The 144179-nt window shown below is 37.8% G+C and overlaps 1 protein-coding gene across 2 annotated transcripts; it reads left to right on the forward strand.

The window, feature by feature from the left end:
* The first annotated feature begins 44479 nt into the window (after positions 1–44479).
* On the forward strand, positions 44480–120056 carry ZFR (zinc finger RNA binding protein). Of its 2 annotated transcripts, XM_044002111.1 has the most exons (20): positions 44480–44710; positions 45056–45155; positions 64225–64507; positions 65535–65682; positions 67294–67512; positions 74905–75152; positions 78862–79053; positions 79866–80154; positions 80965–81152; positions 82831–82950; positions 83490–83635; positions 90602–90764; positions 92890–93095; positions 98545–98695; positions 101579–101720; positions 106794–106891; positions 107759–107854; positions 114955–115066; positions 115187–115284; positions 118505–120056. In XM_044002111.1, exons 1-20 carry the CDS (start codon positions 44674–44676, stop codon positions 118682–118684), a joined length of 3216 nt encoding a protein of 1071 aa, XP_043858046.1. In that variant the 5' UTR covers positions 44480–44673; the 3' UTR covers positions 118685–120056. The 2 variants fall into 2 exon arrangements, with proteins under 2 accessions (XP_043858046.1, XP_043858056.1); XM_044002121.1 differs by lacking the exon at positions 45056–45155.
* Positions 120057–144179: the final 24123 nt, after the last annotated feature.

The following is a 144179-nucleotide window of genomic DNA, read 5'->3' on the forward strand; positions in this document are numbered from 1 at the left end:
CAGTACCTAGCATATTGTAAGTTTAATAAATACCTTTTTGTCGATTGATTGATCTTCCCTCTAGATAATATACCACAGATAACACACAACTGTCTGATATACGGACCGTGTGAAAACACCACAGTAGATCCATCTCTTAAATAACAGTAAACCTTAATTTATTTCTTTTTTACATAAAAATAAAGATATAGAAGTTCGAATATTTTCCCCACACCCTGGTCGATTGTCCTATTCTCCTCACTTTGTGGATCACTATTTCATACCACTACCAGACTAATCTTCCTTATACACAGATCTGGCCATCTCCATTCTCTGATCCTAAAGTTTCCATGGCTCATTATTGCCTTCCCAGTAAAGTTCAGATCCTTTGGCTGGCATTCAAGGTCTAATGCATGTAGAAGGAAGTAATCTTGTGCCAGCCTATGTAGCCAACCTAAATGCATATTGCTTCCTTCTATTTACTATATGCTTCAGTCAAAATAAACTACTCTCATTGACCTAATTTTGGCCCACACTCTCTTGCCTCTCTCCTCTTTCTCATACTGGTCCTCTTCTTGGTCTGTTAAATTTCTTACCATATTTTAAAATGAAAGCCAAATTCCACTTCTATGACATCTTCCCTTACTCTCTTCCTATAAGGGCAGCTAGGTGGCGTGGTAGATAGAGCACTGGCCTGGGAGTCAGAAGGATGTGAGTTCAAATCTTTCCCCAAACACTTTATGCTTACTACCTGTGTGACCCTGGACAAGTCACCTGATCCCGATTACCTCAAAACATCCATGGCCTTCCCCAATCATCTGGATGTATATCTTACCACTGGACCCAGATGGCTCTGGGAAAGAGAGTGAGTGAGGCTGGTGATTTTGCACAGCCCTCCCTCACTGAAAATCCAATTCATTGCAAGTCATGACATCTGTCATGGTCCTCTTTGAGAACAAAGGGCAAAACAACAACAACTCTTCACACTCCTCACTGGTCATTGGTAAAGACCTTTTTCCCCCTTGGACCTTATGATGCCACACATTTCTACCTATCAATCAACAAGCATTAACTAAACATGGAAGATGTGCCAGACACTGTGTTAAGCCCCGAGGATACAAAGACAAGAATAAAAAATTCCCTAACATCCATTTGTTCCTTTAGGTGGAACAATGTGTACTCATTCAAACATATATAAAATAAATCTAACATAATGGAGGAGGGGGAGAATGGCACTAACAGCTTGGAGAATCAGGAAGCTGAGCTGTGAAGGTCACTAGGCACAGGCTTCTTTTTTTTTCAGGGCAACGAGGGTTAAGTGACTTGACCAGGGTCACACTGCTAGTAAGTGTCAAGGATCTGAGGCCAGATTTGAACTCAGGTTCTCCTGAATCCAGGGCCACTGCTTTATCCACTGGGCCACCCAGCTGCCCAACAAAATACAGTCTTACCTAATACCCCTCTCCTTACTTTTATCACTACTACTCCAAATCCCTTTGTGAGTAAGTAGGTATAAAGCAGTCAGAGCTCAGTAGTATGAAGATCTATACTCACTGGGCCTTTGATGTGGACTCTGCTTTCACCTAAATACTTTTTTGTTTATCTTTCTCAACTAAAATAATTTGAAATAAATTATTTCAAAATGTTCGAGTATTATATTCTTTCTTTTTTTCTATTAGAATATCATCAGACAGGCTTTTTAATTGTTGTTGCTTTTTTTTAAAGCATTGCTTATATTCATGTTCAGATGGTCTTTAAAGTGGTAAAGTAGAGGAGAAAAGGACAATCTTTTCCTTACCTTCCCTTTGCATGTCTATTAGACTATAAGTTCCATGAGGATGGGAAACCAACCTTCACCAACTTTTGCACCTCACACAATTGATGCTACTTTTGCTCCTTTGCCAAAGGTTTCAATCACCCATGAAAAACCTCAAAGGCAGACAGCACAAGCAGAAACAGAAAAAAAGGCTTAGATAATCCACAGACAGGATTGTCTGTTCTTGTATGATCGGAGTTAAATATAATTTTTTTTACAATACCACATCTCAAGCTTGCTCTCTTTCAAAGCACACCTCAGGGGGCAGCTAGGTGGCGCAGTAGATAGAGCACTGGCCCTGGATTCAGGAGGACCTGAGTTCAAATGCGGCCTCAGACACTTAACACTTACTAGCTGTGTAACCCTGGGCAAGTCACTTAACCCCAATTGCCTCACACACACACACACACACACACACACACACATACACACACACACAAAAGAAGAAGAAGAAGGAAGAAGAAAAAGAAGAATCAAGGACAAAGCACACCTCAGCAACATTCCTGACTAGAGCATCAGTATATCATACAGTCCTAACTAAAGGCATAATAGTTTTTCTAGTTGGAAACTGGAGAGGTTAATTCTAATGGAAGGAGTAGAGGCTTCCCCAGTTAGGAGGGATATTCCCTTACAACCTAAATTCCGGGTATTTTGTGGGGTCTCTTGCCTGACCACATGCGCCCTCTGGTGGTCTCATCACCTGAAGCATCAATTTACTGTAAGCAAAAAAGATAATGTGTGTGTTACACACCTGTAGCATTCCTTATATCTTCTCTCTCCCAGTAGCTTTTGCAATCACATTGGCTCATCCAAAGACAAGTAAGAATCCTTTTGCAGTATTTCTGTTATTTAGAAGAAAGGTCACAGAGTTCTGAATATGATCATCATGAGTCATACATGACTAGTTTTGATTTGTGCTCTGTCTCCTGGGAGACCTTAGACAAATCACATAACTTCTATGGATTTCAGTTTTCTCATCTGTGAAATGTGGGAGAGAAATTTAGATGATCTCTAGTGTAACTTCTAGTAAATTCATCAGAGCATCCAGTCACAAAAACACACTAGAAGCCTGTATTTCCAGGGACTCAGAGAACAGAATCAGAGTGTTGGCTCTGCCTGCAAAGTATTTTCTGAGTGTGACTCCTCCTTCACCACCTTAGAGTAAATGGGCAAGGCTGGGAATGAGTGTGAGGTCAGTAGGCCTCAAGATACCAAAGGACATGGCATTTTCTCCCCAGTCATCTATATAGAGCTTGAAGTTTCTCGGTGTTGGAGGTTACAAGCTGACACTACACCTGCAGGCACAGCACATACTTGACAAGACCCCGAAAGGCATAGTTCCCAGAACTTGATTTTTCCTCAGTGTTATGATTGACCAACTTCCCATATCCATATGATTCAGAAACACCATTTACTAAGGTGAAAATCCTTTTCCCCTGATATGTCCATCTATTCTCTCATTCCTTTCCATCTCAATCTTACCCCTCCACAGTTCTCCTCCTCCTCTGCCTTCTTGTTTCATCTTGTCCTTTGCAACTCCTGATTTGTTTACGTTGTTTTGGGTTTTCTTTAAGTTTTTAATTGTGTATTTAAATATCAAAAAAGAACATTTCTGTGCACACAGTAGAACACCAAAAAGAATTAATTTCATATTACTTGCTTTTTAAAAAGTATATAATACATTCTACACATTGTTTCGAAACTGTCCTACTTTTCTATGCTTCCTTCTCTCTCCCCTTGACCAACCTACTTCTCAATTAAAAACTGAGAAAAAGAAAGAGAAATAAAAACCCTTGTAATGATCAGCATAATCAAGCAAAACAAATCTACCCTGTGGCCATATACAAAAATGTATGTGTCAGTCTTGCATTTTGTGCAAGGTATGGGTTCTATGCTTCATCAGAGGTGATGAATGGTTGGTCATTTAATTCATCAGAGTGCTCAAGTCTTTCAAAGTTGGTTGCTGGGGTTTTTTTTTTTATAATGTTGTCATCCTGTTATAAATTGTTCTCCTGGTTCTGTTCACTTTATTCTGTATCAGTTCATACTACCCAGCATTCTCTGAAATAACTTCCTTTGTTATCTCTTATGGTGCAATAATCTTCCATTACATTCTCTTGCCATAATTTGTTCATCCACTCCCCAATTGTCTCTGAAGCAATCTGAGGTACCTCCTTAGATTCTAGTTCTTTTCTTTTCTCTTCCCCCCTTCCTTTTAATTTCCTTCTTTAGGATTAAAATGTTTGTTTTGCTTGTGGTGATTTCCTCCCTTGTATTATTCTCCTTCTTAACCTTTCCCCTCCAGATCTCCACTGGTTTTTCCTGTGGAGTTTGATATTTCTACACTGAACTGTGAATGGTTTTAATCCTCCTTTGTCTATTTCAAGTAAAAATGAGATTTATCTGATGTCCACTCCCTCCACCCTTTCCTCCTTGTTTACATATTCTTCTTCTCATATACTCCCAATTTTGAACAGCGAGTTCCACCCTCATCTTCCCTTCTCTATTTGTGCATTCATTCTTTTGCCATCCCTTCACTTGAAACACTCAGAACAGAACTAATCTACTGCCAGGTCCTTCATTTTTAAAAAATTTAATCCGGGGCAGCTAGATGGCGCAGTGGATAAAGCACCAGCCCTGGAGTCAGGAGTAGCTGAGTTCAAATCTGGCCTCAGACACTTAACACTTACTAGCTGTGTGACCCTGGGCAAGTCACTTAACCCCAATTGCCTGACTAAAAAAAAAAAAAATTTAATCCCTTCAATACCTTTTGAAGACATTAAGGTTCTAAAGAAACACTTGTTTCTTCTTCCACCATTAGAATGTGGGCCTGACATCATCATATAGTTCTTTTGAATTGCTGAAATAAATGATGTATCTTTCTAAATTTCTCTGAATTCTTGTGTTTGTATTTTAAAGTTTCTGCTCAGCTCTGATCTTTCCATCAGAAGTTCTGGAAGGTCTTCCATTGCAATTAAAGATCCATTTTTTTTTTTTACCCTTTAGGATGATACTCAGCTTTTCAGAGTAAGTTATTTTTGGTCATAACCCCGCTGGTTGGAAGATTCTAACTTCCACACCCTGAAGCTTTCTCACAACACTGGGGCTTTTTTATGAAAGCCCTCTGCTCTTGCTCCCTCCAGCAAAGAGCTTTGCGGGCTACACATGTGTTTAGGCATCTCTCCCCCTGCTTTATTGTTAACAAACTTCCCTTCATCCTAACCTGAAGTGGTTGGTTTGCTAAAAAGTAGACCAGATTTGCAGATTCATACTGGGAAAGCCTGAAGATGGGATAAAATTGATGAGACCAGAAATGGAAGCAAGATTGAGGACATGGGCTGATTTGGGCCCTTTCTATTTATTTTCAAAATATTCCATGAATCGGGGAAATGAGGATCAAAGATGTAGAATATCTTGCTATTACAGATAGTGGATTTCAGGTGATAATCATCTTCTGGTAATCTATAAAAAACTGTTGAAGAATATATTTCTAGAGCCTATGCAGAGGCTAGACCTCTGTGGATTAATGAAAATGTCTACCCATGTTTGCATTATCACATAGTGAATTTGGATTTTCCAGAAAGTTGTCAGAAGTCAGCAAGAAGATAGATTCTATGGTCCTTATATATCCAGATCTGGCAAATAATTCTGGGGTTTTGGCATTAATCAGGACAATTCCAGCCTTTTTGAAGCACCAGCAAAGTATTATAGGCAGCAAGTTGGAGTTCAGTATCTAAACATCCTATCAACCTATATCTCCCTTGTAGAAACTTCCATTAAGATAGAGTACACTATTGTCAGAGAGCACCAAAGAATCACTGAATAACTCCAGTTCAGGGGTGAATATGGAAAAGTCCAATTCTTTTTTTTTTTTTTTGCAGGGCAATGGGGGTTAAGTGACTTGCCCAGGGCCACACAGCAAGTAAGTGTCAAGTGTCCGAGGCCAGATTTGAACTCAGGTACTCCTGAATCCAGGGCTGGTGCTTTATCTACTGTGCCACCTAGCTGCCCCTGAAAAGTCCAATTCTTGAAGAATGGAAGGATCATCAGGAGAAACTTGGTGTGTGAGTCTTTGTTTTCTCACTACATGAGTATAGCCTCATTCTGTAAGATCTAATCAGTCTTGGTCCTCCAACTCATTACTTCCCTCTGCCTCACTGATTGGAGGTTGGAGCCATGAACTACATACAATTAAGGAGAGAGCTCAGTTCAGACATTTCGTTTTGTGAATTATAACTTTCTATAGCTGGGCATCTGAAAATTTTCTATAGCTCAAATTAGCTGGCTCAGCATCTGAAAGCTGCTAGCTGTCTGCCTATCTGTAGGCTATTAGCTGCCTAAGCCAATCTGTAAGGGCCATTTTAAAAATTCCCCAACTGCTTCTCCCAGACTGATTAGAAAAGGCCTCTTTTCAATTAAAGCAAAACCAGGGTTTATTGATAAGAATAAACTTAGAGATAAAGATAAAGAAAAGTAAATTATATGACCTGACTGCATTTAAATTTCTCCCTGCCCCTGTGAAATCTCCTCCCTGTGGGTGTGGCTGGCCTCTGCAGCCACGCCTCACAGGGACCAGTTTGCCTCCCTCTCTCTAGCTGTCTCTCGCTCTGTAGCCACTTGCCTTGTACTGCCACCTGCACTGCTTCTAGTCTCCTTTCTCAGTCCTCCCCACAACTGCTGCTCTTTCCTTCTCCACTCCCTGCAGCTGCTCTCCTTCCTACATCTCTACCCCCCAGGCTATAAAACCCTTCTCTCCCCAGAACCCCTAGCCATCTGCCCATGCACACCAAGCTAATTGGTTGGCAGCCCTAGGGCTGCAGCCAGGGGGGTCAAGGAAGCCATGTATACCACAATCAGGGCTCAAAGGAGCCATGCCATCGCTATGCACCCCAGGCCTCCGCAGAGGCAGAGCCGTGCCACGCCTGGGCCGGGGTTTTCCTCAGCGCCTCTTAGCCCGGCTCCAAGACCCAAGGGGCTTCTGTAGCTGAAACGGAGCAGGAGGGGCAGCTCCAGCCTGGCTCACACAGAGAAAAACCCTGAGGGCCTAAGGCTTTCTAATCTTAGCCAAAGGCGGGGTCCCCAAACTAATTTTTACAATTTCTTACCTGTTTACTTTATTTGGGGGGCAGCTAGGTGGCACAGTGGACAGAGTACTGTGCCTGGAGTCAGGTAATAGTCATCTTCCTGAGTTCAAATCTAGCCTCAGACATTTACTAGCTGTGTGACCCTGGGAAAGTCACTTGACCCTGTTGGCCTTAGTTTCCTCATCTGTGAAGTGAGCTGGAGAAGGAAATGGCAAACCACTCCAGTATCTTTGCCAAGAAAATCCCAAATGGGGTCACAAAGAATTATTGGGAAGTGACTGTAATACAACCCAAAGAAAATTTCTCTCAGAGTTGAGACAGTTAAAATGTAAACTATCTTTTACCTTGGAATCCATTGTGGCCTTTTCCTAGAGCCAATCATACTATGATAAACAGTAACACAGGGTTACGCCTACATTCTACCTTCTACACTCCATTTACTTGCTGCTAAAAAATAAATAAAGGGTGGTGGTGGTAGTGGTGATGGTGGTGATGATGATGGTGTGGTAAAAAGTTTTACCAGTCGGTTAGATAATGGAGAGATGCCAGGTTTTTTTAGGACCACCCTTTTGGGGAGGAGACCAACAGCATGAGCTACACACACCAGTCTACCTGTGACTCACGCCAGATTGCCTGCTGAGCACTCGACTTCCGGGGTGCGAGCTTAAAAGGCAAGGAGAGAACGGAAGTGGGGCCTTTTTTCCTGCTCCGCTGGTCTCCTGGCTGCGCTGCACAGACAGACGCGGATTGTAGTTTGACTCCGCCCGGCTCTCGGTTAGCAGCACGCGCTTGACTCAGTCTCTCACCCCAAAGGTGGCCTTCCGCTTTTGGTGAGTTTTATACAGAATATAGACTAAGCCTAGACTTAAGACGATTTGTATTGTATCTCTACTTTCCTATCCTTCTAATCAACATCACCTTGTGACTACCATACAATAAATGGTCTATCTAGAAAACCAGAAGCTTCTTCCATTTACTAGTCTGGGAGATAAATTAAGGGAAAGGTTAAGTAGGGTAGATTTATGATCTAATATCCAATTTATATCTCACAATGGTGATGATAAAATAATAGGAGAAAGATTTGCCAAGAATCACAAAGACCTCACCAACTAGCTCAGATTTTAAAAAACAAAAACAAAATAGAGACAAGAGTAAGGGCAAGGGGCAGCAAGGTGGTGAAGTGGATAAAGCACGGGCCCTGGAGTCAGGAGGACCTGAGTTCAAATCAGGCCTCAGACACTTGACCCTTACTAGCTGTGTGACCCTGGGCAAGTCACTTAACCCCAATTGTCTAACCAAAAATATGAATGAATGAATAAATAAATAAATAAATAAATAAATAAATAAATGAAAGTAAGGGCTAGTAATAAATATGCAGCATGGAACTCTGGAGCTACTTTCTCCAGCCCTCCACTTGCTCTAGAGCAAAGCTTCTTAAATTGTGGGTCACAACCCTATATGAGGTCACGTAACTGGATGTGGAGACAGCAAAATATGTGACAGCAGTAAAAGCTTATGTATACCTATTTTATATACCTATATACCTGGGGTCACATAAAAATTTGAGTGAAAAGGGGTCATAATTGGAAAAAGTTTATGAAGCCCTGCTCTAGAAGGTTAGGTCCCCAAGCTATGAGGGGGTGGGGCTGGCTATGTACCCTCAGAACTTTAATGATAACCTGGAGGGAATGGGCAATGTGTCTCTTATAATGCTATAGCCCCAAACCTCTACTTCCCACCTGCCATCCTCCATGATTATCAGTTGATATCATTCAGCCATACTTAGTTGACTTTTAGTAGTGGGTATTTACAAAAGTGTAAACAACCTGAACGGAGTTCCTGCTAAGTTCCTTATAGAGCCTTGAATCTACCTTTCTTCCTCATCATGTCCTATTTATCCTAGGCTCTTTAATGCAGACATTGCTACTAGGCACTGCTGTTACAGGACACTGCTAGGATGCCAGTGAAAAATCTAAATCCTTTGGTCCTCCAATAATGACAACATCCTCCTCTGGTCAAGTTGGGGTGGGGTAGCTGGAAGACCAAGCTACCAGATGTTCTAATCTCTTTGACTCTAACTGGCAGGCTATTTTATCAAAGACCCACAAATTTTTTCAATCTAAACACACTTTCTATGCATTATGACTCAGGTTCATTCACTGGCCTTTAAAGACACCTAAAGAAATCAAGGATTTGTTCATGCTTTGTCTAAAACCTATGATTCATTTGAGAAATATTTTCATCTGGTTAAGATATAAGGGTATAGAATCTTGAAGCTTACCTTAAGTGGGGTGTGTTGATTATTTGTGCCAGAGCTCTAACCTTACAAATATAGAGTGGGGTGGGTTTACAGAAGAATAATTTCAGTAGCTTGGAATAGCAAGGAAAGCTAAGGATAATTTAAAGGGGGTGGGGAGGAATTTAAATTGTTATTCTTTTCTATTTCTCTCTGACTGGATTTGTTTCTCATCCTTAATGTTTCCTTGCCAATTGTTTCTATGCCACCTAAAAACATGCCCAGACTTCTGCTATACTTAATAAACTCTTCAGTTGATCCTGCCATTATACTCTGAACTAATCACACTACATTTCTTTTCTTTTTCACTACTTAACTCCTAAAATGAGTTCTCTACCCTTATGGCCTCTTTTCCCTCACTTTCTACTCATATGTCAATCTTTTTCAATCTGATTGATCCCACCCCTTGAAAGATAGAACCTTTACTCTTCAAGATTATCAAGAACCTTTTAACTACTACTTTTCTAAGTTTCCATCCTACTTAACTCTGCAACTTTTGACACTCTTCCCCCATCCTCTCCTCTTGGATACTCTCTCTTTTCTGGTTTTCTATGACACTGATGACACTGTTCTCTCCTCTTTTACCTGTTTGACATTTCTTTTGAAGGATCTTTCTGAAGAAGCCTCATCTACCTTCCACCCACTAAGCATGAGTATCCCCCCAAACACCTGTCCTGGGCTCTCTTCTCTAACTTTTCCCTAAATTCAACCTTCATTTCCTGTTTCTGGGCCTCTGTATAAACTTGCCTTGTGACCAAAATGTGTTCCCTCTTTACCTCTTTCTCTAAGAATCCCTGACTTCCTTTAGGGTTCAGTTTAGGTGTCAACTCACTCTGTTGGTTCATTGATATTGCTTGCCTTCCTGAAATTATTTTGTCCTAATTTATCTATGTACGTGTTATTTTTCTGTGAAATATAAGGAATAGGTATTTTTGAGGGATAGGTATTCTTTGATTTTTGTTTTACTTTGCATTACTAGCACCTAGTATAGTGCCTTACACAAAACAGGTAATTAATAAATATTTATAGCACAATATGGTCTTGGAAATTTACTGGGATGATACTCAATTCTTTTTTTTTTTTTTTTTTGGTGAGGCAACTGGGGTTAAGTGATTTGCCCAGGGTCACACGGCTAGTAAGTGTTAAGTGTCTGAGGCCGGATTTGAACTCAGGTCCTCCTGAGTCCAAGGCCAGTGCTCTATCCACTATGCCACCTAGCTGCCCCAATACTCAATTCTAAAGAAAAAAAAGGTTAGATTCTGTTCAGTCACTTATCAGTTAAGACAGGGAAATATAAAACACTTGTGTAAGAGTCCTTCAAAAAAACTCTGCAATCAATCAACTAGCATTTATTAAGTACCTAGTATGTGCTATGTGAAAATCTAAATACTGGAAATACAAAAACAAAAACAAAATAGTTCTTGTCTTCAAGAACTATATATACATATCTTAACATATATTAACTGGCCTCACCATCCCTGAACAAGATAAGGTTCTAGAGGTATCCTGAGGGGTTTGTGTTGTCTCTTCTTTAATACCATCACCATGAGCCCAACCTATTGTATTCCCTATGTGGTTAGTCACCAATAATTAACCAGGTACTTTAAAGCTATAGCAAGAACAAAAGTGCAAACATTTCCGATCCTTCACCATATCCTCTCTGTGATGATTCTAGATTTCAAGAGAAATCTAGAAGAGAGAGCAAGGGCCAGTCCCCCATTATATGCAAAATATATACAATAAATAAATGCAAGGTAATTTCCAAACAGGTCAGAGATTGGGAAGGCAAAAGTAAGAAGCTAGAGGGATTGTAAAAAGCCTTATGTTGGAGGTATTACTTGAGCTAAGCTTTGAAGGAAGTTAAGAATTCTGAGAGATAGAGGTCAGGGTCCTTTTCATGTATGAGGGATAGCCTGTGCAAAGACATGGAGACAGAAAAGGAATGTATTGTGTCAGGAGGATAAAGACCAGAGTAGTAGGACTGTAGAATATATGAAGTGAAGTGATATAGAGTGACTATATATAGTGATACATAGAGGTAGTTGTAATCAAATTGTAAAGGACTTCAAAGGCTGAACAGGAGAGTTTGTATTAAATCCTAAAAGCAATAGAAACCCACTGGACTTCTTGAGTAGGGGAGTGACATGCTCAAACCTGTACTTTAGAAATATCAGTTTATAAACTATTTGGTATATGGATTGGAGAAAGGAGAGACTTGAGGCAGAGAGACCAAATGGGAGGTTACTGCAATAGTTAACACAAGAGATGACCAGGGTTTGAACTAGAGGGGTGGTTGTGTGAATAAATAGAATGAAATGAATTAGAGAGATGTTGTGGAAATAGAATTGACAGGAGTTGGCAACTAATTAGACATGAGGGGTAAGACCAATGTGGAATTAAAGATAATGCCACACTTGCAAATGCAACCAGTCTATGAGCAATGGGCAACCACTAGAGCTTTTTGAGGAGAGAAGTGAAATAGTGGGACCCAAGCTTTGGGAAGATATTTTTACCACTATGTGGAGGATAGATTAAAGAGGAGAGGAAATGGAGGCAGGGAGAACAAAGCACAGCTTCCCCTGAGGGCTCCTATAGTTTTCATTCAGCCTCCTGTGCAGAGCTTTAAGTTCAGACTATAGAGAGCTTTCTATTGAAAAGATGTTAGTGGCCTCCCTACTCAGCGCCCTTGGTATTTTGAAGGGCCAGACCTGAAGTACCTTGAAGTTTCTCTTGTTCACAGCTCTCATTCCCCAAGAGTGCCTGAACTAAGACAATTTAGAGTCATTTCCTTTCATGAAAAAGAGAGGCACAGAACATTTCCCCTAATTGGCTTCACATTGTAGCTGCAAACTGGAAAAATAACTATGCAGTGTAGTGAAAGACCTGGCTAATCTTTGATTTAAAAAAATAACTTCCAGAAGGTCCAGGTGCTTTGAGTGGTATCTAATTGTTTCAGATGACTAATGAAATTCACCCTTCACATTACTGTACAGTACAGAAGGGCAATACAGGCATATCACCCTTCACAGAAATAGATAATAGTGAGGCTGGAGTTTTATAAGTCCTTGGCAGGGTTTGCCTGGCTCCTCTCTTCAGTTTAGAAGCAGGAAAATATGTCTTCAGGCTCCTCTACCACACACTGCTCTAAAACAGTGATATCTTGATCATCCTCAATTAGGAAGTCTAGGGATGATTCTAGGGTTGGACCTAGTTATTTGGTCTATGAAAAGATGGATAAGAGGTACTCAAAGACCTAGCCCCTAAGTGGCCCTGAAATCTTTGATGTGCCTTTCAATGGTCTCATCCTCCCAAGACCCCTGGGAATAAGAGAGTAAGGAATTACAGTAGAATTAGATCTGCCAAAAGGATTAAAACAGACTAAATTCTTCCTCTGGCCTTCTCTAATTTGAAACCAAAGCCCCTTACATGAGAATGAGTGAAAAATAAAGGAGCTCTTTGGAGGATTGCATTGTATTCTCCCTTCCCTTTATTCTCTCTTTTCTCCAATCCATCTTCCACACAGTGGCTAAAATAGTCTTCTGTAAGGCCAAATCTGACCATGTTGCTCCTCTTGTCAAAAAAATTCCAGTGGTTTTCCATTGCCTCTTGAATAAAACCTAAATTCTTAGACATTTGTAGGTCTCCACAATCAAACCCCAAGCCATTTTTCCAGATTGATTTCACATTACTCCCTATTGTGCTTGCTACATTCCAGTCAGGGTTATCTACTTACTGTTTCCTGTACTCAACATTCCATCTCTCACCTCTGTGCCTTTAAGAAAGTCTTTTTCCTATGCCTATAATGTCCTCCTTCCTTACCTATGCCTATGGGAATCCCACTCCCTGGGCAAGGTTCAGCGCAAGTACCACCTGCTGTAGCTGGACTTTTTTGGATAGTCCCTCAGTTGTTGGTGCTCCCCCTTTTGACAGATATTTACTAAATTGCTTTACATATATTTTGTATTTGCTTGTCTTTGGCAAATTTCCTTGCAATAAAGTACAAACTCATTAAGGGCAAAGAATATCTTCACTGCACCTTTGTATCTCCAGAACCTTGGACAGTGTCTGACCTAGTAGGTGCTTAACAAATACTTGTTGAATTTAATTATGATTTCAGAGGAGGAGGCCCAACTTCTTAAACTACAACATTATTGACTGCCCTGTTATCAAGGCTTTGGTTCAAGTTGAGTGGGAAGAAAAAAGTGAGAAAATATCTCAGGCTCTTAAGCCTTCGGGAGAGCCCTATAGTTTAAGAAAGCAGAAATTTAATAGGACTGCTGCTCTTAATAAGGTTGCTCTGACAGTGTCTCTGGATGGCTTCCCTGATGTTAGACAGATACTTTGGTCATGTTTGTGACCTAATTTAATACACATTAATTGAGCACTTCCTATGCAATGTTCTAAGCATCCTGGTGGATATTGGAAAGATAATGTAGAAAGTTGACACCTTCTCAGCTGCTACAAACACACTCAAATCTCCCCTCTCCCTTAAAAACAATCTTTGGGGGAGGCAGCTAGGTGGTGCAGTGGATAGAGCATGAGCCCTGGAGTCAGGAGGACCTGAGTTCAAATCCAGCCTCAGATAATTGACACGTACTAGCTGTGTGACCCTGGGCAAGTCACTTAACCCCAATTTCCTCACACACAAAAAAACAAAACAAAACAAAACAAAAAACATCTTTGAACCCTACCATCCCCTCAAGCTATCATCTAATGTCTCTCCTTATTTTTTAAAAAACAGGCAACTTCCTAAGAAAAACTATCTACACTCATTGCTTTACTTCTCTTCGCATTTACTCCTCAACACTTCTTCTGGTTTCCAGCCTCCTTACTCAACTAAAACTGCCCTCTGCAAAATCATGAATAATCTTTAAATGATCAAATCTGATGGCCTTTTCTCAATCCTCATCCTTCTGCAACACTTGAAATTGTTGGCTACCCTCTCCTCCTGGATACATTTGCTAGTTCTTCATTCATATCACATCTTATAACTGTAGGTATATTTCAAGGCTCCATCCTAGGATCTTTCTCTTTTCTCTAACACTCTGTCTCTTAGTAATGTAGGAATTGATTTGGAGACCCCCACCTCAGGGGCATTTCATATGGCTCCCTCCACCCCCACATGAGCCTCAGACATGCCCCAGTATGCATGCAAGCCTTGGGCAGGTCACACCCTGGCCTCCTCTGCCCAGCGGAGATATGCATGGAGGACCCAGGCGCCAGCTTGCTCCACCAAGCAAAGGTGCACACGGAGTCTCTGTGCCCCAGCCAGCCTTGGACACAGCCTGGGAAGTACCAGCAAATTAGCTTAGAGTGAGTGGGCAGTCCAGCCCAAGGTTTCTGAGAGAGAAGGGTTTTTTAAAAAGTAGTGGATGTAGTAAAGAAGTGTGGGCAGTAGAAGAAGACGTAGAGCAGATGAGAGGGTGCAAACAAGTGAAGGGGGATTGGTAGAAGGAAAAAGGAGGAGATGATGAGACATAGAGGAGAGGGGAGCAGGGGAGCAACCAGAGAAGGAGACATGGCTGGGGGGGGGCAGGAAGCACAGGTGGCAGCCACAGTGGCCAGCCACACCCACAGGTGAGAGATGGAGGAGATTTCATGGAGGCAGGCAAGAAAGTTAAAAGCAGTAAGGTCATATATCCTATTTGTCCTTGTTCTTTATCTCTAAGTTCATTCTTATAAATAAACCCTATTTTGTTGTTAAATTGAAAGAAGGCTTTTTAATCTTATTTCATATCAGGCTGGGAGAAGCAGTTGGGGAGAAGCCAGGTGTTTATAGACTGACTTAGGTAGCTAATAGCCTACAGATAGGCAGACAGCTATCAGCTTTCAGATAGCCAGTCAGCTCTAGAAAACTTTCAGATGCTGAACCAGCTAATTTGAGTTATAAAAGTTTCAAATGGCAACTGTGGCAGGACTTACAAGCCAGCTATAGAAAGTTTCAGTAAACTCATCAACCTCCATGAGTTCAATGACCATCTCCATGAAGATGAATCACAGGTGTGTGTGTGTGTGTGTGTGTGTGTGTGTGTGTATTGTAAAGGCTAAAATTTTAGCTATACTGTCTAAAACATCTAATAAGTGGTCACCAAAATATTATAAGCTTTAGCAAGAGTTAGACTTTTAAGCATTTATTAAGGAGAAAAAGAATTTGGTGAAAAGAAAGAGAAAGGCCTAGATTCATCTATTAAAGGGAGAGAGCATTCCTAGCTCCACTCTCCACCAGAGTCCACACGAAAGAGAGTGAGCCAGCGCGCCAGCCTCCCCCTTCTTCCTCCCACCAGCAAATTTTACTTCCTGATGCCAAAGAAAAGACACATGGTGCTGCCCTCAGAGGCCCTCTCCTCATGTTGGAGCTTTCGTGCAGTAAGTCTCCAGCAGGTGGCGTCATTCCAACTGTTACAGTCCCCACTTTGTTTCTTCAAGAAACAGGGCGTTTCCTTGATGAAACAGTCAAAGATAACAAAATATAATAACCTATGATAACTAACAATATGTTAATAACAATATAGAAAAGGGGGAGAGGAAAGTTTTGTCCAGAGGGGCAGTCCCTCACGAACTGGTGCTTTGACATTGGTCTTGCAAAGGGAGGGCCTCTGCAGAGAGTACATGTTACAAATGGTGTATATAATAACAGAAGGGAAAAAGAAAAACAACAAAATTAAACTGTTCATTTAAAGTCTTTGAAAGTCTTTTCTCAGTATACCTCTGGGTATACTCATGGAATGGAAGTCTTTTTAGGGGTTGATGTGTGGATGCTGGTAATCAGCCAGGAAAATTTCCTACAAAATTGAGCTTAACACAACTTTAAAATAGCTTTGTCAATAATCAAATCAAACAATGAAAGTTCTCAAAAACATGTCTAAGGGAATTCAGAATCTTAGTTGTTACACATGAAACATATAATAAAAAAAGGAAACATTCTCTAAAACTTAATATTACTATAGTCTCCCCTTGTGGAGGGTAAATTGAGAAGACAATTGCTGTGATATTAATTTTTAAAAATAATTTTTATCTTTGTTTCATCAATTTTTGCATCATCTGCCTAATTATCCTCATGACATTATGAGAAATTTAAAAATCTAATATAATTGGTAACAGATGTCAAGGCCAAATCCTACACTGTATTAATCATGACACCTGAGATAATTATGGGGGTCACCATAAAAGAACAGAGAAATGATGGGATAAGAGCATTCCCACACTTGAGCTATTGCTCAAGCCATGCAGTATGCCAGGCTTAAAATAGGTGGATGGAATATATGCCCATGCCACTAAACATATTGAAGGAAACTGAGTCAGACTTAATCAGATGCATGGGATTAAGATGTCCATGGCATCAGGCATATAGGAGGGGGCATAGAAGCCACATGTAGAATGAGATGGGTGGGATCAAAACTTCCAGCCATCTGTACAATATTTTGGGAAAAAAGAAAAAAAAATTAAACCAAGAGAATTCAACCTCGACATTTGTCAAAAGCCGTTCCCTTGGCCATACCTTGACTTCATGCATGGCTCCCCTCAAGTAACAGTTCAATGTCTGCTCTTGCATGTATTCCTCTTGTGATTGGATGACATCTTGGCCAACTGGCATCTGATAACTCAGAATAAAGGTAATTAATGTCTTAAATGATAAATTCCCATAATCTGTCTCATATGGATTTAAAAATTAAGGATAATAAATGATCACAAAAAATGTGAATACATCTTGACTCAGAATATGATATATAATTATGCAACAATTTCAAATAATACTTTTTTTACTAAATACAATTACTTTTGTGAAAAATCAGAACATATTTAAATACAAGTTAAAGCACAACACAATCTCAAAGAAAACTTTTTTTTTGAAAAAAGAAAACTTTTACAAATGTTCCGCTCTCTGGTTTTTTTTTTTTTGGAATATGCTTATCAAAAATAATACTTCTAGAATCAATTTATACTTGCCATGGCAACCACTTTGCCAGGGAAATGCTTTATAGAGTTCAATCAAATAATCAGTTGAGAGAAAAAATAACCAAAACAAACAACTCAGAATATGGGAGCACAATACTCCTAGAATTAACATTGTATTATGAAATCAAAACTATCTTGCAATGTTTCAAAATTAGATAGATGAATGAATAGAAGAAAATACACATGGAACAATAAAAGACAATGAAATTCAAACTAGGGAAATCTAAATGAATATGAACTTAATATTAATAAGAGTATTACAAAATATAAACTTGCTCACATGACTGTAAAAAGCTTTTACAAATATTCTCCTTTTAAAAATAACTAATTATAAAACACAATCTCAAAAGCATGAAAATCTCTATGAAAATAAACCCATAGCATTAATTTCAAAATGTAGATGTAATAGAAATCCTATGTAACCTCTGAACTGACATTATAACTCTGAGTGAATTTAAAACACTTTTGATTCTGATATCTAAAATCCCCAATACTCATATCAATACCTTGCTGCGGACATTTCTGTAAAATATGTACCCTTCCATAGCAAAAGAAGCAGAGTCTAGAACTATGATGATGATTGTCATTTTTATTCAGCTTAAGTTTTTCTTCTTTAACCCATCTATATTGTCTGTCGGTCCTTTCATATTACAAATGCTTTATTAGGTTACTAATTAAAGACAAAAGCAGATTAACAAAATTATGAACAAAACAAGCGTATCTGGAATTTAAAGGGTTTTCTAAGGTTGAGTCAGAATCACAGCTTAGCTGGGGTAGGACTGAAAATGCAGGTAGAGAAAGCTGTGTATGTGGAAGATCAGGACCTGAGAAAGGTGGATTAGATCTCCTGATCTCCTGGACAGGAGGATCAAAGAGAGGAGAGGGAGGAGGTGGGGTCCCTAGAGAAGGGGAGGGGACCACCTCTCCCACATGGTGCACAGCCCAGGAATCAAACTCAGGTCTGGGTTCCCCTTCCCCCACTTCTAGGGGATTAAAAGCTTCTAGAAAAACCTTCAGGCAAGCAAAATTAGAGCAACAATTAGTGTTAGAATTTGGAAAAGCTGCAGAAATCAGAGGTCTCCCTGAAAAAGCATGCTGGGAGAGGGGGAGATATTTATATTCCCTTGTGTGAGCACCTTGCTGGCTCTTCTAACAAAAATAAAAATAAAAATAGAAAATCCACAAAAACAAAGCATTAACATGATCTTATCCCCCATTTGTCTGGTTAACAGGGAGTTGGAAAAGCCCATTTGAAAATTTAAAGAGGAGTAAACAGCCAGTACTTAGCAGTTTAAAGGGACAGGGTAGGGGAAATTTCTTACCCAACCAGAAGATCAGAAGATGGAGGTTCAGCTTTCCTCTTCGTGGTCAGCCATCTATAAGGGCTAAAATCTTAGCTATACTGTCTAAAATATCTAATAAGTGTTTACCAATAAATTATAAGCTTTAGCAAGAGTTAGACTTTTAAGCATTTATTAAGGAGAAAAAGAATTTGGTGAAGAGAAAGAAAAAGGCCTAGATTCATCTATCTATTAAAGGGAGAGAGCATCCCTAGCTCTGCTCCCCACTAAAGTCCACACAAAAGAGAGTGAGCCAGCGCACCAGCCTCCCTACTTCCTGATGCCAAAGAAAAGGCGCATGGTCCTGCCCTCAGAGGCCCTCTCCTCATGTTGGAGCTTTCCTATAGTAAGTCTCCAGCAGGTGGCATCATTCCAATAGTTACAATATATACATACACACACACAAACATACACATGTATATAATCTGATTCTTTCTTGAGTTCTGGAAATTCTTGAGCTTGAGTCCCACATTACCAACTGCCTATTGGACATTTAACTAAATGTGCTCTCTAAATGTTGAAATAGACCTTTCAGACTCAACAGTCCCAAACTAATCTCATTATCTTTCTATTTATTTATTTACTTACTTATTTTGAATTTTCCCCAAGTTACATGTACAAAGAAATTTTCACATCAATTTTCAAAACTTTGTGTTCCAAATTCTCTTCCTCTCTCCCTCCTCACCCCTCTTAAGAATTCAAGCAATTCAATATAAGTTATACATGTCCAGTCATGCAAAACATTTACATATTAGTCAAGCTGTGAAAGAAAACAGACAAAAAAACTTTAGAAAGAAAAACTAACCAAAAAAAATATACTTCAGGGGCAGGTAGGTGGCACAGTGGATAAAGCACTGGCCCTGGATTCAGGAGGACCTGAGTTCAAAGCTGGCCTCAGACACTTAATACTTACTAGCTGTGTGACCCTGGGCAAATCACTTAACCCCCACTGCCTCTCAAAAATCAAAAAACAAAAACAAAGCAAAACAAAAAAATTATACTTCAATCTGTATTCAGCTACCATTAGTTCTTTCTCTATAGATGGATTGCATTTTTCATAAGACCTTCTGATAACATCTTGCTCATCATTTCTTACAGCACAATAGTGTTCCATCCTAATCTCATCCTACAATTTGTTCAGTCTTTCCCCAAGTGATGGGCATCACCCCAATTTTGAATTCAACTTTTAAAAAAATCTTTTTTAGGATACCAACCCACTGGTGGTATTGCTAGTATGCATGGTTTTATAGGCCCTTGGCCATAGCTCCAAATTGCTCTACAAAGTGTTTGAATCAATTTGCAACTTTACCAAGAGTGTGTTAATGTATCATTTCTCCTGTATCCCCCACAACATTTGTCATTTTCCTCTGCTGTCCTATTATCCAATCCAATAGGTATGAGGTGGTACCCAGAATTGTTTTGACCTGAATCTCTCCAATCAATAGTGAGTTAGAGGAGGAAAGGCAGTGAGCTCCCAAACTCATGACATGATCACTCCACAAAAACATCCAAATAATGCCATAGGAATATACCCAGAGCAGCAAAACTCACAGAAGAATGTGCTGAAATCATCTTCTAACCAAGAACTGCTTGGAAGATCAGAAGGAGGGAGCTGCTGTGCTGATACAGGAGTGGAGTCCAACACCAGTCACCCTGACACAGATCCAGTCCCAGGAAGACCTCACCAGAGAAGCAGACCCCCAGAGCCTCTGAAACAGCTGAAATGCCAGTGTCATCTGGAACTAAGGCCACAGTCTGGTGAGAGGGCTGAGCCCTGGGCAGGGGGCAGACTACAGGGGTCTATGCTGGTGCTGAGGCAGAACTTTGATTTTTCACCCTTGCTGAGAACCAGGAGGCAGGCTTGAGTAGCAGTGGCCCAGGTGAGGGAGGGGCACAGGCTCATCAGAGCTGACAACCACAACACACAAAGCTGGTTGATTAGCAAGTTGGTCTGGGGTCATCTATGGACCAGAGAACAGGCCAGGCAAGTGAAGAACCTGATCCTCCTTAAATCATACCACCTGGGACTTCTTAACCTTGGGATACTGCAGCCTGGAAACAGTGCCCCCACTTTAAGGAGCTAAAAGTCAAGTAAAAGAAAGCCAAGATGAGCAGGCAGAGAAAGGTGAGGACCATAGAAAGGTCTTCAGAAACAAGGAAGACCAAGGTGCACCCTCAGAGGAAGATGTCAACATCAGGGCCCCTATATCTAAAGCTTCCAAGAAAAATATGAATTGGTCTCAGGCAATAGAGGTACTCAAACAGGACTTTGAAGATAAAGTTAGAGACGTAGAGGAAAAAATGGAAAGAGAAATGAGGGTGATGCAGGAAAGACATGAGAAAAAAATCAACAGCTTGAAAAGTCAAATTGGCCAAATGGAAAAGGAGGTACAAAAGCTCTCTGATGAAAATAATTGCCTAAGAATGAGGATTGAACAAATGGAAGCTACTGACTTTATGAGAAACCAAGACACGATAAAGCAAATCCAAATGAATAAAAAAATAGAGGGCAATGTGAAATATCTTCTTGGAAAAACTGTTGACCTGGAAAATAGGTCCAGGAGAGATAATATGAAAATTGGTCTACCTTAAAACTATGATCTTCCAAGATATTCTCAGGGAAAATTTCCCTGAAATTCTAGAAGCAACAGCTAAAATAGAAATTGAAAGAATCCACCAATCACCTCCAGAAAGAGATCCCAAAAGGAAAACTCCTAGGAATATTATAGCCAAATTCCAGAGCTCTCAGGTCAAGGAGAAAATATTGCAAGCTGCCAAAAAGAAAGAATTCAAGTACTGTGGAGCCCAAGTCAGTATAGCACAAGATCTAGCAGCTTCTACATTAAAGGACCAAAGGGCATGGAATATGACATTCCAGAGGGCAAAGGAAATGGAATTACAACCAAAAATCACCTACCCAGCAAAACTCAGCATTATCTTTCAGCAGAATAAATGGGACTTTAATGAAAAAGAAGACTTTCAGATATTTGTGATAAAAAGACCTGAATTTAATGGCAAATTTGACTTTCAAATACAAGACCCTAGAGAACCATAAAAAATTGGAGCTGGGGTAGCTGGGTGGTACAGTGGATAAAGAACCAGCCCTGGATTCAAGAGCACCTGAGTTCAAATCCAGCCTCAGACACTTGACACTTACTAGCTGTGTGACCCTGGGCAAGTCACTTAACCCTCATTGCCCTGAAAAAAAAGAAAAATTGTAGCTGGGAGACATACCTGGGGTCATACCTGGGGTCATACAGTGGGTGACTGTCTTGTGTCTGAGGCCGGGCTTTGGCCCTAGGTCCAGGGGTGGTGCTTTGTCTACTGTGTCACCTAGCTAGGTGATGACATCTTTAGGGTTAAATTGAGGGGTGAAGGGAATGCACTGGTGGAGGGGGAAGGGCAGAGGTGAAATCCTACATGAAAGAAACAGGAAAAGGCTTATGGAGTGGGAGAAGAAATGGGAGAGGAGCAGGGCAGTAAATGAATTTTACACTTATCAGAAAAGGCTCAAAGACCTTAAACTCATCAGAGCTGCCTCAAGGAGGGACTAACACACACACACACCCAACTGGGTGGAGTAATCTATTTAATCTGGGCAGTAAATGAGCCTAACACTCATCAGAATTGGCTCAAAGACCTCAATCTCATTAGAATTGGCTCAAGGAGGGAATAATGTACTCACTCAATTGGGTGGAGTAATCTCTCTAACTCTGCAGGAAAATAGGAGGGGAAGGGGATAAAGAGAGAGGGGCAAAAGAAGGAAGGGAAGAGTGGGGGAGGGGACAGAGAAGCAAATCTCGTTTGAAAAGTGATAGGATAAAAGAAGAGGGATAATAGAATAAATATCATGGGGAAGGGAATAGGATGGAAGGGAAAGTTAACAATAGTAATCATGAAAAAGAGAAAAGGGGGGAAAATTGTGCAAAAAATATTTATAGCAACTCTTGGTAGAGGCTAAGAATTGAGAATCAAGGGAATGTCCATCAATTCAGGAATGATGGAAAAAGCTGTGCTATATGATTATAATGGAATGGTCTTGTGCTACAGGAAATGACAAACAGGATGATCCCCCCAAAACCTGGAAAGACTAATGAACATTGATGTATAGTGAAGTGAGCAGATCTGGGAGGACATTGTGCATAGTGACAGCATTATTGTTCAATGAGCAATTGTGAATGACTTAACTACTCTCAGCAATGCAATGATCCAAGACAATCCCAAGGAACTAATGAGGAAGCTTACTATGCACCCCCATAGAAAGAATTGATAAAAAGGATACTTGTGGATTGTACATATATAACCTGGTTGCAATCTTGTGGAGGGGGGAGGAAAGGGAGGGAGGGAGGGAAAAAAATTTGGAATGCTAAATCTTATGAAAATGAGTATTGAAAACTACATTTACATGAAACTGGAAAAAATAAATGTTTGTCGCTAAACATAAATAAATAATAGAGCATTTTTTTTCATATGGCTATAGGTGGCTTTGATTATTTCATCTGAAAACTTCATGTCTTTTGATCATCTATCAATTGGGGAATGACTTTCATTTTAACAAATTTGACTCAGTTTTCTATGTGTTTGAGAACTGAGGTCTATCAGACAAACTTACTTTGTTTTTTTTTTCACAATTACTATTGCTAACTGTATTACCCTCCATCCTATTCCCTCCCTTGATATTTACTCTATTTTCTATCTTCTTTCACCCTATCCCTACTCAAAGGTGCTTTGCTTCTGAATGCTCCCTCCCCTAATCTGCCCTCCCTTCCTACACCCCTTCTCCCTTATCCCCTTCCCTTCCCATTTTCCCACAGGGCAAGATATATTACTATCCCGTGTGTGTGTGTGTGTGTGTGTGTGTGTGTGTGTGTGTGTGTGTGTTATTCCCTCTTTGAGCCAATTCTCATGAGAGTAAGGCTCACTCACTCCCCCGTACCTCTTCCATCTTCCCTTCCACTACATACGCTTTTTCTTTTTCTTCATTTTTTTGTGCGAGATACTTTACCCCATTCCACCTCTCCTTTTCCCTTTCTCCTAGTGCATCCCTCTACCCCTTAATTTTATTTTTTTTGAGATATTAACATGGGGCAGTTAGATGGTACAGTGGACAAAGCACCAGCCCTAGACCCAGGAGGACCCTAGGCAAATCTGGCCTCAGACACAAGACACTCACCAGCAATTGACCCAACACCAACCACCCCACCAAAAGAAAAAAACAATTAAAAATGCTTTAAAGATATCATCCCTTCATAATCAACTCACACCTGTGCCCTCTGTCTAAGTATACTCCATTCAGCTGCACTAATAATGAGAAAGTTCTTATGAGTTAGAAGTATCAAATTCCCATGTAGGAATGTAAACAATCTAACCTTTTAGTATCTCTCATGATTTCTTTTTCCTATTTTTACCTTTTTCTGGTTCTCTAGGGTCTTGTATTTGAAAGTCAAATTTTCTATTCAGTTCAGGTCTTTTCATCAAGAATTCCTGAAAGTCCTCTCTTTCAGTGAATTCCCACTTTTTCTCCTGAAAGATTATACTCAGTATTACTGGGTAGGTGATTCTTGGTTATAATCCCAGTTCCTTTGCCTTCTGGAATATCATATTCCATGCTCTCTGATCCTTTAATGTAGAAGCTGCTAGATCTTGTGTTATCCTGACTGTGGCTCCATAGCACTTGAATTGTTTCTTTCTGGCTGCTTGCAATATTTTCTCCTTGACCTGGAAGCTCTGGAATTTGGCTATCACATTCCTGGAAGTTATCATTTGGGTATCTCTTTCAGGAAGTGATCAGTACATTCTTTCAATTTCTATTTTGCCTTCTGCTTCTAGAATATCAGGGCAATTTTCCCTGACAATTTCTTGGAAGATGATGTCTAATCTCTTTTTTTTGATCATGGCTTTCAGGTAGTCCAATAATTTTCAAATTATCTCCCCTGGATCTATTTTCCAGGTCAGCTGTTTTTCCAAGGAGATATTTCACATTGCCCTCTATTTTTTCATTCATTTGGATTTGCTTTATTGTGTCTTGATTTCTCATAAAATCATTAACTTCTATTTGCTTGATCCTAATTCCTAAGCAATTATTTCCTTTAGAGAACTTTTGTATCTCCTTTTCCATTTATGTTTTCAAGCTGTTAACTTTTTTTCATGACCCTCCTGCATCACTCTCATTTCTCTTTCCATTTTTTTCCTCTACCTCTCTTACCTTATCTTCAAAGTCCTTTTGGAGGCCAATTCATATTTTTTGTAAGCTTTGGATATAGAAGCTTTGACTTTGTTATCTTCTTCTGAGGGTGTATTTTCATCTTCCTTGTCTCCAAAGAAACTTTCTAGGGTCAGCATCTTTTTTCTGTCTGCTCATTTTGCCAGCCTACTTCTTGACTTTTAACTCCTTCTTAAAGTGGGGCACTGCTTCCATGGTACACTGTTTCAAGCTTCAGGGGGTCCCATGTGGCACAATTGAAGGAGAGGTATATTCTGCACTCCACTGGCCTGTACTCTGGTATGTAAGTAACCACAAGTCTGCTTGCTCTTTAACCTAGCAACAGAAACTGTTTTACTTTGGCTGCAAGCTCAGGCATGCCTGTGTCCCTCCCCCACCTCGACCACCATCTTGGTTCTCAATTTCATTATCTTTTTCCCTAAACCTTTCCTTCTTCTGAACTTCATTTCTCTCAAGGGCAGTACCCTCTTTTCAGTCACCCAGGTCAATAATCCTTGGTGTTATCTTCAATTACCTACTCTTGCTCACTCGAAATATGTCTATTCAGTTACCAAATTTCACTTCTACTTCCATAACATCTCTCTCATCTGTACATCTTTTTCAAGTCACACCACCACAGTCCTACTTCAGGTTCTCATTACTTCTCATCTGAACAATTGCAATATCCTCCTAACTGATCTCCCTGCCTCAAATCTCTCCCTGCTCCAACCCATGATCTATCAAAACAGTCAAAGTGATTTTCCTAAAGAGCAGCTCTGACCATGCTACTTTTTAATTCATTAAACTCAAAAGGTTGCCTATTGCCTCTAGGATAACATACAAATTCTTCTGAGTATCATTTAAAGTCCTTCATTACCTAACTGCCAGCTATCTTTCCAATCTTATCACATATTGCTTTCTTTCCAATAGTTTACAAGTATAGCCAAACTGCCCTTCTCACTATTTCTCACATATGACACTCCATCTTCTGTCTCTCTGCCTTTGCCCTGGCTGCTACCTATGCCTAAAATACAATTGCTTCTCACTAGCCCCTATATAAAGTTTTTTTCATACCCCTGCAACAGTGCCAACCCCCCAATATTGCCTCATATTTTTTGTTTATATTCTATACATATTGATGTACCTGTTGCCTCCTCCAATAACAGGTAAGTTCCTTGAGGGCAGGAACCATTTCTTCCTTGCCTCCTTCCTTTCTTTGTATTTGTGTAACCTACCCCACCTGAGCCTGGATAAGTTTTCCCAAAATACAACCCTGTGACAGATAGCAGCTGCATGATGTATACATGACTCCTGATTGGTTGAGAGACATCTGAACTTGCAACAATATGAACCTGCATAAGTGGAAAAGGAACTGGATACATATTGGGAGAGATTGCTGGGATAAGTGGGGAGACAGAGACAGACAGAGAGAAGGAGGAGGAGGAGGAGGAAGAAGAAGAAGAAGAGGAGGAGGAGGAAGAAGAGGAATAGGAGGAAGAAGAGGAAGAAGAGGGAGAAGAGGTAATAAATTCTGTGGACTGTTGCTTCTATTAATCCCATCCTTATCCCTCCCACTCTAATTCATGTCCTCATCACCTCTCAACTAATTACCCCATTGGCCTTCTAGCAACAAATTAAAAATAATAATGTTATTATTATAATTTATAGAGTGCTTACTATGTGCTAAGCACTGTGCTAAGTGCTTTGTGATTTTTATTAGTTCATTTGAGCCTCACAACAATGCTGGGAGGTGAATGTTTTTATTTGCACTTACTGTTTTACAGATGAGAAAACTGAGGCAAACAAGGATGAAGTGATTTGCCTAGGGTCACACAGCTAGTAAGTGTCTGAGGCCAGATTCAAGATCGGGTCTTCCTGACTCCAGGCCTAGCACTCTCTGCTGTCCCACCTAATTGCAGGTGTATAAATGAATGAAGCATTTATTAAGCATTTACTATGTGCAAAATACCATGCTAGGAAATGTGCTACAAATAGAAAATACAAATGAAAATACAAATTGCTACAAATAGAAAAGTAAGACAGTCCCTGCCCTCAAGGAGCTTGTATTCTGATAGGGAAACAACACATACGGAAGGTTTCAGCTGTACGTCAAATGGAAAAGTCCTATAGCCCTTAGGGTGCAGCCAAAGCAGGTAGTAAAGCTTCTTCTTTAATGTCATCTCCACTGATAAATCCTATCAGTTCCTGATGTTGAACCATCAGACAATGCCAAGGATTTTGCTGGCAAGAACTTTCTTTTCAGGGTCTTCAGTAGCTGTGGCTGCAGCATTGGCAGGAGTAGTAGCGAGGCTGCATCTCCATAAGAGTTGCTTCCCGGGATAATGTCTAAAGGAAATGGACTGGAAGCATTGCTATCCCCAAGGTTCTTGGGTTCAGGGTACTAGGCTGTACCCATCAGGGTCTGAGGGGAGATGGTGGTCAAGATGGTAGTGGTGGTAGCTTGAATTGCCTGTTACATGTTGCCTCTTGTATCTTCCTCAGGGTGACCTATTGTCTCAACTAAGCTAACCTTGTGTATGTCTGTTGTTGCCTGGTTGGTGACAATGGACAGCCCCTTCTCCATAGAAGTCGCTTCCCTGGATGATGGATGCAGGAGCTGGGCATAGAAATAGGGATGGTGGTCCAGGGAATGCTGTCAATCTCAGGGTTTCTGGGCAAAAAAAAAAAAAAAAAGCAATAAAGTTTGGCATCCAATTTTTGTCCATTCCAATCCTACAGCAACTTCTAATTCATTCTATTTTTAAGTTTCATTCATGCCTTCTACTTTGATATCACATTCATTTCCAAATATACTTTTCCACCATCTCCCACCTATTGAGCCTTCCCTTGTAACAAGATTAAAAATAAAAATAAAAACAGTTTAGCAAAATCAACCAACACATTGATAGTATACAGCAGCATGTACAACATTCTAACCTCAAAGTCTGTCACTTCTTCAACAAAAGGAGGGAGAGGTACATTTTTTCATCTCCTTTGGGGAGCTAAGCTTGCTCCTAAAATTTACACAACACTTAACTCTCTGCATTTGTTGTGGTCCATTTTGCAATCATCTTGTATGTTGTTTTTGTGGTCGGCTGCTTGTTTTATTCATGTCTTTCCACATCTCTCTGAATTCTTCTTGCTCCTTTTTTTCTTATGGTATACTAATATTCCATTATATTCTTATAAGACAATTTGTTTACCCTTTTCCCAGTTGATGGGTATCTACTTTGTTCCAAGTTTTCTGATACTGCAAGAATGATTGTTATGAATATTTTCATGTATGTAGGACTTTTCTTTCTTTGACTTACCAGGAGTATAGAAATCATCAGTAGTGGGATCTCTGAGTCAAAGAGTATGAACATGTTAGTCATTTTTTTCTCTCATAAATTCAAGGAGACCATGTGGTATACAAGAAAAAGCATGGACTCTAGAGTTAAAGGATCTGAGTTCGATTCCCACTTCTGATGTTTATTACCTGTGTGATCTTAGGAAAATCATGTAACTAACCTCTCTGCATCTCAGATTTCTCATCTATGAAATTAAGGTATTGAGCTAGAAGACCTCAAAGTTCCCTTCCAACTCTTAATCTATGATCCCATGTTATCAGCATCAACAATAACAATAGTAATAAACTGGAGCCTGGATAAAAACTCTATACCATGAGACTATGTCATTAATAAAAAAAAAAACACTTCATTTTATTCAATTCAACAAGTACAACTGAGGCAGTATTGTCAGTTTCTAGAGACAGAGACTAAAACACATGTCCTTGTCCTCAAGGAACTTATAGTATATTGGGAGAAGGGGAGAAGCATGTGTATAAAGAAATGCAAAATTTATGCAAATTATTCTGAAGGAGGGGGGAAAGCATATTCTCACATAAAGGATTGTTAAATTCAGAGGACAAAATAGTTATGACCTCTGCAATCCTTTGGGGCTCTAGATCCATGATCAATATGGCCTGATAGTCTAAATTGAAATTTGTTTTCAAGGAACATTCTGCTGATTTGCAATTCCACAGTGTTTCAACGTGCTTTTCTTCCTGTAACTTCTTTTGTCTTTTGTCATTTCTACCATTTTACTGGGGAAAACTTCAGTTATTTTGATCTGCTTTTCTCTTCTTAGTGATTTGGAGTAATCACAATTTGGTTGTTAATGGTTTGTATTTCTTTTGAAAACTGGTTGTTCATACCTTTTGACCCCTGATGCATTCTACAAACTTATGCCTGCTTTATCTTACTAATTTATAGGTCTTCATATCATTCCACTACCTAAAAAACTTCAGTGGTTCCCAAATGCCTAACAAAACCCAAACCCCTTAGCTTACACTGACTGTCATCTTTATCCCACCCCCAATTTTGTGGTTAGAATACACTCCTCCCACCTTCATCTATTGAAATTCTACCCATACTTCAAGGAACATCATTCCAGTTCTAGCTTCAGTTTCTTCCTTCACAGTATAAGGGGTATGCTGGTAAATGGTTAACAGTCAGATCTCAAAAAAAATTAAAATTAAAAAGTACACCAAACACATTTTAACAATCAACCCTCCCTCCATTACTTTCTTAAGTCTAGTCAATCAACAAAATTATATCAAGCTGATTTTTAGCATTTGACAATTTCTAAGGCATAAATGCTCACACTGAAAATTTAACAATTAGAGAAAATTAACAATTGACAGCCAGTTTGAAGTGGCTTCAGCACACATCTATAAATTCTTGGCTCTATAATTGACTAGTCCATGTCCTGTATCAATGAATCCCATTCACTTTTGTCCATACCTTACCAGTGCTAACTTTGTGTCCCCTTCCCCATTTATCTCCTTTACTTCTACTGATTTGCTACTGAATGCTAAAGGAAGTCACTCGGTCCACTAGATCAATGGTCTGCAAAGGAGGGGCTGTGGCTTGACCCCAAGCATTATTCAATCAACCAATTGGCAAGGGGGAAAATGGATCATCCCACTCTTGCTCCATCATAGCCAATTGTGGGCTTGCCTCTAATGCAACTACTTGATCTTTTTCAACATTTTACTCCCTCTGACCAATGGCATCCAATATGGATGCCTTTTCCTTGGTTCCTTGGGTTGGTTATAACCTATCTTGACCCAGGCACCCATAACTGCCATACAAGTAAAACTATTCCCCCTTCCCCAGCTTTCCAGCATCCCTATACTCTATCCCCTCAATAACCACAACTGCAATTTTAGACTTTGAGTAGAGGCCAGTAAGTAAGAGTTCCCCACATATACATTTTTCATTTTTCAGTAGGAAAGAGTGAGCAGCACAGGATGAGCTAGCACAAATAGATTTCAATTACGTTCTCTTTCTCCCCATATTTACCCTTCTTCCCGATTTCACTATCTTCATCAAAGTCACTACCAGCCTTCCAGGCTCTCAGGTTCTCAGACTTTCTTGTCCTTGACTTCATTACTCAATTGAAACTATTCTTTCCAAAATTACCAGTGATTTCTCAATAGCCAGATCCGATGGCCTTTTCTCAATTCTGTTCCCTCTTGACTCTGAAACATCTAATTTTTTTTTTTTTTTTGCAGGGCAATGGGGGTTAAGTGACTTGCCCAGGGTCACACAGCTAGTAAAGGTCAAGTGTCTGGGGCCATATTTGAACTCAGGTCTTCCTGAATCCAGGGCCATTGCTTTATCCACTGCCCCACCTAGCTGCCCCCAACATTTAAAATTATTAAACAGCCTCTTCTCTTGGATACTCTCTCTGAGTAGTCATAACACATTTCTCTCTCTCTCTCTCTCTCTCTCTCTCTCTGTCTCTCTCCCTCTCCCTCTCTCCCTCTCTACTCTCTCTCTCTGTCTCTCTCTTTGTCATGTACATTTGACTGCTTCTTAATCGCCTTTGTTGGATCTATATCATGACCTATATGTATATCTATATAATGGCGGATGTACTCCGAGGCTCTTTCCAGAGCCCTCTTTTCTTCTCTCTATATGCTCTCTATCTTGGTGACTTCAGCTCCCATTGTTTTAATTATCAACATTAAACAGAAGCCTTCTTCTATATTTCTAGTCCTAATCTCTATGCCTAGAGTCCCACACTCTAGTCCCACATCATCAACTGACTACTGGACATTTTGAACTAGATGTTACATATGCATCTCAAACTCAGCATGTCCAAAAGAGAATTCATTAGCTATCCTCCAAATTCATCCCTCTTCTGATTTTCCTTACTTATTTTTGAGAGCAATTACTAAGGTTTACAGCCTTGGTATTATCCTTGACTTTTTGTTTATTCTGAAGCCAAATATCCAATCAGTTGCCAAATTTTGTCATTTCTACCTCTATAACATCTCTTGAATCCATCCCCTTTTCTCTACTCACATAATCACCAACCTAGTTCAGGTCCTCAACTTCTCACCTGGACGATTGCAAAAACCTCCCAATTGTTCTCCCTTACTCAAATCTCTACCCTCTCTAATCCATTCCTACATAGCTCCCAAATTGATATTCCTAAAGTGCAAGTCATTCCCTCCCTCTCCTCAATAAAATCCAGTGACTCCCTGTAGACTTGGATATCAGATATTATTTTTTTACCTCATCTTTATAAATTTCTATTCTCTATAAGTTTTATAGCATACATAGTAATTAGTACATATTTGTTATATGCATATCAGAATATGTATATAATATATAACAATAAGGATCAAACCAATGATTCCATTATTATAATGAACTCCCCAGTGAGGAAATGCCCTCTACCAATGCAGTTCACTATTTTCTCTGAAAGTTACAGGGCTAGAGAATTGCCTAGAGTACTTGAAGATTAAGTGACTTGCCCAGGGTCACACAGGGAGTAGGTGTCAGAGGCAGAACTTGACCCTAGGTTTTCCTGGATCTCTACCCACTGTTTGTTGCTACCTTTCATTTAATTTATGTTATCAAATTCACATAATAATAAATCAATCAATAAATGAAGGAAGGAGGGAATAGATAAATAAATGAATGAATAAATTAATAGATAGATGATAGATAGATAGAGGATGCCTGATCAAAATTTGTTCATTGTTAGAGATACATGATCATAAAAAAGTTAAAGACTACTGAATTTTACATACATATTACATAAACTCAAATGATCCTTAAATGCTTCATGGCAATCCTTTTTTGATTTCCTAATTGACACTCTATCAAGGCAACAAGCATGCATTACGCATTTACTATATGCCACACACTGTGCTGGGGATACAAAAACAAGAAAAACTGTTCCTGCCTTCAAAGAGCTCACAGTCTGATGGAGATGACAATGCACAAATAACTAGGTCCGCACAAGATATATGCTGGGTAAATTGGAAGTAATAGCAGAAAGAAAGCATAGCCCTGGAGGGGAGGGAGCAGAGACTGGGAAAGGTTTCTTGTAGAAGGCAGGATTTGCACCGAGTCTTGAAGGAAGCCAGAGAATCCAAGAAGTGGCAGTGAAGAGGGAGAGCATTCCAAACATGGGAAGACAGTAAGTGAAAAGGCAGAGAGAAAAGAAAATGGAGTGTCTGGTGCTAAAAACAGAAAAGAGGCCATTGTTACTATGTAACCCTGGGTAGGAGAAAGCATAACAATACAGAGGGAGGAAGGGGCCAGGTTGTGAAGAGCTTTATAAGATAAACAGGTGGCAGCTAGGTGGCACAGTGGATGGAGCACCAGCCCTGGATTCAGGAGGACCTGAGTTCAAATCCAGCCTCAGACGCTTGACACTTACTAGCTGTATGACCCTGGGCAAGTCACTTAACCTTCATTGCCCCACCAAAAAACATTAAAAAAAAAAACAAGATAAATGGAGGGTTTTATATTTGAAAATATTGTTGTTGTCATTCAGTTGTTTCTGACATTGTCCATAGGATTTTCTTGGCAAAGGTATTGGAGTGGTTTGCCATTTCCTTCTCAGTGTTTCCCCATTTTACAGATGAGTAATTGAGGCAAATAGGGGTTAAGTGACTTGCCCAGGGTCACACAGCTAGTGAGTTTCTGAGACCAGATTTGAACTCAGATCTTCCTGACTCCAGGCCCAGTGCTCTATCCACTGCACCGCCTAGCTGCTGCAGTTGAGAATATACCCCATATTCCTCTATATTTTACAGTCATCCCCCCTACTCTCAGCAGAGGACCTAGACTCCTGAGAAAACTGTGGCCATCTATCATTATTAGTTCCTTCATCTCCCCCCTCCATACCTCAAACCTCCCCTTATACTACATTATCAAATATTCATATATTATTCAATGTCATAATGCATGTACAAAGGTCCATAAACCTCTAGATACTATATAAATCAGCCACTTATAATTATTATATGAGGCAGCTAGGTGACTCAGTGAATAGAGCACAGGGCCTGGAATCAGAAAGACATGAGTTCAAATGTGGTCTCAGAAACTCACTAGCTGTGGGTCCTTGGATAAGTCACTTAACCTCTGTTTGTCTCAGTTTCCTCAACTGTAAATGGGGATAATCATAGCACCTGCTTCTCATGGATATTGTGAAAATTTAATGAGATAATAGTTTAAAGTACTTAGCACAGGGGGGCAGCTAGATGGCACAGTGGATAGAGCACTGGCCCTGGAGTCAGGGGTGCTTGAGTTCAAATCCGGCTTCAGGCACTTAATACTTACTAGCTGTGTGACCCTGGGCAAGTCACTTAACCCCAATTGCCTCACTAAAAAAAAAAAAAAGTACGTAGCACAGGGTGTAGCAAATAATAAGCACCATATAAATACTAGCTATTGTATTGTATTACATTTGTTGTTTTATGTCGTGTGGGGTGAAAATAGTTACTATAAACACAAGTTTGGGGTAAGCATATTATCAATTTGTCAGTTTCTACAGGAAAGGGATTGACCAAGCTTCTCCTGAATTTCTTGTGTTTCCTAGTCAGTGCATATGGTCCCCCATAGTGAATATGTCTCCCTAGGGAGTCAGTGCATGTGGTCCTAGAGAGACTACATGGTTACCTGTCCAGGTTTTTTATCCCTTTTCAATAAGAGGCAGGTCCTTTTACATCAATCAAATCTAATTGGGTCATTATATATCAAACAAATCTAACTGGCCAGTACCATTCAAATCCAATTGGTTGGCATGACTTGAAGGTGGGCTATTTTAAAATGAAGTCCAAGGATGATATCAGAAAAAGGAAAGCAAGATCCACACTTAAGATGGTCAGAGGAAAAATAATTCCATCTAGGCATGATTTAATCTCATCAGGAAGTCCTTGAGCTAGCTAGACAAAAGAATCTGTCTCCACCTAAAGTAAAGCTCCTTTTGTGAGCTTGGGGTTGGATTGGGTTTGGCCTAGATGAGATTTGATAAAATCTTTCAAGAAGGCCCTGCCCTTGGAAGAGAGGACCAAAAAGTGGGTCCCCCTAGATATTGTTCTCACAGTTATATGATTTTCATAAAAGTGGAAATAGTATGCTTCAATCTGCATTCAGACTCCATCGTTCTTTTTCTGGATGTGGAGAACATCTCCAACATTTATCATTTTCCTTTTTTGTCATATTAGCCAATTGGATAGCTGTGAGGTGGTACATGGTATTTTGTTCAGGTATTAAGTGCTTATATTCTCATTTGTATTTGTTTTTATGCATGTCTATTAGATTATAAAGTCCTTCAGAGCAAGAATATCTGTGTGTGTGTGTGTGTGTGTGTGTGTGTGTGTGTGTGATAATCATACCATCTTAGACTCTCAAAATTGTAAGAAATCTCAGGGGTTATCTAGTCCAACCTAAACAAGAATTTCTCTTAAAATTCCTGACAAGTGGTCATCCAAGTTCCATTTGAAGATTGCCAATGCTGGGCAACCCACAACCTCCTGAAGCAGATCATTCCAATTTGTGGTAGTTCTAATTATGAGGATTTTCCCCCTTATTTTGAATTGAAATGTAGCGCTTTGTAATTTCTAACCATAATTCCTACTTCGACCCTTTGAGACAAAGGTACTCTAGAGCAGGGTTTCTTAAACTTTTTTCACTCGCAACCTCTTTTCACCCGAAAAATGTTTATACAACCCTGGGTATTTAAATACGTTTATATAACCTTTTATTTTTGCCAAATTTTTCACTACACCCACATTCAGTTATATGATCCCATATGGGGTCATGACCCACAGTTTAAGAAGTTAGGCTCTAGAGCAAGCTTAATTCTTCTTCCTCATGAAAGCTTTTCAAATACTTAAAAGTGGCCATCATGAACTTTCCCCACTACCCAAGTCTCACTGTTTCAGTCTAAATCTCCCCAGACCCTTCAACCCACTCTTGCATAGTATAATCTTAAAACCCTTTACCATTCTGGTCACTGTCCTTTGGACATTTGCCATACTAATAGTCTATCTAAAATGTAGTACCCAGAAGCAAATATCATTCTCCAGATATGGTCCAACCAAAACAGCAGAACTATCAGCTTCTTCTTTCTATACACTATGATTTGGGGCCAGCTAGATGGTTCAGTGGATAGAGCACTGGTCCTGGAGTCAGGAGGACCTGAGTTCAAATCTGGCCTCAGACACTTAACACTTACTGGCTGTGTGACCCTGGGCAAGTCACTTAACCCCAATTGTCTCACCAAAAAAGAAAGAAAGGAAAAAAAAAATAGACACTATGATTCTATTAAGCCAATTACATTGGCTTTTTTGGCTACCATTTTTTCTCATATGAGTCATTGTTATTAATATGCTACAACCTACTTATACCTAGCAGATATCTTTCCACTGCCCTTCAGGTCATCTGCAATTCTTATTGTTCTGAGAACATGATGTCCCAGGATTTGTAGTCATATAGCATCTCTAGAAAAAAAATCATTGGTATTAAAAAAATGAGCTTTTGTGGAGAGAAGCAATTTCACATCATTGAAAGGATCTCATAATTCCCTACATTCAATGCAGCCCTCTTTCTTCTTATTAAATTCTAGGTCCAATGTGTATTATTTATTTGTACCATCCATCCTAAATAAATGTGCTAATAGATTAACTCAATGGGTTGTTCATCTAACTGCATGTCACAATTTGGGTAATATGCATCTTTCAGCCACTTCTAATAACAATTCTTTAAAAATGTGTTTTATTGTTTCCTTTTGTTTTTATTCCTCTATCATTTATGTTTCTGTTCTACCATACACATTAAGTCCCTCTCCATAAGAAATAAAAACATTTAAGTAAAAATATCCATGACAGTAACTGTGGTAAGGTAAGGTACATTCCAGTAATATTCTGCAACTACTTCTTCAAAAAGAAGCTTTGGATAGAGTACTGTAAAGTCGCCATCTGAATACTTCAGGGTCACCATCTGAATGGTTGCTGTTTGTGAGGTATCTGAAATTCTAATGAATGGTCCCCAATAAATTAGAAGCTTTAGCAGGAGTTTAGACTTTTAAACATTTATTAAGGAGCATAAGAATGTGTAATTTAAAAATTCTAAATGTGGGTTCTAATCTGACCCCCCCAGTTTTGGGGGGAAGCTGACTAAAATCACTGATAAATGAGTTTAGGTTTTTTAAGGGTTTATTGAAAGGTAGTAAAAGAAAGAGAAAGATTGAGAACAGATTTCTTATAGCCTGGAAATCCTCACCTTCCTAAACTTCCCTGTGAAGTCCTGCCACCACTCCAATCTCTCTAGCCAAAAGAGGAAGAAGACTCTCTCCATCATCCACTTCCTGCTGCATGTTCCCCTCCCAGAAATGGGGGGTTCTTCAAGCTGATTGGCTAGTGTCATTCAAATTCATTGGTTCACTGGACCCAAAGGTGGTCTCAATGTAAAGTTCAAAGTTTTTAGCTTCTTAAGTACCATGCTTTCTTAAGTACCTTTAAGTACAAGCCAGGTATACTTACAATCTAGTAATCTCCAGGTGGGCCCCTGAGTATCTGCTAAATCTCATCTATCACATTCCATTATCTTGACACAAGAATTTGGTGAAGAGAGAGAAAGGCCTAGATGCCTACATCTATCTAACCCAGGGAGCCAGCATTTCTAGCTCCACTCCCCACGAGGTCCTGATGAGAGAGAGAGCCTTGCCCCTTCTTCATCCCACAAGCCTTCCTGATGCCAAGGAACTGACCTTCCAAACCACATGGCTTGCCCTCAGATGCCGTCTCCTCATGGCAGAGCTTTCCTGCAGTATCTCTCCAGCAGGGGGTGTCACTTCAATTGTCACAGTACTGACCCTGGAGTCCATTATATTGGAAAAGAATCTTTAAGGCTACATTTGCTCTGCCAAATCAAGTGGTTGTTGTAATCAACCAACAAAAAACACAGAAAAATCTTGTGTTCTCCCATTTTTTCCATGTGAAGATGTGTTCTACTATAAGAAATCATTGGTACAGCTAGGTGGTGCAGTGGATAAAGCACTGGCCCTGGATTCAGGAGGACCTGAGTTCAAATCCTGCCTCAGACACTTGACATTTACTAGCTGTGTGACCCTGGGCAAGTCTCTTAACCCTCATTGCCCCACAAAAAAATGAATTTTTAAAAATCATCTGCAAAATCTGCCTGTTCTCTTCTCATATTTTCATCAAGGGTCTATGCCCAGGCCATTCTCATGCAAATTGATAGAGATGAGAGTGAAAGCTGGTAGTAGTTGATGATGTCACCTTTTGGGTACTATTACCATCATCAATCTTTTCTATTCTTTTTGGAATACTCTCCTTTTTGAGATGTCGTGAAAATCATTCCCTGAATGTCTTGGGATTTAGTAATATCTTCAAAAAGGGTTTCTTCTGTGTATATTTAATTAGATCCAGCTACTCCTCCCAATTTCATCTTCTTAAGTATCACTACTTCATACAGCATCCCAAAACTTGAACTGGTAGAGTTGAACTGTAATATAGAAGATGAAAATAGATCATGGTGAAAACCCTGGCAGGTCTGCTCTATTTTGTGTCTTTTTGTTATACTCATTCCAACTTCATTTATAAATGTTCTCAGAATGACTTAGTTTAGTTACATCTCAAGACTATCTTGGTTTCTCTTTCCCTGACTTGGGCACTTTTGTGAGGCTATATTGTTTTTAGTCTTCCATAGTCCACCTTCTCTGAGATTGTTCCTAGTCAGGTGAGAAGAAAGTTGAATGACTTCATTGGATGGGTCCACTACAAATGTATGTTATATAAATTCAACTCAGTGTTCACTGCTAAGTGTGACCTCTCTTATTCTTCCCTGCTTAGCTCTCTATCCTGATCCCCACGGAGTCCATCCTAAACTTTTCTCTTTATACCACCTACACCAAGCCTCCATACTCTTCTCAAAAGGAGAACATGACTCATACTTCACTGAAAATGTTGAGGCTGTCTGTCCTGAGTTCTCTCTTCTTCTCATTTCTATACTTTAATTGACTCAACATTTCCACACACTGTTCTCCCACCTCCATTCTCTTCTTTGTTCCAGTCTTAGAGGAGGCAACTTTTCTCCTTGTGAACATTAACCCTTCTACTTTTGACCTTGATCTCACGCCCTCTTAAAAGTAGGATTAATGTTTAGAAGGGAAAGACTCTCCCAATCTTTCTGTTTCTCTGGGTCACCAGAGGGCTCTGTCATGTCTCCTGTTCTCTTCTTTCTCTATTATCTTTCTCTTTCTATCCATTTCTCTCTCTCTTCTTTCTGTCACTCTTTCACTCTTCTGTCTCTATGCATATGTCAATCTATCTTTCTCTTTTTCTTCCTGTGTTTCTCATCTGCCCTCATAAGACCAACTGTAATCTTTCATATTATCTCCCTAATTCATAGATAAATAACAGATCTATATAGCCAACCCTAATGTAAACTGAACTTCTGATTCTCATCATCAAATATCCATAAGATTTCTCCAACCAGATGTCCCATAAGCATCTCAAATGTAAAATGTTCAAAGTAAACTCATTATCTTTCCCCCCAAATATACCCCTCTTTCTCACTTCCCTTCCAGTCACTCATTTTTTTTTATTTTAGCCCAACCCTGAATCTCCCATCCCCTTCAACTTTCATATGTAATCAGTTGCCAAGTTTCCTGGCATCTGTCTCCATAATATATCTCACTTTTGACTTCATCTCTCCACTCACAGAGTCACGGCCTTCATCACTTCCCACCTAGACAATGGAAAGATTATTGGCCTCCCTACTTCCAGTTTTTCTTCTTTTCAATCCATTCTCTGTACAGCTGCTAAACTGACACCCTTAAAACATTGATCTGACAAAGAAATCAAAGATACCTATAGTCATATAAAAAATGCTCTAAATCACTTTTGATCAGAGAAATATAAATTGAAACAACTCTGAGGTACCACCTCACACCTATCAGAGGGTCTAATATGACAAAAAAATGTTGGAGGGAATATGGGAAAATGGGGAAACTAATGTACTTTTGGTGGAGTTGTGAAGTCATCCAACCATTTTGGAGAGGAATTTGGAACTGTGCCCAAAGGGTAATAAAACTGCATACCCTTTGACCCAGTAATACCACTGCTAAGCGGTCTATAGTCCAAAGATATCCCCCACCAAAAAAGGGAAAATAACATATTTGTACAAAAATATTTATAGCAGCTCTTTTTATGGTGCCTAAGAATTGGAAATTGAAGGGATGCCCATCAATTGGGGAATGGCTAAACAGGCTGTGGTATATGATTGTAATGGAATATTTTTGTGCTATAAGAAATGACAAGCAGGATGATTTCAGAAAAACTGGAAAGACTTACGTGAACTGATGCATAGTGAAGTGAACAGAACCAGGAGAATATTGAACACAATAAAAGCAATATTGTTTGATGACTGTGAATGACTTAACTATTCTCAGGAATGCAATGATCCAAGACAATCCCAAAGGACTAATGATGAAGGATACTATACACCTCCAGAGAAAGAACTGATAATGATCGAATAGATTGAAGCATACTATTTCTCACTTTCGTTCTTTCATTTTTCTTTTGTTCAAGTGTTTTTGTGTTTCTTGTATAATATGGAAATGTTTTACATGATTACACATGTACAACCTATATTTCATTACTTACTGCCTGGGGGTGGGGAGGGTGGAGGTGGCAGCAGGGAAGGAAGGAGAGGATAGAATTTGGAACTCGAAACTTTAAATAAAAATGTTTAAAAATTGGAAAACAACAACAACATTGATCTGACCTTATTTCTTCCCTGCTCAAGAAGCTCTAGTGGGTTTCCTTTTCTCTCTCTTTTCTTTTAACTTTTAATTTTCTCAATTACATGTAAAGATATTTTTTGAGTTCCAAATTTTTCTCCCACCCTCCCTTCCCTCCCCCCTCCCAAGGCCAGCAAGAAATTTGATATAGGTTATACATTACTATCATGTTAAACATATTTCCACATTAATCAGAACAAAAGGAAAAAAATGCAAGAAAGAATAAACAAGAACAATAACAAAAAAGCAACAACAAAAGTGAAAATAGCATGCTTCAATCTGCATCCAGAGTCCATAGTTCTTTTTTCTGAATGTGGAGAACATTTTCCAACATAAGTCTTTTGGTATTGTCTCGGATCATTGTATTGCTGAGAAGAGTTAAGTCTATCACAGCTGATCATCACAACATGTTATTGATACTGTGTAAAATGTTCTCTTGGTTCTGCTCATTTCACTCAGCATCAATTCATATGTCTTTCCAGGTTTTTCTGAAATCTGCCTGCTTATCATTTCTTATAGCACAATAGTATTCCATTACATTTATATATCACAATTTGTTTAGGCATTTCCCAGTTGATGGGCATCCCCTCAATTTCCAATTCTCTACAGCCACAAAAAGAGCAGCTATGAATATTTTTGTACATATGGGTCCTTTCCCCTTTTTTATGATCTCTTTGGGATATAGACCAATAGTGGTATTGCTAGGTCAAAGGGTATACACAGTTTTAAAGCCTTTTGGGCATGGTTCCAAATTGTTCTTCTGAATGGTTGGATCAGTTCACAGCTCCACCAACAGTGCATTAGTGTTCCAATTTTCCCAGAGCTTCCCCAACATTTATCATTTTCCTTTTTTTGTCATATTAGCCAATTGGACAGGTGTGAGGTAGGACATCAGAGTGGTTTTCTTTCTTTCTTTCTTTCTTTCTTTCTTTCTTTCTTTCTTTCTCTCTTTCTTTCTTTCTTTCTTTCTTTCTTTCTTTCTTTCTTTCTTTCTCTCTTTCTTTCTTTCTTTCTTTCTTTCTTTCTTTCTTTCTTTCTTTCTTTCTTTCTTTCTTTCTTTCTTTCTTTCTTTCTTTTTTCTCAATGAGGGTTACCTGACTTGCCCAGGGTCACACAGCTAGTAAGTGTATTTTGTTATTTGTTTTCTTTCTTTTTTTTTTATCAGAGTAGTTTTAATTTGTATTTCTCTAATCAGTAGTGATTGAGAACATTTTTTCATATGACTGTAGAAAGTTTTAATTTCATTATCTGAAAACTGCCTGTTCATATCCTTTGACCATTTCTCAATTAGGGAATGACTTGTATTTTTGTATATTTGATTCAGTTCTCTATATATTTTAAATTTGAGGACTTTATCAGAAATACTGTCTGTAGGGGGCAGCTAGGTGGTACAGTGGATAAAGCACCAGTCCTGGATTCAGGAGGACCTAAGTTCAAATATGACCTCAGACATTTGACACTTACTAGCTGTGTGACACTGGGCAAGTCACCTAAACCTCATTGCCCTGCCCAACAGAGAGAGAGAGAGAGAGAGAGAGAGAGAGAGAGAGAGAGAGAGAGAGAGAATAAAGTCCTTACAGTATAGTTCTTTCCTATAATTCTATATCATGCACTTTATGTTCCAACCAAACCACCTTACTTGTTGGTCCCCAGCATTCCATCTTCTGTGTCTGATTCCTGGACACACACTATCCCCCTCCCCCCTCATAGAATTCCTAACTTTCTTCAAAGCTCAGCCTGACTGTCCACCTAGCTTGATCTCCCACTCCCCTTGCTAGCTAATGTCCCTCCCCAGGAATTACTTTGTTTCTACATTGTAGATATTCTATATTTAATGTTCTTTGTATATGTTGTTTGCCCTCTCTGCCTGCCCCCCCCCAACCCTAAGTAGACTCTAAGTTCCTGTCCCAAGTCTGAGCAGGGGTCTGACATGTGAGAATACAAAATAAATATTTGTTGAATAAATTAATGAGTGAATTAATAATTTTCCTCCATAATGTCTTTCCAAAGAGTCTGTATTCTAAACTACTGTGTTACCTTTTTCCCAAATGTTTGTGGGCTGAGACACAGTTTTGGTAACTTTTTTGTATTGGTTAAACTTCTTTTCACCTAGGAGTTCCCTATCTCAAGGAAATTACAGGTCTAGTCCCTATCTTGATACTGAAACTTTTCTAAGAAATGGTGATGATCAGAGTCAATGGTTTTACTTTTATCCCCTTCACCATACCAGTAACTTTCCAGAATACAGTGCCCTTCCCTGGCTACTACTTCCCAATGTGAGTTCTTTTTTTACTATATTAGAATGTAAACTTCTTGAGGGCAGGGATTGGCTTGCTGTTGTATTTGTATCCCCTGTGCTTAGTACAGTGTTTGGTACATAGTAAATTCTTAATAAGTGATTTTCATTCATTCATCCGTTTCTCATTTTTCAGAGTCAACAGCTTCATCAAATAGGTTAAGTTGAAACTGTTGTAATTGTAACCTAAGGACATATCCATTGCCACAGGGAGAGAGAAAAGGACTTCGGAGGAGCTTGGTTTGGTTATCATCAATTAACTAGAATATTTGATTAACCACAATCCCTTCCCCTTACATTCTTTTTTTTGGTGAGGCAATTGGGGTTAAGTGACTTGCCCAGGGTCACACAGCTAGTGTTACATGTCTGAGGCCAGATTTGAACTTAGGTCCTCCTGACGCCAGGGCCAGTGTTCTATCCATTATGTCACCTAGCTGCCCCCCTCCCCTTATATTCTTATGCTATGCTGCATAACAAAACTAATTGTAATGGACTGCCTTCATATTCACCCTTAAAAATCTCTTTTTGTTGATCTTATTTAGGCTGTGTCTGACAATTCCACCTATCTGGGTAAACTCTAGGTACAATCTGTACTTTCCTAGGATAGACTGGATTTTTTTTGTGTGTCATTTGGAATGGACTGATAAAAGAATATGTTTACTCTATAGTGGATGTCAATGTGTTATCTTAAGATGAACATTCAATCAAAGACAAGCAAAGGCGCTTCCTATGGGCTGTCTCACCTCTGGGAGACTCATACTTGTGGTCTGTCATGAGTCTGTACATTTATTTCATCCTGGAGAAGGGACCTAAGTGGACAAGATCCACCCACCTTTTTGCCTTGCTGGTTCACTTGCAAGTTCAATGAGGGCAGAGCTACCTTCAACCTCTAACCCAGAGTCTTTAACCTCCAAAGGTCCACCTGAAGCCAAGCATAAAACTGGTGCAGACAAGCCTATTTATTGGGTAGGTGATTAACAACTGTTCTTTTCCTCCCTTTCATTGAAACAACCTTGTAAGCATTTGCAAATTCAACCCCCAAGCAGTTAGTCTGCCTTGAAACCAGATAGCTCATTGAAATTCCTGGCTCATCAAATTTTCTTTTTTCTTTTTTTTTAAAGTACAATTGTAATAACCTATTGTGGGAGTTATTCTATTTACAGCAACAAAGGAACAACATGCTTTCACTGGAACACCGATAACCTTTGCTTTGGGCAACATTAGTAATCTTGAATACAATGCTATTCATTCTCTAAGAACACATAAAAGGACTTAATTTTCTACATTTTACCCTTCTGAAAATGGAAGAAGTATCTTTGGAGCATATATTGCGTGGGATCTTATAGCCTCTCGGATTTCTACTTTCAAGGGTCATGAGAGGTGGTTTAAAAAAAAAAAAAGGAACTGGGCCAGTCTTCCAGGGCTGGCATGGGTACATGAAGATCTCATGCTGTTTTATTTACAAATGAAGCCCTTAATATCATGAGTAAAGTCAGCGTCACACAACCAACTCTCTTTAAACTATCTCAAGAGGCATTTAGGACAGAAGGAAGGAAAGAAGGTTAAAGAGGAAGAACTGGAGGAGGGAGGTAAGGAAGGAGAAGGAAAGAAGAAATGAAAGGTCGCTAAAGACAGGCAGCCAAGAAAGGAGAGACAACCAAGAAAAAAAAAAGAGAAGCAAACAAGTAAAGCAGTGGAAAATGCTAAAGTAGTAAGCAAAGAGAAGAGTAAGATATATAGATATACATATATGTATGTATGTACGGGGCTGTGAGGGTGTGCGTGATTGCAGGGGGTGATGGGGGTGGGGGTGTGTATGATGTTTGTCGGTGAGGGGATGGGCTAAAGCAGAACAGCATTTCAGTTATTTTTGGAAGGGCTTTAGTTTCATACCAATTCTCCCACCCTTCTCTCCCTTCAGTCTCTGAAAAGGGGTTAGAAAACCATTCCAGTTCCTAATTCCCCAGTTAAAGCCCCGCTGAAACGGAACGAACGAGAAAGAGATGCAGAACGGAGGAGCGAAAGGAAGGAGGAGTGAAAGATAAGACGAAAGCGAAAATAAGCGAGGGATACTTCAAGCGCAGGAAAAGGGAGGAAGAGGAGGGAGGAGGAAGAGGAAGCATAGGAAGAGGAGAAGGGGGGAGGACGGAGGAGGAAGAGGGGGAGTAAGGGGAGGAGGGTAGAGGAGGAAGGAAGAGGAGGAGAAGAGAAGAGGAGGGAAGAGGAGGAGAGAAGAGGAGGAGGCAAAAGGAGGAGGCGGCGGCGGCGAAGGAGGAGCAGGAGGAGGAGAAGGAGGAGGAGCAGGAGTAGGAGCAGAAGCAGAAGCAGGAGGAGGAGCAGGAGCAGGAGCAGGAGCAGGAGCAGGAGCAGGAGGAGGAGGAGGAGGAGGAGGAGGAGGAGGAGGAGGAAAGACGAAGAAGCAGGGAGAGGAGGCGAAGTGGACTACATCTCCCAGGGTGCCCAGGACCGGTGGCGCCTGCGCAGTGAGAACAGCGGCGGCGGGTCTGTTCTCCGCCGAGGAGGAGCGGGGCAGAGGAGGGGAGGCAGCGGGTGAGAGTTCAGAGTTCAGCAGCAGCAGCCCGAGCCCATGATTCCCATATGCCCTGTAGTTTCCTTCACCTATGGTGAGTATAATTTTCCCCCACCGTGAGCCCCTGTCGCCCCTAGCCCTTCTGACGGGGATGGCGAGGTGAGGGGGGGTGGGGAGGCGGGGAGGGGAGGAGGCCTCGGGGTGTGTGTGAGGCGGGAGGAGGGAGGAGGCGGCGGCTGCTGCGGCGGCGGCCTGGGCCCCGCGGGCTAGGGAGGCTTCTCACCGAGCGTGTCTCTCTCTCTCTCTCTCTCTCTCTCCCCCCCTCCCTCCTCCCCGCTCCCTCCTCCCTCCCCTCCATCATCCCCTGCCCGGTGTCTGTGCTCCTTCGTGTCTCCCTCCTCCCGCCATGGGACCCGACTCTCCGTGGCGCCCGCCGCAGTGCCCAGCCGGCTGGGGGAAGATGCCAAAATGGCGACCGGCAACTACTTTGGATTCACCCACAGCGGGGCGGCGGCGGCGGCGGCCGCGGCCCAGTATAGGTAACGGCCCCCCTCGTCGTGCTGCGCCCCTGCCCGAGCCTTCCCTCCCCTGACCCCCGCGCCCCCAGCGGCAGAGGCCGAGGAGGAGGAGGAGGAGGAGGGAGAGCGACCGCCGGCCCAGGCCTTCGTCCGCCGCCCCCCCCTTTCCCCCGCCTTCCCGGGGCTCGGGGAGACCCCGGGGCGAGAGAGGGCCCGGAGGAGGCGGAGGACGGAGCCACCGCTGCAGGCCCACAAACTAAGATGGCCTCCCGCGGCCTGGGCCGGAGTGCGGAGCCGGCGAGCAGCGGCCAGCCGGGGAGGAAGCGCATGCAGACCCCTCCTGTCGCTAGTCTCTTCCTCCGCCTCCCTCCAGCCTCCTCCCCTCTCCCCTCCTCTTCCTCTGCTCCTCCTCCTCCTCCTCTTCTCCCCCTCCTCCCTCTCTTCATCCCTTCCTCTCCATCCCCTCTTCCCCTCTCTAATTTTTCCTCTTCCTCCTCTCCCCTCTTCTCTTCATCCCTTCTTTTCCCATCTTTTCCACTTCCTCTCCATTCCCTCTTCTTTCTTCTTCATCCCTTCCTCTATTCTTCCTCTTTTCCCTCTTCTTTGCTTCCCCTTCACTTCTCTCCATCCTCTTCTCTCCTTTCTCTTCCTTTTCATCTTTTCCTCTGTTTCTTCTCACCTTTATCTCCTCTCCCTTTTTCTTACCTCTCCATCCCCTCTTCACGTGGAGAGGACTTTGGGCTAAGACACCTTGGGAGGTGAGTCAGATCACCCACTAGCCCTCTGTAAGGAATGGGAAAAGAATGGTGCTGGATTTCTCTTAAAACAGTACCTACCTCTCTGCTTTCACCCTCCCCCCAACTTCCCCTTACCTTGCCATCCTCTTGTGGTGGGGGTGGGTGGGTGGGAATCTGTTATTTTTCCTGGGGTATTTTTTTCCTGTTCTTTGGAAGCTACTCTGGTGGCCAACTTAACTTTCGGGAATAAAGAATAGTAAGACTATATTAAATTAAGTTCCCTGCCAACTTGAGGCATTTAGGCATCAATTTACCTGAGACCAGTGGAATTGTTATTCTGAGAAATACATACACAGGAAGTGTCAAGACCTACTAAACCTATAAGGCACCTATATTATAGCAACTGAGTTTCCAGATGGGATAAGAGTTTTCCTTAGTTTTACTGTCTTACCATCTTATTAAATATATGTATAGTGCAAGCATTATAGTACTGAGTCATTGAGATGCATCTGGTATTGTCTATTATTTTAGGAAGATTAATTTTAATGTTTCAGTACCAACAAATAAGGGAATTTTGGCATCTGCTTCAGTGAGAAAATATATAAGTAGGCCTTCTTGTAAAATCACTAAGGGATAGAGATTCAACCTGTGGTTTTGTTGGTATTGGGAACTCTCCTACAAGAAAAACAAATATTGGTTTCTAAAGTTTTTCCTAACCTTTGTGATCAAAGACCAGCAAAAACCTATGGCTGATTTCCTTCTTTACCTTTGGATTAATTTTAAAATTTGTCTTTAAAATATTTTTGAAATTACATTTGATTATTAGCTACAAAAACAAGAACAGTTTTTTCATTAAACATTTTCAAATAAGCTCAAATATAGCTGTTTATAATATAAATATATAGAGAGGCAGCATGGTGCAGTAGTTGGAGAGTTGGCATGGAAGTCAAGAAGACTTGATTTCTAGGGTGATACGTATTGGCTGTGTAATGCTAAGCAAGTCTCTAAGGTTGGATGTTCCAAGTGCCTGTTTGCTTTGGTAGAGGAAGTACCTTACAAAGAGAGCTCCTCAAAGATTCAGGTTTTTTAAAATAATAAAATAAAATGTAAATATTTGTCATAGACTATAAACGTCCATGACATTGTCTCTTCCCCTAACTGCAATCTGAGGAGTGAAGAGATTTAAAAAAACAACAACCACCCACTCCTCCATTTGAACTTGTTACACTATAACAAGTTCTTTCTTTTGTGTCATCAGTGTTTAAAAACTAGCAAAAGTTGTATTTGATGTAACTGTTGAGTACTGTGATGTTACTTGGATGGAAATTTTCAAGAGATATTTGGAACTTCCCATGTCCTTAACTACAAAAGAGGTTGTAGATTAGAATCTGTGTCATAAATCAAACTACCAAGTACTGAGTGTTCTAAAAGAGGAGGATATGAATCTTACTGGTTTACATAAAGAAAAAGGCCATATTTCTGGTGTCTTATCTCATTAGGTGCTAAATCTATTGGAATTTTAATTGTTAACTGATACATTTGATTGTGTAAGAGAGAGAGCAACTTGAAAAAATATTTTTTCTAAAAAGTTTTGAACTGAAAATATACAGTATAGGAACAAACTTCATTTAGGATATACTTAGCCATTTTTAAATTTTGGATAAAAGATTACAGGCACATAACTTTCTTGTGAGATGTTAAGGAAATTCTATAGAGAACCTTAAATGGAATATGTTTCTATAACCTTGAAAAATTAAAAAGATGTGACTAAAATTTACCAACCATTTTATATATTAAATTCATGAATACTTCACAAAAATAATACCTTAAATTGTATTTATGTTTATTCACGTTATCAAAAATAGTTGACAGCTTGCTTTTTACTGTAATCCCACAGTAAGAGAAGCTACTTGGTGCAAAGGAAAGTGTGCTAAATTTAGAGTCAAAAAAACCTAGGTTCAAATCTCAGCTCTGCCACTTGTGTGAGTAACCTTGGGCAAATCCCATAATTTCTCCAGACCTCATTTTACTTAATCTGTAGAATAATGGGGATTGGATTAGAGGACCATTAAAGGTTCCTTTTATTGCTAAATGTGCTGATCCTGCATAAAATGAAAATTGCTTGAACTTCACAAGTATTTTTAAATTACACAGTTAATGAAATGCATTTTTATATCAGGAAGTTTTACTAAAAATTTCCTTGACAATACCTTAGAAACAAGACAGGAGGACTTCAGGCTAATTGTTTAAAAAAAGAATTGTACAGATCACAGTTAATACATTTAATGATTGTTCTTCCCTGACATTAATGCCATACTTTTCATTAGTAGTGATTATGAGGCTATGGAAATAGTAAATGTTCATATATTCACCCCTTGTCCAACAAGATCAAATCACAGGCGGGAAAAATTAAGCTATTCATATATTCCTTAAGTGTTGCATAAAGGATTTAAATATAAACTTTCAAAGGAGAGAATTCACATCTTGTGTAGAAATATAAAGCACTGTCACTTAACCCTCATTGCACCCCCCCCCCCAAATAAACCACCTATTCATGCTGTTATCCTGAAGGATCTTGAACTTTGCAAAGGAAAAAACATAGGGGGTCCCAGGGGACAGGTGCATTTTTGCAGAATCAGAGGTGGAAGATTTAATGTCATGTATTTGGAGCAGCAAGTAAGCAAGCTTGTGTGGATTCTAGAGTGTGAGGGAGACGATAATAGGGCATTAGCCTCAAAGGATAGGCCAGAGCCAGGGTATTAAGAACTTTAAATGCCATACAGAGTAATGATTTGATATCCAGAGTATTGACTTAGTTAGACTTGCGCTTTAGAATTAACAACTTGTCAGTTCTATGGAGAGTGGAGATGCTGGAGTCAGGAGGAACAGTTAGAAGACTATTGGAGTGGTCCTGAGGAGAGGTGGTTAAGGCCTGGACAGAAAGGTGTGAATAGAAGAGATGTTTAGAAAGTGGATTTGACAAGAGTTGATTACTCATTGGATGGAGGTGAAGATTGTGGGGAGAGTGAAGATGGCCCATACATTGCCATTCTAAGTAACAAGAATAGTAATACCCTTAACAGAAATAGGAAGATTAGAAAGAGGAATAGGCATAGGAGCAAGGATGAATTCTGTTTTGAATATGTTGATTTTGAGATGCCTGTGGGATATAGACATGGAAGTATTTTTAGTAGGCAGTTGAATGTAACAGGAGAGTAAAAATTTTATTCTGTCACACCTATTTTTTTTTTTTTTGGTGAGGCAATGAGGGTTAAGTGACTTGCCTAGGGTCACACAGCTAGTAAGTGTCAAGTGTCTGAGTCTGGATTTGAACTCAGATCCTCCTCACTCCAGGGCTGGTGCTTTATCCACTATGCCACCTAGCTGCCCCCAAATTTTTTTGGATTTTTTTTTTTTAGTTACATGTAAGAACTATTTTTAACCTTTGTTGTTGGGGTTTTGTTTGTTTGTTTTTGCAGGGCAGTGGAGGTTAAGTGACTTGCCCAGGGTCACACAGCCAGCTAGTGTCAAGTGTCTGAGGCTGGATTTGAATTCAGGTACTCCTGAATCCAGGGCTGGTGCTTTATCCACTGCGCCACCTAGCTGCCCCTGTCACACCTATTTTTTTGAACTTTATATATGTAATTAAAAGCAGTCCTTGATGTATTTTTCTTATTCATGTCCTTTATTTTTGTAATAATTAAGCCTGTGTATTGAGCTATGTCACATCCTTAGATACTGAAAAGGTTGTTGCTGATGTGGCAGTTGCCACCATCAATAACATTAACGAATCATGGAACACAAGAGAGGAAACCAAAGGACTGAAGAAGAAAAATAACCCAAAAATTTTAAAGGGAAAGAGTCAGGATCTGCAAACTCTAGACCAATGAGCTTGACTATGATTCCTGGGAATATTCTAGAATAGATTATTAAAGAAATGGTTAGTGAACAGCTGGGAAATGAAGTAGTGGTTACAGAAAATGAGCATGACTTTATCAAGAACAGGTCAAACTAGAATATCTTTGTTTTCTGTCTTGACAGTTACTATATTAGTGGATGTGGAAATGCTGTGGATAGGTTTTTTTTAGGTTTAAGCAAAGCAAATGTTAAAGTATACTTTTCATAGAAAAAGATGGATCGGTGACAAAATTAGTTTCAGAATTGATTGAATGATTGAATTCATGGTAGTCATTAATTTTCTATGTTAACTTAATAGAAGATGTGAAGTGTCTAAGGGACATATGCTTTGTTTTCTGCTGTTTTAATATTTTTATTTTAACTTCAGTAAAGGCCTACATGGCACACTCATCAAGCTTGTAGAATACACAATTCTGGAGAAGGAATAAGTAACTGGATGATGGTCAAGATCCAAAAAGATTTTGACAGTCTAGAGAAGGGGACCTTAACTTCTCTTTTCGTGAGGCAGTGAGGGTTAAGTGACTTGCCCAGGGTCACACAGCTAGTAAATGTCAAGTGTTTAAGGTCAAATTTGAACTCAGGTCCTCCTGACTCCAGGGCCGGTGCTTTATCCACTGTGCCACCTAGTTGCCCCATTTTTTCCCTAGAAAGCTAAAAGCTAACTTTGGGGCAAAATTCCTTTACACTCACATTTAAAATTTTAAACCCATTAAAAGTATATAGCAAGGACTGTTTGACAAAAATAGCGAAGAAAACTAGATGGCAGTCTGCTAGAAATGAAGTGTAGACCAACACTTCACATTATACACCAATCTATACATGACTAAGATATGAGGTTACATCATAAGTTACAGGAGTGAGCAAAAATATTACCTTTTGGATCTATAGATGGGAAAGAGTTCATTACAATACATTTGATAGAAAGGATCACATAAGATAAAATAGACAATTTAAATTATATAACATTTAAAAGATTTTGTACAAATAAACCTAATGTAAAAAGGAGAAGGGAAACATTACTGGAAAAATCTTTGCAACAAGTTTATAATAAAGGTCTTATATCCAAGATATATAAGGGACTGATTCAAATTTCTCTCCCTCTTTTTTTTTTTTTTTTGGCAGGGCAATGAGGGTTAAGTGACTTGCCCAGGGTCACACAGCTAGTAAGTGTCAAGTGTCTGGGCTGGATTTGAACTCAGGTCCTCCTGAATCCAGGGCCAGTGCTTTATCCACTGCGCCATCTAGCTGCCCCCCTGATTCAAATTTATAAGACTGAGCCATTTCATAATAGATACATGATCAAAGGAATAGGCAGTTTTCAAGGGGAAGAAATCTAGGCTTTAAAAATGCTCCAGAACACTAATAATGATGAAATGCAAATTAAAGCAACTTTGACCTTCCACTTCATACCTATTAGACTAACCAGGATTTGGGGGGGGAGACATGTTGAAGAGGCTGTTGTTAAACAGGTGCATGAATGCACTATTGCTGGTGCTGTGGTTTTGATCTAGCCATTCTGGAAAGCAATCTGGAACTGTGTACAGAAAGCTAAATTATATTGTATTTATTCTGTGCTTATAGCTGTATTACTATTAGGCCGATACTCCAAAGGACTCAAAGAAAGAAGAAATAAATGCCTATGTACAAAAAATATTTTCAAAGCCAAAAATTGGAAAGGGGTTTTCCTCCTACTGGGGAATGTTTCTGAACAAAATGTGATATGTGAATGTAAGGAATATTGTTGTGCCATAAGAAATTATAAAATGGATAATTTCGGAGGGAAAAGGGAAGACCCTTATGAACTAATACAGAAATAAAATAGATAGTGATCACATAGAGGAAAACAACCTTGAAAAATTTTAGAACTCATAAATGTAATGATAAACCACCAGTTGAAAAGAATGAATATGAAACTTAGCTCTCTTGCTGTGCTGAACTTTAAATGCAGAGAGAGAAAAACAAAAATTTTTTAGACTTGACTAATGTGGAAATGTGCTTTGCAGAACAATATAGCTATGTTTGAGGCCTTTTTTTTCCCCAGTTTTTTTAGAAAGAAATTTGCTCAATCGAAGTGGGGGAGTGTAATGAAAAGAACAGATTAATAAAAATAATTCTTGATTAAAAAAAGAAGATGGGGGCAGCTAGGTGGTGCATTGAATACACCACTGGCCCTGGATTCAGGAGGACCTGAGTTCAAATATGGTCACAGACACTTGACACTTACTAGTTATTTGACCCTGGGCAAGTCACTTAACCCTTATTTCTCCACCCCCAATTTTTTTTTTTAAAAGAAAGGTAATTTTCGAAAATAAAATATGCAGAGAAGTAGCTTTGCATAGTGCATAGAGAGCTAGCCTTGAAGAAAGAAAGACCTGGGTTCAAGTTCACTCTGACATAATGGGTGTATAAGCATGGGCTAAGTCACTTAACCTTTCAGTTGTCTAAGTCAAACATGCAGCCAATGTGACTAGCAACACTGCCAAATGGGAATGTGACTTGAACCAGATTAAAATGAAATTAGAAAATATTTAACAAAATAAATATTAATACAATAGATTATAATGTTAATTTGTAATTTTCTAAGTCAATATACAGGTCCATAGGATTCCTAATGTCCTGTGAGGGGGCCCATGATTTCTATTTGAGTTTTATATGACTGGTTTAGGCAACTCCCCGACTATTAAATTGCCCAAAAGATGCACACTTCATTTAGTTAAGAGGGAATTTTCTTATCCTGGAGTTCCCTATACCAATAAAATTTCACGCAGTCATTATTCCCATTAAAAATGTACATCTTTCTGGGAGTGCAGTAGTTTTCTTTGTGAGTGATTTGCATAGTTCTGAGGGACAATCAGTGATGTAAAGTGAAAAGGTTTTTTTTTTTTAATACAAGTCTAATTTATTTCTAATAATGGGTTTTGAAAAATGAACTCAAAGGATAATACAAAGTGTTCTGGAACTTTAGATAATCAGGAGAGACAATCCTACATAGAAAAGGATAATCCTAAGTAAGGGGGAAAATTGACTTTAATTTGAGCGCTCAGTCAGGACCATCATTTTTACTTTTTACTGAAAGCAGAATGTCCTTGTTTCAGATTTTAGCTTTTCTACTTATACTTGAGAATTATGAGAGAGGTCATTTAATCTTTCTGGGCCTCAGTTTCCTTATCTTATAAAATTGGAGATTTGGACTAAATGAATTCGTAGGATCTTTTCTAATTCTAACACAAATCCCATAGACCCTAAGCTTGTTCTTTTGTTTCACACATATAATTCACTATGAATATTGCTGTCCTTTTAAGAAAATTGCCTTTTAAAAATGATCTCTTGGCAGGAATTTTAACTCTTTATTACCTTGAATGTGTTCTCATTGGCCCATAATGAAAGGTGTTAGATGACTTTTAAGTGGATTTTGTTATTTTTTATGGTCATCACTTGAAATCTAGCCCAGTCTGCTGAAATTAGACATTTGTTGATTCTTGAGATATCTGTAAAGGACAAAATGTGCTTTGGCTTTCCTAATAGAAATCTTTGGATTACTAAGATCCAGTGAGTTCAGTTGTGTTGACTAGTAAATGGGCTTTTTAAAATTTTTTTGGATGATGTAAGGGTTTTTAACAATAAAGAATAGGGGTAACATGAATAAGATAGTTTTGTAAACTTGATCATTAACTTTGAAATTGACAAAACCAGGTGAACTGGTTTGGGAAACCATGGTGATGGAAATTTACTGCCCTTACAAATGACTTAAGGTACTTCAAGTTGTAGCAGTTAAAATTTGATTTGCTGGATTCTGGGATCTTAGGTACAAGTTATATTGAAACTCAAAATTTCAAGTGTTTTTGTTGGTATTATCCTGATGGGTGGAAATTTTGAGCAGCCTTGGGAGAGACACTCCTGAGAATGGAAAGGTAGAATATTTGTGTTTTTTGGTTTTGCTTTTCACACGTATAGCTTCATCTACAAAGTGGAATTCTGAACAATGCAAGAGAGCTCTGTAGTTTAGCCTCAAAATCACAAAAATAATATGTATACCCAGTTTAAACCTAATTGGTATAATCTCTTGCCAATTAATTTTTTTCATTTAAAGAAGTATTTTTCTTAAGAAGCAAGTAAACCTGTTTCTCAGTCTTGAGTGATAGCCCATCAAATTAATAAGGCAGAGCCTTAACAAACTTCTGCTTATCTTACTACGGTACTTAACATAAATAGTTTCCAGGAGATTTTAGATGAACTTATGGATGCTAATCATAGCAGGTGATTAGGAATACTTTTATCATCAGTAATGCACCTTCTGTGGTTGTCCACAAATTGTCATTTGGTATCATAGTTAAGACAGAGAATAAAGGACTGGAATTATTTTGTATGTGTATGTCTGAGTATATTTCTGGGTCTCATGGATGTCACATAAAGCTCATTTTGTAGAGACCCACCAAATAAAATTAAAGCATCATTCATATTTAACTTAAATTTAATGTCTTCTCATATGCTGCATGATATAATTAATTCTGTGAGATTGGGGATTATTTTATAGACTAAATACAATTGCAGCATAGTTATAATATGAAAATTAAAACTTTTCAAGTACAGGAAAGTTAGGAGTAATTTTTTAAATTCTAAAATTACTGATCTACAGGTTTAATTTAGGTAGCTTTCCTGATACATTTAAGTTTTTATTTAAAGGACCTGATGAAAAAATGCTGGAAGTCTGATCTTTTTTGAGTTTACCTGAGAAAATAATTCAGATCACACTTTGCTATTTCAGTTTTCAAAAGTTGTCCTGTACTTTGTAGTCAATTTGGTTGCTGTCTTCGAAGTTATTTCATTTGAATGTTATGGAGATCCATAAGAACTGTGCTATAAGTAGTTAAAACAGGCTGAAGGCAGTGTTCTCTAAAATAGTAATCATTGACTATGTGATTGAGAACATGGGTTAAAATTTTGACATTAAATTTTTGAAGCTGTAGCATAATTGATAGAGAGCTGGCCTCAGAGCCAGGAAGACCTCAGTTTAAGTATTCCTCTGAAACATTGGCTGTGTGATCCTGGGTAAGTCATTCCTTCTTATCACTCTAGGGCTTAGAGTCTCGGCAACTCTTTAAGACTATAAGTTGTGGAGAAGATGCCTGCCTGATTTGGTAAGCATTCCTCATCTCAAGAGTTCCCCATTTCAGTAAAATCACAGGTCTACTTTTAACCCTGTACTTTGCTACATAATTTGTAATTTTTTTTAAATGATGGTTTGATTTATATAGTCAATTAATGAGCATTTATAAAGTGTTTTATTGTGTGCCAGGCACCATTAGAGGTGCTAATGATACGAAGACAAACAGGAAATTATCTCTACCCTCAAGAGGCTTACATTCTAACAGGGGAAACAACATGAACATGTATAAATAGAAACAAAACTATATACGGATAGTTTTGTGCATACTATATAAATGGAGACAAACTATATATAAAAAGAATACAAAGGGGGTGGAGTTACTAGTGTCAGCTAACAGGACCTCATGTAGCATTTGGGCTGAACTTTGAAGTAATCTAGGTATTCTGAGAGGTGGAGATGAGGTTTATTCTGTGTATAGGAGACAGCCTGAACAAAGCCACAGATTCTATTTTGGCTGGACTATATATAATAAGTCTGGAAAGATATGCTGGAGCCAGGCTGTTGAGGACTTGTAATGCCAGGGGAGTTTGTTAATCGATTGTAGAGACAAGTGAGAGCTTTTGGAGCAGGGGAGTGACATCAGACCCATGCTTTAGGAAATGTCTGGTGGGGCAGCTAGGTGGCGCAGAGGATAGAGCACCAACTCTGGATTCAGGAGGAGCTGAGTTCAAATTTGACCTCAGACACTTAACAATTACTAGCTGTGTGACCCTAGGCAAGTCACTTAACCCCAATTGCCTCACCCCCCCCCCCACCAAAAAAAAAAAAAAGACAGAAAGGAAGTGACTGGCACCTGTGTGGAGTATAACTAGAGAGGCAGAGAGCATTTAGGATACAGTTGTAGTTTAGAAGAGAGGTGATGAGGGCCTGAATGAGAGCAGTAGCTGTGAGTGAAAGAGAAAAATATGAGGGATGGGGGATGAGTAGTGAGGGATTTAGTGAATCATCAATGATTGAGTTGTGAACCTTGGACACTGGAGAGATGGTGCTACTCTTTATAGAACTAACAAAGTTAGGAAGATGAATGGATCTAGGGAAGAGATGAGTTCTGTTTCAGACTTGTTGAGTTTAAGATGCCTCTGTGATGTACATTTGGATGTATCCAATAAGCAATTGATGGTGTAGAACTGGAGCTCCAAAAAGAGACCAGGGATGTATTCATAGATCTTGGGAGTCTTATACATAGAGATTATGATTTAACTCAGGAGAGCAGAGATCGTAGAGGGAACATAGCCTCAACCCAGAATTAGGGAGTGGGAAAACTTTTGGAGGAGAAGGTGGTCAGCAGTCAGATACTGACAAAGGATGACTGAGAAAAAGCCATTGGATCTAGTATAAAATATCAGTAACTGTGGAGAGGGAAGTTTCAGTTGAATGAAGCTGAAGCTACATTTCAAGGGGGTGAGAAATGAAAGCAGAGAAAGTAAGTGCAACTGGAGACAGCTTTTTTCCCCCAAGAATTTGTCTGTGAAAGGAAAAAGAAATGTAGGATGTTGAGAAAAGAAATGGAACTAAGTGGGGTTTTTATAAAACTAGAGGAGGCCTGGGTATGTTTGTGGGCAGCAGGGAATTGACAGGGAAAAGTTAAAGATGACAACAAAATTCAGTTGTAATACTATAATAGGAAGTTCTGTAACTTGTGGGGATAAGCAGAGAGCTGGGGAAATTGGGTCTTTAAATACTTCAGTCTAATGTACTGTCTGATTTTGCCTGTCACAGTTATCTTTTTTAGACTAGCAATGACACTCATCCAACAAGATAGTTGAAAAATTGTTATTCTGCTGTGGTGCAATGTTTGCAATGACTGCAATGTCTAAAGAGAGTAGTCTTTCTGAATTGCAGTCTTCTATTATTTAACTGCAGGTTTCAATACTATGTACAAAATAGGTTCAGTTCAACAAATAAGACCTTTATCAGGCCTCTAGAGACTAAGACCAACCCGCGCGCCCCCCCCCAAAAAAAAAAACAAACCAAAAAAAAAAAAAACCTCGTCCTTGCCACATTCTACTTGAGGTTTGAAGTAATATATTTATATGAATAAGTACAAAGTACATTCATCATGGAGAGTGCACTAAGGAGGAGGGAGTATCAGGGAAGGCTTCTAGCAAGAGGTAAATCTGAGATATCAGCCTTGCAAAAAGATATGGCTTTTAAGGGGGGAGGTGAAGTGAGATTGTATTCCTGGAATAGAAGATAGCTTATGAATGTAGGAGGTGGAGTATGAAATGTCCTATTCAGGGGATAGGAGTCCAGTTTGCTTTGAACGTGTGTTAAGAGGAGTAATGTGAAATAAGGCTGGAGCTATATTTATTAGTAGAGGGACATAAAACTGAGTTTTGTTAGTTTAACGACCTTTCACTGGCATAAAAAGTTAATCATATTCTAAAACTTGTGTGGTTAGAGCTCAACATATTTCCCCATAAAAATAAATAGCTACATTCTCAGGCTAAGAAACTTGTGGTGTTACAGAAAGAATATATTTGTAAGGAAAAATGGAGTGCTTTCCTTCTGCCATCTTGGGAATGAAAACTCTTAGCTATAGTAACTGCCTAATAGACTAGAACATAGGAATATTTACTCTCCAAAGAAAGCTAGCTCTTGGAACAGACCAGCTGTATGGGTGGTTTGTAAGTGAAATAGAACTGAAAGCAAGGTCCAGGACTGGGAATGACATGTCCACTGCTGAAGCCAGAAGTAAGATTTAGAGCTAGATTCATAGGTATGCAGCAGGTTGTTGAAATTTGGAATCTGATAGGGTTTGTTCACTTTTTCTAGGCATAGGAATCATATTCTAGGATTTTTCTATCCATTCTGCCTCATACGTTGGTACTAATAATTTGTTTCATAGTTGACCGTTAAATACCTTAAGTGTAGACTCAGAATGAGCTGAGGTTGAAAAGTGAAAGGGAAGGACCACAAAAAAGATTTTTGTGGGGGTTTTAAAAGTTGTATTTAGGGGAAAGAAGAAGACTTAAGGAGAGGGTAGGACCCAATCAAGGTGAACTGGTTAAATGAAGGGAGAGAGTTAAAGCTGCCCAAGACAGAGCTCAAGGTAGATGGGACCATGGTAAGCGATCACCTGTTTGCCCTCAATGAGCTCCCAGGATACTGAAAGAACTGGTGGGTATCTTTGCTGAGCTATTGTTAGTGATCTTGGAAAGAATGTGGTGAGATAAAATGCTGCAGAACTGGCAAATAAATTTTTTTTTCCTCCTCCCTCCACAAGATCACAACCAGGTTATATATGTACAATCCACAAGTGTTCTTTTTATCAGTTCTTTCTACGGGGGTGCATAGTAAGCTTCCTCATTAGTTCCTTGGGATTGTCTGCTCAGAGTAGTTAAGTCATTCACAATTGCTCATTGAACAATACTGTTGTCACTATGCACAATGTCCTCCCAGCTTTGCTTACTTCACTATACATCAGTGTTCATTAGTCTTTCCAGGTTTTGGGGGGATCATCCTGTTTGTCATTTCCTGTAGCACAAGACCATTCCATTACAATCATATAGCACAGCTTTTTCCATCATTCCTGAATTGATGGACATTCCCTTGATTCTCAATTCTTAGCCTCTACCAAGAGTTGCTATAAATATTTTTTGTACAATTTTTCCCCTTTTCTCTTTTTCATGATTACTATTGTTAACTGTTCCCCTTCCATCCTATTCCCTTCCCCATGATATTTATTCTGTTGTCCCTCTTCTTTTATCCTATCACTTTTCAAACGAGATTTGCTTCTCTGTCCCCTCCCCCACTCTTCCCTTCCTTCTTTTGCCCCTCTCTCTTTATCCCCTTCCCCTCTTATTTTCCTGCAGGGTTAGAGAGATTACTCCACCCAATTGAGTGTGTACATTATTCCCTCCTTGAGCCAATTCTAATGAGATTGAGGTTTTTGAGCCAATTCTGATGAGTGTTAGGCTCATTTACTGCCCAGTTTAAATAGATTACTCCACCCAGTTGGGTGTGTGTGTTAGTCCCTCCTTGAGGCAGCTCTGATGAGTTTAAGGTCTTTGAGCCTTTTCTGATAAGTGTAAAATTCATTTACTGCTCTGCTCCTCTCCTATCTCTTCTCCCACTCCATAAGCCTTTTCCTGTTTCTTTCATGTAGGATTTCACCTCTGCCCTTCCCCCTCCACCAGTGCATTCCCTTCACCCCTCAATTTAACCCTAAAGATGTCATCACCTAGCTAGGTGACACAGTGGACAAAGCATCACCCCTGGACCCAAGGGGATCCCAGCCAAAGCCCGGCCTCAGACACAAGACAGTCGCCCACTTTATGACCCCAGATATGTCCCCCAGCTCCAGTTTTTTATTTGAAAGTCAGATTTGCCATTAAGTTCAGGTCTTTTCATCACAAATATCTGAAAGTCTTCTTTTTCATTAAAGTCCCATTTTTTCTGCTGAAATATTAGGCTGAGTTTTGCTGGGTAGATGATTCTTGGTTGTAATCCCATTTCCTTTGCCCTCTGGAATGTCATATTCCATGCCCTCTGGTCCTTTAATGTAGAAGCTGCTAGATCTTGTGCTATCCTGACTAGGGCTCCACAGTACTTGAATTCTTTCTTTTTGGCAGCTTACAATACTTTCTCCTTCACCTGAGAGCTGTGAAATTTGGCTATAATATTCCTAGGAGTTTTCCTCTTGGGATCTCTTTCTGGAGGTGATTGGTGGATTCTTTCAATTTCTATTTTAGCTGCTGCTTCTAGAATTTCAGGGAAATTTTCCCTGAGAATATCTTGGAAGATCATAGTTTTAAGGTAGACCAATTTTCATATTATCTCTCCTGGACCTATTTTCCAGGTCAGCAGTTTTTCCAAGAAGATATTTCACATTGCCCTCTGTTTTTTTATTCATTTGGATTTGCCTTATTGTGTCTTGGTTTCTCATAAAGTCACTGGCTTCCATTTGTTCAATCCTCATTCTTAGGCAATTATTTTCATCAGAGAGCTTTTGTACCTCCTTTTCCATTTGGCCAATTTGACTTTTCAAGCTGTTGACTTTTTTCTCATGTCTTTCCTGCATCACCCTCATTTCTCTTTCCATTTTTTACTTTATGTCTCTAACTTTATCTTCAAAGTCCTTTTTGAGTATCTCTGTGGCCTGAGACCAATTCATATTTTTCTTGGAAGCTTTAGATATAGGGGCCCTGATGTTGACATCTTCCTCTGAGGGTGCACCTTGGTCTTCCTTGTTTCTGAAGACCTTTCTATGGTCCTCACCTTTCTCTGCTCATCTTGGCTTTCTTTTACTTGACTTTTAGCTCCTTAAAGTGGGGGCACTGTTTCCAGGCTGCAGTATCCCAAGGTTAAGAAGTCCCAGGTGGTATGATTTAAGGAGGATCAGGTTCTTCACTTGCCTGGCCTGTTCTCTGGTCCATAGATGACCCCAGACCAACTTGCTAATCAACCAGCTTTGTGTGTTGTGGTTGTTAGCTCTGGCAAGCCTGTGCCCCTCCCTCACCTGGGCCACTGCTACTCAAGCCTGCCTCCTGCTTCTCAGCAGGGGTGAAAAATCCAAGTTCTGCCTCAGCACCAGCATAGACCCCAGTCTCCCCCCTGCCCAGGGCTCAGCCCTCTCACCAGACTGAGTTTAGTTCCAGATAACACTGGCACTTCAGCTGATTTAGAGGCTCTGGCAGTCTCCTTCTGGTGAGGCCTTCCTGGGACTGGATCTGTGTCAGGGTGACTGTGTGGTTGGACTCTACTCCTGTATCAGCATAGCAGCTCCCTCCTTCTGATCTTCCAAGCCGTTCTTGGTTAGAAGATGATTTCAGCACATTCTTCTGTGAGTTTTGCTGCTCCGGGCATTTTCCTATGGCATTATTTGTATGTTTTTTGGAGTGATCATGTCATGAGTTTGGGAGCTCACTGCCTTTCCTCAGCCATCTTGGCTCTGCCCTGGAAGTCCTCAGAAAAATTCTTTTTTTTTTTTTTTTTTTGTGAGGCAATTTGGGCTAAGTGACTTGCCCAGGGTCACACAGCTAGTAAGTGTTAAGTGTCTGAGGCTGGATTTGAACTCAGGTACTCCTGACTCCAGGGCCAGTGCTCTATCCACTGTGCCACCTAGCTGCCCCAGAAAAATCCCTTTTGACAAAGATTATACTAGACCAGCAAATCAGAGAAATTGTATAAATAGTTTACTTAGATTCTAGCAAAGCATATGACATCTTTCATACTTCTCTTATGGATAAGATAAAGATATGGCAGAAATAATGCAGTTTGATGTGTTTGGGAATGGTGTAATAGCCTAACTCATAAGGGAGTCATTGACTGCTACATGTCAGTTTTGAAGGAGTCTTTAGTGGAATACCCCCAAGAAACTGAATTTGGCACTATGCTATAGCATTACTGTTGCTTTGGGGGAAAAGTATTGACATGTTTATTAAATTTGTAAATGCCCAAAAGCTGGGAGGAATAGCCAACATATTGCCATTTTGGATGGAATCAGAATCAAAACTTTCAGAGCCTGGTATCCTAAAAGATTTTTTTTTAAGTTGAATTCAGAATTGGGGTGATGCCTATCACTTGGGGGAAAAAGACTGAACAAATTGTGGGATAAGATTAGGGTGGAACACTATTGTGCTGTAAGAAATAGTGGGCAGGATGCTAGCAGAAGGACTTAAGAAATGCAGTCCATCTACAGAGAAAGAACCGATGATAGCTGAATACAGATTGAAGAATTTTTTTTGTTCCTCCTTCTAAAGTTGTTTGTCTGTTTTCTTTCACAACTTGACTAATGTGGAAATGTTTTGCATGACTGCACATGTATAACTTATATTGAATTGCTTGAGTTCTTAAGAGGGGGTAGGAAGGGGAGGGAGGAAGAGAATTTGGAATACAAAAGTTTAAAAATAGATGTGGGGGGCAGCTAGGTGGCACAGTGGATAGAGCACTGACCCTGGATTCAGGAGGACCTGAGTTTAAATCCGGCCTCAGACACAACACTTACTAGCAGTGTGACCCTGGGCAAATCACTTAACCCCCACCCCCCAACAGATGTGAACGTTTCTTTATACGTGTAACTTGGGGAAACTTCATAATAAATTTAAAACTTTCAGAGCTAAAAACAGTAGATTAAGTCTAATAAAATGAAATTAAACAAGGATAAATATATAATATCACTTGGTTGTCTTCATATTCCCACTACTTAGCACAGTGCCCAACACATGGTAAATGCTTGATACATGTTTATTGAAATTAATTAGGTTCTGAAAAAATCAGCTTCAAGTACAAGATAGCAGAAGAGTGGCTAGGTAGTATTTATAATATCAAGGACTAACGAGGTAATAGTCTTTACATAGATAAACTATAATGTGTCTAAAGGAAGGTAAGTGGAACAGTGTAAGAACTGGAAATATGCCATATGAGAATTGGTTAAAGTAACTGGGAATATTTAGCTGGAACAAAAAAAAAAAAGATGATTTAGGAAGGGGACATGATTGGTAGTTAAGCCTTCTTTAAGTATTTGAAAAGCTGTCACGTGGAACAGAACAGGCGTCCTCTGCTGGGCAGGACTAGATAGAAGTAAAATCAGCTTTGATATAACGGGAAACAACTTTTAGAATTGACCCAAAACTAAAGGTCTTCTAGCAAAGATTTAATGACACTTGTCTAGTATATTTTAGGTTGAACTTTATGACATTAGAGATCATCTCCAACTTAGATGTTGCGACTTACCTAAGGGAGGAAGAAAGCGGATTTATTTACTCTTCTACACCCAATTATTTAAGCTTATGCTCTCATTAAGGTTATTGTGAATATCATAAGGTTTGTTTTTTTAATGGCATTCATGCTAATACTATAATCAGCAAAAATGTCTGATTTAAAATAATTCAGCATACAAATAGCAATATAAACTGAAGTACAGTGAGTGGTTTTGCTCATTGAACTTAACAAAAGGATTTTTAGCAGAAATACATAATGAAAGAAATTAAAAGTTTAAAAAAAATTTTTTTAAATAAGATGTAAGGGGCAGTTAGGTGGCGCAGATAAAGCTCAGGCCCTGGATTCAGGAGGACCTGAGTTCAAATCCAGCCTCAGACACTTGACACTTACTAGCTGTGTGACCCTGGGCAAGTCACTTAACCCCTCATTGCCCCACCAAAAAAAAAAAAGAAAGAAGGAAAAGAAATATATAATGAACTCTTGATCATCTATAGCTAGTAAAAGTGGTGTAGATATTTTAAATTCAGGGAAAAATGAGGTTGGGTTCAGTAGAAAAATTTGTCATGGAAAGTGAGTCCTAAACAGTCCACTATTCCAGGTGTCTGAGTTTTGTTAATAGTTGCATTTGATGATGATGATGATGGAGAAGACTTCAGGTTGTTCTTAAGTCAGTATAGAGCTAGGGGACCCTGTCAGAGAGCTGGCTTCAGGAAGGTTTTTTAGTGTTCTACGTTGTAGCTCTTGACATGTGTCCTCATGTTGTTACAAGATAGAATGGAACCTTTCACAACGAATTCTCCAGGGTATCTGGAACATATAAGGCTAGGATGAGAGAGATGGATGTAGAAGCAGTCTGGTTCAGATTGCCTGCCTTATGCCCACTGTTTCCATTCTGCTCTCTTCATCCCCCATTCTTCTTTTCTTCTCCCAGGACCTTGCTATTATAGATTACAAGAAAGTATTGAGAAAGAGAAATGGAAGTTTAGTGACAATACCTAGAACATTGCCCTATCCGAATCACTATCATATGTAGTCCAGAAAAGACACTGGGAGAGTAAATATTTGGTTTGGTTTGGTTTTTGGTGAGGCAGTTGGGGTTAAGTGACTTGCCCAGGGTCACACAGCTAGTAAGTGTTAAGAGTCTGAAGCCGGATTTGAACTCAGGTACTCCTGACTCCAGGGCCGGTGCTCTATCCACTGCGCCACCTAGCTGTCCCGTAAATATTTGGTTTTAATTTTGTGCCTTTAGGTTTAGTGGAGCTTTTATTATATAGCCAGGAAAAGTATTTTCAGTCTCAGATTTCTTCTACACGTTGCATTTAATTTTTTAATCCTGATTTCTTGGTATAGATTTTCTCACTCCATCATCAGAGGAAGCTGCTTCTTAATGATAAATTGCCTTAAATTATTATATGATCTGAAGCATAATCATATGACTTGATCTTGGGTTAAAGGCTCTGTGATAATAAATGGTGTTTTATAATATAACACCACATTCCTACACTTTGTCTAGATGATTCGTGACACTGTTTTATTTCAATATGTTGAGGTGAGGAATTAATATTAAATGGTCTTAAATTTATTTTTCCCTTCTGTAACATAGCCAACAGCCGGCTTCGGGTGTAGCCTACTCTCATCCAACTACAGTTGCTAGCTACACTGTCCATCAGGCTCCAGTAGCTGCTCATACAGTTACTGCTGCCTATGCACCAGCAGCCGCCACAGTTGCAGTTGCCAGGCCTGCTCCAGTAGCTGTTGCAGCTGCTGCAACAGCTGCCGCTTATGGAGGTTACCCCACAGCTCACACGGCAACAGACTATGGTTATACCCAGAGGCAACAAGAAGCACCACCTCCACCACCTCCTGCCACTACCCAGAATTACCAGGTAAGAAAACTGATGCTTTTGAATCATGAACAAGAAGAATTGGAAAGGCCTTAAATAGGACATCTAGTTAAGCTCCAAGACCTGTTGTCTTCTTCAAAATCATTAGGGATACAAACCTTGGAAACCATTAGAGAGGTTTGGTGAAAAATCTATTCTGTTTTAATTTAAGGACATTGTTCAATCTAATGTGTACATAAAGAACAGTTTAGGAAAATCTCATGTATTTGAAAACAAACATCAGGTTGCCACTTAGCCTTCTTTTTAACATTTTAAATAAACAAAGGCCAAACCCTTTGAATTTCTTTTCATAAGATTAATTTCCCATATCTTGGATAATTTCATCCAAACCTTTCCCACTTGAGTATCCTTTTTAAAGTATGGTATAAGAAACTTGTAAATCATCCATCATATTTGCCATCAAGTATTTGAAAATATACTGTTAATAACTCTTTTCATTTCCATGCACAGGTTTGTTTGTTTTTTAGTTTAGGAAACTAGTCTGATGCCCAACACATACATCAATTTAAAAAAAAAAAGGCAACTTTGCCAAAAATAACTGTAATAAGACTCTCAAAGAGTTTTATACATTCTGGAAAGGAATATTAGATTTCAGGGAGTGGAGGAGGAGGCGATGAAGGAGTGAGCACTGCATATGCTTTAGAAAAATAATTTGCATTAAACAGGGGAAAAAAGTAGATTGCTCACACATCTTCATTTTATACGTTTCTATAGGAGATGATTAAATTCATACCTAGATGTGTAGTCTAATTCATGTATACTGTATGGGCAAATTTGACTTTTAATGTAGTTATTTTGTTTTTTCCATGACCAAATCCTCATAGATAGGTTTTATATTGGTGGTCTTCGTGCTAAGTTCAGTTCCATGGTGGTGTAATAAGTTCCTGTGTATATGCAGTCTGATTTTGTTTTCTTGTTATCAACATTTTCTGGTAAACTTTGCTTCTTACTCCATCACCACCTTTTGTGTATTTGCTTGTAACAAGATTTTTTTATTCATTTTTTAAAGGACTCATACTCATATGTGAGATCTACTGCCCCGGCTGTAGCTTATGATAGTAAGCAATACTATCAACAACCAACAGCAACTGCTGCTGCTGTAGCTGCTGCTGCGGCTCAGCCACAGCCTTCTGTTGCTGAATCCTACTACCAGACAGGTGGGTTGTGTTGGAGTAATTTTATCAGTGTAAAGCATTGTACTGGGTACAGTTTGTTGGGAGCTCCTATTTTATCTGAAGAGATCTGATTTTTAATTCTATGAAGCTCCCTTATTTTTACTACCATCCCAAGAGATGACTTGAATTGTGTAGAGGGTCCAAATTGTCAGCTTCTGATGATACTCTCTCACTTCTGTAAATGCGTGAAATATAAAAAGGAGACAATGGCTGTGATTTTAAGCCATGCCCTTTTCCTTGCTGGAAATGTAACTATAAGAATAACAACTGAAATATTAGCTGCTCTTCTGATTAATTATTTAGGGACCTGTTTGGTAATATGTCTTTAGTTCCTACTTTATGGATCTCTTGTTTTAAGTTTGTTTTTTCTCCTCAGAGTTTTACTCAAATTCCAAATATAGTTCTTATGGTTTACATTACTATCCACGGCAGAAACTAATTGTCTCCAAGTGAGCATGCCTATCTGGAAATGGGAAAGCAGGATTTGTCTAAGAGAAATTTCGTTTATGTCTTTAAAGGCATTTATTGACATTAAATTTGATACTTTTTTTAGTTGAGCTTCGGAGTGACCTAAGCAGTGAAGTTAATACTTTTAAGTTTGTTTTTCTGAAAATAACAAAAATTAATAAAATAAAGTTTATTAAAAACATAGTTTGTCTAACTTTACTAGGGTGGACATTTCAGTCAACTTTTACTTTGCTAAATTGTTGTTTTGCAAAATTAACGCATTTCTAATAACAATATTTGTATGGCTGTAGTATTACAGAATCTAAGTTGGTAGAAACTCCCCGTGTTGTCTAGTCCAACTTGTACTTGGAACAGGAATTCCCAATAGGTATATTTAAAGACCTCTTTCGAGGCCAAATCCTTTACTTTGGGAGCAACCCATTGTACTTTGGAAGGAACTCTAATGGTTAGAACTTTTTCCTGAAATAGAACCTAAAGTTATCTTCTGCAGCTTCTAAGGGCCAAGCAAAGCAAATCTTAATTCATTTCCCATGTAACAGCCCTTCAGATTCATGGACAAAGCTGTTACATTCCCTTAAAGTATTTTTTCTAAACTAAATATTCCAGGCACTTCAACTTATTTATTTGACATGGTTATTTGCTTCCCTACCATCCTAGTGACTTTATTCTGTACTCATACCAGTTTGCCAAAGTGTCCCTCCTAAAATGTGCCTTGAATAGTACTTATACGGCAGAGTAAATAGTAGGGCTATAATTTCCTTTGTTCTGGACATTCTCCTGATTGAGCTAATACTGTATTAGCCTTTTTTTTTTTTTTTTGGTGGGGCAATGAGTGACATGCCCAGGGTCACATAGCTAGTTAAGTGTCAAGTGTCAGAGGCCAGATTTGAACTCAGGTCCTCCTGAATCCAGGACCGGTGCTTTATCCACTGCGCCACCTAGCTGCCCGACACTTGGTTTTAATTAGCATTTTAGATGGTGTAAAAAGAATTTTGCTTCTTGTGGTAACAATGTCTCAATTGTTATAAGCATGCTCATGTTTTCATAATTATAGTGATAAAGTTGTTTTGTTTTTAATGGTTCATACCTTCTAATTATCTAATCCCCCTTTTCCTTTCTGTTCAGCTCCTAAAGCGGGGTATAGCCAAGGTGCAACTCAATATACTCAAGCCCAGCAGACTCGGCAAGTGACAGCCATAAAACCAGCCACACCAAGTCCAGCAACAACAACTTTCTCCATATATCCTGTATCGTCCACTGTACAACCAGTAGCAGCTGCAGCTACTGTAGTGCCATCTTATACCCAGAGTGCTACTTATAGTACCACTGCAGTTACTTATTCTGGTAAGTATGATATATGATCTTTTTAAATAAATGATTAAGCAAATTCCAATCTTTCGTTAGCTGTCACAGATATAAGTGTATACATGAGGTCATGTTCTGCTATGGAAATTAAATAGTAAAGATAACTTATACTCTATAGATATAAGGTTTAAGTGGTAGTGTTGTAAATTGTGACAGAACATAACTTTCCCCAATATGAAAAGTTCAAAAGCTTTGTTTATAGTGAATCGATATCAAAAACTTTCTCTTGTCATTCTTTCCTTTATAAATGGTAGACAGCTACATAGGTTTAGAAAAATAGGAAAACAAAAACTTAACCTACTGTGTTGCCAACAAGCAAAAGGTATTTGAAAAGGAGAGTAGCTGTCATTTTAGGGGAAAGGAAATAGAAACTAGGTGATGAGTAGATAAGAATGTGAGATAATTACCAATTTACACCAACCTTGTATCTAGACTTTGGACATCTTGCTTTAACTGTGCTCATTCTTACTATTTTACTTATGCCTGAACTGGGCAGCTAGGTGGGGCAGTGGATAGAGAAACAGACCTGGAGTCAAGAAGACCTGAGTTCAGATCTGGCCCTTAGAGACCTGATAGCTATTTGACCCTGAGCAAGTCACTTAACCCAATTTGCCTCAGTTTCTTCATCTGTAAAATGAGCTTAAGAAGGAAATGGCAACCCACTCCAGTATCTTTGCCAAGAAAACCCCAAATGGGGTCACAGTTGGACACAGCTAAAACAACTGAACAACCATCACCACCTTTGGTTAGCATCATCACAAGCTCTTAGACTTGTCAGGGACTTCAGAGACTTTCTGGTCTAATCAGGACCAAACTAAGAATCCTGTGAAATGGTCATTGAGTCTCTGACCCAAAGTCTTCAAGTAAGGTTATGAAGCAGCTTCTTTCGTTTTTGGATAGTTCTTTTTGTTTTTCCTTATAAAAAATCTAAATTTGGTGGTCTGGAATTTCCACTCATTGTTTCTTGCTTCTGCCCAGTGGAGCCAAACAAAACAAGTCTAATCTTAATACCTCATCCATGACAATTCTTTGGACACTTGAAGACAGCTAAATTTTGTCTTTCTCAGTCTCAATATGCCTGATTCTTTCACTTAGTCAACATAGGGCATGTTCTTGAGTCCTTTCACAATTCTAGGAGCCCCCTTTGGACGTGATTTAGACCGTCTGTGTCTTTGCTAAATGGAGTGACCAGACATAGTCAAAATATATCAAAACTGTCATGTTCCTTATTCTGGAAACTATGCGTCATAGTACATTAGCTTTTTTGGCTGCCATGTCAAACTGCTGGTTCATATTGAGATTTGCTGTTCACTAAGACTTCCTGAATCTTTTTAGATGAATTGTTACCTAGTGATGTCTCTATTGTAGTGTAGTTGGGAGGTTAATTTTTTTGTTTTCAACTGAAATATAGAACTTTGCATTTTTCTTTTTTAGATGTTTGGTTTGGCTTATTAGTCTGGTCCATCACTATTTTTTTTTGATTGATCATTCATATCTTGGCTATTGTTCCAAATTTTGTTATCTGTAAATTTGCTAAGTATGTTATCTGTGTTCAAGCTGTTAGATTATACAGTGACAAAAATAAATCCCTGAAGGATTCCACTAGAAACCTCCCTCCAAGTTGACATGAATCCATGTTTGATTATTTGACCAATTTTAAATCTCTCTAACTTTGCTGTACAGTGTTATCTAGACTATAATCACTTTTCCTCATCTATAAGCATAAGACGTGAGGTGTTTTCAAATGCTTTACTAAATTAAGTGTAAGAATCTATAGCATTCCACCAGCAGTTACTCTCCCCTACAAAAAAATAGGTAATTTAATGTAACTCAACCCATAATGACTTTTTAGTGATTGCTACTTATCTAATTATTTCCATAATAATGTGATAAGAATTTTGTTAGTAGAAGTTTTTAGCTCTTTTGTAGTTTTCAGAGTCAGTCCTCTTCCTTTGTTTGAAAATTAGGATATTTGCTCTTCTCTAGGCTTACAGCACCTCTTTTCTTCTCCAAGACCTTATAGTTAGCAGCAGCAGCAGCACTTTATTTGCCTTCTGGAATATCATATTCCAAGCCCTCCCATCCTTTAACGTAGAAGCTGCTAAATAAACCCTCTGTAATCCTAACTGTAACTGAATTGTTTCTTTCTGACTGTTTGCAGTATTTTCTTCTTAACCTAGAATTTGGCTATAATATTCCTGGGGGTTTTCATTTTGGGATTTCTTTCAGGAAGCATGATCAGTGGATCCTTTTTAGTGTCTGTTTTACCTTTCTTTGGGCAGCTAGATGGCACAGTGGATAGAGCACTAGCTCTGGAGTCAGGAGTTCAAATCTCACCTCAGACACTTACTAGTTGTGTGACCCTGGCAAGTTACTTAACCCCAATTGCCACTGGACCCTGATGACTCTGGAGGAGAGAATGAGGTTGGTGACCTTGCACAGCCCTTCCTCTCTTAAATCCAATTCATTTCAAGTCATAACATCACCCTGATCTTATGGTCCTCTTTGAGAATGAAGGAAAAACAACCAACTTCTGATTTTAGAATATTAGGGCAGTTTTCTTTGATAATTTCTTGAAGTATGATATCCAGGTCCATTTTTTGATCATGGCTTTCAGGTAGTCCAATACTTTTTGGGGGTGAGGGGGATGAGGCAGTTGGGGTTAAGTGATTTGCCCAGGCTCACACAGCTAGTAAGTGTTAAGTGTCTAAGGTCAGATTTGAACTTAGATCCTCCTGACTCCAGGGCTGGTGCTCTATCCACTGTGCCACCTAGCTGCCCCTCCAATACCTTTTTTTGGGGGGGCAACAACAAACATTTATTTTATTTTTTCCAGTTACATGTAAAAGTAGTTTTCAACTTAGATTTTCATAATATTTAGAGTTCCAAATTTTTCTCCCTCATTCCCGTTCCTCCCTCCTCCACCAGACATCAACCAGGTTATATATGTACAATCCACAAGTGCTCTTTTTCTCAGTTCTTTCTACGGGGTGGATAATATGCTTCATCATTAGTCCCTTGGGATTGTCTTGGATCATTGTATTGCTGAGAGTAGTTAAGTCATTCACAATTGCTCATCGAACAATACTGCTGCCACTATGCACAATGTCCTCCCAGCTCTGCTCACTTCACTATACATCAGTTCGTATGAGTCTTTCCAAGTTTTTCTGGTATCATCCTGTTTGTCATTTCCTGCAGCACAATACCATTCCACTACAGTCATACCACAGCTTCTTCAGTCATTTCTCAATTGATGGACATTCCCTTGATTTCCAATTCTTAACCACCACAAAGAGTTGCTATAAATATTTTTTGTACAATTTTTACCCCTTTTCTCTTTTTCACAATTACTATTGGTTATAATCACAATTCCTTTGCCCTTTGGAATATCATATTCCATGCCCTCTCATATAGAAGCTGCTAGATCTTGTGCTGTCCTGACTGGGGCTCCACAGTACTTGAACTGAGGTTCCCCTGAATCCACTGCGCCACCTAGCTGCCCCCTGTCCTCTAGTTCTAATAGTGCTGAGCAGTTTTCATTTATGATTTCTTGAAATACAGTGTCCAGGCTTTTTTTTTTTTCTCCTTCGATTTTTATCAATTTTTAAATTTTGTTTTGTTATTTCTTGCTGTCTCATGGAGTCATTGATTTCTGTTTGGTTGATTCCAGTTTTATGGTGTCTGTTACTTTGTCCTCTCAGCTATTCTTCCAGCTTTTTCCTCTTAGGTCATTTCTTCCAGTTTTTTTCCTTGAGTCTTTAAATGCACAGCTGAATCTTCAAATCATTTTTCAGTGGATACTTTTTTTAAAAAAATAACTAAATAGTAAGCTATAGATCAGCCATTCAAAATTCAGTCATACTGTGTGTAAGTAGAACCAAGTAGCAATTTGGAATTCAGTGTAGAAGAGGTCTAACAGGACAATGACTAGAAGTTGAGGAGGTATGTAGGAACCAGTGAGAAGAAACATGGTGGGCTAAGGAAAAAAATTTAAATCTTTATAAAGAAGTTTTGCCCCAGTTCATCTTCCATTTGTACCTATCTCTCTTATGAACTAACTTCCCCAACTATTTATCTCCCTTTCAGACTTCATTTGCATATACATTCAAATTTTGTAATACATACACAAATGTTTACTTTTCATGTTTACATACAGTTGGTCATGTGTTCATATATGTACATATAAACATAAACAGCAACAAATTAGAGGAGATGCTGTGTAATGTGGCTTGTTATAAAGAATAAAATATATGTCATTTTATATTTATGTTTGAATGACATATAAATTGATGGGAGGGGGGAGTAGGGCTTGTGGGAGGTTTTCTCTTAGACCATTGTTAAATCAGCATAGGGAACTCCCTGGTGTAGAAGTGCCCTCCTAATACAGATTGGCAGTTCCTCTGTAATTTATAGTTGCCCAATGCCCAGTTAAATGATTTGTACATTCACACAGCTAGTTTATATCAAAAAGTAGTATTTAATTTCAAGAATAATTATTTATATGCTAGCCATGTTGCCTTTTAATGTATAAGACTTCCTTAATTTTTGCATATTTGAGGTAGTATGTCATAATGGATATGGTGCTGGCTTTTGAGTTAGTAAGACTTGACTTCAAGTCCCCTTTTAGAGATATTAACTATGCTACCCTTGGACACGCTGCTTAATTTCTTGGTGTCCTAGAGAAAGTTCTTTAAGATTATAAATTATAGATCTACATTTGTAGAAAAAATGCCTCACCCAGATCAATAAAATCCTAGGTCCAGACAAAAAAGAAATTGTTTTTTATATATTACTTCCTAAGAAGAATACTGAATTGGTGATTTATGGGAGTTTCATTTCTTATTTTGGTTTTGATAAAGATTACTTCCTAGTTAGTTAGTTCCTAGCTTCAGATACAAAGACAAAATTTAACTTGATAGATAGATAGACAGACAGATAGATATAGATAGATGGCTTTGAAAACTAATCTCACCCAGTTCACTAAATAATTCACAGTATTTTGAAGATGGTTAGAATTTGGAGCCTAGAATCAATTCCTCTACCCACCCCACCACCCCTTTATTGGTATACATACCAGGTTGTGGGTTATTTAACCTTCCTTTAATTTGAGATTCCCTGAGGACCTCTATACTTAGTACAGGTATATAAAAATTGATGGTCACATCACCAAATCTCTCTGTCTCCACTCTGCTTCTCCTATCTAGCTAAAGAATTCATGATAGTTGGACCTTTAAACCAAAGCCTAAGCTGTCTTTTTTTTTTTTGGTCAGAAATCCCAATCTACCACCTCTCCATACCTTCCAGCTCATCAGAACATTTTTTAAAGGTCACATTTTAATAATGTTTTAAAATTTTTTAATAATAATATTTTTTAATAATTTTAATATTTTCAAATATAGTTACAATGCTTGTATATAATACTTGAAAATATATCTCTGTTAGGTTGATGGAAATGTTTAAGAACTTGTTTTTTGTGTCATTTGGGATTTTGCAGTTAAGAGAATTTGTGCTCAACATAAGCCAGTCTGGGAGAGCATGTGCTATCAGCCTGGATGTGGAAGTATCACTATTAAGCACAATGGTGGTATTCATTAAATTGTAATTTTATCTACTATGTTAGTGAATACCTGAATATTTTAGGCTGTGTGTGTGTGTGCATACATAAGAACTGAGAAAGAGTGAATGGTGTTTTTTTGGTTGGTCCAGCAAAAAAAATAATGTAGAGGTTGGGGGGGGGTGGAGTTTGAGCCTGTGGCATTTATTAGGATAGTAATTTTTACTCTTTTAGACCATTTGTAATATCTTTGATTGGTGGATTCTACCAATTTTTTCAGTGTATTCATGTCAAAGACTTTTTACTCCTTAAGAGTTCCTGTTTTCATGTCTTCCATAAGCAGAACCTTCCGTCATAATCTAGTCTAGCTATCCAGCAACATAGTCCAACAAATAAATCCAAATGAGCTTTTTATGTATCAAAGCTCTTAAACTGTGGATTACGACCCCACATGGGGTCACATAACTGAATGGGGGCAGGGTCACAAAATTTGGCAAGAAATGTTTGATTTGTATACCTATTTTATATACCTATATACCTGGGGTCACAAGTGGAAAAAGTTTAAGAAGCCTTGTTATATGTCGCTCACCTTCACATCTTGTGGCTACTTTCCCTTTTTAGGTTCAGGCTTACTTGGCTATATTCTCAAACTCTTACTATCTCACCTTTTCTCTTGATTTATTTTATTTCTTAGTTTGATGGTAGATAAAGAAGGATGATAGATTTCAAACATCAGAAAGGTCAAAACCAGTAGAATCCAATCTCTTTAAGTAAAATGTGTCTCCTTCCTCTACTGTAGAAACATTTCTTTCTTTAACCAATCCCTATCTGTACTGCAAACCAAATATACTGTGAATTAGCAAGTTAGCAATTTTCACTTTCAGCAGTTTTAATTTAACAGAATTTAATATTATGGGGATAAGTGAGTTGTTTTGATTTTAAGTAAACTTCTTAGTCACAAAGCCCTTTTGTCATCTAAAAGAAATTTTAGCTAAACTATCCTATTTAAAACAAAAAGATTATTCAGAGAGAGCTGGCAGAATACCATGAAAATGTCATGGGAGCTAGGACTTCGGATAATTATTCTGGAACCCTGTGCATTGTTGGCCAGTTAAGATAGAACTTATAGTGTCTGTTCAACCTTGAGAAGAAGGCAGAAAAACCTATCTCTTTTTCTTCAATAATTCTTTCAAAGGAGTTATAACCTGGCTTCAGTCTTCCTCTCCAAACTAATTTTTCCACTGCTTCCCATTGTAAATAAACCCACCACTTCAGGTAGGCCACTTCTCAGACCCCCACAAACTTTTTATGTTGATTCATGCTAATTGTAAGCTTTTACTCATATTAGTTTGACTTTTATAAAGAGGCCTTTCTTCCTGTCTAAATCTTATCCCTTCATCAAAGTTCAACTTAAGACTACCAACTCTGGAGCTACTCTAACATTAATTGGTGTACCCTTTTTTGAACTCCCATACTTTGCCATTTGATTATATTATTTCTTAAAGTTTCTAATTATGTCAAGTATATGTCCTTGGTTTCTTAGACCAAACTTCTTTGAGGGATCATATCTAATTTGTGTTTCCCAGAGCATTCCACTTATTTCTAAGTGCAATAGGTAGGCATTGTATAGAAAAAGGTAAGTAAGGTTTCTCTTACACTCCATGGAAGATATACAGCGTTTAAATGGTGATACATTTGAATACTATACTTATTAACTGAATTTTGGTAGCATAACTTGAAAACTTAAACTTTATTACTGAATACTTGACTTTTATAATTATGTAAATAATATTTGTTTGATTTTTTTTATTTGTAAGGTACCTCCTATTCAGGTTATGAAGCAGCAGTATATTCAGCTGCCTCCTCCTACTACCAACAACAGCAGCAGCAACAGAAGCAAGCGGCGGCAGCAGCAGCTGCTGCTGCTGCAACAGCTGCCTGGACAGGGACCACCTTTACTAAAAAAGCACCATTCCAAAATAAACAACTGAAACCAAAACAGCCTCCCAAACCACCCCAGATTCACTATTGTGATGTTTGTAAGATCAGCTGTGCTGGACCACAGGTATCTACATTTTATATTACTGCAAGTCTTAATGATCATATTTGACAAGTGTGGACGGCATTCTAAGTTTTTTTCCCCTGAAAATAGTGGAATTTGGGCCAAAACATTTTTCTTTGAAAGGAGTTATTGCTATTAAGACTTAAAAATAATAGTTTAAAGGGCAGCTAGATGGCACAGTGGATAGAGCACCAGCCCTGGAGTCAGGAGGACCTGAGTTCAAATCCAGCCTCAGACCCTTGACACTTACTAGCTGTGTGACCCTGGGCAAGTCACTTAACCCCAATTGCCTTACCAAAAAAAAAATCACTATATAAAAATAATAGTTTAAGAGAATAACAATGATGAACATTAATGTAAATAAGAGGCAAATAAAGCTATTTATATGAAAGACATTTTATTTTTTTCAAACTGAAACTTTGAGTTTTATGTTTATTTTAGATTTTTGCCGCCTTTCTTTACAAAAATGCACATTTTATTTTAGAAAGCCTTTGGAGAAAGCACCTCCCATTTTGGGAAGGAGGGTGTTATCTTCCCTTTTTTTCCTTAATCTCTCTAAAGCTATATTTTATTCTTGGAAATTTCATAAACTCAGAGGCTTTAGGAGCTAAAAGGGACCTAATTTCTTCATTTTACAGATGAGAAAACATTATTTAGTATAATATTTTTAGGGCATATAAACAAAGAAGTAATTTCTGAAATACTATAAGAATCTTTAGTGAACCATTTTTAGAAGAGCTATAGGCCACCCTAATATAAAAATGGATTTCTTTATAAGTGGGGAGTAAAATAATGACTAATTTGTATGTGTAGCACGTGGACAACATCTAGTTGCTTAATAGTCACATCATATATAGGGAAGGGCTTAGGAATTTTGGCAGCAAGAAAGCTCATTCAGAGTGCTGGATAAATTAGCACAGGAGACCTGGTTGGTTTTTTTTACTCTTTGTTTGTTTGATTCTAGCCAATAGTTCTTCTTTATATATGATTTGAGCATGTTTCTGTCTCTTGTCAGTATCAAACATATTCAAATCTCATCCCAGGCATGATCTGATCTCCCTTTTTCTAAAGGGCCTAAAAATATAGTGAGAGTTTAGTAACTAGAAAATTGCAGGTATGTTTCTGGGAAGAGGAAGGCAGTTCCTTGATGTTTTCCTTCCTGCTCTCTATTGAGTCTTCAAAACTTTATCTTGTTTTAAGCTTACTGGATTAGGTATTGTTTCATCAAGGAAACACTCCGTGTTCCTCGAAGAAACAGTATGTTACATAAACCAAAAAACTATAAGCACTGATTGAATTGTAGGCATCCATCTATCTTGTATATTCTTATATATGTGTATGACTGAATCTACACTGTCCTTCATCCTTCATCCCAAGGAAGTATGATATCATTGAGGTTGAGTATGCATATGGCATGTAGCCCGCGGAATGAACATGTGATGGGGTGCTGCCATTGAGGATATATATGCATGGCTTCGGTCTTGGTATATAATGACATCATAGGGTTAGAATGTGAATATACAGGGATTATGTGGGGCCCTCAGGTGAGTTTAAGAGGAAATGATACCATGAGATAACAGATGTAAGAATTTCGCCAGTAACAGAAATAATGTCCTTTGAGAAGGGGTCCTAATGGAATCAGAGATACTATGAGATTGATGATAATTATAAAAGAATTATGTGTCCATTGTAGTGAGTGGATATGTAAGATGTAAAGGCTAGAGCATTTTGTATAATAAAATGTTCTTAGGGGCAGCTAGGTGGCACAGTGGATAGAGCACCGGCCCTGGAATCAGGAGTACCTGGGTTCAAATCCGGTCTCAGACACTTAACATTTACTAGCTGTGTGTGACCCTGGGCAAGTCACTTAACCCCAATTGCCTCACCAAAAAAAAAAAATTAATAAATGAATAAAATGTTCTTAGAGCTGAATGTGTAATGCTAGGCATGGCTGAAATAGAATGTAATGCATAGAGATCACAAAAAGAAATTATGGAATTTAAGACTGGATATGGTACTTGTTGATATGGGATGACTACAAGACAATATGAATGAATGAATGGAGGCATTCATTTCAACAAACATTAAGCTTTTGTGCAAGACACTTAGTCTTTGGGAATAAAGAAAGAAAAACAAGACAATTCCTCTCCTTAGGAAAGTTTATATTCTCCTGGTTGAGGGTGTGGAATCCACAGCATACATACAAATAAGTAAATATAAAATTATTTGAGGAGTGAATGAATGCATACCAAAGCAGGTTAGATGACAAGATGGCCAGGGTAGAATATAAAGCATGACTGAGGGTGCGCACACACACCCACACTACACAGGCTTGCACTTAAAACTATACCATTGGGCTCCAGGGCAGAAATTCCAAAACTGAGTAGGTTAAGCCCCCCCAGAATATAGTCTGTGATGTTGAGGGGCAATGACAAGAAGAAGATGGTTGGACTGATAATTGAAGAGTGTCTGAGATTGGCTAGGGAGATAGCACTAACATCTAGAAGGACACATGTATAAGAGCATTGGACTTATAGTCAAGAAAACTAACATTCTAGACCTGTTTCTGCCTCTCAAAACTGATTTGGAGACATTTTGGTTTAATAAGCATTTATTAAGCATCTGCTCTGTGCATAGTCCCTATTGGGGCATGCAATAGTTACAAATTTAAATGATAGTTTCATGTAATGTTACAGACTAGTAGACTATAAGCTTAACTTCTCTTTTTCTTCATCTATAAAAATGAAGATATTAGATCAGATCTCTAAGGTCCCTTTCAGTTCTAAGTCTTTTATGTATATGAGTAGTGCTAATTAATAGCCTTTTTCAAAGAAAAGTCATAAATTTTTAAATCAAATATGATGTGATTAAAGGATCACTCCAAAGCCCTGGAAAGTGTCTTAAAGACCCTGACCTTGGGCGAGTCACTAAACTTTGGTAGGCCTCAGTTTCTATATCTATAAAATGGGGGAGGGGATGTCCAAGATTTCTTCTAAGGAAAGCATTAAACCTATTACTCTGCTTCCTCATTCTCTTATAATTAAAACTGCTTTTGTTCAAGTAGTACTGGCATTAATGATGTGTTAAATTTTTATACCCTTTTTCTTGTTTGTTAATATTAGAACTGGTTTAAATTATTTTTTTATTCTAAATGTACAGCATATTTCAGTTAAATTATGGATTAAATGAGTTTTTGTTAATTTTATTACCATTTGTAATGTTTCTCTGGGAAATTGCAGAGTTCCAAACAATTAAATGACAAATGGCCTTTTGGAACTCAACCTGTTTGTAAACTGGTATCTTTCTATGTATTGACTATAGCTAGATTTTTGTTGATGTAGAATATTTATTTATGGAATATGAATGTCTCTTCCCTACTTGCTTTTGAATCTGTTGCTAATGGTACATATACATTTACCATCATTGTCTTTTGATTTAGGAAAGAATAGTATATCCTTTGTCTAGTCAGTTGTGTTTTTAGTAAAGGAGAACTCCCATGATTCTGAAAATTACTGCATTTTATTAGGAATCATAGTCTACAGAGCCACCAATAAAGTAGAATAAATTTGCCTAGTTTGTAAGAAATTTTATAATCTAATCTTCAACTACTAGAAAAAGTTATCTTGACTTTTAAAATGAGTGTTAAGAGGTTTTCAAATTGGATAATACTGAATGGTGTACAAATGAAGGAAAATGTTTTCTTTTAAAACAGACTTATAAAGAGCATTTAGAAGGACAGAAACACAAAAAAAAGGAAGCTGCATTGAAAGCTTCTCAAAACACCAGCAGCAGCAGCACCTCCATTCGTGGGACTCAAAATCAACTACGTTGTGAGCTCTGTGATGTGTCTTGTACAGGAGCAGATGCATATGCAGCACACATTCGTGGTGCTAAGCATCAGAAAGTAGGTGCCTTTTCTCTCACACACAAAGACACACATGCATGCGCACATACACTTATATATACCCCCTTCTGTCTTCATCTTTGGCATAGGGATTTAAGTAGAAGTAAAGGTTGTTTTTCAAATTTCAGAGAGTTTAACGATATTGCTTCATGATTTCTGTGATAACTATGGAAAATATTTGTTATTGCCTTCCTTTCACTAAAATACCTAATGCATTACTGAATTTGTTTTTTAAGTCTACTTTGTAGAAACTGAATTAGAGGACTAATTTCATTAATTGGAAATTATTGAGTGCTATTATTTCCTTTCTTTCTGTTAAGTTTGTGTCTTATTGGATATCACCTTGGATAAGTCCTTTAATCTGTCTTTGCCTTGGTAAAAGCAATGAGCATACATATTTGCTCATGTAAAAATAAAAATTCTTTAGAAGTAAGCTCCTCTAGAAATTTAAAATAAATCCCTTAAAGATTGTGTCCAATATACACATGTGGATAGGCTAGGAACTCTACAGGCTAATTAAAAATTATGTATTTTTACCATTGAGAAGTTTATAACAAAAAAAATAGTATTTTTTGATGTGTAGGCTTATCACAGCTCCCTAATTTTACAGGTGGAGAAACTGAGGCCTAGAAGTTTAATGAATTGCCTAAGATTACCTAGCTAAGTAATAAATATCTGTGTATATATAACAGATAAAATTATACTGATTAGAAAAGGGATAGTTGGACTTCCCTTTAAGTGTTTATTACTTTTAAAATATGCATGTTTTACACAGTATGTTGACTGATAACTATTAAAATGTGTTTTTATAGGTGGTAAAGTTACACACAAAACTTGGCAAACCCATTCCTTCAACGGAACCAAATGTTGTTACCCAAGCTACTTCTTCAACAGCTGCATCTGCTTCTAAATCAACTGCCTCTACTTCTGGTATTGCAGCTAGCAACAATACTGTGAATTCTTCAGTTGTGACTTCTGCAGTTAAAGTTCTTACACCTGCTACAAACACAGGTCTCAATACAGCATCAAATACTAAAGCATCAACTGTGCCTGCAAGTATGGCTGCAAAGAAAACATCTACACCCAAAATAAACTTTGTTGGCAAGTATAGATGTCCTTTGCTATGAGACATATTTAGACAACTTGGAAAGTTCACAAGATAGTATTTTATATGAAAACTAATTGGAATGTTATTTGGGGGGGGGGGTTGCAGGGCAGTGGGGGTTAAGTGACTTGCCCAAGGTCACACAACTAGTAAGTGTCAAGTGTCTGAGGCCAGATTTGAACTCAGGAACTCCTGAATCCAGGGCCAGTACTTTATCCACTGCACCACTAGCCACTCCCAGAATGTTATTTTTATAAAGAATATAATTAACCATTTAATCATTTTTGTTTCTTCACCTATTCAGCAGGATATAGTCATCACCAGTAATTTTAAAAAGAATGTTTACAATTTTAAACCTATTTTTACAAGACACTAAGCAAACTAAGATTAGATTTCAGGTGATCAGAAGTTGATAAAATTTTAAAGGAAATTAGAAGACAAGACTGTTTCAGCCTTCCTTCATCTTTGATTTGTTGAAATTACCTTGGGCAGCATGAATTTAAAAAATGGAAAATTCTATGTAAAAATTTGGTAGTGTACTGCTAGCTTACTTTCTCCATTTGTAAAGCGGAGAATACCATCCAGACTAATGAGGAGTAAAGATATTATGTATACTTTCGGGTAACTTATTCTACTTTTTAATAAAACTCAAAAGCTTAAACGTTCTCAAGTCCTTAAGCCAAAAGGTCTATCTTGTGATAAGTAAGTAGTGGTATTGTTTTAGGAAGATTATAGACATTCCAATTTAATTTTATGAAATTTGTTTATCGTTAAAATTTACAAACTTATATATACCCTTTTTCTAGGTGGCAATAAGTTGCCGTCAATTAAAACAGAAGATTTGAAAGGTACCGAAAGTATTAAACCTACCCCTGCCACTTCTGCTGTACAGACCCAAGAAGTAAAATCAGACACATCAGACCCAGTGACACCTACAACTCTTGCTGCTTTGCAGAGTGATGTGCAGCCTGTAGGCCATGACTATGTTGAGGAGGTATTGAACTGAGAATATGGTTATTGCTAAATTTAAACTATAGATTTGTTGTGAAAATGTGTTTCTGGGGAGAGAACTTATTCTTGTTCATTTACAAATCTTTATTTTCATAACTTCTATGTTAATCATATTAAATAAGATGACACTTTAAAAAATGTATTCACTACAGGATTACCCCACACTCTAGCCTAGAAAAACTTTTAGTTTCTTTGTTTTTCATCTTTATTCTTTGCCTGATAGCAGTCCACTTAGTGATATTTAACCATCCAGAATGGTACACATAAGCAAAAAGGCCTCAGCATTAAAGAAAATAGCCCAGACAAAGCCATGACATTTTTTTTCATAAGAGGGGGAAATGAAGCTTAACAAGCCAAAACATCCTTGAGGATGAGAAGTTGGGAAACCTTGAATTTAGTTTCTCAAGTTTATTAACTCATATGAAGAGAAGGATTGGACGAGACCTCTGTACTCCCTCTGAATGTGTGATTCTTTGAACCTTCCAGATGAAAAGACAATAGAACTCTGTCTGAAGCAGGAAGAAATGTTATCTCACCACCAGAGACAAGAGTAAATGTGCTCATTAAATACTTGTGCTTTGGAAAAGCCATGTCTGTTTGCAACGTTTTCTTATATTAGTGCCACTGTCATAAGGCAGTCTATTTTAGGAGGCTCCAAAGACATTGTTGTACTGTAACATTGCATGATAATTTATATTCTCAGTAGTAAACCTAAATCATCAAGAAAATGTTATGTTCTTCATCCTCCGTATATTGAGAAGGGGAAATGTATCATTTTTAGGAAAAATTACACTAAAACACTATTAATGAGAAACTATGGTAAGCCTTAGGGGGGTATATTAAGGTTTCCTGCTCTGAAGAAATTTACTGACTAGCAAGATAATTAAGCTGTATCTACACATATTTCAATTATCTTGAAAATTCACTCATTCAGAATAACACATCAAGTACATCCAGTATTACTGTATTTCTGAGGATCAGGGTTAGAGATGGTAGTAAAAATTTAAACCTATCAGTAGTCCATATAACAAATATACTAGGCAGCAGTGTGGCTCAATTGGAAGCAGCATTAGCCTAGGAATCAGAGGATTTGTTTTCTAGTCTGAGTTCTGTTAATGACTAAGTGATATCAGGTAAGTTCTCCAGGCTCTAGTGAAGTGAGGAAAGGTTTTTCACTAAATGATTTCTAAGTTATCTTCTAGATTTGAGGTTCCATTATTCTACTTATTCTTCTAATTAGTTGTGGTACCTCAAATTTCAGTAGCAACTGAATTCATCATGTGTATAGATGTAGACTCTACATTCAAATCTAAATATGTAAATAAAGGGAAATTGGTATTAACACAGTGCCTGGCACAGGTGGTGTTTAACAAGTGCAGACTTAATTGAATTACAGAGGAGGTCTTGCTTTACCAACAGAAACTGTTTACAAGCCAGAGTCAAAAGATGAATCCTTACCCAAATTCCTTGATGGGCCACTCTGTCAAGCCCACAAGCACTTCAGACACTTTGTGTTTCCTTTCTCTGGCTACAACTAATTGTGATTAATGAAATAGTCTTTCCATCATTAGCCTATAGAATTTTGAAAATGAATGAATGATATCAATTTTAATATATAAATATATCTTCCTGTTTTTAATTTTCTTCATTTGTTTCTTTAGGTACGAAATGATGAAGGGAAAGTAATTCGGTTCCATTGTAAGCTATGTGAGTGTAGCTTTAATGATCCCAATGCCAAGGAGATGCACTTAAAAGGAAGAAGGCACAGACTTCAATATAAAGTTAGTGGGGATTGCTATTGTTGCTTTGTATTTATATTTACATCCTAGAAAACAAAAAAATCAAAATGACATCATTCTGATCATATGGGAACTCTTAGTCTAAGGGTGACCCACAAGACAAATCTTTTTTCTCACTGAAATTAATGCAACTTCCTAGTTTTTACATATTTGAAATTATATGTACCCATGTGTTTAATCACTTTTTTTCTTTTATTTCTTGTTGGAATTTTAAGGGCATACTAAGAAATTATAATTGCATGACCATAGAATGTTTGAAAGATGTGAGAATCTCCAGACATATAGAGTCTTTGGTGTAATTTCTGCATATGACACTTTGGGAGTCTAATTTGAGTTACTATATATATCTGAAAACTATATTAATTTTATTCAATTTCTTTCCAATTATTATGAATTAGTGACGCTTTGCTGTAATGACTTGCCTTCAATGGGAGAATTTAAAAGAATATAACTAAATAAATACACATAATATTGAAAAAATGTGCTGAAAAGATTGATGAAAAATAAATTTTTGTTTATAGAAAAAAGTAAATCCAGATTTACAAGTGGAAGTAAAGCCCAGTATTCGAGCAAGAAAAATTCAAGAAGAGAAAATGAGGAAGCAAATGCAGAAGGAAGAATACTGGAGAAGACGTGAAGAAGAGGAGCGCTGGAGAATGGAAATGAGGTACTATTTTTCATTTTTAAAAAATATGGGGGCCAGTTAGGTGGCGCAGTGGATAAAGCACCGACCCTGGATTCAGGAAGACCTGAGTTCAGATCTGACCTCAGACACTTGACGACTAACTGTGTGACCCTGGGCAAGTTGCTTAACCCTCATTGCCCTGCCCCAAAAAAAAATTTTTTGTTTTTTTGTTTTTTTGTGAGGCAATTGGGGTTAAGTGACTTGCCCAGGGTCACACAGCTAGTGTTAAGTGTCTGAGGCTGGATTTGAACTCAGGTACTCCTGACTCCAGGGCCCGTGCTCTATCCACTGCGCCACCTAGCTGCCCCAATTCTTTTTTAATGAAAAAAATTTTTTTTTAAATGAAAAATTGCCTTATACTTGCTAAACAATTTAGTTGTGAATACCTGAATAAATTAATGGTAACTTTGATGTTTTTAGGCAATGTAAGTTTGTTTACTGTACTTGAAACTTTCAGGGAGCAGCAGCAGGAATCTGCTCACATTGTAGCTCCTTAAAGGAATGTTTTGGAACTTTTTTAGCAAAATTAAACAAATCACCTAAATGTTGAATTTCATGTCTGAGGGAGGAATCACTAGGTAGCCTCAGGTGCTAAAGATAAATAATTTGTTCTTTTGGTTCTTTCTCCCCCCCCTTTCCATTCCTTCTTTATTGATTTAAAAAAATTTTTTTCCAGTTACATGTAAAGGTAGTTTTTAACATTCATTTTTATAAGTGTAAGGGCTAAAGTATCCGGCAGGTGGCGTCATTCCAATCATTACATAAGATTTAGAGTTCCAAATTTTTCTCCCTTTCCTACCCCCTCCATCTGTATGAGTCATATATGCACAATCCACAAGTACACTTTTTATTTTTATTCTGTGTTTAGTCAATATCAGTTCTTTCTCTGGAGGTGTAGTATGCTTTATCATTAGTCCTTTGGGATTGTCTTGGATCATTGCTGAGAGTAGTTAAGTCATTCACAGTTGCTCATAGAACAATACTGCTGTCACTGTACACAGTGTCTTCCTGGTTATGCTCACTTCACTATACATGAATTCATGAGTCCTTCCAGGTTTTTCTGAAATCATCCTGCTTGTCATTTCTTATAGCACACTAACATTCCATTACAATTGTATACCACAGCTTGTTCAGTCAATCCTCAATTTTTGGACATCCCTTTGATTCCCAATTCTTAACCACCACAAAGAGTTGCTGTAAATATTTTTTGTATGATTTTTTTTCCTTTTCTCTTTTTCACAATTACTATTGCTGTTTCCCTCTATCCTATTCCCTTCCCCATGATATTTACTCTATTATCTATCTTCTTTCACCCTATCTCTCCTCAAAAGGGATTTGCTTCTGACTACCCCCTCCCCCAGTCTGCTCTCCCTTCTTTTGCCCCTCCCCCCTTATCCCCTTCCCCTCCTGTTTTCCTGCAGGGATAGATAGATTACTCTACCCAGTTGAGTGTGTATGTTAATCCCTCCTTGAGACAACTCTGATGAGATTATGGTCTTTGAACCAATTCTGATGAGTGTAAAATTCATTTACTGCCCTACTCTTCCCCCATCTCTCCCCCCACTCCATAACCCCTTCCCTGTTTCTTTCATGTGAGATTTCACCCACATTCTACCTTTCCCCTTCCCCTTCCCCCAGTGCATTCCTCTCACCCCTCAATTTTACCCTAAAGATGTCACCAAAGGACAGCTAGGTGACACAGTGGACAAAGCACCTACCCTGGACCCAGGAGGACCCAAGCCCAAATCTGGCCCTAGACACAAGGCACTCACCTACTGCACAACCTCAGGCATGTCACCCAACTCCACCCCACAAAAAGAGATAAACATAAAATACTTTGCAGATATCATCCCTTCATAATCAATTCCCACCTATGCCCTCTGTCTAAATTTATTTCTATCCTCTTCCCTAATATTGAGAAAGTTCTTATGAGTTTAGAAGTACCAATTTCTCATGTAGCAATGTAAACAGTTTAACCTTTTAACATCCCTCTTAATTTATTTTTCCTGTTTACCTTTTTATGCTTCTCTAGGGTTTTGTATTTGAAAGCCAAATTTTCCATTCATTTCAGGTCTTTTCATCACAAATACCTGAAAGTCCTCTTTTTCATTGAAGTTCCATTTTTTCCTCTCAAAGATTATACTCAGTTTTGCTGGGTAGGTGACTCTTGGTTATAATCCCAGTTCCTTTGTCCTCTGGAATATCATATTCCGTGCCCTCTGGTCTTTTAATGTAGAAGCTTGCTAGATCTTTTGCTATCCTGAATGTGGCTCTCCACAGTACTTAAATTCTTTCTTTTTGGCAGTTTGCAATATTTTCTCTTTGACCTGGGAGCTCCGGAATTTGGCAATAATATTCCTGGGAGTTTTCCTCTTGGGATCTCTTTCAGGGGGTGATCGGTGGATTCTTTCAATTTCTATTTTACCTTCTGCTTCTAGAATATCAGGGCAATTTTCCCTGACTTTCTTAGAAGATGATATCTGAGCTCTTTCCTTGATCATGGTTTTCAGGTAGTCCAGTAATTTTCAAATTATCTCTCCTGGATCTGTTTTCCAGATCAGTTTTTCCAAGAAGATACTTCACATTGCCCTCTGTTTTTTTATTCATTTGGATTTGCTTTATTGTGTCTTGGTTTCTCATAAAGTCACTAGCTTCCATTTGTTCAATCCTAATTCTTAGGCAATTATTTTTGTCAGAGAGCTTTTCCATTTGACTTTTCAAGCTGTTGACTTTTTTCTCATGTCTTTCCTGTATCACCCTTATTTCTCTTTCCATTTTTCCTCTACCTCTCTGACTTTATCTTCAAAGTCCTTTTTGAGCACCTGTCTTTTTGCTTTTTTATTTCTTTCTCTCTCTCTCTCTCTCTCTCTCTCTCTCTCTCTTTTTCTCTCTCTCTCTTTCTTTCTTTCTTTCTTTCTTGGTCATTGAGGGTTAAGAGACTTGCCCAGGGTCACACAGCTAATAAGTGTCAAGTGTCTAAGGCTAGATTTGAACTCAGGTCCTCCTGAATCCAGGGCTTGATGCTTTATCCACTGTGCCACCTAGCTGCCCCTTGAGCACCTCTGTGGCCTGAAACTAATATTTTTCTTGGAAGCTTTAAATGTAGGGGCCCTAATATTCCTATCCTCTTCTAAGGGTGCACCTTGATCTTCCTTGTCACTAAATAAGCTTTCTATGGTTTGCAATTTTCTCTGCCTGCTTATCCTGCCTGTCTTTCATTTGACTTTTAACTTTTTAGTGTGAGGTCCTGCTTCCAGGACATACTGTCCCAAGCTTCAGGGGGTCCTAGGTGTTATGATTTAATGAGGGGCAGTTTCTTCACTTGCCTGGCCCTTTCTCTGGTCCATAGATAACCCCAGGCCAACTTGCCAGTCAACCAGCCAGCAAAACTTTATGTGCCTTGGTTGCTAGCTCCAATGAGCCTGCGTCCCTCCCCCACCTGGACCACCACCGCTCAAGGTTTCTTCCTGGTTCCCCACTGGGGTAAGACAATCCCCCCATAGACTCCCTGCATCCAGCTAGCTGTTCAGCCCTCTCACCAGACCATGAGCTTAGTTCCAGAAATTTAGTGATTCGGAGCCTCAGGGGTAAGTTTCTCTGGCTCAGCCTGCCTGGGGCTATATTTGTGTTGGCACAGTTGTGGGGCTGGACTCTCCTTCCAGCCCGGCTCCCCCTTCTGCTGAACTTCCAAGGTGTCTTTAGCTGGAATATAATCTCAGCCATCTTTTTGTGGGTTCTGCTGCTCCGGGAGTTGTTTTCTGGCTGTGTTTGGAGTTTTGGGGGGGGGGTAATTGTGTCAGGAAGTCTAAGCAATTACTACCTTTCTTCCCCTTTGGTTCTAATATATTAATTTTTATAAACTAAATTGGTTAATAAAAATGTACAAACTAATTAGAGATGAAGCTTTGATTTTGATTGTAAAAACATCATTTATTAGAATGCATATATTCAAAACATTTTAAGGCTTAATTTGATTTTTGTATTGGAAATTGTTTTGACAATTATGGTAGATTTCAGAATCTTAGTATTGGTAAGCAGACATATGAAGAAACAATATGAATGATAATTATTTCTCCTTTGAGAACAGGACAAGAAAGAACAAGCTTAATGGGTTTACATTAAATTTGATTATAATAAACACATCCTCAATGGAAAAATTGGGAAACACTGGATTGTTTCCAAGAAAACTAATGATAACCCCCCTTCAAAAGAGTATGTAAAAAAACTTTTGTCTGAGGGGTTTCAAGTTTAGTGATTTATAGAGTAGTAAAATTTTGTGACTTAGCATAACAACAGTTTTATTAACTCATTTAGGCCCAGTAGTCTAGTTAAATTGTTTTTATTTGTAGTTTTTTTTTAATGATCATAACATACTAAACTTTCTATTTGTTATTATACCTATAACACAAACGACAGTGTGGGGTAGTGGATAGTGAACTTGACCTCAAAACCAAGTAAACCTGGATGTAAATCACGACTGTGACGTTTGCTAGGTATTTTGTCCTGGACAAATCATTTAGTCTTTCAGTATGCTAGGCAAATCTCTGAAACCATAAGTTGCAGAAAGAGTACCCATCTGCACTTTTAGACAGTCCCAATCTCAATGAAATCATATATCTAGGACCTGTTCTTACTTCTATACTCTGTTCTGGGCCCTCTCTTCTCTTTATAGAATTTCATTTGATGATCTCATCAGCTTCCATGAATTATATTATCTCTGTGCTAATGATTCTCAGATTTTGTTATTCGACTCTCATCTCTCTACTGACCTCCAGTCTCAAGTCTCCAACTACCTATTAAACATCTTGAACTAGATGTCTCATAGACATCTCAAACTCAGTATGTCCCATATTAACTCATTATCTAAACTCTTCCAAACTTACCTATTACTGTCAAGGACACCACTCCCAACCCTTCAGTCCTAGAAGCTAGATGTCATCTTCAAGTCCTCACTTTTTTCTCTTTGTAACGATTCACAAATATTCCTCATTCTCTCCTACAATACTGACACCACCCTTGTGAGGCCTCATTACTCCATGCCTGGACTCTTGCAATAGCCCGCTGATCTCATCTGCCGGCCACAATCTCTTCTAACTCCTGTCTATCCTTCAGGACCTAAATGATCTTCCTAAAGCACAGATATGACCGTGTCATTCTTGTACTCAGCAAACTCCAGTGGCTCCCTGTCATCTCGTGGATCAAATATAAAATCCTCTGTTTGGTATTCAGAACCCTTTATAATATTCTCTGACCCCTACCTTTCCTCCACTACATAATACTCTGAAATCCATTAACACTGGCCTCCTTGCTACTTCTTGATCAAGACACCATTCTCAACGCCAGACCTTTTCACTCCCTTCTCATCTCTGCCTTCTGGCTTCTCTGGATTCCTTCAAGTCCCAGCTAAAATCTTAGCTTCTTCTAGAAAACTTTTCCTAACCCCCTGTAATTCTAGTGCTTTTCCTCATTGAATATTTCTGTTTTATCCTGTGTATAACTTGTTTGTACAGTTACTTGTGTATTGTTTTCCTTGTTAGACTTGTGAGCTCCTTAAGAGTGGGAACTCTATTTTACTTTTCTTTTTTAATCCCTAGCACTTAGCACAGTGCCTGGCACATAAGGTTTATTAACTATTGATTTAGTCCCTCCTATATCTGCCTGAATATAAACCACGTTTCCTGAAAATTTGGCCTATATGAACTCAGAGTCTAGCTTCTGTTTGCACTGTTCAGCACATATGGTGTAAGCCTTATTGGTCTTAGGAGTCGTAAATATATACCTTATAGTTTACAAAGTTGAGTCTCAGGGTAGCTAGGTGGTGCAGTGGATAAAGCACCACCCTGAATTCAAGAAGACCTGAGTTCAAATCAGGCCTCAGGCACTTAATACTTAATAATAACTGTGTGACTGTGGGTAAGTCACTTAGCCCTCTTTGCCCCACCTAAATTAAAAAAAAAAAAGTAGAGTCTCATTTGAGCCCCATAACAACTCTGATGTAGATACCACGGCTGGTATCCCAGTTTTACAAATAACAGAACTAAGCCTTAGGTTAAGAGATTTGCCCATGGTTATAGAACTCTGATGTCAGAGGAAGAATTTGAAGTCATCTTTGAGTCCCAAGCCCTCTTTCTGTTTTTTGTTTGTTTGTTTGTTTTGGTTTTTTGTGTTTTTTTTTTTAAGTGAGGCAATGGGGGTTAAGTGACTTGCCCAGGGTCACACAGCTAGTAAGTGTTAAGTGTCTGAGGCCGGATTTGAACTCAGGTACTCCTGAATCCAGGGCCGGTGCTTTATCCACTGCGCCACCTAGCCGCCCCACCAAGCCCTCTTTCTACACTACATTATACTATACTCACTGTTTGCATATGTATGTGTGTGTGTATCTCACATATGTATTATGTACATACACTTAGAAACACATATTATTCCTACTCTAAAAGTAGAAAAATCAATCTGTCCATACAATCTCCAAGCCAAACATCTGCAAAATCACTAGCCTCTTAGAGATAGAAATTTCGTTGCAAAAGATTCTCAGTTCTCACTCTGTCTTGCAAGAGACTATCATTATGAGGAACAGAACAAGAAAGAATAAATGAATCTGAGATGGTCAGGGAGAGTTAAAAGGGAGAAAGCTGGAAGGAATGATACCTTTTCTCTACTTAGAGTCTCCAAGCATTAAATTTAATATTCTTATCTCTTCCTTCTTCTCTTTTTTCCCCTGCTACTGCTCCATAAAAAGATTGATTTCATCTGCACTCATAGAATCAAAATAGTGCAATTAGATGTAATAGAGAAGACCGTGTAGCCTATACATTGAACATGAATCTTCCCCAATTTTTGCTTTTTTGCTTTTCATCGGTCACAAATTATAATCTAATGGCTAATTCAAAATTGTTTTATTAGTAATGTCTGTACTTTTATTCATAAGCATGTAATGCAAACAAATTTCAGACGCTATGAAGAAGATATGTACTGGAGGAGAATGGAGGAAGAACAGCATCACTGGGATGACCGTCGCCGAATGCCTGATGGAGGATATCCTCATGGTCCTCCAGGGCCACTAGGCCTCCTTGGAGTCAGACCAGGAATGCCGCCTCAGCCTCAGGGACCTGCAGTAAGTTTGGGTTTTGAAAATTTTGGATGAGATAACATCGAACACTATCTTGGCATTAAGAGAGGGGAAAAAATGTTCTTGAACATTACTTTTAATATTTTCATCTGACCTTCCAGCTAGGTCCCTGGGTATATGAGAACTTCTTGTGGCTTTCTTGATGCTTCCATAGAAATCCTTTATTTTAGCATATTGGTTTTCACTTGTCATCAACTCAAACAGGATTGCCTTTGAAATTTTATTTCTTCACATAAAAGCTTATCTAGTTCTTGTTGTCTTCTGGTATAAAAGAAGGGACCAGGAAAAGCTACTCTTTTTACTTTGACCTCAGAGCATATTCTGACTTTCTGTTACAAGTGACTTGGAACTTTTTTGTTTTCCTGTTTTCCCTGATCATACGAAACTGATCCTATTAAATGTGTAAAGAAAAAATTATTAAAATCAAGGCATGATAACTATACAAGTAGGTCTCTCCTGATGAAAAGCATTAACTTTAATCACCATGCTTCAAATTTAGCTCTCCTTTTCTCATCAGGAGAGGTCCAAGTCATTTGAGGATCAACAAGAGGGAAAAAGAATACATGGAAGTTAGGAATATGTACAGAGGAAAGAACACTGGCTCTGGAGTCAGAGGACTAGGGTTCAAATCATGCCTCTGCTGCTTTGCTACCTCTGTGACCTTGGGTTGGTCATTTAACCTCTCCATGGGCCTCAGCTTCCTCATCTGTAAAATGAGATTAGATTAGTTGGTGTCAAAGTTCTCTTCCAGCTCCAGATTTGTGTTCTTATGTAAATACATTTCCCAGAGGAATAGAATCAAGAGTAGGAGAATATTTGTTCATAGAGAAAAAGAGAAAGCTTTCTTTTCACTCCATTCATCACTCCAACTTTGGGCTTACGTGTAGATGTGTAGAAGAAGAGGTGTCATGGTGAGTAACCTGCACAGTGGAGACTTACAGGAGAAAAAAGTATGAAAATGACAGATTTGTAAAATAGAAAAGTATACCAATTTTTTTTAATTTTGTGCAGTTTTAGTGTAACGTTTATGGATCCCCCCCCCAAAATAGATTTTATTTATTTTAGGAAAAATGTTCAATATAGGCTTTTATACATAAATTATCTATGTTAAACACTTTATATTGTGAATTTGCATTTTTATTTTTACAGGTATAAAAAAGCATAGAGTAGATTTAAAAATTTGTGTAGTTGTTTATTGCTATTAAAAGAATAAGATAGTTTTGGGGGGAAAATTTTTAAATTAAATGTTAGGGATTTTATTTTTTTTTTTTAGTTATTAAGCATTTTATTCTCACTCTCCCACCCCATGCAAAAAAAAAAATTGTAACAAATAAGCATAATAATTAAAACAAATTCCTGTATCAATAAATCATGTCCAAAAATGTGTGTCTCATTCTGCATGTTTCTTCCACCTCTGTTAGAAGATAGGTAGCATCATCATTCCTGGAATCATGGTTGTTGGTCATTACATTGATCAGAATTCTTAAGTTTTTCAGAATTATTCAGTTTTTCAGAATTATTCCTTTTTATATTATTGTGGTTATATAAATTATTCTTTTGGTTCTGCTAATTTTACTCTGTATCGGCCCATAGAAGTAAGTCTCCCTTAGGTTTCTCTAAAATCATCCCTTTCGTCATTTCTTATGGCATAATAGTATTCTATTATCATCATGCCACAGTTTGTTCACCCATTCCCCAGTTGATGGGCACCTGATTTAATTCCCAGTTCCACAACTACAAAAAGCTACTATACTTTTGTACAGATGGGATGGTTTTTTCTTTGATATCTTTGGGGTATAAGCATAGAAGTGTCATAACTGGGTCAGAGGGTGTGCATAGAGGCATAATTCCCTATTTCTTTCCATAATGGCTGGACCATTTCACATCTCCACCAACTATGCAACCAAGTCCATATTTTTTCCACAGCCCCACCAATATTTGTCATTTTCTCTTTGTTAAACCATAGCCAATTTAATGGGTATAAAGTGGAACCTCAGAGGTGCAAATTAATTTTTCTAAATTAAAGTCAAAAATTAAATGTTATTTCAACAGAAGCAAAATTTTTCCTTTGTTTAAATGAAGTAATAACGATTTATTTTTTTCTACACAGCCTTTACGTCGTCCTGATTCATCTGATGACCGTTATGTAATGACAAAACATGCAGCTATATATCCAACTGAAGAGGAGTTACAGGCAGTTCAGAAAATTGTTTCTATCACTGAACGGGCACTCAAACTTGTTTCAGACAATATGTCTGATCATGAGAAAAGCAAAAGCAAAGAAGGAGATGACAAGAAAGAAGGGGGTAAAGACAGGTAAGGTTTTTTTTTGTTTCTTCTCATTTTCAATGAACAAAAATCCACCTTTTCTTCTCTCTCCTCCATTATCCCTTTGAGAAAAGAAACATAAAATCCTTGTAAAAAAAACATGCATAGTCAAGCATACTAAAAAATAAGCTTCAGTGTGCACCATGATTCATCATCTCTCAGGAGGCCAGTAGTATGTTTCATAAGGAGTTCTATGGAATTGGTTGGACATGGTAAGGATCAGAGGTTTCCCATAACAAGAATATAAACTTCCCAGATTAATGGAAGAGGAAATAGAATACTTAACCCAATTTTAGAAAAAAATTGAGCAAGTCACTAATGAGCTCCCTAAGAAAAAGTCTTCAGGACCAGATGGATTCATAAATGAATTCTACCAAACATTTAATCCCATTACTATATAAACTATTTGAAAAAGTAAGTAAAGAAGGAGCTCTACCAAATTCCTTTTATGACACAGATGTGGTTTTGATACCTAAACCAGGGAGAGCAAAGGCAGAAAGCAAATTCTAAACCAACTTGTTTAAGTATCAATGCAGGGGACAGCTGGGTGGCACAGTGGATAAAGCACTGGTCCTGGATTCAGGAGGACCTGAGTTCAAATCCAGCCTCAGACACGTGACACTTTCTAGCTGTGTGACCCTGGGCAAATCACTTAACCCTCAATGTCCCACCAAAACCAAAATATAACAAAAAACACTATCAATGCATAAATTTAAAATAAAATACTATCTAGGAGATTATAGGAAAGATCCCATACTATGACCAGATGGGATTCCAGGAATGTAGGGCTGGTTCAATCATATGATTATATCAGTAGATGCAGAAAAGACCTTTGACAAAATACAATGCCCATTCCTGTTAAAAACAAAGCATATGAATCAGTGGAACCTTTCTTAAAAAGATAAATAGTACCTATCTAAAACCACAAGCAAGTAGGTTCTTTAAGTTTTCCCAGTAAGATCAGGAATGAAGCAAGGATGTCCGTTATCATCACTATTACTCAATACTGTATTAGAAATACTAGCTATAGCTATAAAAGAGAAAGAAATTGAAGGCATAAAAATAGACAATGAAGAAACAAAACTATCACTCTTTGGAGATGATATACTTAGAAAATCAGCTAGGGGGTGCTATGGATAAAGCACCAGCCCTGGATTCAGGAGAACCTGAGTTCAAAATCTAGCCTCAGATACTTGACACATATTAGCTATGTGACCCTGAACAAGTCACTTAACCCTCATTGCCCCGCAAGGAAAAAAGAGAGAATCAATTTAAAAACTAGTTGAAACAATTAACAGCTTTAACAAAGTTGGAGGATATAAAAAAAAACCCTACCTATAAAATAAACCATCAACATTTCCATATGTTACCAACAAAACCTAGCAGGAAGAGATAGAAAGACAAATTCCATTTAAAATAACTGCAGGGGGGGCGGCTAGGTGGCACAGTGGATAAAGCACTAACCCTGGATTTAGGAGGACCTGAGTTCAAATCCGGCCTCAGACACTTGACAGTTACTAGCTGTGTGACCCTGGACAAGTCACTTAACCCTCACTGCTCCACCAAAAACAAAAAAATATATAAAATAACTGCAGACTTATAAAATAGCAAATATCAAAATGGATAAATTATTTAGACATAAAGGATGATAAAAATCAATTAGAAGGGCATGGGAAGATGTACCTGTCAGATCTATGGAAAAGGGAAGAGTAGATGTTCAAACAAGATAGAGGGGATTATGGAAAGTAAAATGGTAACTTGAATTACATGAAATGAAAAAGTTTTTGCACAAACAAAACCGGAAAACAGGAAGATATGGGGGGGGGGGTCATTTGTAGTAGGTTTGCCTGATAAAGACTTCATTTCTCAAATATAAGGAACTGAGCCAAATTTATTAAAATAAGTGCCATTCCCAGGTTGCTAAATGGTCAGATAATACAGATAATTTTCTAAGAAGAAATCAAAGCTCTCAATAGTCCCATGAAAAATGTTCTAAATTACTATTTACTGTGTTGTTGTTCAGCTGTGTCCAACTCTTCATGACCCCATTTAGGGTTTTCTTGACAAAGATACTGGAGTGGTTTGTGATTTACTTCTTCATCTTATTTTATAGATGAGGAACTGAGGCAAACGGGTAAGGGACTTTCAGCTTCACACAGCTAATTAAGGCTGGATTTGAGCTCAGAACTGCCTGACTCTGGCTGATGGCTCTATCCATTGTGTCACCTAGATGCCACTACTCAAGTGATTAGAGAAATGCAAATTAAAACAACTCTTGAGATACCACCTCAAACCTATCAGATTGGGTAACAACAGAAAAGAAAAATGACAAATATGGAAAAATTGGAACACTAATGCACTGTTGAAGTTGTAAACTAATCCAGCCATTCCGGAGAGCAATTTGGAACTGTGTCCAAAGAGATAAAACCGTCTATACCTTTTGACACAGCAGTATGACTTGTAGTTCTGTGTCCCAAAGAAATTAAAGAAAAGAGGAAAGGACCTATTTGTACACAGATATTTATATCAATTCTTTGTGGTGGCAAAGAATTGAAAATTAAGGGGATGCCCATCAATTTAGGAATGGCTGAACAAGTTGTGGAACATGATTGTCATGGAATACTATTGTCTTATAAGAAATTACAATCAAGATGCTTTCAGAAAATCCTGAAAACACTTATATGAACTCATGCAAAGTGAAGTGAGCAGAACCAGGAAAACATCATATACACAGTAACAGCAATATTGTAAGGATGATTGTGAAAGACTTGACTACTCTGATTAAAACAATTGTTCAAGACAATTGCAAAGGACCCGTGATGAAAAATGCTCTCCATTTCCAGAGAGAGAACTAATGAACTCTGAATATACTTTGAAGCATACTTTTAAAAAATGCTTTATTTTTAATGTTTTCTTTGTGTTTTCTTTTGTAACATTACTAATATGGAGATGTTTTCCATGATCTTACAGGTACAATCAAAATCAAATTGCTTGACTTCTCAAGGAGACAAGAGTTCCTACATGGGGGGAAAAAGAGAATTTAGAATTCAAAATTTTTTTAAGATAATTGTTAAAAATTTTTTTTACATGTAGTTAGGGAATATTTAACAAAATTAATAAAATTAATTTTAGAAGATTTTCCATTTCCCTCCCTCCCAAAAAATACCCAAAACTTTTTCCAAGTTTGTTATGTTTCTGTTTATTTTTTAAATTTTTATTTTTAATTCCAGACTTTCTCCCTTCTTTGGGTCATCCCCCACCTATTGAGAAGGCAAACAATATGATACCCATTATACATGTGTAATTATGCAAAACATTTCCATATTAGCTGGATGGTCCCCTCCCTCCCCCAGGGAGAAAAAATAACTTCAATCTGCCTACAGAGTTCAACAGTTCTTTCTCTGGAGGTAGATAACATTTTTCATCATGGGTCCTTTGATAATGTCATGAACCATTATATCAATCAGAATAGCTAAATCTTTCACAGTTGATCAATCATCTTTGCAATATTGCAGTTTACTATGTACAATGTTCTTCTAGCTCTCTTCATTTCACTTTGCCTCAATTCAAATAGGTCTGCCCAGGTGTTTCTGAAACCATCCTGCTTGTTATTTCTTACAGCACAATAATATTCCATCATCATCATACACTGTAACTTCTTTAACCATTCCCCAATTGATGGACATCTCAGTTTCCAATTCTTTGCCACCACAAAAAGAGCTGCTATAAATATTTTTGTACTTATTGGTCTTTTTCCTTTTTCTTTGATCTTTTTGGGCTACAGACCTAGTAATATTATTATTATTGCTGGGTCTCTTCTGGCAGTGCTACTACCGTCCATCAACTCACACCTGGATTAGTGGAGTAGCCTTCTAAATGTCTTCCCTACCTCAAGTCTCCCCATGCTAGTTAATCCTCTATTCCACATTCTATTCATTCCCTCCAGCAGGATCAAATATAAAACCCTCTCATTGGCTTTTAGAGCCCTTCATAATCTGGCCCCTTTCTACCTTTCCAGTCTTTTTATTCTTCTATGTATTTTGCTATCTAGTGACACTGGCCTCCTTGCCCTTCCTTGCAAAAGGGAAGGGTATAACAAACACCTGTTAAGTGCCTTTGGTGTTCTAGGTGCTGTACTTAGCATTTTACAAATACTGTCTTATTTGAGCCTGGAGAGGGAGATACTCTTATTATCCCCATTTTATAATTGAGGAAACTGACAGAGGTTGAGTGACTTGCCCAGGGATACACAGCTAGTAAGTATCTGGGGCTGGTTTTGAACCCAGGTCTTCTGTCTCTAGGTCCAATACTCTTTATCTGTGCCCTTAGCTGGAAAATACTCCATCTTCCATCTTCCATTTTTACTGTAATCATGGATTGTCTTTTGGATTTCTTTGTATCCCCAGTGTCTGGCACAGTGTTCATTGTTGTTAAGTTGTGTCCAATTCCATGGGGTTTGGAGGTTCAGGGTGGAGGAGGTGGTTTGTATTTGGCAAAGATACTGGAGTGGTTTGCCATTTTCTTCAGCTCATTTTACCTATGAGTTAGTTACCTGAAGCAAAAAGAGTTAAGTGACTTGCCCAAGGTCACACCGCTAGTAAGTATCTGTGGTCAGATTTGAACTCAAGTCTTCTGAATCTAGGCCCTGCCCTCTATTCACTGAGCCACATAGCTGCCTCCTAAGGTCCTGGCACATGATAAGATCTTTTTTTTTTTTTTAAGTGAGGCAATTGGGGTTAAGTGACTTGCCCAGGGTCACACAGCTAGTAAGTGTTAAGTGTCTGAGGCCGGATTTGAACTCAGGTACTCCTGAATCCAGGGCCAGTGCTTTATCCACTGCACCACCTAGCCGCCCCCACATGATAGGATCTTAATAAATGCCGTTGACTTGGTTTTATTACTCAGCAGCCAAAATGATTTTCCAATAGCATAGTTCTGACCATATTTTTCTTTGCTGTTACTGGAACATGAAACTACATCTTTTGCATCTCTACCCTTACACTGGCTATCCCCACATTTCTTGAATGCTGCTTATTATTCTACCTGAATTCTTTTAAGACTGAGCTCAAATCTTACTTTCTGCAGGAGAGGGCTTTGCTCATCTCTACCCATCTTCTATTTACTTCTACTCTGAATATAGCTTGTTTGTGCCTAATTATTGTTATCTCCCCAATGAACATGTAATCTCTTTGAGAGCTGAGAACTGTTTTTGCTTTTCATTGTATCCCCAGTGTTTAGAATAATGTCTGTAACAGAGTAATACCTTAATAAATGCTTGTTGACTGACAAGTTGAATTCTAGTTCTAATAATGCAGACTGTGGTAAATTTAATTGGGTGGGTAATTTTTATATTAATTTTATGTATTGATTGGTAGATAGGTGATCTTATTGGAGAAAAGAGAATATTGCATTGTAATGCAATTTGATTTTACTGCAGAGCTTTGAAAGGAGTCTTGCGAGTAGGAGTATTGGCAAAAGGATTACTTCTCCGGGGAGATAGAAATGTAAACCTTGTTTTACTGTGCTCAGAGAAACCTTCAAAGACATTACTAAGTCGTATTTCAGAAAACCTTCCCAAACAGCTTGCTGTAAGTATTGTTTAAAATGTTAATTTTTGTGGTTGCTTTGAAGTTATTGACAAGACTATGCTTTAATTACTTTAATTTATTCCTAAATGATCAGCTAATGTGATCTTTCCAGGCAATTTTTTTTTTAAATCATGCATGCTTTCTGGCAAATACTTTTTTTTCACTCTATAATTTTATATTTCATAGTGAATGTATTTGGTATGTAGTTTGACCAGTTTACTTTTGTAAGGTAAAACTAAAACGTGTTATCTTTAGCCTCCTTTTTTTGAGACTTGAATATTAAGGGGGAAAGCCATTGTTAATTGGGACTAAAAAGTAGTTATGTAAATAAGTATATCTTTACAGGCTTTAAGCCACAACCTCTAACCTTTTTAAGATTAAGTATAAGGGGCAGCTAGGTGGCGCAGTGAATAGAGCACTGGCCCTGGAGTCAGGAGTACCTGAGTTCAAATCCGACCTCAGACACTTAACACTTACTAGCTGTGTGACCCTGGGCAAGTCACTTAACCCCAATCACCTCACTTAAAAAAAAAAAGATTAAGTATAGGGGGGCAGCTAGGTGGTGCAGTGGATAAAGCACTGGCCTTGGATTCAGGAGTACCTGAGTTCAAATCCAGCCCCAGACACTTGACAGTTACTAGCTGTGTAACCCTGGGCAAGTCATTTAACCCTCATTGCCCCTCCAAAAAAAAAAAAAGATTACGTATATGTGGGGGCAGCTAGGTGGCACAGTGGATAAAGCACTGGCCTTGGATTCAGGAGCACCTGAGTTCAAATTCGGCCTCAGACACTTGACACCTACTAGCTGTGTGACCCTGGGCAAGTCACTTAACCCTCATTGCCCCACCAAAAAAAGATTAAGTATATGTTTTAATTTAAATATCAACTGGCTCTTCTGAGACCTTTTTGCTTTTTGATGATGCCTTTCATAGCTTACCTGTCCGAAAGCTTCTAATGGTAGGAAATATTTCTAGTGAAACATAAGAACTCCAGATACAATTAAAAAAGCAATTCTTTTTTTGTACTCTTGGTTAAAAGAATTTTGAATTTTCTGTAACTTGAGTTCAACTTAAATTTTTGTCAGAATTCTTCATAGCATTAACAGCATTTCTTAATTCCTAGTATAGTTTGGATTAGCCAGAAGCGTATGACTTGTGGCTTGTTTTGTTTTTTCCTGATGCTATCTCATCTGTAATTTTTGGGTCAGACAACAATTAGTCATGTAGTGTGCCTAGAATTTGTGGCCTCTGTTTTAAATGTTGACATCTCTATCTCCTTTCTACCATGGCACCTCCTTTAGTGACAGTTTTTCCTTGGTGCTAATGTTGTTATATTTAGTCCAGCCTGTGAAATATCAGCGTGGAACAAAGTTGATCATGCTACTACCAATGAATGACCTTACTGTGAGTTGAGAAGGTGCCTAAGGACAATATCATAGAATGATTTTAAAGATTGGGTTCATGGAAGTATTGTGGAGCTTTAATGGTCCTTAATTTCATGCAATAATGGATTAAGAAATTTGTCTCATCCAGTAAGTTGCGTTATCCCCAATTCACTCAATTCTCATGCAGGTGAGCAATTAGACCATTAGAGAGAGGTCATAGGATCATAAACCCTAAGCCAGAATGGTCCTGAGGGGGCCTCCATCTAGTCCAATATCTTTTTTTTTTTTTAATAGATAAGGAAACAAAACCAGGAAAAAGTGACTTTTCCAAGGTCACCCAGCTTAAAAGCTTTTTAAGAGTCAGAAGTAAGATTTGAACCTATGTCCTCTGACTATCCAAATAGATTAGATTCATAGGAGTTCTTTCCATAGTACTATCTAATTTATATGAACAACTATGAATAAGGAGAAATAGGTTTTTTGTGTTTTTAAAGGAAACAAAAAAATATAAATGGAAATGCCAGTTGATACTTCTAAAAGTCACTTAAGTTTATTTTCTAAACAAATGTTTTTCAATCTTTGTGCCAGATCCCAAGGAGTCATAATATTATGGTGCCCTAGCACCAAGTGACCCTTCTGTTATAACACTATAAGGTTTAGAAAATGCTTTGCAAATATCTCATGATCTAGCAAGAATTCCTTTTGCTTTCAGGGAGTCTGGTAAAAATAATTGTTTCTGGTTTGTGGTGAGGTTACATTTTTTCCCCCCTTACATCTTATTCTTTTTTAATGAGGAGGAAAATAACTAGTTCTTTGCTGATCATATTCTCACTGGATACTGATGAAGAATGAAATGGACAAAAGAAAGACCCCCTAAGATAGGATTATAGAGTTAGGGAAACTATTTGTCTTGTTGATGTTGAGGAAGACATGGGAAATTAGGTAACCCTGAGTCATATTACTGGTCCACAGTACAAAACCCATTGTTCAGGTGCAGAACAGAAGCTTCCATTTTGAGGACAAATTTATCCCCTGGCTCTGAGCATGCCTATTTCGTACTGAGCCACAATATAGTCATTCCTACATATAAGAAACAGCTAGAATATTCATAGTGAGGGTAGGTGACACAGTGGATAAATAAAGCACCAGCCCTAGATTCAAGAGGACATGAGTTCAAATCCGGCCTCAGACACTTGATACTTACTAGCTGTGTGACCCTGGGCAAGTCACTTAACCCCCATTTCCCCACCAAAAAACAAACCAAAAAAACAAATAATTTTCCTTGATAATTTTATGGCAACCTCTCTCTGCCAGGATTCTCTTTTATCTAGCTGGGTCAAGTCTATGTCCCCACTGCTCATACCTGATTGACAAGTGTGTTTTACAAGTGTGTATGTTATAGAAAGGTTGAAGCACCAAGGAAGCAAATTTTTTAATTCTCCATTTATTTGACAATACTAAAGATTTCAATTTATAAATTTTTTTTTTTTGCCATATAGGTAATAAGTCCTGAGAAGTATGACATAAAATGTGCTTTATCTGAAGCTGCGATAATATTGAATTCCTGTGTGGAGCCCAAAATGCAAGTTACTATCACGCTGACATCTCCAGTTATTCGAGAGGAGAACATGAGGGATGGAGGTTGGAAAGTTGTTAAAGATACTACTTTTCCAATAACTGTATCTATTCTGTTTAAAATGGCATTAAGCCCTAGAAGGCAACATGCTGGCATTACATATATATTAGAGAGAATTGACTTAGATATTTCTGTTTATGACCATTTTCTGAAAAGTAAATACTCTATTTGCTAATGTATTTTGTTTCTTGATCAAACTTCATAGCATGATTGATTTTTGCTTCTTTTTTTTTTTAATTGCTAACCTCAGTTTTCTGGAAAAGTTCAAAATTATTTTTACCTGAAGAGTTCAGGTATTTGGAAATTTTAGAACAGTAGTATTTATAGCGAGGGGACATGAATTTTAACTTTATAGAAATTTTTGCCCCTGCATTATAATTTTTAATACTGAAGTATTTTAGAAATAAAACTACTGGATTGTGAACTAGATAAATGATGTTTAATATATTCTTAAGCGGCATCATTACGCATCTAACTATAAGTTTTGCTTTTATATTAAGATAAATGTCATTTCCAGTTTTCTGAGGTTGCTCTTCGGTCTGGAGTGCTTTCATAAATACACAGCCTCCTGACAGTTATAGGTTTGAGCATTTGACCCAGACACACTATACAAGAAATACTGTGATAATAAATGACATAGTTAGTGAGTTCAAGTCCAAGTCAGAGATCTTAAAATCAATTTACATTTATAGAATATGAAATCCTGGTGCCAGCAGTGTTGCTTTAGGGACTGTTCTGTAACACTTTCAAAGCTTCCAAAGCTTTTAAGCCAATGAGCATGATCAGTGTCTGCAGTATGTTGGTTCTATCATTTTATGGGTCAGATAAAATTTACTTTGTTTCCTTTTATGTTGTTTTTATACATCTTAATAATTTATTGAAATTGAAGTTAGTCTATATCAGTATAACTATTCATAATGTAGCCTTGGGGGACAAACTAATATACCATGCATGTAGCAAGACTATTAAGAACTTATATGTTAAAAAATGGCACCAACGGTTTTTCGTCTCCCTTTATATATGAGGGGTTTTATCATAGCAGTATAATTTGTGAAGACTGAGCTTTGTGTGACAACTGCTTTATGCTTTGTTGTCCAAATTCTTCCATGCCCCAGAGAACAAAGCTTCATTTCTTTGAATGTGTTCATTGGAAATCTGTTGAATTTCATATGTTACACATTTAACTTCATTTTAATATCTTTAAAAATAAATGGATTCTGGTGAAGATTGTTTTTCTGGGGCTTTTTGTTGTTGTTGGCTTTTGTTTTTGTTTGGGATTTTTTTTGTTTGTTTGTTTGCTTTTTTTTTTTTTTTTTTAAGCAGACCCGCAATCTGGTATGGTCATGGATTTGACCAAGAAAATATTTTTTTAATCACTCAAGTCATATGTAACATGTGACTTTTCCCTTAAGATTTTGGGAAGGAAAACCACATAACAAGATTTATTGGAAGAATAAGCATTTTTTTCCCTAGAACACATCAAATTATAACCCAGTCACGTTTAATTTGTTCTTTGCTATTTTATAGTAGAGCAAAAAGTCTTTAGGTTATGAGCTATAGGCATAATAACTTAAAAACTTGAATAACTTAGCCCTTTCCAAAGGAAACAAAACTATTTTTGTCTGACCCACATTTGAGTTAGAATTACTATTCTGAGTTTCATTTATCTGCTAAGTATTACTCTGAAGGAAAATAGCAAAACCAAAAATTAATAGATTTCACTTCAAGACACTGAGCTGAAAAACGGATATACAAAAATGTCATAGATCTTTATACAGTGTTGCCTCACTGCAAATAAGTGCAGTAAATCATGTCTTCAGCTTTATTATGAAGATTGCTTCTTTCTTGCTGCAGAATAACGGTATGTGTGGTTTTTCTCTTACTGCAGCTCCCAATGCTCTGTGTCTTAAAATGGTTTAAAGCCTTTTAGCTTGCTTCGGGGAGTTAGTTCAGGTGGTAAGGAAGGCTTTGCCGGAAGAATTCATGTTAATGAAGACTTTGCACATAGTTTGGAATCCTGCTGATGGCCCCATTTAATTCCTCCTCCAAAAAAATAAAATGGCTTTTAAAAATCAAATTAAATTATTGAAATAACTGTTAACCGCATAGCAGTCATATCCTTCAGTAGTTTGCGTTTGACAGTTATCCATCGTTTCACAGAATTGACTTTAAATTTGATATGTTCAAAATGCTCTAACCCTTGCTGTGGAAACTTCTTCAGCAAGTCAAGTATGTATGTGTGTGTTTTTTTTTCCATCCTTAGCTTATCAGGCCCGGTCCAAAGCCTTCTAGCAGAGGGAATTGATTCCTGTCAGGGGTTGCTGCCAAGACATCGGAAGGATTTTTGACCAAGGTTTTCAAAAGCTCAGTGTCACACCTGCCATGTTGAATAAGGAGGGGTTTTGGATGCATAGTTCTAGCATTTTACTGTCCTTTTGTGTGTTTTTTGTTTTTGTTCTGTTTTTGTTCTGCCTTTTTTTTTGTCCTGTTCTCTATCTTTCATAGAATTAAGCGGTGTTCACACTAGCTTTAAAATGGTTGACTGGATTATATAACCATGTTTACTGAAATTCATATACCTGTTAACTTTTAATTAGTAAATAGTGTGGACACAGCATGTCTTCTAACTGACGATTAACCCCTTATTCATATATTTTTTAGAATACATTCACATAGGGTAAGAATTTGCCTTTTGTTTTTGTAAATTAACCTAATCTCTGTTGTTAAGCAACAAATGTAATTTTAGTACAGTGATCTTTATTAAGGGGTTAATCCATTTAAAATGTAAAATGGGTACAAAAATCCACATATTAAATTTATTTCAAATTCCCTAATATATAGCCCTAATTTATTTTGAAATTGCAATAGGTGTCTTGGCATCTTTGGACTTAGATTATTAGCTAAAAATTTCAAGCTTATTTATGCTGACCATGGTATATGGGATACTTCTGAACCACAATATAAAAATCAAGATTGTTCTGCTTGTGGATTGGGGTGGGGGGAACGTTTGATATGAATTTGGAATAAATTAATACTATAAAATTTTAAATTAATAGGAATTATAGTCTACTTTCAATTCTGAGTTTTTATTTTAAAAAAAAAAGATTGCACAGTATCACCTATTTGCGCTCTAGTTTTAACCAAATAAGTAAATAAGGGACCTTAAAAGCTTTTGGCACATTATGTCCTTGTTCTTTTCTGCTTTTTACTACTTTCCTGGCTGTGCTTTCCAATAATCCCTTTTCCTTTCTAAAAAAAGAAAGTCCCAACTATCATTATACTCAAGTTGTATCTTGGCTCCCAGAATTTGTCTTAGCAGTTTTTCTCTGAATGTATGTTTACTAATACTTTGCCTGAAAATCTTTCCATATTTGCTTTATAAAATCCTTTATTATACAGTGTATCAAAATCCCACAAACTTTCTATTCCTAGGCTATCTGTAGACCTTCAAAAGAGTCTGAAAATTTGTTTTCATTTCATTGCCTTTTTCATCTTAATCTGGGTAGTAAGAATTTAAAATATCCCAGATTTTAAAATAGAGGTGATAAAATGTAGCCTCTTAATTGACACTTAAAATGCCCAGTGTCTTTAAAAGTTTCTGAGGACTTCAAATCATGAAAATAGTGGTAAATTTTCCAGTTGTAGACAGTACTTTAAAAATAATTCTTCATTTTTTTTCTTATCCCATCACAGTGTCTTGCTCTTTCCTTGTTACATTAATGACCTCAGTTTTTCTGTGTTGTTTTCTAAATTTCCCTTACATTTAGTGGTGTTCTGCTTAAGCATTATAATAAACAACTCCTATCAGCTCTGCAATTTTATAACAAGGCTTAGGGAGGCAGCATTGTATAGGCAAAATTACTGAACTTAGAAGTATAGGACCTCTGGTCTAATTCTAGTCCTGCCGCTTACATATGTGGATTTGAGCAAGTCACTTAATCTCTCTTGGCCTCAGTTTTATCATCTGTAAAATGATGAGGTTGAGCTTTGATCTCTAAAGTCTCATTCTACTCTAGCTTGATAAACACTAATGAGTTACCAGTTAAGGTGTGTTTCATTACCAAGTGTTGGAATTCAGAGGTCTACATTCTTACATTGAGATATAAGGTAATTAATTATTGGATTGGATCTTGAACTGGCCACTGTACCATTTTAAAAAAACAACTTTTTCATTACTGGAACTAACTTGATTTGCCCTGATATTTAGGTCGTATTGCTAGTTTTCTTCCCAAACACATTTGTGTACTCCCTCTAGTGTGACATATTTGACATATTAACATAGATATTACTTATTAAATTGAGGTGTGCAAAATATACTTTTGTTCTCAGTAAAGCACTATGCTTATTGTATCCACCTTTTATTCTGCCTTATCACAATAGTACCTGTTTCCCCTTTTCTGCTTTATATCCATCCTCTCTCTCCAACTATACCATGATGTGCTTTATGAGAACTCTGAGAATTTTAAAGGACATTTCACATTCCCTTTGCAGTAAGTCAAACTCTCAAGGAAAACTATTTCTCCAATCTTTTTAGAATTTACTGTTTTCCATTATTTATATTTTTCCTTTTCTATGAATTCTAAAATCTCTTTCAAACCTTGTTCACAGTTATTTCTTTTCTGAAATTAGGTCCAAAATAGCCTCTGACCATTTAAGATGATGAGCAGATTCCATGAGTTTGTTGTAAATTCTACTTTATCGAAGTGGATTTTTGTGTTCCCTCTGTCTTGTGTTCTTTGTGCTGGTGCACTGTGTCCAACCATCCTTCCTTTAACATTTAATTTTGGAGGGGATTTATTTTCCTAGAACATTTATTTGAAATCTGATTATACTGTTGCAATAATTGCAGTGAAATAATAAAGTGACTGAGAGTTAAATTTCATTTTGCTCTCAACCTTCATATTGGGTTAATATTCTGTGGATTTAAAAGAATTTTGCTAAATATTAATCATTGGTTTCAAAGTGTTAGTAAAATCTCAAATGGCATGTGTGACATTGAAGCTACTTTAAGGAAGTGTCTTGCTCACCTGGTCAAACACCCATTCCTCACTGCATTTTGCCAATTCAATCCATTTTAGATGTAACCTCGGGTATGGTGAAAGACCCACCGGACGTCTTGGACAGGCAAAAATGCCTTGACGCTCTGGCTGCTCTACGCCACGCTAAGTGGTTCCAGGTTCGGAACATCATTTTACTTTTTTCTTGTAGCCTTATGAGAGAGTAGTTCAGTTACAGTATGTTTAACTGTATATAAACACTCAAAGGTTGCCTATGGCAATGCTACTTTAAATGAACAGAAAAATGTTAACATAGTTCAGTACAGATCTGCTTTATGCAGCTATTGCTGATTTGACAAGAAACTTACATTTTGGGGTGTTTGGGGTTTTGGTTTTTTGTTTTGGTTTTTTTTTTTTGGTGTGTGTGGTCATTGAGAAGGCGATGTTGAAAGCTTGACTCGCTCTGGATCACCATATGCTGTGTATTTATATTATATTCCATAAGGCTGCAGAGTACCTTTGCTTTAAATAATGGAATATGTGTTTAAAGCTTTGTGTTTAGTTTTAAGATTTTTTTTCCTGTTTCTCTAAGTTTATAAGTGTAGGGAGTGAAAGGTGAGGAAGCAGCTGTTTGGTTTAGTGACTTTGCAGTCTTGCAAAGGCACAGTAAAGAAACCAAACAGATTCCCTCAACCTTTCAGTCCCTAGACAGAACTTTTTAGCTCTTTACTTTATTCCCTTTATTTCTAATATAGGCAGATTTTTAATTTACTGTTATAAGTGAACACAGGTCAAAGTTCACAGAGGATCAAGAAATATTATTCTTGTATAATCTGTGCACTCTGACTTAAAGTACAGCTTAAAGTACTAACCCTGGCATAAAATACTGCTGTAAATGGCAGCTCATGGAATGAAATTTTGGAGTGATTTGTTTCTGTCATTATAGCTGAGCTTCCATTGAACAGTGGTGTTTTAGCTTTTTTCATCAAGGGCTATTTTCATTAGTTTCTAGGATTAATTAATTTGATTTTTGTATTGCTCTCAAGGCTAGAGCTAACGGTCTGCAGTCCTGTGTGATTATCATACGCATTCTTCGTGACCTCTGTCAACGAGTTCCAACTTGGTCTGATTTCCCAAGCTGGGTGAGTTGTTTATAACTTATCTGCTGAGAAAATTGTGTGTTAATTTTTGAACCTGAAACTTAACTTTTTATTTTCCTTTTAATTCAGGTCATACTTTTTCCCCTATGAAAAACAGCAGGAACTTAGAATTTTTTTTGTAAACAACAAAACAAAAAACTTTCATTTCTTCCAAAATAATTTACCACCTAAGTGCATGGTGTTAGGGTTCCAGTTACTTTTTTTGAATTATATTTCAATAAAAATACATACTTCCTACTCATTTCATCTATTGATGCCAAATAGCTTTCTATATTACCTCAGGTTCACACACTTTGCTGAAAGTACCATGCCCCTTTTAGGCTCTTCATTTTATACTGGCTAGTTTGCAGATAAAACTGAAGTAGAATTATTTCACATAAAATTTTGCTTTGAAAATGAAACAAAATCTAAATTGATTGTATATAGTCCTGTTTTTAAAAGGGAAATTTTTTCCCCCTACAATATGCAGAATCTTAAGAATTAGACCTCGAAGGCCATCAATTCCAACATGCACCTGAGTAAGAATCCTCTCTACAACATAGTGACAAGTAGTCATCAGACCTTTGCTTGAAAATTTCTAATTTGGGGGAACTAAGTTCTCCAGGCACCCCATTCTGTGGAATTTTTTCCTTAAGATAAGCCTAAATTTGCCTCTTGAGTTCTTATAGCTGACCTTCATCCAGCTTGTCAATAGCCTTCAAAAACAGGTGGTTTCTAGGTCTTGAGCAAAGTCAAATAGTCTCATCAAGGCAGAGAAGGAGGCCTCTGGGCATTATGATCACATTGATGTTAGACATAATTGACCTCCTCAGCTTCCTAGTTCTCTGACATGCCCATATCCTTTTCCATTGTGCTTCTATCAGGCTGACCTCATCTTATACTTTGTTCATCTTATACTTTAAGTTTGATTCAAAAGTATAAGACTTTAGGGGCAGCTAGGTGGTGCAGTGGATAAAGCACCGGCCCTGGATTCAGGAGGACCTGAGTTCAAATCCGGCCTCAGACACTTGACACTTACTAGCTGTGTGACCCTGGGCAAGTCACTTAACCCCAACTGCCTCACAAAAAACCAAAACAAACAACCAAACAAAAATATAAGACTTTAAATATTTATAAATATTTAAATGTTACTAAATATTTAATATTTTATAATTAAATTTAATCTTCTTAGATTCAACCTGATCTTTTAATCTTAATACCATAGTACTTAGCTGTTAGCCCTGTCAGCATTGTATTTTGGGCAGATTTGATAAGCTGCCATCTATACTTTGATTCATGTCATTTGGGGTTGTGGGGGTAGAGTTAAACAGCAGAGCTCCAGTGGAGCAGAACTTCTTGGAATGCATTTGGAATAGTCACCTATTACCAGGTTGTACTGCTTAAACATAGTAGGTGCAATTCAGTGCCTACTTTGACACCTTACATGTAGTAGATACTAAGATGTCTTCTGACCTGAGTACATTACCAATAAGACATCATTTAGATGAGGGATTCTTAACCTTTTTGGTGTCAAGGACCCCTTTGACACTGGTTTTTGAGGCCTTTAGGCCCCTTCTCAGAATATCTTTAAAACCATAAAGTAAAATAAATAGGATTACAAAGGAAATCAATTATATTGAAATATAATCTATAGGGCACCTATGTGGCACAGTAGAGAAAGCACTAGCCTTGGATTCAGGAGGACCTGAGTTCAAATTCAGCCTTAGACACTTGACACTAGCTGTGTGACCCTGGACAAATCACTTACCCCTCATTGCCCAACAAAAAATAAAATAAATAAATGAAGCCAGTTCACAGTTACCTATGAAAATAAAGAAGGGTCATTTATGGATATGTGAAATACATTGAAGATGATTTTTTGCTAGTTTGGGGATTAACTCCTCTTAATATACCTCTTATTAGACCAGATGGTTGACATTGAGTACAGGTAGGTTAACTGATTTGAGCTTTATCATATATTTTTCCCCTCTGCCAGTTAATGCAAATGTCAACCACCAAATAAATTATTTTGTCAGGCAAGCCATATGAACATACAGTTTTCAGAGGAAACAAAAATTGTTATAAATCACTTGAAAAAAAATGTTCAGTCTGAATAGCAATCAGAAATAAAAGTACAAACCACTTTGAGATCCCCTTCTTCCAGCACAGCACAGCCATCAGAGTAGCAAAAGTAATGAAAGGCATCAAAACAATGGTGACAGGGTTGTGGACAAAAGGGTATATATACTTATTCATTGATGCCTGAATTACAAACTTGAGGACAATTTTATTAAGACCTGTTGATGCAATAATTGGAACTATAACTTGAAAGTATTGTTAAAAACAAAATCAAAGGGGCAGCTAGGTGGCGCAGTGGATAGAGCACCAGCCCTGGAGTCAGGAGTACCTGGGTTCAAATCCGGCCTCAGACACTTAACACTTACTAGCTGTGTGACCCTGGGCAAGTCACTTAACCCCAATGGCCTCACTTTAAAAAAAAAAGCCCCTTTTTCAAAAATTTATAGCAGTTTTGTATCTAATTGTTTGGGGCTTTTTTGCAGGGCGATGAGATAAAGTGACTTGCCCAGGGTCACACAGCTAGTAAGTGTCAAGTGCCTGAAATCAGATTTGAACTCAGGTCCTCCTGAATTGTAAAAGGAAGTAACCTCAAATCAGTCTAAATGTCCAATAATGTCAGTGGTTGAATAAATTGTGGTACAGTAATATAATGCAATACTATAATACAATTAAGACCAGTAGAAAAAGCAGAAAATCAAAGCACACCCAAATTACAACCACATAGAGAACAAGAACAATTGAATGAGAATAAATGGACTAAGAATTCTGATGATGACTTAACAAAAATTGTCTGGAATTGTTTTGTTGCTTTATGTAATAAAATTAATTAAAATATAAATAATTCCTAAGCAAGTTTAACTGTACTGATGTTCATCTGGTTATTAATAAAACATTTAATCTCTTAAAATGAAGTCAAGGCATCCAAGGATGTCACAATCCTAGATCTTTAATGATTTAGTATGAAATGCTGTTTTATAATGTAAATATATTCCATCCACCAAAAAGTTTCATCTTTCCTAAATTAGCAATCCTTTAATTTTAATTTCATTACTTTTAATCTTTCATGCCAAGTTATGCCATTAACATCTATTCCAGAATCTCTAAACCATTATGTGCTTTTCTGTAGTAAATTGTTATTGAATTATAAAAAAACCTTCTTAGAGACTATACCCAAAAAACCCCCATTTTTGAAAGCTGTAATTTCTTATATAGAATTTGCAGTGTTATAAGCTAGTGACCTGTGAATCTAGATGGTTGCTTTTAACAGGCATTGTATGTACATTTATGCCCTTTATCATGTCTTATTAAGTAGCTGCTTTCCCTTTTTTCTCCTTATGCCTTCGAATATTTTGTTTATCTAAAAAGAAGATCCAGATTCCTCAGTACTTAGTACTGAACAGATTTAATTTTTAGGAAGGTTTTGACATATAACTCCAAGATTGTATTCTGATGTTAGTGGAATGTGTTTAATACAGGTTCTAAGGGTTATCTCAAAGGTTAAATTAATTTAATTTTTTCATTTATTTGCATGGTCCTTCCACTACCCTAAATATTAACCTTTTCACACTTTACTAGACCATTTTTATAAAATTACCAAACATCAAACTTATCAAAATGTGTTTATGCATTCCCCAGAAGTTAATACTGAATGCAGTTTTTGTATATATTTCTAGGCAATAGGTATGCACATTTTCCTATATTAAATATTATATCACTAACTGAAGCTTTCTAAGCATGAAATCTTTAAGACTGATACTATATATAAGTAAACTTTGCCCTATGCCTACCCTGAACTTTTTGTTATCACTTCCACATTATACTTTTTTTTTTTTTAATTTTTAGTGAGGCAATTGGGGTTAAGTGACTTGCCCAGGGTCACACAGCTAGTAAGTGTTAAGTGTCTGAGGCTGGATTTGAACCCAGGTACTCCTGACTCCAGGGCTGGTGCTCTATCCACTGCACCACCTAGTTGCCCCTGTACTTTATAATAAATGCTAGATACAGCATTGTATAGGAGTGCCTTATTTAGCATTATAGAAGAATGGGACCATTTCAGGAAGTTTTCCACATTTCTAAAATTTAACTTTTAAGTAATAGAATATTTGCTTGACCCGGAAGGTAATACCAAATGGAAAAACACTAATAACTGGGGACTCAGGGAGTAGAGAGCCAGAAGGACCTCTAGCAGAAGGGGAAATTTAACCTGAGTCTTGAAGGAAGCTAAGGAAAGAAGTAAGGAAACAGCACTCCAATGATGAGAAGCTAAAGGCGGGAGGTGGAGCTGGAATATTGTTTTCAAGAAAACAGCAATTAGGCCAGAGTTGTAAGACCTTTGAGTGCAAAAGAAGACTAGAAAGGTAGGAAGGGGCTAATTTATGAAGAACTTTAAATACTAACCAGAAGAGGAGGCAGGCGGCGGGTCAAATCACCTTGGCAGTTGTATAGTTTTTTTGTTTGTTTTTTTTTTAATGCTTTATTGATACTTTAAGGTTGTTAGGAGGTTGGTTTTTTTTTAATATCACTTTAAATTAATGATCTTCTGCCAAACTGAAGCCTCCCTTGTAACAAGAAACCACTTATACAAAATCAACTAACAGCCATTTCTAACATACGTACAGCATTCCATATCCTTAGTCCTCAGTTCCTGCCTTTATAGGAGAAACATAATTGGGTCTACAATAAGAGTTAATAAAGTACCAAATGGGGTCCTGGGTAGAAATTAGGCCCAATACGTAGGTCACTGACTTTTCCTGGTTCTCTGGTTGAAAGCAGTTGAGGTTGCTAGGTAAAGGTACCCATCATAAATGGGATGGTGTTATAGTTAGTGTTCACTGGTGCTATATGATTTCAGAGCTAGCAGTTGTCTGAAAGCTAGAGAATCTCAGGTTCCAATCATATCATCATATTTAATACTTTGTTTTGAAGATTAGAATGCTTACGATTTTCAAAATATGTAAAATTAGGCATTAATTAGTCTGACCTGTATCTCTAGTTTTTAAAAAAATTAGTCAACTTGATAATCAAAATAAGCCTATGATTTTAAAACCCTGCCTTAACCTGTTACACTTTTCTGTACAAACATACTTTTACCTAATTGTGATTATCATATGTACTTTCCATTTTACTTCTTACAGCTTTAGTCCAGTAGAATGTAAGCTCCCCAAGGGCAAGCACTCTCTAGGTTTTTTCTTTGTGTTCCCAGCGGCTAGCACATGGCAGATATTTAATAGTAGACTTTATTGAATTGAATACTTTATATTATTATTATTTGAGGAGACATGGTACACTACAAACAGCATTCGATTTGGAGGTCAAGGACCTGAGTTTTTATTATTAAATTTGTGCTTTAGTTCTTCCAACTGGGCAAGGCAACCTCTTTGTATCAATTCCTTCATCTATAAAATGAAGGAATGGTATTAGATATAGAAGGATCCTTCTAGAGCTGAAGCTATTTTCTATTTCTGCATATTTATTATAATTTAAAATGACAATAGACTAGTGTATTAAGATTACCATAATCTAACTAGACCAATTTGTCTGAATTGTTTCCCATTGCTTTGCTATTATATATTTCATTTAACTTTTGTTTTGCACAAAAAAATTTTTTTTTTTCATTTTATTTTCAACTCTAAATTCTCCACTAAGAAAGCAAGAAAAATAGAACCCATTATAAATATGCATTGATATGCAAAACAGATTTCCACATGAACCATGTTGGGGGCAAAGAAATAGAAAAGTTTTTTCATTCTGAGTCCATCAATTATGTATCTGGAGGTGGATAGTTATGCTCCATGAGTCCTTTGTAATTATGGTTGGTCATTGTATTGATCTGAGTTACTAAGTCTTTCAAAGTTGTTATCTTTATTTGCACATATTCTTCTGAGTTGTCACCACTGATCTCTAATTTTCATTATAATTAAGGCAATGTACTTTCTATATTATTTAGGGAAACTTTAAAATAAAAGTAAAATAAGAACACAAATTTCTGTAATGAACAATTTTTCCTTTAGTAGTTTTGTTGTTGTTTAGTCATTTTGTTGGTATCCAACTCTGTATGACCCCATCTGAGGTTTTCTTGGCAAAGATCCTGGAGTGGTTTGCCATTTCCTTCTCCAGCTCATTTTGCGAGTGAGGAACTGAGGAGAACAGGGTTAAATGACTTGCCCAAGGTCACACAGCTATTGAGTATTTGAGGCCAGATTTAACTCATAAAGGTGAGTCTTTCAGATTCCAGAACCTGAATTCTCTCCAGTGAGCCACCTGTCCTCATTTAGTAGTACTGGCCACTTATTCTTTGGAAAAGTGATTTGTTAAAAATTGAAGCATAAAACATAATTTCCAAGATAGGAAATTTGTAGTTGCCACTAGGAGAGTAAGATTATAAATGTAACAATGCCTCAAATGAAAATTGCAGTTTTGTTGTTGATAAACAATAAGAAAAAAACCATTAGGTTTTTACGTCTTTACCTTAAGATGTTCAGAATATTGTAATATCAAAATAATGTGCTTGAGTCCTTCAAAAGCAATTAAAATGAAATTATTTGATCCTTTAAAATTTGAAAAATTTCATGCACCTTCACTATACTTAGCCTTTGCATATGGATAGATTTGTTGATCTTATGTGGGTATTCCTTCCACTAGCTTAGATCACAGTTCATCCATAGTATCTCATCCTGAATGATTTTTGGCCCTATATTTCCATACATCATCTGTTGAGTCTTGAAGCAAAATATCTGTGGCTTTTTGGTGATTGTGAATGCTAACTTTTTTTAATAGTGACCAAAAATGACTTTAAAATTTTCTTTGTTTTTGTAAGTACAAATTACAAATTCAGTTTGGCATATAAGCTTTTATTAGATGCAAGTTGTGCTTAATGTTTTCTGTCTTCTAGGCTAATTCTTAGTCTTCCATAGCACCTTTTGTTTTTTACTGACTATAATTATATTCTCATTAGTACCAGTAAACAGCGATGCAGATTTTTTTTTTGTCAACTATTAAAACATTTAAAAAAAAATTTTTTTTAGGCTATGGAGTTACTAGTAGAGAAAGCAATCAGTAGTGCTTCTGGACCTCAGAGTCCTGGGGATGCATTGAGAAGAGTTTTTGAGTGCATTTCTTCAGGAATTATTCTTAAAGGTAAGTTACACTTAATTGTTGGTTTGTTTTTTTTTAATCTGATAGCTGAATAGAACTGAATAATTTTTAAAGGATAATGATTTTTTTTTAATTTTCCTATTTAATGGTGATTTGCTACAGGTGGGCCTGGACTTCTAGATCCTTGTGAAAAGGACCCATTTGATACACTGGCTACAATGACTGATCAACAACGGGAAGATATTACTTCTAGTGCCCAGGTAATGTTAATATCTCTTATAGTGGAAGCTTTACAGCCAGTTAGCTGTAAGGGATGAGAGTTAAACCTGTTTGGATCATAGGTCATAGAGCTCAAATGGATATTAAAGAGATCATTGATTCCAGCTCCCTTATTTTACAGTTGAGAAAACTGAACCCCAGAGAAGCAAAATGACTTGCTCAGGGTCACACAAGCTGGTAAATATCTGAACTGGCATTTGAACTTAGGTCTTTTTGACTTCCAAATCTAGCTGATGCTGCCAGCTAGATCATGCTACTGAACTGTTAGATTGTCCTTGGGGTTTCTGCCATTGCACTGTCATAGGTGAGCTCATTTTAGATATTATTGATCCATATGGATGTTACACTTAGCTGGAATATAATATAGATATGCCTTCAAGTGGACTTAGGTGAAATCACCTTATAGTGAATTTCATCATTCCAGGTTAATTTAGTCTGAACCTGGAGCTTTAAAATAAATCAGTAGCATGAGCATTTATCTTATGTTGGAATATGAGATTTATGTTTCGTTAGTACGATGGTTATACAGTCAATTCTCTGCCAGCTACAGTAATGGAAGGGAGAAGGAAGTGTAGATTCCAAAGCCCATTGATAGCTATGAGAGGAATTTGTGCTTTTTTTTTTTCTTTAAGAGAGGCAATTGGGGTTAAGTGACTTGCCCAGGGTCACACAGCTAGTAAGTATTAAATGTCTGAGGCTGGATTTGAACTCAGGTACTCCTGACTCCAGGGCCGGTGCTCTATCCTGCATTATTTTTTAATAGGTTTTACCTTTATTATATTTAGCTTAAACTGACCTGATTACTTTTCTCTAAACATACAGTTAGTCTTGACAGAAGATAACCTCCAAAGTGTGTTAAGTGCGGGGGGGGGGGGGGGGGGGGGGGGAGTACACCAGCATTAAAAATTTATCATGGGTCATCCATGATCAATCAAGAGTTGACAATGAATGAATGAATGAATGAATGAATGAAAATTTAAAAGAAAAAAAAGTTGACTGTATATTAAGGGTTTGGTGTCAAGTCTTTTCAGATTAGGAAACCTTGAAATGTGTCCATTGAAAGATGCCAAAAAGCTAAATTACTAATCCAGATGGAGGGAAGGAAATGGATAGGTTTTAAGCAAATTGATATCTTGTAGAAAACCAACAAAGGCATCATAATTCCCCATCAGACAAGCTATTTTAATGCCTTAGGACAAAGGTTTTAAAATTGCATAGCTTTTAGGTGTTTGTGAATAATAGCTCTGCAAATTATGTTTTATTAAACTGAAATGCTTCAAATTTGGCTAGCTGTAAAAATAACTCCTTAATCCTTTTTTTGGTACTTGTTACATAGTAGGGATCTAGATACACTAAGTGCAGAAGGATGAATATATGGAATGTCATTAATAAAATAAAGGAGTTGTATTAATTGATCTCTTAAGGCCCTTCTGGTTCTGTGTGACTCTAGGCATGATCTTAGGTTGCCCAGTTTTAGGTAATATATAATAATAAAGAGCTTAAGCTTTACATTTTGCTTAATACAGACTCTAGCTTTTTGGAATGAGCTCTTCCCATTACACTGTCCATAAAACCTAAAACTATACCTTATGCACACAAAAGGATATGGGTATATACTCTGTACCCAATAGGGGGCTTTGTATAGTGCCTGTAAGATACTGCCCTTTTAGCTTATCTGACATATTAATAAATAATCCACATATTAATAAACCTGTTTAGTATTTTGGGTTTAAAGACTAAATTATATGTAATTTCCTAATCTACTTTAGCTAGACTACTGTACTTAAATAAGAATGTAGCACAAAGGTATCAAACATGCAGCCCTAACCTTATTAAAATGTTATTGAGACCAGGGGGGGAAAAAAAGAACTGTGGAATATGGATACTGATTGAACCATACTATTTCTTTTGTTTTGGGTATGGTTGTTTTTCTTTTTTGAGGTTTTTCCTTTTTGCTCTGATTCTTCTCTTATAACATGACTAATGCAGAAACGTGTTTAATGTTATTTTATTTATATATATATATAAAACCTATATCAGATTACCTGCTGTCTAGGGGAGGAGAGAGGGAGGGAGAAAAATTTGAAATTGGAAATCTTACATAAACAAATGTTGAAAGCTATCTCTACATGTAACTGAAAAATAAAATACTTTTATCAAAAAAAAAAAAAGGAAAATGTTATTGGGAAATATTTTGAAATTATTGAATTACAATAAAACATAGATAATACTAATATATGGTTTTCTGAGTTAATATGCAGCAGGAATATCAGTATCTGCAAAGATACTTATCTCTGATTTATTTTTCCCTTTTCTTTCCCCCCACTCCCCTTTCTATTTGAGTGTAGCATGTAAGAAGAGGAGATAAACCTGGTGTTATATTATTCAGTTTTGGTTAAAATTTCTGTTCAGGTTTTAGGTTCCTCATCTACAGGGGAAGTTTCAAGAAAATAGTGTCACAAATATTAAGACTGCATAATTATGAAGTAGTATTAAAGGAAATTATTTTATCTGGCCTGGTTAAAAAAAGAAGCTAAGCAAAGGTATAACACAGCAGATTCTTACATAGGTGATAACTATTTCCCATCTCCTTTGAAGATGAAACAAGCAAAAATATCTTAAACTATGTCAGGAGAAAATTAATTAGATAAACATTTGTTTATCTGTCAAATATTAGAATGGAAGGCTGTTGAATCTCCAAAGAGGTTTTGATTGTTCTAGTAGACATCATGGAAATAAATAAGATTATCTTTTCATGGTTTCCTTCTAATACTAAGATTCAACAAAATCTTTTGAAATAGGTGTCTAGAATGAATTTGACCGTTTAATCTAGGCATAGTATGGTAGAACATTAATTTTGTACATAGATAATGAAATCATGGAGGGGCATAGGTTATGGTTCGTTTTTTTTTTTAATGAAAATCAGAAATTTTTTATCTATACATGTAAAGTTAATGTTTGGATTAGATTCATCTCCATAAGTGAAGAATACAATACTGTTCAGTCAAATCTGATTTTGGATACTATTTTTTCTTAAATATATAGATATGCTAGCCTTTGAAACTTGGTGGTTTTGGAGATGAATCCTGTTTGTTATAGAAAAGTAGTGATACTTGGTGAGGATTGGGATTTTTATTAATAATGTTTGGGGGGGGTTGACTTGTAAAATTGCACTCCACAATGGCTCTTTTCTCTTAACAGTTTGCTCTGAGACTCCTTGCATTCCGTCAGATACACAAAGTTCTAGGTATGGATCCTTTGCCTCAAATGAACCAGCGCTTCAATATCCACAACAACAGAAAACGAAGAAGGGACAGTGATGGAGTGGATGGATTTGAAGCTGAAGGAAAAAAAGACAAAAAAGATTATGATAACTTTTAAAAAGTTTTTGTAAATCTTCAGTGTTAAAAAAAAAGTGTGCCCAGTTGTTGGCTGTTTTTCATTCATAATAATGTCTACTTTGAAATGTTTATCAAAAAGTTAGAGGGTTAATTTTGCAGAAAGAACCAGGTGTTTCTGTGAATTTAAAAACTTTTAACGAATGTACAGTGTTAGGTATTTTATGAATGGAAAGACACCAAAAATATTTGTACTCAAATTAGGGGGGAGGGCTGGTAAAATATGTTTAGTTCAAATTTTTTCCCATTATTTTATTCTTACTTTACTAGCTACTTGTTAGATTTTCCCCCCATATATGTGTCTTTTATTAACTGATGCATTGTCTTCTTAAATCTTAACTGTATTTAATGCAGCATTTGTGCTTCTGTTGCTACATGTATTATGATATTTTTGTTTAGAGGTTTTGTTTGCTCTTTGACACTAGTTGTAAGTTACTTTGTGTTATAGGTAATATACAGCTCCCTTCTCCCCTTAATATTTTACAGCAGAACTTTTTTTTGTAAAGTGAGACTGCAGGATTTTTTGTTTCTTTTGTTGTTGTTCTATATGTGAAGGATTACAACACAAAAAAGTTACCCTGCCATTTGAGTCTTCAGAAATGAATATTTCTGCCGATCTTGTGGCATTTGTCTCTTTAGTGTGATATAAAGGTGTAATTAAGACAGATTTCTGTTCTTCTAATCAAGTTTGCTGTTAGTTGTGCATTAGCAGTATAAAAGCTAATATATACCGTATGGTCTTGCAACAGTTTTAAAGCATCTGCATAATTGATAATAAAAATGCATGACATTTTTGTTTTTAATAGACGGACTTTAAAAACTATCATTTTAGGTTCATTGCGTAGATATTTGTACATCTGACTTTTGACATAGCAAGGCCAAAAAATAACTTTCTGAATATTTTCTTCTGTGCATGTTGAAAGGGCATTTTCATATTTAAGTGGGCTAACAGATATTTTCAAAAGAACTTTATCAGTGTGGACTAACACCAATAATTAGCCCTTAATTATGATGGAATTTTCTCTTATTGGTGCCTGTGAGGTTATTCTAGCAGTTATTTCACTATAACACAGTTCAGTGGTTTCCTCCCTCATGCCCCGATAATTTGCAGGCTGTTAAAGTAAGGTTGATAAAATATTTATTGGACAAAAAAAATGAAGATTTTTATCAAAGAAAAACCCAGAAAATTATTTGATATGGCCATCTTATATGCTTATGTCACCTTCAAAAAGCTAAATATTTTAGCACTGGTGTAATGAAAGTGACATCGGATTGTTGATGTATGCGCTGGTACACAGGTGTCATTTTGTTGTCACAGCACTACAGTGAAATACGCAAATAAAAACTTAAATTCATTTAATGAGTTAAATTCATTATATGTTAGAATTGACATTTTAGTAGTTCTGTTTGCTCTATACTATTTAGGTCAAGCTATATTAAAACTCAAGAATTGGCATTCACTCCACATTCTGACTTTCTAGCTCATAGCATTCCTGGCACATTTTTAAAAATTAGTTATTAATAACTACTAGAGATTTCCAAACATTTGTTTTTATTAATTAGGCCTAATTTTGTTTTGATTTCATTATTTGATTTTAATTTGAGGCTACCCCAAATATTTTGAGAAGCAGGACAGTATAATGGGGGGAAAACACTAGACAAGAAATTGACTCAAGTTTTAGACTTATCCACAAATTAACTGAACGACATTGGGTACTTCACCTGTCTGCTTCAGTTTTCTCAATAAGAAGGTTGGATTCTATCCCTTTTAGCTTAACTGCTCTTTGTCCAGCTCTAAAATTCTATGGCTGAACTTTCCTTTTACTTTTCCTATATCTCTTAAAGGTGCAGACAGTTTCAAAATTATTTTCAGTTTACCTCTAGAAATTTTGCACTTAATTCAGGTTAATCTGCATTTGTAAGTGGAATATCAGGGCCATAGGTCCTGTTTATATAGATCCACTACTTGATTCCTTTATGACTGTTTTTTAATGTTCTTATGTGTGAATGATCATTTGGTTCTTGTATCTTTGACCAGCTCAAATGATTATGGTTAGCAATTGAGGATTACAACTAGCCCCAGTTTTGTCAGGATACAGAATGTGATGGCCGACAATCAATTTGCTGCATGTGTGGCTTCATAGATGTCTACTTTTTAAAAGTTCTATATATGGCAGATAGTACCATATAAACATACCTATTTGAAAGGAAAACTACTCTTGAAAAGAAGTTGTTGCATTGTGGGGGTAGGAGGGTAATAGATAATACTTAAAGATCACCATGTGAAATTTTGAATCAAAAGAAGATGGGACATGGTACTTAAGATTAGCTATTTTTAACATTTTTGACAAATTAAATGTTTATTAGTATGTAGTCACTTCTCATATGTCCACCTAAATCCTAATCTAGCTTTTTCCCTCACCATTTCAATATGCTTTTGAGCGTCTGCCCTCCATTCTCCAGGTTGTGTACATTAATTTTAATAGCTCTAAGGAAATAAATATTTAGGAAGGTGAATATCATTCCCACCCCCAAATTCTATGGTGCAAATCAAAACTAAATGATCTTTTGATATTTGTACTACTTGGCTCATCTCCGTAACTTTGAATAATCAAGTTCATGGTGTTTTGCAAAAATCAATGAGGGAGTATTAGTTGACTTTTGTATTTAAATAAATGAAGTCATCATTTTAACTCTGAAATATTGGTCATTTTATTCTGGCCAGGAGAAAATTAATTGGTCAGAAGGGAAACAAAAGGAACAGCACTTTAAGATATCTTAAATTTTTTTCTTTATTTTCAAAGCATGCCCACAGCGATATACTGAATTGTTTGAATATTTTCTGAACTAAGTAGAGCAACCCAAAACATCCCTCATGTTGAGTCACCAGGTTTCTACCTTACCAAATTTTCTAGTGCTGTATTTTTTTTTTAATTCAATGTATAGGACTTTAAATGAAAACTTTAATAAATATAATAAACTCCTATTCATAATCTGAAAAAGTCTCAACCATAATTTGTTTTGTAATTCTCAGTATTTTGATGGATCCATGCTCTCATTGGTGTGAGTACACTCCACTAGTGCAGAAAGATCCAACTATATTTTGTCAATTTAGTTTTCTAATTTGTTGCAAATTAGAGAACCCAATATGACGATTCACTTTAATCCATCATACACATTCTATTAACCATTCTGGATTAATGAGTTTACTATATCACAGTTTATTTAATTTGCATATTCTTCCTACTTGCTGTAATTTGGGTAACCCTAAATTATTGGGGTTTTTTATGTTCTGCATAGTAAGTACAAAATAGTTTTGTATAATTATTGCTCTGTGGTAATGCAAAGTTTCTAAGGAGTAGATAAACATAAAAGTCAAAGATATAGTCGCCAACATTTAAATTAGAGATTCTGGTTTGCCTACCAGGGTTTATTTCCAAAAATTTACCAATTGAATATTTTCTAGCTGGAATAAATTATTTCATACAATTAAGAGTAGTATAAATATCTAGGTCCATTAAAGACTTTGCCACAGAACAAGGTTTATTATGTTTCACTGAGATTTGAATATGGCCCTAGTGAGATTATGTAGTTTATTACTTTTATTCAATGTTCAGGCCAAAGTACAGAGATTTATCACTAGATGGTTGGCCATTCAGTGTCAAAATTTTTCATCTGAGCCATCCCCATAATGAATTGGGAACTTGAGTTTTTATGTACCCAACAAGCCCATTAGATCATTGATCATTAGATCAAGCCAGTTGTTTGAAGTATCCAAATATAGATATATAATGGGTCAACATTCTCTACTTAGCATAACTGATAAAGTACAGAGTATTTAACCTGGGAGTTAGGAGATCTGGGATCTAGGCCAAGTTGCATGACTGGGGGCAACTTATCTTCTCTGGGCCTGTTTCCTTCCTCATCTATAAAATGAGGTTAAACCGTAGATGAAGCTGAATGCCCCTTGCAGATGTAATATTATGTAACTATATATATCTATAGATATATAGATATATAGAGAGAGAAATGATCCTTTCCTTCCCCCACACTCCCTCAGTAAAACCATAGGAAATTAACTTGAAGCACAACTCTTGTGATATGCTGTATGGAATATAGGCACTTTATTTTATACTCTTGATTTTTTTTCCCTTATTTTTAAACATTTAAAATTTATGGTTAGAAAAATGAACCTGAAAGGCATGGTTACCTCTTAATGAAGAACCTTTTTACATTCCATTCCAAAATATCCACATTTATTGGGTTATAAGTAGCAACCCATGTATACTTTAACTGCTAGAGGAATTTTGCTACAAATAGGCATGTAGGCCCAGCAATAAGTTTTGTTTGCTTATACTAAGTCTTCCCCCATCATTAGAGTAACTAGAAAGAGAGTTGCCTATTATAGATGGTTATGCCAGTACTATTTACTGCCAATGTATAAACAATGACATGTACATGTCAGCATCATACCATCAATCCCATTTTTTTAGTTTACTAGCAACCAAGTAATAGACTAAATTTAAATGGATGTGAATGGGACAAAAGTTGATCACTATATTTGTGAAAAAATAACAGACCATGTTCATCAAAACTCTAAAAGGTATGTTATGAGATCAATGTGTTATTCCTTAATAAATTTTTTAAAAATATTGATTAGTCAGAAAAAAATAGTAAAGCTATGTCACAGGCCTTCACAAGGAGAAAATAAATGGTTATTCTAATAAGAAAAGCTTCATCTCAGCATCACTACACTAATTTTATTTTTAAATATATTTTAGGCCTTCCACTTGAAGTGCTAGAGTGTCCTTGTGGCTCAGTGGTTAAGTTCTTGAACGTTAGGTCAGCAGAAGGCAGGCCTGACACAAACTTCCTGACCTTTTGTCAAAAGCCCACTTTACCCAGATTAGTAAAAGCTAGAGGGTTGACCGATAACTAATGAATTTTTTTTTTCAGCTACAGAAGCCATTAGACCAACTGACTATAGTTCAGAAAGACTGCCATAATGATGAAAAAGATACCCACCCCAACAAAATCATAGCTCCTCTGATGGCAGGCCTAGGCAACCCGTGTTGGAAGGCACTGTTCTGGAGCCAGAAGACCCAAGTTCAGTTATAGCTCTACTACTTAAAACCTGTGTGACCGACTTTGAATGAGCCAACCCTTTGGGGCCTTAATTTCCTTATCTGGAAAATGAGGGGACTGGTCAAGATGATGTAGTATAAGGCCCCTTTAATTAAGCTCCAAATAACAGAATCACACTTAAAGTTTGAAAGCACGTTAACGTCCATCTAGTCTAATCTTCTCATTCATCTTATAGATGAGGAAATTGAGGTCCAAAGAGATGAGGACACATGGGTAATAAGTGGCACAGCCAGTTTTTAAACCAAGGTTTTATGATTTCAAATCCAGTGTTTGTTTAAGCTATTTCCAAACTTCCATCTGCATTCTGACTCTCCCAGTGGCATTTGGATGCATCCCCGTTTCCCTGGGCTCAAATAATGGGGCTTTCATCAACCCAAATAGAGCCACCATAGTACTTCCTATCTATCCTCTCTACCCACCCAGCCCTGTTTTCAACTCTTTACGGTGTCATCTTCAATTAGAATGTAAGCTTTTTGAGGGCAGGGCCTGGCTTGCTTTCTTGCATTTTTATCACTAGCAGTAAAGGCAGTAAATAGCATATGGAAGCTATTTAATAATGCTTTGTTTTGTCCATTCACAACTCTAAATCCTATGATCCTTTGCTAATAGTAATTTCAGTGTGCCTTACAACAGCAAGTAAATTTAAGTGTCACTCATCAGAAAATCGTACGAGTAAACCTCTTTCATGCTTTTACAACAACTTCAGAAGACATGTTCTCTTCTGGGGTTTTAATTCAGTGCTTAAGGAATTATGTGAGACTTGTCTAAAAGTGAGTTCTTTGTATAAAAATGAATGTGAAGTAGAATATATCATATCTCATCATGAAGGAAAATGATACAATTTTATTATTGATTAGGTCTTAGAAAAATGGAAAATACCAGTCTATTTTCCCACACATTACTATCATATGATTAATTTAAATCCTCTAGAAACAGATAAAATTTCAGTTGTCCTAAGCAGCAAGTTCAAAGCCTAGCTTTGTCATCTGACTTGTGTTACCTGGAACAAGTCAACTTCTCTGGGCTTCAGTTCATCACCTGTAAAATACCAGCAGTTTGGATTAAATGACTTTGAAGGTCCCTGTCAGTTGTAAATGGGTGGTCCTGTCACTAGTTTTGAGGAGTGATAATCTAGGCCATGATCCAAGAGCTTCCTCAACAAATAATAGGAATGTGACAAAGAGCCTGTGCTGAAGTCACTGTCCTATTAAGAAGTGTATGAAAGGGGGCAGCTATGTGGCGCAGTGGATAAAGCACCAGCCCTGGATTCAAGAGGACCTGAGTTCAAATCTGGCCTCAGACACTTGACACTAGCTGTGTGGCCCTGGGCAAGTCACTTAACCCTCATTGCCCCACCAAAAAAAAAAAAAGTGTATGAAAGGACTGAAACAAGTGACAAGACAGTGTTTTTCCCCCTGCATAAAATTAAGGTAAGAACCATTTCAACCAGGAGAGGTTTAAATATCTTTGTTTCCTTTCACGTGTCATGCCAACAGATCTTGATTTTTTTTTTGAGTTAATGAATTAAAACTATCCCATGATCAAATCAAGTTCATTATAATTTAAGACAAAAAATTAAACAAGGTGTCAAGAAGAAAAGATCAACTCTTCAAAATGCAGAAAGTAACTATACATAAAGGAGTTAGTGACATAAGAAACATAGAAAATATTGCTAATGATTAGGAATCGTTTTCATCACTATTATTAAAAGCAAGGAATTCAAAAGAGCCAGATTTGGGGAACTAAATAGTTGATTGTGAAAGTGGTGTTTTAAAATGAGACTTCCCTTTCTGGATCTCAGCTTAAAATATGCAGGTATGACAGGCTTCTGATCAGGTAGTAAAGTATAACTAGAACAAGAATGAATTTTTTCTGAAATCTTACACATCTAATCAAAAGAGCTTTAAAAGGGAGGGAGGAAAAGAGAATTCAACACTAAGAACCTACTACTATATGCAAGGTTCTGTGCAAGTATCTCATGCTATTTCTATAGAAAAAATGGGGACTGGCTAAAATGATAGTTCAATTAGACAGATTCAGAACTGGTAAAGGGCCAAAGTAGTCATTAATGGTTAAATGTCATCTTGGAAGGTCTCCAAGGAAGTGTCTCAGAAATCTGGCATTATGCTAAAAAATCTTTTTGTAAATGATCTGAATAAAGGCAAAGCTACATCCTTATCAGATTTGCAGTGACACAAAGTCAGAAGTGTTAACTAACACTGGATGGCATACTCATGGTTCAAATAAGTATTGACAGGCACAGAGGCTCAATGCATCTTTTCCCAACCACAATGAAATAAAAATGTCATTCAATAAAGAGTGTTTGAAGTATAGATTAAAAGTTAATTGGGGGGCAGTTAGGTGACAGTGGATAGAGCACCGGCCCTGGATTCAGGAGGACCTAAGTTCAAATCTGGCCTCAGACACTTTATACTTACTAGCTGTGTGACCCTAGGCAAGTCATTTAACCCCAATTGCCTCACCCAAAAAAAAAAAGTTAATTGGGGGCACCTAGGTGGTGAGGTGGATAAAGCACCGGCCCTGGATTCAGGAGCACCTGAGTACAAATCTGACCTCACGACACTCGACACTTACTAGCTGTGTGACCCTGGGCAAGTCACTTAACCCTCATTGCCCAAAAAAAACAAACAAACAAAAGTTAATTGGAAAACAATCCTAAGGAATGAGTGTGTCAAAGAATAAATTATAGAAAAAAATAATTTCATTAAAGATAACGACAACGATGAAAAAACATATCAAAATGTGTGGGATGCAGCCAAAGAAGTACTTGGGAGGAAAAGTATATCTCTAAACATTTATATTACTAAGAGAAAGCAGAAATAAATTGGGAATTCAACTAAAAAACTGGAAAAAGACAAAAAAACACCACAGCCCATGCTCCTAGCTAATTAAACACAAAAATAAAAATCCTTAAAATCAAAGGAGAAATTAATGAAATGAAAGCAAAAAATTCACTGAGTTAGTAAAACTAGGAGATTTTTTTTTAATAAACCATTAGCTAAGTTGATTTTTTTTTTTGGGTGAGGCAATTGGGGTTAAGTGACTTGCCCAGGGTCACATATCTAGTAAGTGTCAAGTGTCTGAGACTGAATTTGAACTCAGGTCCTCCTGAATCCAGGGCCTGTGCTCTATCCACTGTGCCACCTAGCTGCCCCGAGCTAAGATGATTTTTAAAAAAGGAAACCAAATTACCAGTATCAAGAATGAAAAAGGTGAATTTACAACCAATAAAGAAATAAAAGCAATTATATTAGGAACTATTTCACCCAACTATATGCCATAAAAACTGACAATTTAAATGAATGGAAGGATATTTACAAAAGTATAAATTGCCTAGATTAAGGAATAGAACAGAATAAGAAAAAGAAATCAAATAAGCTATAAATGAACTCCCAAAGAAAAAGTCTCCAAGACTAGATGGATTTACAAGGAAGTTCTATCAAACTTAAAATAATAATCAATTCCAATACCACATAAAGTGTTTGATAAAATCCCTCCTTTACTTTTTTCAAATTCCTTCTATGACATAAATATGGTCTTGATACCTAAATCAGGGAGAATCAAAACAAAAAACTATAAACCAATTTCTCTAATGAATATTGACAAAATTTTGAAATAAAATGTTTGCAAGAATACTACAATAATATATCACAAAGATTACACACTGTGACCAGGCTGGGTTTGTATCAGAAATGCACAAAATATTATTAATTATGAAAGTTACAAAAATCATATAATTGTTTCAATATGTGCAGAAAATGTTTAACAAAATACAACACCCATTCCTGTTTTTAAAAAAATGCTTGGGGGCAGCTAGGTGGCGCAGTGGATAAAGCACCAGCCCTGGATTCAGGAGTACCTGAGTTCAAATGTGGCCTCAGACACTTGACACCTACTAGCTATGTGACCCTGGGCAAGTCACTTAACCCCCATTGCCCCGCAAAAAAAAAACACAAACAAACAAAAGCTCATAGAAATAAATGGAGATTTTCTTAAAATTATAAGTAGTGTCTAAAACCAAGAACAAGCATATTTGTAATGGGGATAAGCTAGAAGCAAAGTAATGAACTGTCTGTCGCTGGAAGTGTCTCTCAAATAGTGAATAAATGTCATGGACCTTGTAGAGAAGGTCATGAAAGAGGCACAGGGAGACAGACTAAGCAAGGAGATGGGCTAAGGAAAAGTATCTATTATCTATTAGCTTCAACTCTTAACAAAACTAGGCTCCTGGGAGTTCTAGAAAAAAGAATTTTGTGGAAGGTACATTTTGGGCATGAGTTCTGTGCAGGAAGAAACGCTTAGTCTAACACAAGTTCTTAACCTGATGTCAGTAAGCTTTTTTTTTTAATTATTTTGATAATTGTACTTTAATATCATTGGTTTCCTTTGTAGCCCATTGTATTGTATTTTATGCATGTAAAAAACATTCAGAGGGGGCAGCTAGGTGGCACCGTGAATAGAGCACGGGCCCTGGATTCAGGAGGATCTGAATTCAGATGTGGCCTCAGAACCTTGACACTTACTAGCTATGTGACTCTGGGCAAGTCACTTAACCCCAATTGCCTCACCAAAACAAAACAAAACAAAAACATTCAGAGGAGTCCATGGGGTTCACCAGATTGCCTGGGTCAAAGATATGAAAAAAAGTTTTTAAAAACTCTGGAATAGAAGAGTTCTAGGAAGAGGCATGGAACTTTGGAACTCAAGGAAGTGGTTTTTGGCCCCAGACTCTTTCATTGGGGCTATATGGACCTTGAAAGAGTCAAGATCACTATGAACAACAGAAATGTTCCCTTCAGGCTGGGAAAGTTGGCTTTAACAAGTCCAGTAAGACAAGGCAGAGACTTGAGCTACTGACATCTATAAGAAAGCAGAGCAGAAAATTACCAGTCAGTCTAGAAAAAAAAAAGCCCCAGGGAGAATCTTATCAATGAGTAAATATTAAGTACCTACTATGTGCCAGAAACTGTACTGAGCTGGGGACATTAAAAAAAGGCAAAAGACACAACCTGCCCTCAAGGAACTTACAATATAATAGGGGAGACATTATGCAAACAAATATGCATACATACATACATACATACATACAGAGAGAAAGAGAGTGTGCAAGCTACATACAGGATAAATAGGAAATAATTAACAGAGAAAAGGTGCTAGAATCAAGAAGGGTTGGAGAAGCCTTCCTGTAAAAGATGGGATTTTACTTGGGATTCAAGGGAAGTCAGTACATGGAGTTGAGAACAGAGAACATTCCAGGCATGGGGGACTGCCAGAGAAAATGTTCAGAGCTAAGAGATGGAGTGTCCAGTTGCAGTATCACTGGATTAAAGATTATGTGGTATAGAGTAAGATATAAGGAGACTGGAAAGATAAGAGGGTGCTAGGTTTTGAAGGTTTTGAACGCAAAACCATAAGATTTTGTATTTGATCCTAGAGGAGCTAGGGAGCCATTGGAGTTTACTGAATGGAGAAGAGGGGAGGGAAAAAAATAAAAGGTGACAAATTGTGACATAAAATTTAATGTGTGGTCGCCTTATTCCTGTCCCAAGTGTAGGAAAAATTAGCTAGGGTTTCTAATATAAATTAGAAGCTATAGTACCAGTTTGGGACATTAAGCATTTATTAAAGTATAGCAAAAAGAGAACACCTGGGTCAGAAAGTTAAGAAAATACCTATCTAGCCTAGAGGCCCAGCCTGTCCTGATTCTTCCTCAAGTCCTCCTCCATGAGCCTCCTCTGAGTCCAGAGGAGTGACGGTCCATACACACTGCCTCAAGCTAATTGGCTAGCATCACCCAAATCCATTGGTTCACTGGACTTGAGGGTGGTCCCATGTTGAGGTCAGAAGCCACCCCCCCCCCCCAGATCCAGCATCTCAGGTAGGAGTGGTTTCAATCAAGTCAACTTCAAGTGAGTCAGTCAATCTAATCAATCCAAATCGATCCCAGCCAATCCCCTCGAGCTGGGACCTTTGGGCATTGGCAAAAATCATTATTTTCTCACACAAATTCTTCTGCCTCTACTTCATTTGGTGATCTCATCAGTTCTCATGGATTTACTTACCATCTCTCCTCTGATGATTCTGAAGTCTGCCTTTTTGAGGAGTTAGCTATATAAAGGGCAGAAGAGATAACAGAACAATAGTGGGGATTGGAGAATCAAGTGAGGGTTTTTCAGGATGGGGCAGATATGGACAAATTTATAGGCAATGAGCCAGTAGACAAGGAGAGACTGTAAATGAGACACAGAGTGGGGATGTCAGAAGGGGATTCCCCTTCTGTTGGATGAGAGGGGATGGGATGGGATCACTTGAATAGGTAGAAGGGTTAGATATGGCAAGAAGTATGGTCACTTCATTATGTGAAACAGGAGTGAAAGAGGAGATAGTAAGTGGTAAATAGCATCTGAAGGAAAAGAGGCAACAAAGAGGAGAGAAGACAGAGTCCATTGTGAATGGCCTCAATTTTTCCTGTAAAATAAAAGGCAAAATTCTCCACTGAGAGTGGAGAGAAGGGAAATCATGGGAGGCTTGAAGAGGCATAAAAAGGTTTGGAAGAACCTCTTTGAAGAGTGGGATAATGAATTGATAAGGAAAGTTTAATAGGATTGCTCTCAGCAGTGAGGCCCCAGTTGAGGTTATTTAACAATCTGTACACAACCCAGTCAGAACAGTAGGACCACAAGATCAGACTTGTAGACCTCAAAGGGGCTGTGAAGGTCTAGTCCATGGGCTCCATGCTTTTAAAAACATGTACTCCTATCAGCAAAAAGAAAATAAGCATGACTTCCAGTATGTATGTTTATAAATTGTATATGTACTATTCCATTTTCCATCAGTATCTCTGCTTGACCTGCCTCAATAGAGGCCCCAGGTCAGGTACCTCTTTTCAGTTTCCTTTTGTGGGTTGTCTTCCTCCATTATATCATAATCTCCTAGAGGGCAAGGATAACTCTTTTTTTCTTATTTATATCTCTAGCACATAGCACAGTGCCTGGCACATAGTAGGTATTTAATAAATGAACTGAAAATTGAATTACTACTGCACTGAGATGTATATGGTAAAACACACACAAAAATTCATATGGATGAGATAAAGATAAAACAAATGTTTTAAATAATATTAATTTTATTTATTTTGTCAAAAAATTTATTAATAGTATTCCTTCATGAAACTGTCATCGAATATGCTTCATTATTTTGACAATCTTGGTTTAATGCTTTGTGATAGGGATTCAAAGTTCAGTTTTTCAGTTCAGTTTATCTCGTTTTTCTATTTCAACAGACATCAAAGCTGACGTGGGAACGATGTAGAGAAGATGATAGGGTAACTGATTAGTGAAATGGCATTATTTTCTTCTCCATCTCACTACACCTTAACCCTAATACAGATCAAACAAAGGTCCAAATTTTGTGTGTCACCTCTGAAAAAAGGCCTTTCTAAGAATCCTCCAATTGTTAATACTCCCCTGGCCAAATCTCCTTTTATTTTCCTCAGAAATCACTATTTTTATCTTGTTTGCGTAGCACTCCTTTCCTTGGTTGGTGGACAGCTAAGAGGGATATTTGCAGGTCAGGACAGAATGCAGTGTATTCAGATCCAAAGATCACAGAAGTTGTGTCTGTACTGAAGGAGGGCAACCTTCATTTCCCCTTACCTTAAAGAAGAAAGGAAGAACTAAAATTTTTCAAGAAATGAAAAATAATGAAAATAATGCTAAGGTCTAGCACTGAAGGGATGAGAGGGGATTAGACTTAACACAGCAGAGTTTGTTCTGAGAGTCTGCGCAACAGCTAAATAAAAGGAAGTTCACAATGTGTATGGATTTCTCCAGGTGGAACTGGACAGGGGTCTGCTGCACAAAAGAGCTGAATTAGTTCTTGGGGCTATGAGTTGAAAGAGCTTCCCTGCAGGCAAGAGGCTTAAGATGAAGGAAAGAGATTTCACTGGCATAAAGTAAAGCTCCCCCAAATCAGGGAAGAACAAATTAACTTAGCTGTCCAGGACAGAGGATGAGCCAGCAGTTTTCTGCCCCCAATATTTAGCAAGTCAAGTGGGTGTTTAGCTAAATGAGATTGGTTCTAGGTTTCTCAGAATACTTGTCTCCAGAGTGAACCTTCCATCAGTAATGGTATACTGGAAAGAGTGGGTGTCAAGGGCAGCTAGGTGGCGCAGTGGATAAAGCACTGGCCCTGGATTCAGGAGTACCTGAGTTCAAATCCAGCCTCAGACACTTGACACTTACTAGCTGTGTGACCCTGGACAAGTCACTTAACCCTATTGCCCTGCAAATAAAATAAAAAATAATTTTTAAAAAAGAGTGGGTGTCAAGGAGACAGGAGACCTGGATTCAGGGGTATGCTGGTAAATGTTTAACAACTGGCTTTCCAGCATGATACTTTTTAGTTTAATCTCTATTGACAATTTCTTTATCACTTTCCTAAGTCTAAACAGTCAACAAAGCAATCAAGCCCTGATTTGTAGCCGGTTTGCAAGGTGTAAATAAATGTTCGTATAAATTGAAATTCCAATAAATTGAAAATTCAACAATTATCTTTGGTAAGCCTATATGAGCTGATTCCAGCATCCCTCAGCTAGGTTTTAGTCTTTACAGCAAAAGATTGGTGTAACATAGAATGCTATTTACTTTCCTGGGCCTCTTAGTCTTCATTTATAAAATCAGGAGATTGGGCAAGAAAATTAATTCAACCAACATTTATTAAGTATCTACTCTATACCATTCACAGTATTCAGCCTGGAGTGAAGGTGGGGGCATAGGGTAGATATAAAAAATAAGCATGGTCCTCACCTTCTTGGAGCTTAAAAATGTTCGAAATCATGACTAGGGTCACTTCCTTTTCTAAAATTCCATGATTCTATGATCATGTTTCTCTCATTTATTATTAACACTCTTCTATTGTTCTGGAAGGTTTGTGTTTCCTTCCTCTTTTATCAGCCAGTCCACATTCCCTCTTACTCTGATACTTGGTTCTAAATTGCAGGGAGGAAGAAACAAAAACTCAGATTAAAGGTAAAGCTGGGAAGGAAGTCTAGCAAAGCGTAGCTGTCTGTTTCAGCTGTATCAGGGAAGAAGGTCAGAAACCCAAGCCAACTGTGTTGATCTGGAAGCTTAGAAATTGACTTTTACATGAGAAGGGCTCCAAACCTTGCCATTTCTTTTCTAGAAACACCATAGTAACATTATAGTAGCCTGCCTGCCTGCCTGCCTTCCTTCTTATTTGTTTGTCAGTCTGTTTAATAGATTATTAAAGGAAAGAAATAGAAAATTATTTGAAAGATAAAACAAGGACCAAGGACCAAAAGAAAAATAGACATTTCTGAAGCAGCATAATATAAGTAATCCAATAATTATGTCCAAAGGGCTATAAAACTGTGCATACCCTTTAATCCAGCAATACCACTGCTAGGTTTACATCCCAAAGACATCCAGAAAAAGGGGAAAGGACCTATTTGTACAAAAATATTTATAGCAGATCTCTTTGTGGTGGCTAAGAATTAGAAATCAAAGGAATGCCCATCAATTGGGGAATGGCTAAACAAGCTGTGATATATGGTTGTTTGTTTTTTGATTTGGGGTTGTTTTTTTTTGGAAAGGCAATTGGGGTTAAGTGACTTGCCCAGGGTCACACAGCTAGTTAGTGTCAAGTGTCTGAGGCTGGATTTGAACTCAGGTCCTCCTGAATCCAGGACCAGTGCTCTATTCATTGTGCCACCTAGCTGCCCCTGTGATATATGGTTGTGATGGAATATTATTGTGCTATAAGAAATGACAAGCAGGATGACTTCAGAAAAGCCTGGAAAGACTTTTATGTACTGATACATAGTGAAGTGAACAGAACCAGGAGAATGTAGTACACAGTAACAGCATTATTGTTCAATGATTAACTGTGATGACTTAGCTATTCTCAGCAATACAATGATCCAAGAATATCCCAAAGAACCAGTGATGAAGCATACTATTCACCTCCAGAGAAAGAACTGATATTGATTGAATACACACTGAAGCATGCTATTTTTTACTTTATTTCTTTCATTTTTTCCTATTATTTGAATCTTTTTTGTACAAGATGACTAATATGGAAATGTTTTCCATAATTGAACATGTATAATCTACATCTGATCACTTATCACCTCAGGGAGTGGGGAGGTAGGGATAGAATTTGGGACTCAAAACTTTAAATAAAAATGTTGGTTTAAAAAAAAAAGTAATCCTGGGGTAGCTAGGTGGCACAGTGGATGGAGCACTGGCCCTGGAGTCAGAAAGAAGTGCCTGAGTTCAAATCCAGCCTCAGACACTTAACACTTACTAGCTGTGTGACCCTGGGCAAGTCACTTAACCCCAATTGCTTCACTAAAAAAAAAAAAAAAAAAAAAGTAATCCAATACAGAAAATGAAGAAAGTAGAGCCTGGAAAAGAGAAACATTTATTTTTATGCTGCTGAAAGTCCATTTCAAACCCTTTCAATAATAAACCCAACATGTCATTGGCACCATTTTCCCATAATCCCTTCTGAAAGTCACCCTTAGTTCAAGGCACATTACGAGTCAGAACACACTTGAAATGTTTAAGTCAACTATAGAACACATTAGTTCAAAGCAAGAGCTGTTTAGTTAAACAACATAACAAAATACATAATAAGATCCTATCAATATACTTTCCTATACGTTACCAGAGGGGACACCCACAGGGAACACATGTGGCCTGGGAATACTAGTGGCTAGAACAACTCACAACTCAACTACTGATACATGCTCTCCTGCAGAGTTTCCAGTATCTTCCCTCTGGGGATATCACCAAGTTTCAAGCCACTTTACAATTGAGCTGAAAGCCTCTTACCCGTTTTCTTCCAAGTCACTCACTGCTAGGTTATGTCTGCGGAACTAATTTCTCCTGCCATCTGCTGTTCTTCAGTAGCTATGCAACCTCTTGCCCACAGAGGAGGGTTTTATCAGCTCTCTCAGCTCAGAACCCCAGTAGCTAATTTAACTCTTTTGGGCCGCAGACCTCTGCCTAGTTCCCAACTAGAGACGTCTGTAAACATTGTGAACTTCCCTTTATTTGGCTGTTGCCCAAACTCTCTCACAACAAACTCTTTGTTGCAGTAAGTCCAAAATTCCATTTCACCCTTACCATTCCCCTGTGTCTCACATTCAAATAACCTCAGGGATTTTATTTAGTTAAAAAATGAAAAAGACCTGAGTTGAGTTGAGGTAAGGAAATTATTTTCAACCCCAGCAATGCTACTAGTTGCTGTGCAAATCCACTCAGGAGAAAGACTAAAAAGGGTTGGGCAGAATTTATGAAACTTGTAACTTTTTACTCTATCCAGACCTCCCCTACCCACCTCCCTAACACTGCCTACACTCTTCTATGTCACCCAAATGTGCTGCCTGTGACCCATCACATTTGGAGGATGCAAAGGTGTTTATATTCCATAAAAATATATACAACATAAATACAAATATTGAAAAGAGGGATTAAGGGCAAGATTGCCACTGGGCAATTGCAAAGGTCTTTTAATGACCTCAAGCTTCTCTCTGACACAAAGGCCCATCATCTTTTTTGGGGGGGGGGGCAATGGGGGTTAAGTGACTTGCCCAAGGTCACACAGCTAGTAAGTGTCAAGTGTCTGTGGCTGGATTTGAACTCAGGTACTCCTGAATCCAGGGCCAATGCTTTATCCACTGCGCCACCTAGCTGCCCCAAGGCCCCTCAACTTAATGGTTTTGTCATGTGCTGCAAGTCATGGGAGCACAAAAGTCTCTGAAGAACTAAGAGGAAAATGACATAAAGAAAAATGGAGAAGAGGAGGATAGGTTGGAGCAAGCCACCATATGTCACCAACAAGAAGTATTGTGAAGGATATGATCAAAGAAATGTATGACTGGAAAAAAATGGGTGGATCAGCCATGCTGTGAGAGTAAGATGTAACCAATGGACAACCTATGTCCTCTAGTGGTAGCCAGGCAATGTCCAGTGAATGTAAAGGCAGGTGCAGTGGACCCTCTCACTTACAGAAACACATGCTAAAAAGTCACACAAGATATCTCCAGGTATGAATGAGCTTCTAAATGAATCAGTCTTTAAACATTTATTAAGTTTATTAAGTGCCAGGCACTGTGCTAAGCTTATGGTTCTAGATCATTTAGAATACTGGTACATAAGAAGCCATTAAATAAAGATTTAAAGTGGAAAGAACATTAGGATTTGGAGTCAGAGGAGCTAGTTTTAAATCCTAGCTCTGGGGGGTCGAGGGGCAGCAGCTAGGTGGTGCAGTGGATAAAGCACTAGCCCTGGAGTCAGGAGGACCTGAGTTCAAATCCGGCCTCAGACATTTGACACTTATTAGTTGTGTGACCCTGGGCAAATCACTTAACCCTCAGTGCCCCGCAAAAATAAATAAATATAAATCCTAACTCTGCAATTTGGAACTGTGCCAAAGGGTTATAAAACTGTGCATTAGCCTCTGATCCAGCAATACCACTGTTAGGTTTATATACCAAGACATCCCCCAAAAGAGAAAAAGATCTATCTGTACAAAAATATTTATAGCAGCTCTTTTTGTGGTAAGAATTGGAAATCAAAGGAATGCCCATCAGTTGGGGAATAGCTAAACAAGCTGTGGTATATGATGGTGATGGAATATTATTGTGCTATAAGAAATGACAAGCAGGATGCTTCAGAAAAGCCTGGAAAGATTTGTGTGAACTGATATATAGTGAAATGGGCAGAACCATGAGAACATTGTGCACAGAGACAGCAATATTGTGGATGACAAATATTCTCAGCAATACAATGATCCAAGACGATCCCAAAGGACTAATGGTGAAGCATACTATCCACCTCCAAAGAAAGAACGGATATTGATTGAACACAGGCTGAAACGTGCTATTTTCCAATTTCTTTCATTTTTTCTTTAATTCAAGTTTTCTTGTACAAAATTACTAACATGGTATTGTTTTACATAATTGCACATGTGTAACCTATATCTGATTGCTTACCACCTCAGGGAGAGGGGAGGGGGAAAAAAACTTGGAACTCAGAATTATAAATAAAAAAGTTTGTTTCTTTTTAAATCCTAGCTCTGCTATTTATCACTCGTGATCCTGAACAAGTCCCTTCACTTCTGCGAACCTCAATATTTTTTTCTAAAAAATGAGGTTGTCCCATCAAGTGCTCAAAACCAGGGGTCATTGAACTTATTTTTTTAATACTGTGAAAATTGTATTAAGTATAATGGTTCCTTTATAATCCTATGCACGTTACTTTATGAATTTATAACGACGTTTTTCTGAGAAAGGGCCCAAAGGTTTCATCAAATTGTTAAAGGGATCCAGGTCACAAAAAAAAGTTAAGAACCCCTGGCCTGGATGATCTTCAAGGTCCTCTCTAAATTAGGTAAGATAAGTTGAGCCTTGGGCCTCCGGGGAATGAGTTGGAAGATAAATATATTTTAGGGAGGGAGGAACATGGCAAGAATATTTGCTGATATGGAAGTGAAGTGGGGAAGAGAAAACCCTGCTATTACTCTGCAGATAAGTCATTTCAGTTCCAATGCTGACGCATAATATTAGTCTTACTGCTCAAGGATCAGACTAGAGAACATGCTGCTCCATTATAATTAGTTGTTTCCTGGACCAAATAAATTCTATTTGATGTATAAATGTCAGCCCAGCAACAACTCATATTTACATAGCAATTTTTTTTCAAAGCACTCGTTTGTTGAACTTAAATGAGAAATCTCAGTGGCTGCTCAAGGTCATCTTGGGTAAAGGATGTCTTCCCTAGACTAGATCTTTTTGTTTGCATTCAGAGAAATGGTGGTCAAATGGTAAGGGAAGCACCCAGCTCCAAGAATTGTAAGGGTGCCTCAAAGGGTATTCTCAGGTAGGACCGACAGGGGAGACTTCAATTCAGTTCACCTGAAATCTTGCTTCTACCCTAACATTACTGGCTGAAGGAAGGATAATAACATTCTCAATCAGCACATTCTTTTTCTTCTCTTCCTCTCCCCCCCTTAACTGGAAACTACTTGACTTCTTGTACACTATAATCTAAGCCAACTGTTGCTCCCTTTCCTCTGCATCTGTCTCTTGTCAGTCTGCCTTTTCATAGGCTGTCCCCCACATCTGGAATTATCTCTCTCTTCATCTCTGCCTCTAAGACTCCCTTGATTCCTTCAAGGCTCAGCAGAGGTGCCACTTTCTATTGGAAGTCTTTCATGATCCCCTTCCTCCAGTTGTTAGTACTCTCCTCAAATTATCTTGTTTTTACTTATTTGACTACATGATACATCTTTCTCACCTACTTCCCAGCCCCAATAAAATGTAAGCACCTTGAGGAAAAGGATTTTCTTTTTGCTTCTGCATCTTTAGTGCCTCAGATAGAGTAGGTATTTAATAAATGTTCACTGAACTGACTTTCCTCACGATAATTCTGAGATAGCTAGTATTATCCCATTTTACAGATAAAGAAACAGAGTCAAGGAAAGAAACTGACTTATCCAGGGTCATGTAGCCAGTAAATGGTTAACAGGGACCCAGATGTCCTGACTTCAGAATGAGAAAAGGCGAGGAAGCCTGGGAAGTATATGATCAGGTTCTTGAAAATCACCTTCCGGGGACAGCTGGGTGGTGTAGTGGATAAAGCACTGGCCCTGGATTGAGGAGAACCTGAGTTCAAATCCAGCCTCAGAAACTTGACACTTACTATCTTGTGTGACCCTGGGCAAGTCACTTAACCCTCATTGCCCTGAAAAAAAAATCACCTACCTCACCATTTCACACCTCTCAGATTAGCCAATATGACATAAAAGGAAAATGATAAATGTTGGAGGGGATATGGGAAAATTGGGACACTAATGCACTGTTGGTCGAGTTGTGGACTGATCCAACCATTCTGGAGAGCAATTTGTGACTAACTTTGACCCAGCAGTATCACTACTAGATCTATATCCCAAAGAGATCTTTTTAAAAAGGGAAAAGGATCTATTTGTTTATGTATATATATATATGTATTTGCATAAATATATATAATATGTAGCAGCTTTTGTGGTAGCTAAGAATTGGAAATTGAGGGATGCTCATCAATTGGGGATTGGCTAAACGAGTTATGGTATATGATTGTAATGTAATATTATCATGCTATAAAAATTGACAAACAGAATAAGAACCAGAACATTGTATACAACAGCAATACTGTATGATGATCGACTATGAATGACATAGCTATTCCCAGCAATACAGTAATCCAAAATAATCCCAAAAGACCCATGAAAAATGCTATCCACTTGCAGAGAAAGAACTAATAGAGTTTGAATACAGACTGAAGCAAACTATTTTTTGCTTTTTTTTTTTTGGCTCAAGTTTTCTTCCACAAAATGACTAGTATGGAAATATGTTTCACTTGATTACACGTGCATAACCTATATCAGATTGCTTAACCATCTCAGGGAGGGGGAAGAGAAGGGAGGGAAGGAGAGAGAGAATCTGGAACTTAAAACTTTTTTTAAAAGAATGTTAAAATGGTTTCTACATGTAAATGGGGGGGGGAGTATTTTTTTAAAAACCCAGCCTACCTCCCATTTCCTACCATTATTTGTCACCTCCAGTCCACAAATAATCATTTTAATTTGCATCCAGGCATCTAATTGTATCTCTGCATTTCAGTTCATAGCCTGGTCTTCTCTTAAACAAAGCCTCCTAGCAAGCTCACATTGTCTTCATTTGCCTTAAACCTCAGGTTAGTCTAAGCTTCACCTGCATTTCTACATTGGGCTACAGTCAGCATCTAAGCAAAAACAAAACCCAGGAGCCTTATATAGCTCCAGCCCCAGGAGGAAAGCACCTGCCCTGGCAGTAGAAACATTTAGAATGCATGCAATGATTATTTCTCAGGTCCTGAAAATCTTTATAAATGTCCCTAATCCAGGGCAAAGGCATAATAAGATACGATCAATGAAAGGCATTACTCCAAGAAATGAATTTTAGGAAGGTCAAGTTCCCTTGTTCATGTTCAAGTCAGACAACCTCCACAAAACAAGTTGGGTAAATTTCTCATGATCCCAGGCCATTAAAGGTGAACTTCTAGGACAAGGAAAGCCCTACAATTTCTCCCTTTCTCCTGGAAGAGTGGGAAGAAAAAAAGTGCAGATTCTTTCATAGGTCACTGCTCTAGGTAAATGGACCCTGGTTCCTGAGGGTAAAGCTCAAGGGCACAGAGATTTAGAGCTTAGGGACCTTAAAGGAAGAATGCTAGTCTAGCACCCATAGTATAAATAAATAACTCTGGCTCAGATGTCCAGCCTCCAGGATTATTGGTATGGTACAGGGCATAAAGAATACAACTTTGAACTTTAGCAAAGTTTGCCCTAGGGACAATTTCCTTCCTTCCTTCTGTCCTTTCTTTCCAAGGCAATGGAGCTTAAGTGACTTGCCCAGGGTCACACAGCTAGTAAGTATCAAGTGTCTGAGTTCGGATTTGAACTCAGGTCCTCCTGAATCCAGGGCTGGTGCTTTATTCACTGTGCCACCGAGCTGCCCCCCGCCCTAAGGACAATTTTCAACAAATTATTTACCTTTTCTTTACTTCACGTAGCCTTTTTAGGAGTAACTTGGGGGGGCAGGGCAATGAGGGTTAAGTGACTTGCCCAGGGTCACACAGCTAATAAGTGTCAAATGTCTGAGGCCAAATTTGAACTCAGGTCCTCCTGAATCCAGGGCCTGTGCTTTATCCACTGTGCCACCTAGCTGCCCCTAGGAGTAACCTTTTAGCCCCAATAAGTGGAAAACCCAAAGTCCCAGTCCTTGCCTTAGCTGTTGTATTCTAGGCTTAAATGGTATTTCAGATGACAGAAGTATTAAAAGTAGTTACCCCCTTCCACATTTTGAGGGTTAGAGGCCTAGCACCCCCTTTGATCTGGAAAATCCACATAAAAAAAATTTGGCCCTCCCTTCAACCAGAGAAGAAGACTGAATTAGTATGGTATGAAAAGATAAAATATGTTGATATTGTACAATACTATACATGTATTTTATGCATTTCTGAGTTTCTAAACTATTTCTGTCATCTACAGCTTCCACAAAACACCCCCAAAATTCCCACTTAATTTCTTATGCTGACCTGCCATCCGTTCCCTCCAACAGGGAAAGTGTGGATGTGGAAGGGATAATTGTATTATTAACAACTAAAGATAAAGTAAGGCGACACTTAACAACAGAACCTAAGGCAGTTAGTGGCAAAATGGCTAGAGTGCTAGATTTAGCCTTAGATACTTACTAGCTGTGGGACCCAGGGCAAGTCATTTAACCTCTCTCAGCCTGAGTTTCCTCAACTATAAAATGGAAATAATAATAGCACCTACCTTACAGGGTTGTTGCAAAGACCAAATGTAAAGTTATTTTCAAACCTTAAAGTGCTACATAAATGATACTTGGCGTTGTTATTTTAACCTAAACAAGAAGCCACAGTTCCAAAGTCCCAGTCCATTATTCTTTCCAATAGACACCAACATCTCTATGACTTAGCGATCCAAAACATCTCTCCCTGGCCACCACTTCCCTATATAAGCTTCCCTATATAAGTTCAGGACCTTCAGGTAGTGCTGGGGAGGAGGTGGAAGGAGCAAAGTGACATGACATGAAAATGGTGGGAGTGTCACTGTAAGAAAACTGATGTCCAAAAAAAGGGATTTTTGTTTTGAGGAGAAACTTGGAGGTCAACAAAAGCACTTTTCAATTTCACAAATGCAATCTTTTTTTCTCCTATTAGATTCTGTCCCCAGTTACTTGCCCATTTGTAGTGTCTGTAGTCTATTATTGATTGCCCAGCTCTGCCCAGCTGCATATTATTGCCTGCACAATAGATATCCTTTGTCCATTTGTTCTTTTCTCATGTCAGTGATTAGGTCAAACTCTTTTAAATTTAGGGAACTGGGTTTTCCACTGGTCCTGTGGTGACTGCCATATAGAGAGTCCAGTAATGTCATGGTCCCATGACTCTACCACTGGAGGCACTGCTTGGTTGGTTCCTGTCGGCCTTATAGTGTTTGCTGAGAGTTGTTTCATGCTAGTATCTCCTGGGCTCAGCTCTTAAGGACCATCCTAACTATTTCAGGATTATCCTTTTGGGCCTGGGTAGAGATCAAAGCCTTCTTGTTACATCCAGTTTAGGGTTGCTCTTAGGCAATCCTAAATACCTCTCTGGCTTAGCATGCAAATGAATTTTTTTTTCTTTTTTGGTGAGGCAATTGGGGTTAAGTGACTTGCCCAGGGTCACACAGCTAGTAAGTGTTAAGTGTCTGAGGCTGGATTTGTACTCAGGTACTCCTGACTCCAGGGCCGGTGCGCCACCTAGCTGCCCCCATGCAAATGAATTTCTTTTTTTTTTTTTTAATTAATAAAGTATTTTTTTCTGTTACATGTAAATATAGTTCTGAACTTTTATTTATACAAGCTTTCCAATTTCAGATTTTTCTCCCTCCCCCCCTCCCCTAGACAGCAGGTAATCTGATATAGGTTATTTATATATATACATACATATATATATACACACACATAATAACATTAAACATATTTCTGCATTAGTCATGTTACAAGAGAAAAATCAGAGCAATGACGAAAAACCTCAAAATAGAAAAACATCAGCACCAAAAACAAAAGAAATAGTATGGTTCATTCAGCATCTATACTCCACAGTTCTTTTTTTTTTTTCCTGGATTTGGAGATCCTCTTCTATCATGAGTTCCCTGGAACTCTTCTGTACCATTGCATTGGTGAGAAGAATATAGTCCATCACAGTAGATCAACACTCAATGTTGATGATACTGTGTACAATATTCTTCTGGTTCTGCTCATCTCACTCATCATCAGCCCATGCAAGACCCTCCAGGTTTCTCTGAACTCCTCCTGCTCATCGTTTCTTACAGCACAATAGTATTCCATTGTATTCATATACCACAACTTGTCCAGCCATTCCCCAATTGATGGGCACCCCCTCAACTTCCAATTCCTTGCCATCACGTAAAGAGCAGCTATAAATATTTTTGTACATGTGGGTCTCTTTCCCCTTTCCATGATTTCTTTGGGAAAAAGACCCAAAAGTGGTATTGCTGGGTCAAAGGGTATGAACAGCTTTATCGTCCTTTGGGCATAATTCCAAATTGCTCTCCAGAATGGTTGAATCAGTTCACAGCTCCACCAACAATGCATTAGTGTTCCAATTTTTCCATAGCTTCTCCAACATTTATTATTTTCCTTTTTTGTCATTTTAGCCAATCTGATAGGTGTCAGGTGGTACCTCAGAGTTGTTTTAATTTGCATCTCTCTAATCATTAGAGATTTAGAGCATTTTTTCATATGGGAATAGATAGCTTTGGTTTCTTCATCAGAAAACTGCCTGTTCATATCCTTTGACCATTTCTCAATTGGGAAATGACTTGGATTCTTATAAATTTGATTTAGTTCCCTATATATTTTAGAAATGAGGCCTTTATCAGAAGTACTGGCCATAAAAATTGTTTCCCAGCTTTCTGTCTCCCTTCTAATTTTGGATGCAATGCAAATGAATTTCAACCAAAACAAAAGGGAAGCTAAGGAGATATGGTCTTTGTTCTCCACCCATCTAGCCCATGTTCCTGTCTTTACTGAATGAAAGAATGAAAAATCATTATTAAGTGCTTACTATTTGCCAAACACTGTGCTAAATACTGGGAATATAAAACCAAGCAAGCAAAATCTTTTCTCAAGAAGCCTATGTCCTAAAATGGAAACAACAATATAGGGGAAGAGGTGGCCAGGGAAGGATGATTTAACCTGGGAAGTGAGAGGGGTGGTGAATGGAATGACTGGGTGACAGATGGAGTCATCTTCAGAAATGGTTGTGCTACTAGCAGCTACCACTATAAGGAAGCAGAGTGTTAGAACACTATATCCCAGAAAGCCTTCAACCAATAACTTACCCAGCAAAACTGAGTAAAATTCTACAGGACCACAAATTTTTAAAAGGACCTTTAATGTAACAGAAGACTTCCAAGCAGTCCTAATGAAAAGGTCAGAGCTTTGTAGAAATGAGCGGGCAATTAAAAGAAACTAAACAAGGATGAGCTGCTTTCATTCTAATAAAGGGAGATGATACATATGCCCCTTCAGAACTTTACCAATATCAGGATTCAGAGAGAAAATCTAATAATATAGAAGTTTTAGGAGTGGGATTTTTTTGTTTTTTCATGTTTTGATGACCTTATAAGAAAAAAGGAAAGAAAAGAGAAAAGGAAGACACTAGTGGAAAGACTGA

This window comes from Dromiciops gliroides, chromosome 1 (assembly GCF_019393635.1).
Source record: "Dromiciops gliroides isolate mDroGli1 chromosome 1, mDroGli1.pri, whole genome shotgun sequence".
Lineage (NCBI taxonomy): Eukaryota > Metazoa > Chordata > Mammalia > Microbiotheria > Microbiotheriidae > Dromiciops > Dromiciops gliroides.

Excerpts from the sequence above, each read along its gene's own strand:
- ZFR (XM_044002111.1), top strand. The coding sequence starts at position 44,674 with ATGATTCCCATATGCCCTGTAGTTTCCTTCACCTATG. Across the intron at positions 106,892-107,758 it reads GCCACGCTAAGTGGTTCCAG|GCTAGAGCTAACGGTCTGCA; the intron begins GTTCGGAACATC and ends ATTGCTCTCAAG. Across the intron at positions 107,855-114,954 it reads GGTCTGATTTCCCAAGCTGG|GCTATGGAGTTACTAGTAGA; the intron begins GTGAGTTGTTTA and ends AATTTTTTTTAG.